Here is a 144,179-nt window from a genome sequence, read left to right on the forward strand (position 1 = left end):
ATCATCTTTTTGGCAAGGCTTATGTCCAATAGACATAGATGTTCCAACTGGTCGTGAATCCTCCATTTCAAATTTCTTCAATATCTCCTTGATATATTTAGATTGAGTAATGTAGATACCATCTTTCTTTTATTGAATCTTCAATCCAACAAAGAGTTTTATCTCTCCAAAAATGGACATCTCAAATTCCTTACTCATTTCCTCTAAAAAGGTTTTGCACAAGTCATCATTTCTAGTAAACAATGTGTCATCCACAAAGATTTATGCCAACATAATCTTCTTGTTTGGTCCTTCTTTGATTTATAGGTTGTTTTTATCATTTGTTATTTAAAAATAAATCTTCATTGAATAGTTATGAATTCTTTCATACCAGGCTCTCATAGCTTGCTTAAGACCATACAATGCTTTGTGCAACTTGTAGACCATATCCTTTTTTCTTGGATCTACAAAAACTTCAAGTTGCTCTATGTAGACTTCCTCTTCAAGAATGCAGATTTCACATCCATCTAATAAATGTTAAATCCCTTTTGTGTAGCATAAGAAAGTAAATTCCTAACACCTTCTAATCTTGCAATAGGAGAAAAAGTTTCACCATAACCAATACCTTCTTCTTGAGATGAACCTTTGCATATTAACCTTGCTTTGTTTCTTGAAACTTCTCCATCTTCATTCAACTTATTTTTGAAAACCCACTTTGTGCCAATTATATTCTTATCCTTGGGTCTAGAAACAAGAGTATAGGTCTTATTCCTTTCTATCTTTTCTATCTCTTCATTCATTGCTTCAATCCAGCTTTAATTATCCAAAGCATCTTTAACTGATCTAAATTCAAATTTAGTAAGAAAACATGTACCTTTGAGTTTGTTCCTTGTCATTGTTCCATCTGTCTTGTCTCCAATGATTTGATCAAGTGCATGGTGTCTTCTCACATATCTTACTAATATAGGTACTCTAGATTTAGAACTTGTTCCACTTTTCTCACTTAAATTGTCTGCATCACGCTCAGGTCCCACTATCTATGACTTGAGTCCTTCAAACTTGATGTGGTTTTCATAATGCATGCCCCTACTTTATTTTTTGGCTTTTTAGAACTCTACTATCCAAGGTCCAGGTTTTTTTTGGTTTTATCTATTGTTTTTGGTCAAGTCTAAGTCTTGACTAGAAGACCTAGATTCCAAAAATTAGAGTTTTGGAGGGAGAACACTTTTGCAAAAAAAAGGGGTGCACCACCCTAGGTGTGCTAGTGAGCCAAACATGGCAAAATCATTTACTATAGGTAAAGTGTGCAACAACATAGTAGTGCACTAGTGCAGCTACACACCCCCTAGCAACCACACTAGTACCTAGGTCTATAAAACTAAGGCACCCCTACTCTCTTCCCACTTCATCTTCTTTTCCATCTTCTAAGAGCTCCTAGCCATAGTAGTGCAACTATTCAGGTGTGCCTCCTCCACTTTTTCCCTACATGAAAAACATAAAACAATATTATGAATATAGATTAAGGTGTATAGTAGCACACCTAATTAGGTGTGTTACTATGCACCTTATTTCCCTGCAACATGAACCATTAAAAAACTTAACTAAAAAATAAAAAAGTAAAAAACACTAAATCAAGGTGCGCAGTAGTGCACCTGATTAGGTGCACTATTGGACACCTTACTTTTCCTCTCAAAAACATAAAACTTTTGACCTCAAAACAAAAACATGAAAGAATTTAAAAAAATCATAACCCTAATTAGGTTGTGTAGTAGTGCAGCTTATTAGGTGCACTACTATGCACCCAAAAATGAAAAAATTATTTTGTGCTAAGTCTAAAAGGGTGTGCATCAGTGCATTCTATGAGGTGTGGTGTTGTGCACCCTAAATTTTGATATGGAAGAAGGCACACTAGGTGCACCTACTAGGCACACCAAGTGCAACCCCCCCCCCGCCTACTTTTTATTTTGCAAGAGGGATAAAGTTAGGTTTCTTTTGGTGTTTTTAGAAAAACTAGATTTTTTGGGTCTATTTTATGTTAGTGTTAGGGCTTGAGTTCATGAATTTTTCTTCAACTTTGGACTAATAGATGCGATCTTTATGTAGATTCAATGGCATCTTCATCATGTTCCCTTGCATCAAAGATGGTTGCAAAGCCCATAGTTTTCAAGTTTCAAGGCATTCCAACAAAGTCACATTTCTAGGATGATCATTGAAAGATCCAAGATACCGAACTAAGTCACACTAATTTGGGTGCATTCTTGACACCATGTAACAAACCAACAAAAATATCATTGATGATATCTGCCTTGATCTAATTAGGACTAGTTAACGCATTATCACATGTAGTTTTAGTGTAGTCATCAGAATTGATCGTGACACTAGCAAAATATATGTTCCCAAAGAAAGGGTTATCAAGAGCATAATTAGAGAGATCATCTTGGATCTCCAACCCAACAATATAGAGAAGGTCCATCTTCAAATGGTGGATCAATTTATCAAATTAACTTATCACCAAGCTGAGAGATGTTACAAGGAACATATCAATGAAAATTTTGAGATCATACAGTCATCACACCTCATAGAGAAAACTCCTCTAGGGAAGAAAGCAGGTAAATTCAATATGATATAGGGCTACATGAAGGAAGGTATTGGATATTAAATCATTCTCTTGAGTAGAGTCATGGTTTTTCCTTCTTTGGGACATTTGAACATATGGATAGTCAATTTCATTGAGACTATCAATATGACAAGATGTCAATTGATTGGGCCTCCATTCTCAGCAAGAACATGGGTGAGCAACTAGTGGTGGTGAAGAGTAATAGAAGATTTTACATGACATCATACTTGGTGTACTTTCTAGCTACAAGAGTGACATATTATCTTGGGCTCTATAAGAAGGGTGGTGTGCAAGATGCAAACACATGGCCCTATATTGTATATCCTTAGCTAGTAAAGAAGAGGCTTTTAGAACAAAGCAAGGAATATAGGATTGTGAATGATGTTTTTATAGGACCTTTCAATGTGGTGTGAAGACAATACATTCCACCTTTTGAGTGTGAATGGGATCAATATCCCTTGGAAGAATATAATTCTCCACAGCCTTATTTTGATAACATCGGAAGAGTCCAATATCTAGTTGGCAAGACATTCCAACATGAAGATGTGGTTGAAGATCATTGGATGAATGCAACAAATGACTATGATGTTTGCATAAGGGATAATTGTAGGATGCCTTTGTATGTGGTAGAAAGTACTTTGAAGATGGAGATTCCATCAAAGATTGTGCAACAAGATACAAAGGATCCTCTTGATCCATTATTCAACAAGGACAAGATTGGTGACAGGCCTATTATGAATGTTGAGATTGACAAAGAAGAGAACTCGGACATTAACCACAAGGCAAGGCATGTCATCAAATTAATAAAGGATTAGATCAAGAGACCTTTCAAACTTGATCCAAATGATCATATGGTGGTCTTTCATGCTTAAGCCTGCCTAGCTAAAGGCTAAGGAGATAAGGTCATAATGCCTACATTCATAGCCCAGTCACCGGTGAGACTCGAGGTAGTACACCAACTAGATAGACTATTTGGATATAATAGGGCACAAAAGGGTAAAGGAAAGATGAAGAGAATTTCTCCTCAATAGGTTGAACCTAAAGAAGAAGCAACTTAGGAACCTCCATAGTGAGGAGAGGAAAATGTATAAGGGCCAGAGAATGTTGAAGTTACACAAGCTCAAGAGGATCCCCAATTGCTACCAGCTAAACAAGGCCAAGGGGAAGTGAAAACTAAAGCACAAGATGTGTCTCTACCTCAACAAAAATAACAAGCCTCCCCCTCTGTGCCTAAAAGAAGAAAGATCAAGACTCTGACAAAGAGGAGACAAAAGGTTATTAGGAGAGTGATCCCTTTCCCATGAGTCCTTGAACCAATCCCTAAAGAAGCAAAAGAAGAAGATGATGAGGATGAGGAGGACAATATACCTTTACATCAGAGGACTCATCTCACAAGAGCTATAGAGTCAGAAAGGAGAAGAAGCTCCACAATCACATTATCATCTATCCCTGAGGAACCCATCCAAACTACAACCTCAAAAGATTAAATGCAAGAATGGATAGATGAGTAGGATGTAGAGGGCAGTAATGTCTTTTAGATGTTAGATTTTGATTTCATGCTTGTGAGTACTGAATTAGTTAGGGATAAGATAAGGGACACTCCAACCAATCAACCTCAATAGAAGGATTGGAGTTAGTAGCCACCTAAACCATAGGGACCCTAGGTAGCACCATCATCCCCAGTACAAATTACATTTTGTGTAGATAAGGGATCAACTACCACTCTTCCTCCAGGCATAGAAGCATAACAAGTCAAAATAGAGCAAGAGGAAGAGCCACAACAAACATCTATTGAGGAAGTGTCAAAAGAAGGGTAGATAAGTTAAAAGCCTCAAAAAACTTCCTAAGACACTAAGGTAAGGACTGTGGACTCTATGGACACAAAGACTCCTACTATAGATCTCATGAAAAAGGAGAGGACTCTAGAAAGGGGAGATAAGGGAAAGGGTATAGCCGAGTAAACTCCTTAATCCTCAAAAGGAAAATCCCTAGTATAGTATATTCCAAGATGGTTGCAAAAATAAGTAATAAGAAATAAGAAACAACAATTCACCACTAAGGAGGAGGATAGAGTGGAATTAATTAAATTCCTAAGGAATCCTGATTCACCACCAAAGGATACGCAGGCATTAGCCTTTATCATGAGTGATCAGAGCTAGGACTTATTTTTCCATGTAGCTATCCCTCCTCAGCATTCAAATGTTGAAGAATTAAATCTAAGGGATTATAAAATCAAGCAATTCATGCTTGGGAAGCCTACCTTAGATAGTGCCAAGCTAATAGTCACAATAGGGATCAAAGAAGTATTCAAGAGCCTGGAATAGGATGGGGCAGAGTTGATAACACTTCAACAGCAAAATGAAATCCAAAAAGAATATCTAAGTGAATTTGTTGGTCCCCTAGATCCTACAAACCCCAAGGAAACCTTGAATGCAACACTTAGGAGAAGAGATAGGGGTACGAGCCAATTGGTTCCATTTTTTAGCACTCATCAGCAATTGAGAGAAAGTTTTGAGGAAAAGGGTATACAAATCATTTAGGGAAATCTTTAGGTGTTACATGTCATGTAGGAGAATGTGGATAGGCTAGTAGCCATTTTGAATCAATATTTTGGTTTGATGGATGAGATACATACCTAGGGAAAATATTTGCAAACATTATAGGTAATTAAAGGCCAAAGGTATCAAATGTTAATGGATGCATATATAACTAAGGAGTTAGACAAGATTGATGATTAGACTAAAAATATTGTAGATGGAAATAAAGAAATGGAGACATTACATATGAAGATTCATAGGGTCAAGGATCAAGCCAAAGAGAAAATTTTCAAGGTTAAGAAGCATTATAGTGATGCATGTTTAGACATTTTTGAGGATGATACATGGGAGAAATTAATACTAGTGGAGATAGTAGTCATTCAATTCCAAAAAACTTTTGAAGAGGCTGCTAATGATGATGACATTAGGGAAGTATTTAGAATAGGGGAGGCATTTTTAGATATGGATGTGAAATTAGGAGATTTTATAGACTCGTATCGAGGTTAGCAACTATAGGTAGAAGGTGAAAGAAAAATATGAAGCCTTAGATTTGCCAAATTTAGCTCAAGTCATTGAGATAATTGAGAAATTCAAGGGTAAATACCTAAACATAGCTCTATTATAAAGGAGAACAAAACCCAAAAGCCAAAATTTCAATTTTGATGCTTAGTGAAATTTTGCAATTTTTGGAACCTACTTTTGAGGTTCACTACTATGCTACTGTGCCAAGTGTGTAGGTGCACTTGTTTAGTAGTGTTTTGGAAGATTTTGACAAATTTAGAGGTGCACCAATAGTTAATTTCCAATTCTAAATTTAGAGCCTTCCATGCATCAAAAACTCATTCTGACAGTAGTTTAACTCCTACAAATGCCTAGTGAAGAAGGAGCTCCTATTTTTGGCACTTCTAGATACTTTTACATCAACTCAAGTCTTTCTCTTTCATATTTTCTCATGTTATCTTTTTTTATGACATGTAAAGCCTCATGCATCCAATTAATGATATAAATATGGGTGGAGTCCTACTTAGCATGAGTTAGATAGTTAGTTTGTACATAACTAGATTTGTTTTATTAGTTTAGAAGCATATGATTGCGTAAAGATATCTTTCACTCTCAACACAAATTGAGGAGAAGATTTCTTATAAATATGTGAATGTATTAATATATATTCAAGGCTTCCATTATTCTGATGCAATAATATATATGTTGTTGGTGCTCACATTTGGAGTGTAGTGATTCTTTCCTAAATGTGTTATATTTTATGGATGTATGTTCATTGAATATAATTGAGCCAAAAGTTTTATTGTGTTATTTTTGTTGTGCAATCTTTTAATTCTAGTGTTTGATATGGGTTTACAAATTCCACTGATGTACTTAGTTCAAGAAGAGATCATCATATTGTTCCTACATAGCTTTTCGTCTCACATGAGTGCACTTTTCATGGCCTTGCAATTTGATGAAAAGTGAAATATCTTATGGTTATTGAGTTTTCATCAATGATTGCATTAGTAGAATCAAGGAAGCACTAATCCTATTTTCATTGGTTACTTAAAAATATTTTTGAAAGCTTAATTCATAGATGTGTTGTTTTTGTAGCTTATGTCCATTAAGATTTACTTTTCATGTTATCTTCTTAAATTTCTCATTTCCTTATTTTTTTTATTTTCTTTACTAACCCCTTGGTTAATTTAGGAATTCATATAGTTGCATTGTTAGATTGCATTCATCATAATAGAAAAATAGAAAAATATATATCTTTCTTTTGTGGTTATTCTTTTGAAATGGAAAGTTGATTCTACATCTTATCGAAATCATTTTAGAACTAGAAAAGGCCTCCTCATGAACACTCACATTTCTCTTCTATTGTGAAGATTCTAGTAGGTAGCAAGATCACTCAGAACCTTGAAGTTGATCCTTCGGTTAGCTTTTCAAGAGAGGAGTTTGAAAGGATTCTATTGTTAAGCATCATGTAAAATGGTAGCTCAACAAGACTCAATTTTCTTTGGCTACAAATCAGTAGCCTCTAACTATGACATGGTTCCTGTAGACTATGACTCAAGTTGCACTAGATGCAACTTGAGTGCTTCTAGAGATTTTTTGGACTTGGGAGGTGAAGTTTGTTGACTTCCAATTATATTTGGCAATGTATCAGGTTCAAAGTAAATAAAATTTTTGTGATCATTATGTTCTTTGTTGCTCTCTTCTTCACTCTTTTCTACAAAATCATCAATTCTTAGATGTGCACTTTCTATGATCTTATGAGTAGTCAAATTCAAAAATTTATATGCTTTAGTTCTACTAGAGTATCCTAAGAATATGCTTTTATAACCTTTTACATCAAATTTACCTTTCCTAGTCTCCTTAAAAATATAACATTTTCTACCAAATACTTTCAAGTAACTTACAGTAGGATTGTAGCCATATCATAGTTCATAAGGAGTTTGATTTGAGTCTTTCTTTAGTTGTAATCTATTCAAGGTAATTTTCATGCTGATTTCTTCCTTCTAGTATTTGATTACAAGATTCTTTTCTATCATCAAGGTTCTTGCACAATCCATGATTGATCTATTCCATTCTGCTATGGTGTACAATGGGCTAATACTTTTCTTTTGATTCTTTTTTTAGTATAGAATTTATTGAACTTATTAGAAATGAATTCACTTCCTCTATCTGACCTTAAACACTTTAGCTTCTTTCCTATTTCCTTCTCTACTCTTACCAGATACCACTTAAACTTTTGAAAATCTTCAAACTTATCTTTCAGATACATTATAGTCATCACTCTAGAAAAATCATCAACAAAAAGAAAAAAGTACTTATCTCTACTATAGCTCTCAATTCCAATAGATCCACAAAGGTCTATATGAACTAGCTCCAAGATTTCTTCATAGTGATAGTTATTACTCCTTAAACTTGTCTTGCCTATCTTACCAATTTGATAATTTTTGGATAGGCTCATATCATATTTCCTCAAACTAGGAATACCTCTCACTCTTTTGTTTTTACTTTTCTTGATCAGATTATCAAAGTTCACATGACATAACCTTTTATTACATAACCAGCTTTCTTCTACTTGAGCAATAAAACATGAATTTTCACTAAGATCTAGGTAGAATAAATTACCTTTTGTTTTGTTACCAGACCCAACTAGATTTCTTTTTGTATCTAGCAGCTTTGCTTTCCCATTCATGAATTCTACCTTGGATCTAATGTTATTCAATTGTGCCACACTCAGTAGATTATGCTTCAGTTGTTCAACCCTGAGTGAGATACAACATTTTACCTTTATTCAACATGGTTAATTGTTTCCAAATCTTACACTTCCACTGTCATAGTGTGCCATATGTTCAAACCTTTTTTTGCCACTAGTCATATGATATGAGCAACCACTATCAATAATCCATGTATCATTTTTTCTAACATGAGAAGCAAGTGTCATTTTATCTTCTTCATCATCAGATCAATGTCAGAACTATCTTCCTCTTCACTTTCAAATTGTTTTCCTTTATACCTTTTTCCTTTTTTCTTGAGTGACAACTTGGCTTCAAATGCAAACTCAAGATTGCTAGAACTAGGAACATAATTATCATACTTATCTAGTTCAAATGTTGTCAACATTCCAACTATTGCATCCAATGTTATAGCATTCTTTGGATTGCATCTCATCTCTTGAATTCTTGATACTCTAAATGTATATATAGGAAGAAGTGTTCTAGGAAACTTACTTACCACTACCTCATCTTCAATCTTTCCTCCTTAGGCTTTGATTGCGTAAACATTGGCTTTAATTCTATCACTATACTTTGCAATGTTCTCATCTTCTCTCATTTTTATTTGATCAAATTGTCCTTAGAGACTTTTAGCTTTGGTTCTTCTTATATTAACATCTCCTCCATAAATTCTTTTCAGCTTGATCCACATTTCATAAGAAGTACCACAATCTTTTACTTCATCAAATTCGACATAGTTTAGAGTTGAAGCAATATCAATCATGATAAAGTTATGATTCTTCTTCTTTGCAATTTCTTCAATAGTCATAGTTCCAACAGGTGCCACATGCTTTCCATTAAGATATTTCAAACGTAAATTACTAATGGTTTCCAAATGCAACTTCATAAGTTCTTTCCATGCATTGAAGTTATATCTGTTCAATTTAGGGATCTCTCTTCTGTAAGACATACTAATCTTTAGCTTAGGTCCTTAAAACCTTCTCTGCAAGCACCAAAAGTTGTGATACCAATTGTTGGAAATATAAGAGAATTAATTGAGAGGGGAGGGGTGAATCAATCACCAATAAAATAAATCTTAGATCTCTTAGATGTCAATACAAAACATAAAGTCTAATGAAACTTTTGTTGCTCAATTAATACATAGGCACTCAGTTAGCACTAACAATATGTTGTAACTCAGTAACCACTAAAATAAAAACTATTACTCAACAAATATTAAACATGTATAACTCAAGATATTATGTGTGATTAATCCTAATTAACTTGGTTTCATACACATAAAATAAATAGCATTGACACAAGTGACACCAAGATTTAATGTGGAAACCCAATTTGGGAAAAACTACCAATTGCAACTAGTTACTAATTTTCACTCTTCTAAAAGTGAGCCCTATTAGGATTAAACCTTGTTTAAGGTTAAAAAACACATTGTTAGGTGTGACCCTATTAGAGGATTCAATCAACATGTTAGGAGTGGCCTTGTTAGAGGTATTTAGACACTTTAATCTAGAAATGCCACTTTGTTAAAGGATTTGCAAATAGTTGTTAAGCCAACTTTGTTAAGAGATTCAGTTCACCACTATAATGGTTAGAGAGTAATAATGATATGACCTAATTTTTGATGCAACTATATTGTTAATTTTAGATCTCAATTCTGGCTTGAATACTTGATCCTTCCTAATTGAATGTATCTTTGTAGCTCCGCAAGGATATTCTACTTATCCTTCTAGTTCACTTACTCTAAGAATATTTTATATTTCCATACACTCATTCTCAATCAATCCTCAAGTTGACCTTATAGTTATATCATACACTTTGTCAAGTTGGCTTTAATACATCTTAGAATAATTAATATTCATCTCCTCAATCGGCTAGAACCAACAAACAAATCAATTAAACTCAATTTTCCAAAACAAGAAAATCCATTGTTAGCCAACCTTACTGAGTAGATACTAACTTAGAAATGATTTTCCTGTGTTAAACAAGTGAACTCGGTTAACACTATATCTTCACTAACTTCCTTTGGTAATCAAGTGAGCTCAATTAGCACTAGTTCCATCCAAATTTCCTTCATTAACCAAGTGAGTTTGGTTAATTCTCAACTTCTTCTAACTTCTCTTCAATGCCTGAGTGAACTCAGTAGACACTGTCTTCTGAACTTGGAAAACATTGGAATGCTTAGAAGATACAAGAAACTTTCTTCATCACTCAAGTGAGCTTGACATACACTAATTGATAAAGATATGAAATTTTGTGTAACATCAAAGATAATATACAATTAATCAATTATTTTCAACATTTATATGTAGAATTCCACCTTGCTTCCTTTAGTCACTTCAACTTGGATGTATGTCACATCACTCTCTCTAACTATCCTTTTGTCCTTTCACATCCTCACTAACCCTTCATGCTTGATCCTTCATTCACTATTTAGTTTTTCTATTTACCTTTTATGACTTCAACTGAGTCACTATACTTGTATTGATTGATATACCCTTCTACTAGTGGTTGTGTTTCCTTGCAACCTCTTTAGCTTCTTTAAATAGTTTTTAATCAATGACAACACATACATATGCTAAGTGTTAGCATCACTAGCCTTCAATCTTCATGACAATGAGACTTGTAAGTATGACATGCAAACTAATTCACCCCTCCCCCCTCTCAGTACCTGAATATTTTAAATAATTGTTATCGAAGATAAATTTTGTAGAGGGAAACTTTAATAGCTTGAAAGTAGATTGAGATAATGGAAAGTTAAATGTGTCTAAAGAAATTAGAAGAAGCTCTAGAAGATGTAAATAGATAGATACAAGATCTGAAAGACAAATCCAAGACCTCATTTACTAAAAGAAAGGAATCATCAGAACAACCAAAGATAATCTTGGACAACATTCAACAACTATCTGAAGGAAGTGTCACTTTTAAGGAAGTTGATGCTACCATTGCAAATTTATTATGTACTATTTAAAGAAATAGCCAAAATGAAAAGAGAATAAGAAGACTAAGCCCTAAGAATGATACAAGTACATGAAAGGATGAGAGATTCTGAAAATGAAAAATAAATCCTTGAATATGAAAAGAGAAATGTTGAAGAGATAATCAGAATCAAATACTTAATCTTACCAAGACAACAACATGAGATCAACATATTAAATAAATAGATAAGAGGGATAGGTGATAGGAATATATGGATGTAAGTAGAAAATGAAATATTAAAGAAAAAGAATGAATAGATGAAAATCAATCTTAAAGTTAAAAAAGAAACCAATGAAAGACTTATAAGATTTTAGAAGAGCATGTAGAAGATTGATGAGCAATTAAAATATTAGAGGGAACTTGGTGATACATCTAAACTAAAATATATCATAAAAATAAATTTTAATTTGGAGAGTCATCAAAATTTGGAGTTGAATAGGAAGAGAAAGATGTCAAACATCCCCAACAATACACAAGATAAAAATCCTAATAAGCCTTCTTGTTACAATTGTGGAAAATTTGGTCATATAGAAAATGTTTGTAGAATCAAACAAGTGAACATTCCAAGAGGTACATAATTTAATGGATATTTTTACAACTACAATAAGTATGGTTGTTAATCTTATGCATATATATATATCTAGACCAATTAATAGGCCCTCTGATAAAATATTTTCTATATATTATTATAAATGCAATAATTATGGATATAAAGTTGAACAATGCAAAATTGAAGTACCACAAACAAATAATTCTTACAAATAGGTGAACTATATAAGAAAATGAGGTAATAACCCTATTATGTGGTTTACATATGGAGAAGCAAGACATCTAACATTAGAATGTAGATTGGGAGATATTGGAAGAAATTTTGAACCTTGGATAGAAATAGGTTTTCCATGTTACATCTGTTAGAGATTTGGTCATGTAGCATACAACTCTAGATATTGGTTCACAATCGATAAGGACAACAAAGGAAAAAAATTATTTATCAAGAATAAGTTAGAGGAGAAATGAAGAGAGTCTAGATAAAGATGGGTGAGGATGCTATGGTAATGGATAACCCTTTGTCTTTTGGAATAGATAATTCATCTACCAACTAAGAAATTAAGTAAGTACTTGGGAATTTAGAATTTCATTGATATATCAACCAACACCTTAGATCATTTGAGTTACAATAACTATTAGCATAATAAGATGCATTGGTGATATAGAGCAAGAATAAAGATATATATGACTACTTTGGAGTCATAAATTGAAATAATTATGTATTTGTATTGTTAGATAAGGTAAAAGGTGAATTATCAAAAAGAAGGTTACTCTCAGTTGCTAGGTTGTTGTCAACAAAAGGGAGTCATATCAGTAAATAGGCATTAAATGAAAAATAGCCATTGGAACACTTTTTGATTTATGTATATATAGTCATGTATCTTATTATTGAATCACTTCTTTTAAGAGAACTTGTGTGAGTAAATTCTAAGTGAAAATTACTATCTATTCTTTGAATTATCATTCGAAAAGGATTTAGGAATTACCAGAATGAACATGTTACAAACCCTAGTCATGTTGAGAAGAGAATTTTTAGAAAATAAAGGGATCTTCATTGATGCAAATGTGAATGCTCTAGTATTGATTAACAATTCACAAGAGCCTAAACTAGAACACAAATTGCATCCATTGAAAGAAATAAAAGTGGATAAAGTTGGTGCCCTATCATGAATTCCACTAAGAGCAATGTTGATGAAAGATGTGAGAATATTCATTCATTTTAAATTGGTCAAATTAGGTGATGCGAATAGAAATGAACCATATCATGAGATTTTTGATGATGATGGAAAATTGAAGAAATATTTATGACATCTAGAAATGAAAGGTGTGACGCATATTGTGCACTTACCAAATATTTTGAAGAAGAATGGATTAGATATTTGTTGAGAAGATTCCATGGCAAGAAGATTTGGCTAGAAGTTTATAAACTAATTGAGATTACAAAGGAAATCATCCATGCTATAACTGGATTATTGATTGTTAGAGAGGAATGTGTTGTAAGGTTAAATTCAAAAATAAAAGTTGAAGAATTGACAATATCTAAACATGACCACAAAGCAATGACAATAAGTGATATTCTAGACCAAGAGGTGAAATTTTCCTTAATGATTATTCGATACAAAGTCTATCAATCAAGTATCTTAAATAGCATACTATAAGGAGTTGTACAAGATGTATATGAAATAGTTGCACTAGGAAAGAGACATGATCTATAAAATATGGCGAGAAGTCAATTGCTAGTGAATTTGAAGAAAATCAAGGTTAACAAGAAGTGGAAAATGAAGTTTGGATCATTATTAGTATGCATCTTTTTCTAATTACTTTCCTCATATCAATAAAGTAGTTTAGAAATAGGATAGGCCTATTATTTATCATATCAATAAGTACATAAGTTAGTAGGATTTACTTTAGTGGCAAATATTTTCTTACCCAAATAGATCTACATCAATTTGGCAAATTTTTCCCACATATGTGGTGGGGCATATTGCCCCAACTTTACCAAAAATGGGTCACACCCCTTATCCCATCGATGTAGGATTAAAACCATCAACTCTTCTTTTCACATGTTATAGCCAATCAAAACTATTTTTAGCACACAAAATTAAATACATTCACCGATGATTTTTTGAGGGAGCTTTTTGGATGACCTAATTTTGCACATGGTTCTAAAAGTTATTTTTTGGAGAGGGATGACATTCTCCCCACAAATATCCAGATGTAAATCCCATACTACTTCAAAAATTCCAACTATATTATGATGACATTATATTGGATGAACCATAATCACCTTGAAAATTACATAAGACATACCTTTATTATGTGGGCTTTGCCAAAAAAATTATATATGCTACAATATTCCCATGAAATTCACCAAAAAGAATTAGTATAAATACATTCATAGATTAATAGGTTATCTCCATTCTAATCAATAGGGTAGTCTCAATTTCTCAAACTATTGAAAGCATTGGTGAGTGACAACTACAATTTAGGAAAAGGTGGGTAATTCAGACCATTATCTATCTAGATACTATAATTTTAGCTTGTTCTTATTCAGTAGGTGCTAGTTAGACTGTTAGTTTTCCTAAATAACCCATATTTTCTATAATCATTACCCCTCTACCATAAGTTTCCCTTGTCTTCTGAATGAATACAACATATGGTCTAGGTGTAGGATCTAGAAATGTGCTACTAGTAGTAGTTTGGGGAGTGGATTGAGTGAAACCAATGCCAGTGGTGGTGGATGTAGGATCCTTGAAAACCTCATACTAATTGGCTTCATCCTTAGCATCATGTTGCTCAGCTTCTACATCTAGATTATCATTATCTCATAATTTTCTAAATATTTCATCCTCAGTGAAGTATTCAAAATCAATAGAGTTCATAGGGTCACTAATATTCTTCCTTATTTCCCAAAAAGATTTAATTTTTCCTCAAGGCTAATGTACAACTTCACAATCTTTATTTATGGTGTCTAGAATAGGTTTTTACTTGAATGATCTACTTCCTAGTAGAAATTGTAGGATGTTACAAGTTGCACTTTTTCTTTCTACCTGTGCAATTATTTAATTTGTGCTAACAATTCCTATATTGAATTTTTTTTTATTGAAAATTTTATTCATCTCTTTTTTGACTGCTTCCTAGGAGTCCATGTTTTTAAAAAATTTAATCAATGATATGCTCTCATGTCAACATTTTTTTATGGAGTTCCCATTTGGTAAAAGATATGTATGAATTAAATTTAGTGGATCATATTACTAATGCTTGACAACATCAAATTTTAAAACTATAAAAAATGCTTGTACCATTTTGAATGTTTTTCTCTCAAATGTGAACCCTCTGCATACAAAATGAAATGAAGGAAACATGATTTTCTTTTGCTAACCATGAAAGCATACATATGTTCTTTCCATATTCCATACATATTCTAATGCAAATACCCTCTCTATCAAATGTATTAGAAGTTTGTAGGGTTTTACTATTGAACCATAAAATTTTAGTATAGTGCACTCTTTCATAAAGTACGAGTCAACCAATTGAACTTGACTTCCCAGGTGAATGCATTGTTTACAAGATGTAAGCAATCTAGGCATTGAAGTTTCTATATTTTTATGATATAGGGGTGCAATAAATAAGTCTACAAAGTGGTTTTAGTCCCCTTGGTTATCACTCATCCTTATCATAGGTGTTCATTCATTTATTGTTTTACTAAAATCAAGTTGAAGTTTATTTGTTTTGAATATCTGACAATGCTTTGATAAGAGAAGATAACACAAGTAGGTTGTGTATCTAAATGCCTTATGTGAACCTCTTTTATTCATAGACAATTGTTCTTGAATGCAATTAATTTTTTTTTCAATAAAACTATATTTTATTGGTTGTTTTAGACAATGAATATTGAAAATTATTTCCAGAATGCTAGCACCCACTTTCTTGTTACTTTCTAAACCCAATCACAATGATAGAAGGGATATACTATCATAAACCTATTGAAAAAAAGTATCGTATTCATAAGGTGGTTTATGAGCATAAGGCATATTGAATTTTTCTTATAATCCTCTAATATATGGTTTATTTTTAATCTGGTAGTAAGTACTCATATATTTTTGCCAATTTTTCTAGGTCAATTTGAGTTGGGTTTTGTGCTTCTTACCCAAGGGCCAAAGGACTAGAAAATCCACTATGTGTTAACAATAGAACTACCTTCTGCATATTTTATGGAAAATTTCCTTTCTATCTTCATTGACATAAGTTTTTGGCACAAACCTTTACAAATTTTGGACAAGGGAATACTGGAGGTAACCCCAAGTGGGTTGTTCTTGCAATCCATGTTGTAAATTTATTTACAAAGGACCCTATTATGTTATTCATTTTAGTATAGTTTGACTTTTGTGGATCATTCCACTTATTTTCAAGTACACATTTGATTTCCTTCATACTCCTTCCATAGATAACAGGATCACAAATATTTTGGAATTCATTAGTAAAACCTAATGTTCTAACCAGTTTGTGTGCAAGTCTAAAATTGATTTCTTGGTCCCCTCTATTTTGTTTTGGGTTACAAATGCACTTCCACTACCAATGTGACTCCTCTTGTATATTTTCATTATCATTGAATAATTTAAAGAACTATACACAATTACAAATCATAATTTATAGGTGTGATTAAAATTAAACCCTAAATTGTAATTCTATTATTTTACTTTGCAACTTAGGTAGCTACTACAATATAGACAATTTAGGCTTAGAATGCATGATTAATTCAACATGAAATGCTAAATTCTACAACCTATACTATAATTATAATTTTAAAATGTGATAACAAAAATACATTCAGGATTTTACCCAGAAAGTTGAAACTCAAATTGATAATTGTAATTTATGAGCTTTCTTAGAAGACTGAGACTGCATTACAACTTGTAAATTGTAACCCCTTTCTCACTAGTGATTCTCCAAAGATTTTACTAAATCTTGGTAGCTTGTGCAAAGATCCAAGGTTGAACAATGAAAACAAAACCTTTTAGGTCTACACAAAATAAAATTTTGCAAATTGTACAATCAATAGAGTTCAGATTGTGTTTGATATTAATTTTGTTATGTACATTGTACAATTGGTATTATAGTTTATCATGAAACATGTGATGTTATAGTACAATTTGTGATTAATTTTAGTAATACTAGTTTTTGCTAATTTGTGAAGAGTCAGACTTCTTTTTGAAAACTTCCTTTTGGGGGAAATCTTGAAGAAAAGATGAGTTTTGCCAAAATCAGCCCAAAATACATCTCAGGTCATTGATCTTTCCATGAGTATTTGGGAATCAAATCGACCATTACCAAAACCATCCTAAATACATCCATAGTCATTGATCTTTGTTGATCGAATGATGCTCGGTTAGTCCCCTTTCTGGTACAACATAAATGATGTCAATGTTGTATCACTACATTTTACTATGATATTTACCATGTTTAAATAAATAGTGATTAGTCACATGTGATATGTGTATTCCATGTGTCTTCTTTCTAGGGTCATTTGGGAAAACATGTCAACTATTGCCCAACTCAGCCTGAAATACATCTTGAGCCATTCATTTTTGTTCATCCAACAGTATTCAACGTATTCCCTTTATAATATTAACACTTGTGGCATTCTAATGATTATTATTATTATTATCATAACAAAATTGTATTTCATAGAACTATAAATAATTGAAATTTAATTTAATTGTTTTATTGATTAAAAATTGGATACTATTAATTAGATATATAAATAAGCATCAATTGTTCATGGTGTACTTGTAGTTAGTAAGTTACAAGTAAAAGCATAATTGGTATTATTCATAAGATAAAATCATAAATAATATTATAGATATATTTTTTTCGCAAATTTAAGATATTTAATTATCATATTTTGAATCAAATAGATTAAAACCAAAAATAAAAGAATAGAATAGTTTATAAATCTATTAGAATATATCTAATTTTTTAAATAAAATAGTATTTCAATGATATTTTCAACACAAAATAAATTTATAGAGCTTTACTAAGCATTTCAATGATTCATTTTAAACCCATTTAATAGAGAAATAAATTTGATTGTCCAATGTATTAAATTAATTAACATATTAAATTTTAATATATTAATAGATTATAAAAGTAAGTATCATTTCTATTACACATATTATATACTAGTATATTCTCATTATATGGATTATATTGTTCTCTTTCTTTCTTAATAAAGAGTTCATAGATAAAATTGCATAATGTTTGTTGGATGTACCTTTATACTATAAAGTTGATTAAAATACTAGTTATTAGAGTTGACATGAGACATGTATCTTCTTTCCGAGTGACATTTATAAAAATAGCTGAGCATTCCCTTTTTTTTTTTTTTAAAAGTCATCTTGGGTTGTTAATCTAAGTTGATCAAATGGTACTACTATTAGCATAAACTTAGTTACAATGTTATATTTGATCAACTTATTAGAGAACCTATGAAGCTTCCATAAGCCCAGTATTAAGATCACTTTTCTCCTCATCCTCATCATAGTCAAATCCAGGTTGAAAACAAGGCTTGTATTTTTATTTAACGACCCCTCTACTATAGGCAGTCCCATTTTTGGCAATCAACTATATTTTTATAATGGCATGCACCAAAAAGGATGTTTGCAAATTAAAGAATATTTTTTCAACCAAATTGCATTCTACCATAAATGCAACAAGACATACCACATACATGTCATCCTTTAGATACCTCACTTTCTTATCAATCTTTGATTTAATACTAGTCATAATCTTTTGATAATCTGACAACTAATTTGATAAACATATGATTAATTTCTAGTCATTGATTCATTAAGTAATCAATATTTGCACATGATATGAACTCAGTTGTTGTCTCAAAGTGCCCATTCACCAATGAATTGTATTTTTTTCATTATATTGGAAAATTTGCCTAATCCAATGTTAATTTTTATATTAAATGAAAAAAATTGCCTAATCTACTATATATATATATATATATATATATATATATATATATATATATTCATTCTATTTAATAGGAAAAATCACCTAATACATTATTTTTTTTTCCATTAAATGGGAAAAATTATCACATATAATATATATATTTTCTATCAGAAGGGACAAAATCGCCTCTTAAGTTGTATTTTTTTCTATCACAATGGAAAACATCACCTTGCTTATATGAAATTTTATTGTGGTCATAGAAAAATTGCATCTAAAATTAAACTTTTCTCAACATTGAAAAAAATTGCCAATAGAAATTAATTTTTCCCCTAAACTAATGATGGATTCGCCAAGAATTTATATATTTTTTGGGGAGGGGGTTTCTTAAAGTTATCCCTATAAGTCAACTAAGAGAAAAAATTAACTAATTTATTTGGGGATACTTCAAGGAATTTCAAGAGAAAACATATAGGAGATATAGGATTCCACCCCATATTGTAGAGAAGTATAAAGATAATTTATATTTTTTATCAAGCACAAATTCATGTATAATAAAGGTAGTAGAACCAGGGACTATAGAATTTGATGATGAACAAATTCATAGATCCCTGGATATCCTACATGCAAATAACCTATTACAAGGAAGAAAGAAAGGTAGAGAGAGAAGGGTTTGTTTGATAAACAAGAAGATTGAATTTACTTGTGCAAATAGAATGAATAAAATTACAACCAATCAATCTTTATGAAGGAGATCAAAACCCTAAAAGGGAAGCCCTAAGAGGAAAAAGCCATTTAAAAGTTATTTATTAATTATTAAATTTGAATGCAAAAAAGCATAAAGGAGAAATATTAAAAAGGGAGAAAAGGTAATTTAATAAATTAAATTAAATTAACCTTTTTCTTTAACACCTCCCCTTAAGATGAGAAATAATTAAGCTACAAAAAATGCAAGGAAACTATAATGCTGAAAGAAAATTTGGGTTCTGGCAACAAGGCCTGATGAGGCACCCAATCACAACCAAATCTCTATGAAACGGAGAAATAGGGAAAACCTAGTGGGAAAAACCCTACTCCAAAAAGAGATAGAAAAGGATGCACAAATGAAACATCTCAAGAGAATATCTCAAGACCATAAGAATAATGAAAGCCTCTATGATAGAAGCCTGAGACTCCATAGCCCCCCCAGAATGGTAGGACTCCTGTGTCAATAAACATACCAATGTGGCTCCAATCTGAAGGAAACAAAGGCAATGGACAAAGATGATAAAACCCATGTATGTAAGGTGTAGCTGGAAGTCCTAGTTAATTCTCAAAGGATAAAAGCATGAAAATATTAAAATGCAATCTTTAATGGAGGTGGGATAATGGGCATGTTGAATCTATCATCTGAGAGGAGATGTGTGTCCTCTGATATATCCTCAACAACTATAGTAGGTGGCTTGATGACTAGAGCTACAATAGTAGGAAATGTTGAAGAGTAATCTTGTGCAAGAGATGGAATTTGAATGGGAGGTGAAGGTAAAGAAGTCACAAAATTGGTCTCAAGAACAACATATAAGTTCAAACGACCTGACTTCACCTCAGTAGATTCTTGTAAAAAAGGAGAGTGAGTCTTCGATAGTGGAGATGGTGGACCAAAATGTGAGAAGGAATATAGGTGGGAAGCATGATTAATAGTCCCTATAACAATAATATTTCATGTCTCACTATCTCTGATGTGCACTAATTCTTGTGAAAACTCAACTGTCTTCCATGTCCCACTGTGTATAATATGATGAATAGAGAAAAGGTTAAAGGGAAAAGATGGAATAAAAAGTACATCATGAAATGTACCATCATCAATGCCAATAGAACCTTTCCCACATACACTCATAATAGTGTTCATCCTCATCAAAATGTGTGGAGTAGGAGAAGCCTCAAAAGAAGAGGAAAAATCCTAAGAAGATGCCATATGGTTTGAAGCACCTGAATCCAATAACCATCTAGAAGAGGGTGGAGTAGCAGTTGTACATAGTGCATGACCCTTTCCTATATCTTTACCATATGACTAGAATGATGATGAAGAAAAATATTTGTGAGAAGTAGAAGGAATATCAATGTTTCTCTTTTGAAGGAGAGTTGTCAAATCTGAAACCTATTAGGCATAGCCATCTACCTTCTTCTCATAGCAATGTGACACATCATGATTAGGCTTATTAGAATAAGAAAACTTTGGTCTTTCTAGCTTTTCTTTACCCCCCTTAGGAGGAGGTGGCCCTAAAGAACTGTGAGTACTACAATCAATCTAAGACTTTGCAAAATGAAATTTTTGTGTCTTCTCCTTCATTCCTAAAAATGGTTGAGCTGCCAATGCATAAGTCTATGAGCCTATGAGAGAATCTAACTAAGAGAGCTTAGCTTTCTCTTGAGTCAGATGATAAAAAATAAATCAAAGGATGGCATGGAAAATCTATTACCCAAAGCATCTTTGGTGGAATAGAAGATAGAAGCAAAAATTTGAAAGTTTCCATGAAGCTTAGAAAGAATAAAATAAATGCACTTAGTGTCAGTCTTGGTCTTCCTACAACCTTGAAATAATGATCTATGTTGATTGAACTTCATCAATAATTCCTTAATGGAAGGAAAAGAATTTGGTACAAGAGAGGTAAGCTCTGCCTCAATCTAAAGTGCCCTAAACTCATTCACTATACCAAACAAACCTTCAAGCTTGGTCCACATAGCTAGAGGGGCATTGCATCCATCAAGATGAAACTGTAGGCTATTAGATACCTATAAAGAAATCAATCCTATTGCCTCATCCATCTTTTTCCTATGCTACATGACCTCAAAAGGCCTATGTAAAACTAGTTGCACTACATCTAAACAAGACCACAAACCTTTTGACTATAGAAGTTGTGTCATCAAGTTTTTCAATGTGTGATAGTTATGAAGGGTCAAAAGTTCTAGACAAGAAGAGGTCTCGATCATTTTTTTAGAAGATGTTGGATTTTTTTTGAAAAAAGTTATAGTTTACTGATGTAAATAACAAAAACAATAATACAAAACACCCCCCATAATACAAAATATTGAACCCTAGCTACTAGAAGGAATGCATAAACAAGAAGAGAGAAACAAATTTAGTTTAGAATCACATGTACCTTTGAGGAATACTGATGAGAAATATTAAGGAATCTGAATAAGGCTCGAGAAGAGATTTTTGATGCTTTTTCCAAACTAAAAAATAGAGCTATAATGAACAAGTTATACCCCCCAAAAGATGATAGGCATCAACAAACTTCAAGTGTAAAAATACATACCAAACACAAAAAAAATCCAAAAAATACCTATGCCATTGTCTATGTCTCTAAATCAGTTTTTCAATGCTTCTTTTAGATCAAAAAAAGACCCCCATATGCTCAAGATATCGCAAAAAAACCACCAAGGCCTCCAATAGACAAAGAAAACCAAATGCTTGACGGTCGAATGACCATCATTTTTTTGCAATTAAAATGATAACATTAGTACTATGCATTGCAAACCTTGTAGTGTGTGCCAAAGGTTGTATGACCTGGTATGCCAAAAAAAGGGGCCTAGAATTTCTCTATCTCCAAAATCGAAGTGCCTTATATCCATTTAGGGGTTTTTGGATGTTCTAAGCACAATGATGAGTTCCATTTTTTCTTAAAGTGATCCAAAAATCAGAGACCCCTCTATTTTCACACAAAAAACTAAAAAATCCCAAATTTTTTCTATCAAACCCTCATTCTTCTTTTTCTTCAAATAAGAACATGCAGCAACAAGCAAGGCTTTGATACCATGTAGAATTTGATGATAAACAAATTCATAGATCCCTGGATATCCTACATGCAAATAACCTATTTCAAGGAAGAAAGAAAGACAGAGAGAGAAAGATTTGTTTGATAAACAAGAAGATTGAATTTACTTGTGCAAAATAAAATGAATAAAATTACAACTAATCAATCCTTATGAAGGAGATCAAAACCCTAAAATCAAAGCCCTAAGAGGAAAAAGCCATTTAATAATCACTAATTAATTATTAAATGTGAATGCAAAAAGCATAAAGGAGGAATCTTAAGAAGGGATAAAAGGTAATTTAATAAATGAAATTAAATTAACCTTTTTCTCTAACAAGGACATCTTGGATACCACCTTTAAGATATGAAACACGTGAAAATGGATTAGTTGCAAATATTGATCATTTGTTAAATATACCTAAAGACATATAAGTAAGTAGGTTTGGAACCTATGAAGAAGTATACAAGGGAGTCACATTAGAACAAAAGAAGAAGAAAAATGAGAAGAATAAAATTAAATTAAGTGAAAATCTAGAAGCTAAGAAAGCTACAAGTAAAGGGATTAGTACAAAGAGGAGATAAAAATCCACAACAATCCTTGAAATGTATGCAAACATAAAAGGAAAATGGATAAATAGTATGCTCAATAAAGTAGTTGAGGAATAGACAACTTCAAAGAATACATGAGCTACAAAAAAGGTTAATAAACCTCAGCCTAGGAGGACGAAAAGAAGTCAAGAAAGAGCATCATCTAGTATAGGTATTAGGAAGAAGAAGACTAAAATTATGTAAGGCTCCATCCCAATAAGGGCTTGAAAGATCATTAGTTTGACTAAAATATAATTCAATTAGAAGTGGTCATATTTGTAAATATTAATATTATCATTAGAGAACATTATATATCTTATGCAATAACATGATTAGGGAAAATCCCTATGTGACTTACTATGATTATTATTGTTGTCCAATTAAATAGGTTTGAATTATCTTATGTAACCATCTGAATACTGTGTGAAAATGTGTATGTGATACTTGATATAGTAGAATTTTTCTTATTTAATTAGTGTGCAAGTTAGACTCAACTTGTGCTCAACTAAGAATTTTTTTCACACAAATAACAATGGCTACAAATAGAAGTTGTTGGACCTCTCCACTAAGGATATGATAGTTTATATGTGAAACTACAAGCATTAGATCTAATTCACACTATGATGAATTGCCTAATTCATATCTTGATTAGCTAATGTGATTTACCTTATGGATAAGCACCTTATATTGTTTCACTTATCTCATGAGGATAATTAGAAAGTTTTAGTAATTAAATTATGGAAAATTGAATTGAATAGACATTTTGTTGTGATGAATGCATTCTGCGTAAGGTGATTGTGAAAATGGAAATCAAGCTTGGGTTATGTGATTATGATCCTAATGGGAATGATGCATTTTTATATATTTGAATATTAAGGAATAGTAAGTTGATTAGGTAGATTATGTAAATTACATACACCATATATTTATATGTTTTTGTGGGTTACTGATTTGAAATGTATAGAGAAATCTCCAACGAAAGTAATTCAAAGAGCTAGGACAATCATATGGACAATAATTGGATTTGCAATACTCAATGCTATGTGATTATTTGCAGATGGGATCACTTGAAAGTTGTAGTCAATAAGGGAAGGCACTTTAACAAAAATGTATTAGTTAGAATGTGGTTACTCAAATCTTAACTTCTACCTTATGTCTATAAGCATTGTAAGAATGGGTTTTGGGGTAGACTTCAAAATTCAAATGTAATTTTTAATTGAGGTTCTAGTGGGAAATGAGACCCTAGATGGTAACTAAGGTAAAACTAACCCACCCTAGTTATAGTACCTTGGGATAGGGCTCATTTTCAAGTCAAATCATGGTCCCCATTATCACTATGACTCTCCAAATGGGCCACTTCCCAAGAGTGACCAAAATGAGAAGTGGGAGACCTACTCCATACCTTCTCCAATTTTTAGGAGATGTGACATATTGAGTGGGGGAAAATGGAGGATATAAAGCCTTGTGTCATCATTAAAATAATAGGGATACAAAGAGATAGTGAGGGTTTGTAAGAAGAAGGTGGGAAGACTTGTTGTTCTTGTTCAACCACTCTCCATTCTTGGAGACAAGAAGAGATAGCCAAAATTTGCAGCTTGAATAGAGGGATTGGGAAGATGGAGATAAAGATGGACATGGAGATGGAGGAAGAGGAGAGGTGGATCTTTCAATTGAAGGTGAAGATCTATCTTAAAGAAGAGCCCAAGAAAGATAAGTTATTTCACTCTTTATTTTCATAGCAAGATTCTTGTTAATGTGATAGAAATGTAGTTTAAAGGAAGTTTTACATAATATCTTAGAGAGAAATCTTAAGATAACAATCAAGATGTTTTATTTAAAATAGTTCTTTTTCTCGAGGTTATGGCTAGGGCTCAAGAGGCCTCATGATGCCATTAATTGGTAGGGTGGAAACGAGTAGTGTTATGAGTATTTGTGCTAACCATTATTGTATTATTGCAAAGAAATATAGCTAGAAATGTATAGAGTTCATGTTTAGTGTTATAGCTAATAATTGTATGTTGCTGAAATACAAGAGTAACAATTCTATTGTGGTTTACTTGATTTGAAAACTACATTCACAAATTATAATAAATGATGATTACATAGTTTTATACTCAAATTTATATTCTCAACTTGTAAATCTTATGAGATGTATTTACAGATTTATAAAATGAAATTTATTGGTGTATAACAAGGATTTGTATTTTGAATCTCTTTAAGAAGCCAAATTTAAATTACTCGTTGAAACTATTTTGGAAAAAGTATAGTAATAATTAGCATCAATGTTTAGTTGAGTTTGGTTGAGACTTTTCGGCATGAAAAATTAATAAAAGAAATATTGAAATTGAAAAAGTTAAGACTGCTATCAAGGTACCTAGGACTGCTACTGAGACTAAAAAAGTAATAATACAGCATGGAACTATTACAATCATGAGTGAATATAATTTTTCTAGAATGATTGAAGAAGAGAAGAAGACCATTGAAGATGTGGTAGTATTTCACTTTCATAATTTTGGATGATTCCCTAGTCAATTGAAAATTTATATTCCAAAAGAATTATATGGAAAATTCATTTATCAAATTGGAATTCTTTTATAGAGGAAAAGGAGCAAAGAAAAATAATATTCATAATAACTAAATCCAAGGTGAGTGTTATTCAAATTGATCAAACAATGAAAAAGCATAAGAACAAATTTCCTACATGAAATAGGATTGCAAGACTACTAGTTGGATTCAATCAAGTCAAAGATGATGGAGTATTAAAATGGAAAAGGGTTTTCAACAATTATCTACCTCCACTTCCATAGATTGATGAATCATTATAGGTTGGAGATATGTATTAATGAGAAAAATATTTGGTGACATGTTTGGTCACAATGCAAGAGATGAAGTCAATTTTGATCTTACACAAGAAATAAAGATTCAAAAAATATCTCCACAAATTTTGGTATAGCAATTGTAGAGAATATTAATGAACTTGAAAATGAGCCACTCTAAGTACCATTGGGAGTTATATATACTGAGTGAAAAGATAATGGTTTTAACATTGTTATCAACACAGAAGAGAAAATTGGAAAAGACATAAATGGACAAGTAAATGAATAGTCCAAGGACACTACTAAACAATAAGAGAAGAAAAAAATGATAGACAAAGATACAACTATAGAACAAAGGATGTATAGACTACTGATAAGGAATAAGTCCTAGAAATATCTCATGAATTCATTATTTTTGAAAAACATGAAAAAGAGAAAAAGAAAAATTAAGAGGAAGTGTGTATAAAACAAGAGACATGAGAAGTTAAAATATGCAACCCCTCACAAGTAATGGTTGTTGTAATTGTTGGAAGCCTTAATTGGGAAATAAGATACTGAAAGGGGGGTGAATCAAGATATGTAAAACTTTTATTCCTTAAAAAAACTTTACTATATTCACCACATTTTCCATCTCATATCTAATTCATGCATGTAACATAACTTGTAAAATCAACTATTGTAACATGTAGATTTAACTATCAATCACATGCATGAAATGCAAATACATAACACGAACATTTGGTTATCCACAAACCCTCCAAGGTGAAGGTAAATTTGGGGTGGGGATAACACCCACAAATGCTCACTACTACAATAAAAAGTTAACCTATTAGGGTTACAATTTTGATCACTTTTGATTATCTACCCTATGAGGGGTCTTCCTTGTTGAAGGTTGTTAAGATTGTTTTGATTTGATTAAGTAAAATAGGTTTTGATAGGACCTAAAACCATTTACAAAGAGTAGAGCATATAAGAAAAAAGGATCCAAATCAAACTATGCATCAAAAACTAGAATAAAAGCAACCAAAAACAAAGAACCCCCAACAAAGGGTCAGACGACATAGACAACAAAAACACCAAAGAAAGACAGTAGAAGAATAGCTAGAAAGTCTTCAAAAAGTCCACTACTTGATCAATCATAATGTTCATTTTAACTATAGAAGCCCTTATCTCACCAAGCTCTTTATTATCCATAGCCTCAAGTTTATTTGAAATTTCCCTAGTCCATTGAATAGGTACTTGATCATCCCTTAGCTCCTTATTACCATGGTCCTTTCTTGTTTGTTCTAGCTTCTCCAAAAGGATCTTTAGAATCAAGAAGCTATGTTCAACAATCTTTTTCAAATTTTTCTCAATTCCCATGACCCTATTGTCCATCTTATTCGCCCTTTTCTACACATCTCTCACCACATTGTCCTTTTTCTAATTGTCTCCTCTAGGGGTGGCACTCTTTTCATCATATTTGTAATATTTTTAGCATTACCAATTAGATTAATAAGTCTATCCAAGTATTTGCCTAAATTTTTCTATCCTTCCTCATTAGTCATGGGTTTATGAACACACCAGTCACATTCCCATGATCTTTTGCATCAAAGCTCTATCTCAAATTGTTCTCTACTGGGTTCAAATTAGCATTCTTAGGGTTATCTTCCAGGTTCAAATTGGCATGCCCTTTGGGAATCTTATTCTTACCCTAATGTCCATAGCCCCCATACAAGAAAGAGGTTCCTCATCTAATGAAATGACCTTACCACTATCAGTATTCTTCTTTTTATTTTTCAATATTAGCTCTTCTACCACTAGTTTCTATAATTTTTTCACCTTACCCTTCTTACCTTTTTTCTTCACAATCTCCTCATTAGTTCCCAAATTAGTATCATAATCCACCTCCTCATTATTCATTTTCCTTCTCTTAAAAGATCAACCATGGTGGCCAAAAATCTTCCTCTTATTCTCCACTAGTTAATACTCCTCCTCATCCATCTCATCCTTATAGAGATCTTCAGACTCAATATCTTCCATATCATAACCCTCTAAAGTCTTCTTGCTAATACAAGGCTTTTCCACTTTCTTCATTTTTATGAGATTCATGATTAAAACCATAATCCCTTCATGAAAAGAATGATCCCCATCTAGGTCATTTTATAAACTTGAAGTAGAGCTATCCATAGATTACATGAGGTAAAAGGGAAATTAATCCTAACCCCATGCCTAAAATAGTTCACCAGCATGAAATGGTGACCATAGATTTTGGAATATCATCCATCAAGGGTAATGTACTCAATAAAAATAAACAAAACAAATCTCCAAGGTCTAGAAATGTTCTTAGGGCTAAAGTAAGAGTTGCTAATTTTAACCAACCTTTTTCTTTCCTGGTCTGACTCTATGAAAGCATCAACAGCTTTTTTTTGGAACTTTTTAATCCCTAAAGAAGTTAATCTCCTCCATATTGAAGCCCATAGCTTTAGTGATAACATCATTAGTAACTTCCATGTGTTGGTTCCCCACAAGAATGCTTCCATTCTTCTAGGATTTGAGAAATTTTCTAGTAATGGAAGGATTACTACCCTTAAGCTTTTCAAGGTAGCCAGTAATCTTGCCCCTTTTCAAAATGCTCGAGATGTCAGGTTTCTATTTCCACTCCAAGTATTTACCAAGCTTACATCTCTTCTTCCTATCACCCATATCTCTATTCCTACTAAAACTACTTGTCTCCTCTAAAAAAGCAAGGAAATTAACAATCTTGGGCTCAAAGAAAAAACTCTCTTCAGCTCTCCAAAAGCACCCACAATCCATGTGAAAAAATGTAACTGATCACATCATAAGTATTCCCCAACCAGATACACCTTTTCCAACTCACCTCATAATTAAACTACATTGTGAAATTAATAATTTTTTAAGATTTGTTCATTTGCTACCTATCCAATCATACTTCATCATAGATAAGCCGTCAATAGGGATGTCACTACCATTATACTAAACAATCTTCATGTGACTTTTGCAAGCCATGTTAGTATCATAATCAGCCGCCATGTTGGCTTCCCTATAGTTATGAGAAATAATACATTCATCAAAGGAATTAATCAAATTTATGGCTTTTTAAATAATATTATGAATAGTCCATGAGGGGTTAGTGACCTTATTAAGACAATTGATGATGTTTAAAGAGTCCCCCTCAAGCCATATTTTCTCAAGATTCTTACTCTTAGAAAATAATAGGCCATATAATGTAGCACTAGCCTCTTCTATATGATTAGTTTGATTTCCTATAAGGATTACTATATCCCCATTTCTATAACCATTTTCATCTCTAATAGTGAACCTATATCTAGCAATCCCTAGGTTTCCCTTTGAAGCGTCATCAAAATTTATTTTATACCACCCCCTAGGAGAACAATCACATCTAGCATTGTTTCTAGGGTTGATCTCCATGTGGAGATGATGAGAGCCATCCACCTTCTGGTTCTTGATAATTGTGGTCTCCCAATCATCTTTAGGCTCATGAACCTTACCACTACTCCTGACATTCTCAATCATTGCCCTCCTAATCTTGTAAAATATCTTATTGGAATTTGACCCCTTACCTCTAAAAATCATATCATTCCTTTTTTTCCAAACCCCGCAACAAAAGTGAGGTAGGAGAAAGTTCCAAATATTGATAATTAGAATACTGTGAGAAGGAGACTTGCAAGAAGAAGAAAAATATTGAATATTGTTAGGAAAGACCCCCTCAAAATACAAGAGTTTAGGAAATGTGTCCCATTAATTTATGATATACAAACAATGTAAAGTAATATGATCATCAAATTCATCTTCCTCCTTGAAAAGGTAGCATCTATTGATAAGGAAAAAACCTTTCTTCTTTATATTATCCATGGTAAGAATTTTACCCTACAAAAAAATCCAAAAAAGGATGTTAACTTTAGGGGTCATACCCTTGAACCAGGGTTTCCCCTAGCAAGGTTCATGGCAATCATCAAAATTTTGAGCACATAGAGAGGAAACTAAGAATAGTCCATTGGGATAAAGCTTCTAGATGAGAGAATAGTCTTCTTCAATCAAAAAGATAACATTCAACACTATGTTTAGGTCTTTGAGGGATAAATCCACTATAGTAAAGTCCACCCATTTACCATCTTCCCAGTAATCAACAATGTAAGTACCAAATTCCATCTTTCACTACATCATATAGCCATTCCAAAGTTGGTCAGTACTAAGAGGGTGATCCAACACCCAGATATCATCCTAGAATTGAACAATTTCTCCATTGCCCACTTTCCATCTCACCCCCTTATTGACCATATGTTTTCTTTGTTGAGCATTTTTTCTAGATTATGGATCCTCCCTGAGTATTTTCATTATTAAGAAAATGGTGGAGAATCCCATTATCCATATTATATTTTTTATTCCAAATATTCTTCCATTCTCCATCATCATTAAAAAATCTCCATATTAGTTTAGGCAGAAAATATTCATTCATATTACTAATTCTTCTCAGCCCCAATCCCCCTTTTCTAATAGGCTTGCACACCTTCTCTGAGGCTATAAGAGCCAATCTTTTCTTTTTTACCATACCTATCCATAGAATTTTTTTTGAATTCTCTCAATAATATTAGCATATTTTCTAGGAATTTTAAATAGATTGAGAGCATACATAGGGATATTCTGAATAGTAGTTTTTAACACAATAATCTTACCAGCTTGGCTAAGGAGAGATCATTTCCAAACCACAAGCTTGTTATAAATTTTATCAATCAAGGATCTCCAAAAGGAATTAGGGGGATCAACATTAAGCTGTAGACCAAGATAAGATCTTGGGAGACTACCAACCTCACAACCACCAAAAATTCTCTTAATCTTAGCTTTTCTATTCCCATTAACATTAATGAATTAGATAGAGCTTTTTATCCAATTAATGAGCTGACTAGTGGCATTCCCATAATTATCAAGAGCCTTCCTAATATTTCTAGCATATATCACCATGGCTTCTCCCATCACAATAGAGTCATTAATATAAATAAATTAAATAGAAGATAAAGGGTCCCCTTGCCTTAAACTCTGTGATGCTCAAAAAAATGGAGTTGGGGACCCATTAACCAACACTGAGAAAGTGGCAGAAGAGACCAAAATATGAATGAGATCTAAGAATCTATCATTGAAACCAAAAGATTGCAGTCCTAATCTCAGAAATTCCTAGTCCACCACCCTATCATAGGCTTTTGATAAATCTAATTTTGGTAGGAACCCTTCTCTATTATATTTTGTCAAAGAGTGAATAACCTCAAACATAAAAAAATAGAATCCAAGATTTGTGTTCCTAGCACAAAACCATTTGACTATCTTGAAATCAAAGAAGGGAGAAAAATCAAAATTCTTAAAGTAAGAACTATATAAATAATATTATAAAAGGAGTTACAAAGACTAATTACCCATACTATTTGCCCCCTACTTTTTGGGTATCAGAGAAATGAATGTGCCATTTAGCTCTTTCAGAAGTTTTCTAGATACAAAATGTTCCTCGACACCATTAATAACATCTTCATCTATAATGTGCCAATAGGTATGAAAGAAGAGAAAGGGAAAACCATCCAAGTTTGGTGCTTTTTCCCCCTCAAAAGAAAAGACAACATTCCAAATTTCCTCCTTTGAAGGAATAGTAGTAAGAACTCTATTCTAGTCTTCATTTAGGATGTTAGGATTACAGTACAAGAAATCTTTCTGCATATCCCTATCAAGATGGGTATCATTTTTCAATAACTCACTAAAATACTTGGTAGCTTCACCTCTAAAGTCCTCTTCTTCCTCAGTAATAACCTCATCGACCTTTAGACTAGAAATTATGTTATCCATTCTATGTTTCAAAGCAGGTCATGTGAAAGTACTTCGTATTTCTATCCCCTTCTTTCAAAATGATCTTTCTCGATCATTGCCTCCAAAAAGTCTCTTCTCTAGTGATAATGTCATGTAAATCCACCAATTTCACATCCTCTTCCTCCTTATACACATTCTTATAGCTAATTATCTAGATATTGTCATGTGTCTCTTTTAGCTCCTCCATAATCTTCCTTTTGTAGTAAAAAATGTTACCAAAAGTTTCTTCATTCCATCTTTTAATCATGTTATCTTTAACATTTATCAACTTCTTCATGACTTTAAACATTTATGTCCCCTCAACCTTAATCATCCACCATTCCTTTATAATTTTTTTCAAGATAGGATGTAAGGTGCACATTTTTTTCAAAATGAAAGGGAAAATTCCTTTTTTATAGAATTAGGATCAGCTAAAAGAGAAATAGGATAATGATCAAACTCTTCTCTCACATAACAGCATAAAGAGCAAGTGTAATGTTGAAACCAAGCATTCCTAATTAAAGCCCTATCAAGTCTACCTTGAATAATATCATTTCTTGATCTTTTATTTTTCCAACTATAGTTTATACCTTGTAGATCAATATCATGAAGTTGGTGTTCATCAATAAAATCTATAAAATCAATTATGTTATCCATATTAGGCTAGCTTCCTCCCATATTCTCATTTTATTTGAATGGTTATTTAAATCTCCCATAAGAACTCATCCCTCATCAAAAAATTCCCTCCTTTGGTTAGATATTTTAGACCAAAAATCTTTTCTTCCCCACTTCGTACTAGGAGCATAGACATTAGTTTGGACCCATAAAGTACCATCCTTGATATTACAGCATCTAACATTTGCCATATTATTTCTTTGTGATATAATCTCCCCTTTGATATTACTACAATTCCATATCACATCTATACCTCTAGAAGCCCCATCAGCATCAATCCATATGGTTTTACCATTACCAAAAAAATTAGCTTCTCAATCTTATCTTTAGGCATCTTAGTTTCTTGAAGAAGCACCATGTATAATTTATTGTCTCTTATCATATTCCTAACCATATCTTTCTTGTGAGGGTTATTCAACCCTCTTACATTCCATGAAATGATCTTTATTACTTTTGGAATGATCTCAACTCTAGGATGGTCCTTTGAGTATCATCCGCTATATTCCTGTTCACCTCCATAGTTCTTTTTTTCTTATTTGAATGCCTTCCTGATGTGGTGTGAGTATAGCCAACATCTCTTTTTTATTACTCCTAGTATTTCTAACAACCACCACATTCTCCTTGTTTCTCTTCTAATTATCCTTTATCTTCTTTTTTTTATTTCTTTTCTTGTCTACAACTATTGTGCAATCTTTTCCATTGTTTTCATCCTCTCCTCGCAAAGCCAAAACAATATCTTTTACATCTCTCCATTTGGGGATACTAACCTCATTTAGATTTCGTGTTCCCACCTTTTGGGGTGACCTTATTTCCATCAGGGAATAAATTTAAGAGCACTCAAAAAGTCCATCCCCAAGAACAATACACTTTTGGGCATCTTGAAAGTCCATCTCATTACTAGTAATAGGAATATCACCATTAGCACCTAACATTCCTTTCTCAATAGTGCTTAGGCCATAGATCCCTTCATCAACTAATGTATTTTCTATTATTATTTGAGCTTCCTCATCATAGGTATCCTTTACATACTGATATTTTTTCATAGAAGACTCCCTGTCTAAGCCCAGTTCTAGATCTGTCAAGGATGGGTCTCCATTAATATTATCATTTTTCTTCAACTCTTCTAACTTCTAGTCATTACTACTAGAATTTCTATTTTTCTCCTCCAACTTTTGATTATTACTACTAGTATCACTACTCTTCTCATTATTTGTTAGGGTTTGGTCCTTAAGATCAGATTCCTTGATGCACTTTTTGACCCATTCTTTCTTGAACTACTTAGGGATACTGGCTCTACTAGGGCATTTCTATTCTCAGTGTCCAATTTTTTTACAATGGAAACAAGAAAATGGAATAGACTCATATTCAATCTTTTGCACCCAAGTCCCCAGTTTTGACTCGAGCATAATACATTTAGGCATATCCACACTTTGAATTATACTTACACAAATTCTTGCATATGTAATTCATTTCCTAGACATCATAACTAGTTCCATAGATAGAAGCCCTCCAAAAGTGTTTGCAATGCCTTGGAAAACATCTTCCACCTAGAATTCCAAGGGAATACCCAATAGTTTCAACCAAACTAGTGCTTGAATTGTCATTTCATCTTGAAAGCTTATATTGGGTCACCATTTTTGCAAGATTATGGTATTCTTCCCAATTAGCCAAGGTCCACTACATAAAATATTTCTATGATCTTCATCACATGAGAAAAATAAAGATAAACTTCCTTTGTATAGCATAGCCACATCAACTTGCCCTTTTAAAACCCATTTTCTCTTCACAAAGGCCCTAACAATCTCAATATTGGGTTTGGCTCCTAGGAACTACCCAATGAGCATATTATCCATTGAAGAGATATTCAAAACAATGACTTGGTCTAGGATTTCTAACCCAAAAGAAATTAGCTCAATATTCAAAATGTTTTTCATAGGAGGTAGAGTGGACTTACCTTCTAGTTTGACACCAAACAGACCTGACCACTTTTTTGCATGTACCATCTGAACTAGATTAGAGACTACATGACTAGGTCCCTCTTGGTCCCTAGGCACATCAACACCATTAAGATCTAGCATTGTTCCTTGTTGACCTCCATTTTTAGATAATCCAACACCATCATGTACCTTCCTGCTTCCTTTGGCATTTGAAATTTGAACTCCTCCATTCCCACTCACTACTCCCACCATTCTTGAACACCAAGGCTATTAAGACTATTAGGTCTTACATTGTTGGAGTATTTTACACTTACAATAAAGTAAGGACTCATTTAAGAGATTTACAAAAGGTTTGTTAAAACCACTCTATTAAGATATTATCCCTAATTCAATTTGTTAGAACTGTCTCAGTACCTAATTCTTTGGTTTGCACTATAATTGCTGATTATGGATCTCCTCTCTTCAATTTTGGTCTGATCTTCAATCTAATTTATCTTTACATAGCCCTTCATTAGTTCATAAGGTCTCTATACTCTATTTTATAATATCAAAACTCAAATATTTTTCCATATTTGCAATGCTCACACTTTCACACTTTGATCTACTCTGTGATTGCACACTTATCTTGCTTGTTCCTCTTTATATGTAAACATAGGGTTTAGATTTTTAATGTCTCCACTAACTAGGACATTAATACCTATGAAACCAAAGTTAGAATTGGTATAATAAAATTATATTTTACTATTCTAACCATTTCTCATCTAGCCATTCATATAGGATTACTCATCTCTCGCACTAGCACAGTAGCCATTCATACGAGGATCTCATCTCCTATAATGGCACTATGAAGTTCCATTTACTCATCTAGCCATTCATATAGAATTACTCATCTCTCACACTGGCATGATAGCCATTCATACGAGGATCTCATTTTCTATACTAGCACTATGAGATTCCATTTACTTATCTAATCATCTGTATGGAGTTAGAGCAATCTCTCGTACTGGCACATTAACCATTCATACATAGATTATGTTAACCTATTGGGCTCCACCTTTCCACTCATGTAGAAATGATCGTAAATTCTATACTGGCACATAACCATTCATATAGAAGTAATCACCGTCTCTAAGCATTAAGTGGTAATTAATTAGATGTACAAGAATATATATTATTATCTTAATATCCATAAATTATTTCTTATGATTTAGATCATACAATATCATTATTGGGAAATATCATTGTTCTATATTTTTATCACTATATATGTTATGTATCTATTAATAACATAATGCATAACAATGTGACAATAATCATAAATAAATTATTGATTACCTTAAGCTATTTCGGTGTCTTAATTCTTTAACACCTCATGCAATTTCCTTATTTTTGAGTGACGTATGCTAATGGGTACCTTTGACCATGGGATGCACATACCTTCTTGTCAACTCGACCTCAATGTCTTTAACTGCATGAAAATGTGTATGCTTTTTGACACTTTATGGAAAATCGGGTGCCCATGACCTACTTGACACCCCCACCTTCCTTTGATCTGACATGTCTTCTAAAAATTAATCCTATGTGTATATTCCTCTACTCCCCTTAAGAGATAAAAATTGATCTCTCCTTATTTGAATGTGCTTCGGCCAATGTGATTCTATGTTGCCACATATCATCAACCCATACAAACTCTGTGCTCCAATATTCCACTTGCGGTTAGAAGGTAAGGTTTTTATAAAAGGTTATCTCTCCCACCGATATCCTCCTCCTTTTGAAATGACCCCAACTTTATATCTGAGCTACGATGATTAATTAAGAGGTTCAACTTTTCCACCTTAATTATATCTTTCACCTTGTTAATTAAATATTATTTATTTTTAAGTTGTTCTGATTCATTCTATAGAAAATTGAAGGTCATACTATTTTTATTATTATTCTCTAAAATATAAATGTATCTTATTTATGTTAAAATATTTATTAAGGATATTATTATTGAAATAATTTTTTTGTAAATATATTTAATATTTCTATTGAGTAATAGTTACTAAGTATATATTTAAAATTATATATGTTCTGAGGGTTATATGTCAAAACATGGTCATGACAGTATTATTGTCGAGTGACATATTCTAATGGGTACCTTCGACCATAGGATGCATGTACCTTCCTGTCAGCTCAACCTCAATGTCTTTAACTGCATGAAAATGTGTATGCTTTTCAAAACTTTATGGAAAATTGGGTGCCCACGACCTATCTGACAACCCCCCACTTTCCTTTGATTTGATGTGTCTTCCACAAATTAATCCTATGTGTATATTCCTCTACTCCCCTTAAGAGATAAAAATTGATCTCTCCTTATTTGAATGTGCTTCAACCAATGTGATTTTGTGCTACCATGTATCAATCAAACCTGGCTCTAATACTACTATAATGTCCCCACTAACTAGGACATTAATACCTATGAAACCAAAGTTAGAATTTGTACAATAAAATTATATTTTACTATTCTAACCATTTCTCATCTAGCCATTCATATAGGATTACTCATCTCTCACACTGGCACGGTAGCCATTCATACAAGTATCTCATCTCCTATACTCGCACTATGAAGTTCCATTTAATCATCTAGCCATTCATATAGAATTACTCATCTCTTGCACTGGCATGATAGCCATTCATACGAGGATCTCATTTTCTATACTGGCACTATGAGATTCCATTTATTTATCTAATCATCCATGTGGATTTATACCAATCTCTCATACTGGCACGTTAGCCATTCATATGTAGATTATGTTAACCTCTTGGACTCCATCTTGCCACTCATGTAGAAATGATCTTAAATTCTATACTGGCACATAACCATTCATATAGAAGTAATCACCATCTCTAAGCATTAAGTGGTAATTAATTAGATGTACAAGAATGTATATTATTATCTTAATATCCATAAATTATTTCTTATGATTTAGATCATACAATATCATTATTGGGAAATATCATTGTTCTATATTTTTATCACTATATATGTTATGTATCTATGAATAACATAATGCATGATGATGTGAGAATAACCATAAATAAATTATTGATTACCTTAAGCTATTTCGATGTCTTAAGTCTTTAACACCTCATGCAATTTCCTTATTGTCAAGTGACGTATGCTAATGGGTACCTTCGACCATGGGATGCATGTACCTTCCTATCAGCTCGACCTCAATGTCTTTAACTGCATGAAAATGTGTATGCATTCTGACACTTTATGGAAAATTGGGTGCCCATGACCTATTTGACACCCCCCCACCTTCCTTTGATCTGACATGTCTTCTGCAAATTAATCCTATGTGTATATTCCTATGCTCCCCTTAAGAGATAAAAATTGATCTCTCCTTATTTGAATGTTCTTCGGCCAACGTGATTCTGTGCTACCACGTATCAATCAACCCGTACAAACTGTACGCTCCAATATTCCACTTGTGGTTAGAAGGTAAGGTTTTTATAAAAGGTTATCTCTCCCACCATTATCCTCCTCCTTTCAAAATGACCCCCACTTTATATGTGAGCTATGATGATTAATTAAGAGGTGCAACTTTTCCACCTTAATTATATCTTTCACCTTGTTAATTAAATATTATTTATTTTTAAGTTGTTGTGATTCATTCTATAGAAAATAAAAGTTCATAATATTTGTATTATTATTCTCTAAACTATAAATGTATCTTATTTATGTTAAAATATTTATTAAGGATATTATTATTGAAATAAATTTGTTGTAAATATATTTAATATTTCTATTGAATAATAGTTACAAGGTATATATTTAAAATTATATATGTTCTAAGGGTTATATGTCAAAACATGGTCATGACAGTCCACCCTTCCTAAATTTTCTTATCCTCAAGCAAAACTAATCTCTAAGGTGACTTTGATTCGTTGACTTATTTCCTCGTAGAATGTTCCATTGATTTGAAATGGATTATCCCCATCTTTAGAAATGGTAGTTAATTTTCCATGTTCTTGTTCCTCGAATCCCTCCTTTTTGTTGGGATTACCTTCATATACTTCTTTGATCTTATTCATTTTTCCTCTTTTACACTAATGTCCATTCTTGCATGGTTCCTTACATCTAAAGCATAGGTTCTTCTTGGCTAATTCTTCTCTCTTTTGACAATGATGTTCCTTGCTCCAAGGTTCTTTACACACGTAACATGATCTCTCTTGGTGAGTTCCTATCAATATTTCATCTTGATGAGATCTTTGGGATGTGAAATTCTTAAACCTTTTCTTAGGTGTATTAGACTCAACTTTTTTGGCCTTTCTAATGGCTTCCTCTAAATTTTGTGGTTCAAGGGGCTTTACATGATTTTTAATAAAATATTTTAGTCTTTCTATAAAGATATAAGTGAGTTGCCCTTGGGATAGATTTGGAACAATCACGGCTAAATCTTGAAATTGATTTGCATATTCTTCTACAAACCCTGATTATTTTAGGTGAGTTAGTTGTTGGAAGTACCATTCAGGATCCTTTAGATCAAACCTACTCATCAATTTTTGAGTGAATTCATTATAGGAGGTAATATTTTTGAGCCCCAAGGAGATTTGGCCATAGTGCCACCATTTTTAGGCTGATCCTCTTAAATGAAGTATGGAAAACATGATAGCACCTTTTTCTGTCATGGGACAATAAGATAGATATGTATCTAACTTTTGGACCCATGATTGAGCAGTTTCTTCTCCTGACCCAGTAAAACATGGTAATTTGACCTTATTAATCTTCTTCTGAAGGTCTTCATCTACATTATGTTTCTTTCTTTTTTCCATGAGTTTAGATTCATAATATTCTTTAAAGGGAATAAGTTGTTGAAGATTGGGATCCAAGCTGGCATACATTTGTGCAATTTGAATGAGGGGAATGTTTCTCATGGGACTGAACTTTGTGACAAGGGTTCATTTTCCTCATGAGTGGAATAATGGTCCCTCTGTAAGTAAAGTCTCTCATTTTTGTTATTATTACTTCTTAGTTTTTGTATAGCTTCCAGTAGTACCTTATTAGAGTTTTTAGTCCTTTTGAATCTCTCATTAGTCTATTCTACAAAGTTCCTTACTTCTTGGGCTAGTTCTCTTGCCATCGTTCTTTAAGGTGTGATGATACATATACTAACTAGTTCTACAGGATCACAAGATTGTGCTCTGATACCACTGTAATGTCCCCACTAACTAGGACATTAATACCTATGAAACCAAAGTTAGAATTTGTACAATAAAATTATATTTTACTATTCTAACCATTTCTCATCTAGCCATTCATATAGGATTACTCATCTCTCACACTGGCACGGTAGCCATTCATACGAGGATCTCATTTTCTATACTAGCACTATGAGATTCCATTTACTTATCTAATCATCCATATGGAGTTATACCAATCTCTTGTATTGGTACATTAGCCATTCATATGTAGATTATGTTAACCTCTTGGACTTCATCTTGCCACTCATGTAGAAATGATCTTAAATTCTATGTTGGCACATAACCATTCATATAGAAGTAATCACAATCTCTAAGCATTAAGTGGTAATTAATTAGATGTACAAGAATGTATATTATTATCTTAATATCCATAAATTATTTCTTATGATTTGGATCATACAATATCATTATTGGGAAATATCATTGTTCTATATTTTTATCACTATATATGTTATGTATCTATTAATAACATAATGCATAACGATGTGAGAATAATCATAAATAAATTATTGATTACCTTAAGCTATTTCAATGTCTTAAGTCTTTAACACCTCATGCAATTTCCTTATTGTCGAGTGACGTATGCTAATGGGTACCTTCAACCACGGGATGCACGTACCTTCCTATCAGCTTGACCTCAATGTCTTTAACTGCATGAAAATGTGTATGCTTTCTGACACTTTATGGAAAATTGGGTGCCCATGACCTATTTGACAACCCCTCACCTTGCTTTGATTTGACGTGTCTTCTGCAAATTAATCCTATGTGTATATTCCTATGCTCCCCTTAAGAGATAAAAATTTCTCTCTCCTTATTTGAATGTGCTTCGGCCAATGTGATTCTATGCTGCCACATATCAATCAACCCGTACAAACTCTGCGCTCCAATATTCCACTTGTGGTTAGAAGGTAAGGTTTTTATAAAAGGTTATCTCTCCCACCGATATCTTCCTCCTTTCGAAATGAACCCCACTTTATATGTGAGCTACGATGATTAATTAAGAGGTGTGACTTTTCCACCTTAATTATATCTTTCACCTTGTTAATTAAATATTATTTATTTTTAAGTTTTTGTGATTCATTCTATAGAAAATAGAAGTTCATACTATTTGTATTATTATTCTCTAATATATAAATGTATCTTATTTATGTTAAAATATTTATTAAGGATGTTATTATTGAAATAAATTTTTTGTAAATATATTTAATATTTCTATTGAATAATAGTTACAAGGTATATATTTAAAATTATATATGTTTTGAGGGTTATATGTCAAAACATGGTCATGACAGTATTATTGTCAAGTGACGTATGCTAATGGGTACCTTCAACCAGGGGATGCATGTACCTTCTTGTCAGCTCGACCTCAATGTCTTTAACTGCATGAAAATGTGTATGCTTTTTGACACTTTATGGAAAATCGGGTGCCCATGACCTATTTGACACCCCCCCACCTTTCTTTGATCTGACGTGTCTTCTGCAAATTAATCCTATGTGTATATTCCTTTGCTCCCCTTATGAGATAAAAATTGATCTCTCCTTATTTGAATGTGCTTCAGCCAATGTGATTTTGTGCTGCCATCAATCAAACCTAGCTCTGATACCACTGTAATGTCCCCACTAACTAGGACATTAATACCTATGAAACCAAAGTAAGAATTTGTACAATAAAATTATATTTCCTCTTGAAGAATGGCATAAAGCCAATTTCAATGGGGCAACCAAAGGGAATCTTGGCCCCATTGGTTGTGGAAGAATTTTTAGAAATGGTCATGGAATGGGAGTTGTGTCTTCTTCTTTTCCCTTAGGGACTCAAAAAAATCACTTTGTGGAGGCTAGTGCAGCTTGTCACATTGTTAAATTGGCTCTAGCTACCAAAATTGAGAACCTTTGGTTAGAGGGAGACTCTTTAAATATAATAAATTGTTTAAAAGGTTGCTTTAAGCCCTCCTAGACCATTGCAAATGTGGTGGAGGAGATTTGATTAGACTTCAAAAAATTCAAAAGGGTCCACATCAACTACATGTATGGAGAGGCCAACTCAGCCACAGACTGGTTTGGGAACAAGGTGGTAGCCAAAAACACAATGATGACATGGCACAATGGAGACATCTTTCCAATGTCTATGAAAGATATTATAATGCTAGAATGTATCTAGGGAACTACAAAGGCAATCTAACATTAATTATGGAAATATATACAGTACAAGTAAGATAAGATGTTAATTAAAATCATGGGAAGGTAATAACTCTCCATCATTTCATGTACTTATGTCACATTTTATGGATCAATTTGCCTATCCCCATTAAAATTGCCAAAGATAAAAAGATTTAGGGATATGAAAATCACAGGAAGAAGTCTATGACAATTGGTGTAGGATTTTTGAACAAGAGATCAAGATGGTTGGGGAGAGGAGTAGGAAGGAGCTGACTAGGGAGGTGGAAAAATGGAGGAAAAGAACGAAGGTCTGGAATAAACTAGAGAAGGGTGGAATAGCTAGGTATATTGAGAAACTTCACAATTTTGATAAGGAGATCACCAAGCTCATGATGAATACCTAGAAGGACAACTATGTAAAAATTGATGGGGTTTCTCACTAGGTCAATGTGGAAATGATAGCTCAGATCATAGAGATACCCATGGAGGGGATAATTTTTTATAGCGAGAAGAAAATGTCAACTAATGGAATTAAAGACTTCATGAACAATGAGGAAGAAAGGAAGAAACTAGTGAAGGCCAAGACATATTATGAAATGGAGTCAATAAAAAATTTGTGGAGGTATGTTTTAAGGGTAGTTATTGAATTTATATCTCTAGACACTAGATTCAACAGGGTCAGAACACACCACTTCATTCTATTAAACCATTTTAGACATGGCATAAAAATTTCCTTTCCCTTTTATCTATTTACTTTGATGAGTAAGGGCATTGAGGGTTTTAAGAAGAAACCTAGTACAAACCCAACCCTTCATGAGGGTTTTCTCCTATTGGTCTATGAATATCTCAAGACTCAAATGAGGGGCAAATCTTTAGGCCACTCTGGGGATGTTTCAGAGGCCTTTGGCAACTTGAACTATTTTGACTTTGAGGAAGTTCAAAGTCTAATCTTGAAAGATGAGTATAACACCTCCTCAAAGGCAAGAAGCCTAAGGGAGGCAAGAAAAATTCTCCTTCAACCAGCATTGTTCCTAGTAGAAAGAGCCCTCGGGGCTTAACCCCCAAACTAGTGAATCAAGAGGAAGAGGAGTATAAGAAAGAAGAAGAGGAAATAAAGTTAGAGGTAGAGAAGAAGGGAGAGGACATTACTATTTTTCCAAGGAACCCCAAGAAGAGAAAGGTTGAGGAGGAGATGTTGCCAAAAGAGAGAAAAGATCAGAGCCCTGAGGCTTCGGGCCCCTTCCCTTCTATCTCTCCATCTCAAGAGATTAAGGAAACTGTGGTGAAAGATAGTGGGGAGATAATTATGAAAGATACAAGGAGGTTATGGAGAAACTTCAGCACTAAAATGATGAATATGGGAGTTGTTAGGGAGAGAATGAGCCTGCAAGTCCTAGAAGACATTGAAGGAAAAGCCCATTTTGATGAACTCATAGACCTAGCTCTAGTTGTAATTTTAGATAATGCAAGAGAAATAGGGCTCAATCTGCTCAATAACACCAAAAATAGTATGATAGATAATTTTCATTCTATCAAGTGACTATTCGATGAGATTGAAGGGTTCAAGGAGAAAAGGAGCCAGGAGGAAGGCCATAGGATGAGCAGTGACCAGGGTCATCTTTCCGACCAGGAGAATCATCTCTCAAAGGTTGAGAAAAGGGTGCAAAGGATGAATCACTAAAAAATGTAGGAATTAGCGAGGAAAATGAAGAAAAGGCCAGCATGGACCTCAGGTAGACAAAGGGAGAAATGAAAGAGACAAGGGGCTAGGTGGAATGAACCAATGACTTGAACTAGGAATGTGTGGGTATGGAGATCCAGAGTGCCAATGAGGAAGCAAAAAATTTATAGGATCCAGATAGTGAGAAATAATTGGTAGAGGTCTTATTTTTTGTTTCGTCCTTTCCTAAGTTTAGAGTATCTAGCTTTTGTTTCCTATCGCGGGCCTATCTTTTTTTATGATGTTATATAGGAAAATGCATAGGGTCTAGAATTTATTTAAAATTATTATTTTAGATATTATGTAAAAACTCTCAAGTTTTAGGGTCCCTATAAAACCTATTTTTCTTAATCAAAAACATGCTACCAATTTTTACTCTTCTGAAGTGAGCTTTGTGAGGAGCCAACCCTATTAAAGTTTACAATGCACAATATTAAATGTGACCTTGATTAAAGGATTTCAATCACTTTTTTAGGAGTGATCCTTGTTAGAGGACTTTAGAACATTCCATTAGAATGTCACCCTATTAAAGGATTTACTAATGATAGTTAGGTCAACCTTAATCCAAAGGATATATCTAGAATGATACATTTGTTAGAAAGTAATAGTGGGACTTGATCTGATAACAAAAAACCTCACTTGGAAATTATAGATCTCTTATTCAATCCTTCACACTACTTAGCATTCAATCTATTTCATCTCTAATTGCTTTTTCACCCTTCAATACTTCACCTCCTTAAGCCTTATTTCTTAGTATGCCAACTATAGATTCATCCCTTCAATCACTAAATGAAGCAACACCTCAAGACTCCTTATCTCTCTTGGGTTTGCACTATGACACTTTTATTATGGCCTTTTATCTCCTTATATAGAGAATTTAGATCTTTTTTTGCTCAACCACAATCATCCATCTCAGGATTAGGTCAAATTCATCAAATCTACACTCTTTTCCATTTTGGTCTCTTCTACAAACTTCCCTTATAATCCTCTTCAAATTCATCTTGAAATAGTTTATCTTGAATTTTGTGCCACCAACTCATCATACTTATCTTCCAAATGTAAGGCCCACACTAGTCCCCTATTATAAATATTGATGAAATAAATATGATTATGAGTTAATTAGGTTATGATTGACATTTTTGTTACCAATAATGATTTATGAGATCCTATTAGAGACTAAAGTAGACTTTGGGTTACTATAAATTTAATACCAATTCAATAACATAAGGTTGAATATATAAGGTCACATGAAAATGAAACTCTATATGTTCAAGCTAGGGACTTGATCAAGGGATTCATAGAATGATTCACTATTCAAATTAGGAAAGATGAATTAACCCTAGAACACACACAGCCTCATAATGTATTAAAGTGGTATTGCTAGGAATGTTGTTATGTTTAACTTGATTGAAAAGATACTAGTTACATGTTCCCATATTAGTGATCTCCACTTAAGACATATACTAGGATCCATTTATTTGTTTAAATGATGTGATAGATATGACCTCAATGTTTCATGGTTATGATAGACAAGTATTATAATAGTGTTAGCACTGTAATTTTGTTATGTTAAGAAAGATAAATGTTAATACACATATTTTACTATTGCAATGTTTTGAATATATTATGGAAGTGATTAGATGAAATTTAATTGTATATATTCATGCGAATTATGTGCTATTGGATCATTTTGCACTTATTTGTACGTATTTCTATAATATTTCATTGGGCTACTAATGGTTTAAGTTGAATGTGTAGGAAACATGAACCCTAGAAATTATTCAGGGAAACAAGTTTTAAACCTATGTGAACATGGTAAAGCCAAGGTGAATCTTTGGAAGATTCAAAACCTCATTGTATTGTGTTATTTCATAATGTGATTGTGCATTTGTGTTATAAGTTTAAAGATAATGATTAATAAGTGACATGTCATCATGATGTGTAAAGTATTTAATGTGTGTGTTTCATTTGACACTTGTCTTGTCTATGTGTAAATTACATGTCATATAGGGTTTTTTGGCATGAATTCACTTAACCTAAACTTAATCCAATTAAGAAATTAAGTCAGCCCACCTTGGAGAGTGTTAGGATGAGTCACCTTCATGATGGAATTCAAATTACATTTTATAGGAACATTAGAGAGCCTAAAAGTGGCTCCCAAGTGTTATTTTGGTGAAAATAAGTCACCCACATGGTAGTAGTATAGGTTGGGGGTCTAAATATAACCATAAGTTGGCCTAGGGGACTTAAGAGACCCTCTAAGCTAGTCATTTTCAAGCCAATTCGAAAACCAAAGTGTCACATGACTTATATCCTCATCCGTCCACTTGGTTAAGTTCCTATTGGTATAAAGGTACAAGGTGTAAGAGGGGTAGGTGGGGATGGAAGTGGAGGTCCTCTTAGGGAGCTTGTGCCAAACTTAGTGGTTGTTCACCCACTCTCTAATTGTAGAGACACTTAGGGTTTGGTGGAAGAAAAACTCGAAAGCCAAGGAAGGGAAGTTCTTCATCACCATTCTTAACCATTAGCTTGGAAGGATTTTAGTACTTCAAGCCATGTTTTCTCTCACCTCATGAAAGTTGAAGATGGAAATTGTAAGAGTGTTTCTTGTAGGATCTATGTGTTTAAATATGGTGCATGTTGTAAATGTTTGTGTATGTGAGTGAGCATGTTGAATCTATTTTCATTTGGTTTTTTTTTTTTTTGGATTGTGGTTGTGGATTGAATGCTGTGTTGGGTGTGAAGGCTTCACTCACCCCTAGGAGGGAAGAGTAGCCTTGGGGTGAAGGGGTTAGTTGGGCTCAACATTCAAGTTGAGAAATCCTTCTCTTGGGGAGGGGATAGTTTTCATGAAATATTAGCTCCATTGAAGCCATATGCCTTTCTATTGTTCTATGGGAGTTATAAGTGAGGATATGTGAAAAGGAGTAAGTTTTGATAGACTTGTTAAGACATGTGATTAATGATAGCCTTGTTGTGGAATGGTTCTTGGAAGCCTTATTGAAATATTTCAATGGCAAGATTTGTTGATTCTTAAGGATATGGCATTCTCCTCCTTGGAGAGCCCACCTTCACCCAATGTTTAAGATTCCATTTGTGAATCATTGTGAAAACTTTGGTTGGGGTTGTAAATGATTTGTGAAAATATTATATTCATGATGGTTTTTTGGTTTGTGATGCTTGATTGAATGCATCTTATTTGAGCCTTATTTCCCCTACTCGGTGGGTGGCTTCATAGAAGCCTAGGTTGGGAGGTGAGCCTCCATGGTTCCAATTTTGTGTGCATGTGTAGGATTATGAAGATGAAGCCATAGAACATATTAGGATTTCCACCCTTGACAATGTTGAGAAACGCAAATGTGTAAAGAGAGACTCATGTTATATGTCTTTTCAAATTTATTGTGGTTTTTGAGTCACATTGTGACTTCATTTGATGTAAAAGAGAATGTTCATCATGGTGTATTGCTTGAAAATGGGGAAGAAAATATTTAGTAAAGGTATATATTCAACTAGTAAGAAAATATCCACTATGGAATTTTGATGTATTAGGATGAAATTTTATAATAAGATCAATCCTGTTGTCTTATTTGTAAATCATTTGGTGGAAATGTTTCATAAAGGTTGGGTGGAAAAAAAATACTGTAGATTTAATATGATCTATTCAAAAAATAATTGTATGGAAACTTCATAGGTTATGTAATGAAAGACTGTGTTATTCTTGATAGTTCTACTTCTTGTATGTATGGGAAAATTGAGTGCCTAGGCCTTCTAGTTTTGATTTAATTCATTGGTTGAATATACCATTGTATCCTTATACATAATCATAAAATATCATGACAGGATCAATAGGAAAAAAGAAAAGGAATAGCTTGTGAATAATGCATATTTTCCAAAATCCATGAATAAGACTGGTTGTAGTTGTGCATTTCACATCTGTGGAAATTGTATGGGAAAAGAAATAAATTCTATCCCCAAGATTATAGACCATTAAAATAATAATAAGAATATTCTTAGAGCCTTGTGTCACTATCTTAAAATACATAAAATAAAAAAACAATATAAATATATAGACTCACTAACTAAGACTATGTCTTCAAGGACTCTAAACATCTATCCTATGATACTAGAAGTACCTATGAATATCCCCACAATATAATAGTGTAATCCCAAATTCTTAAAAATAATAATAATAATAAAATACAAATCTAAACTAACATCTCATAATTCACATGATCACATGATACTTAGCAAAGAAAAATTTAATAGTGAAAAGACTAGGAAGATTGTCCAAGGCCGACCACCTTGGAAGCCTACCCAACTCACCCTCCAACCACCCACATGGGAAACCAGGCATCAAGAGGCTGCATCAAAAAGTGCTTGCACTAAATTTAAGAGAAATTTATCCCTTTCAATTAATAGTTTATACAAAAAGTGTTTGGTTTATACAAAAAGTGCTTGCATTAAAATTAAGATAAAGTTATCCCTTTAAACCATACGTTTCAAACCCCAAGAACCTAGGGGAAGCAAATTTGCAGCAAGTTGTACTTTAAGCCATGTCATGTGGACCTAGGTAGGAAGAAGGAGAGTTAGTAGGGAGACATGAAAGTTGTATTTAGGCATCAAATTTGGAGTGGAAAAAAGTAGTGTGGTGTTAGGTAGAGTTAGAGGTAGAATTTAGTAAGATATATGGGGATAGAATTTAGTATAGTTCAGATTTAAAATAAGCAAGATTAATGTCATGTGTAGGTAAAAGTAGGAAACTAGGGTAGGCTTAGATATGATAGTTGATTGGGTTAAGAATATATATAGATACTAGTATAGTTATTTTTAATGTATATTTACTTCATTTATGATTTTATTCATAGCAAGCGATATATATATATATATATATATATATATATATAAAATTTGTGTTGTGTTTTGCCTAACTAAATTAGATCATGACATTTTGGTATCAAAGCCCTAGGTCATACAACACTAGGTGTTAATGAGCCCACAAATGAATGTACAATTGTAAGATTGTAATATCATTTTGATAAGGAAATAGGATGCCTAGGATATCGACTCGTAATAAGTATTATTAATTATTTGACAATGGAATTGAACGTCCTAAATAGATAAACCGTGGTAACAAGTTAGAACTACTAAGGATTAAGATATAATAAGATATTTATCTCAATCTTGTGGAAGTTCAATTTTAAAAGAATCTATATGTAATCCCCTCTCGATACCTATGAGAATTAATGATTCTAGACCTTAGCACATGTGGCAATATATCATTTTAAACCATACCAACATTCAAGATGGAAAAGGTGGTAGCTCACCTCGAGAATGTTTAGGCATTGATGGGAACTCGAAGACCCATTGAAATATAGCCCTTAGTCCTTTGGGAGGTAATGCTCATAATTAGGGTAAACAAGAATGAGAAGAATGATAGATTATGAGAATTTGACTAGAAACCATCCCCCCCACCCCAACTATGTAGTATTGCAGTGCAATGACTAATATGTTATACAACAAAGGTAATATTTTATGCCTTGACTATTCATATATGAACTCTATAGTTAAGTGATAGGTAACCACATGTGAACAATTCCTTTAGAAGTGATGTCTGATAAAGATAAGTCTCCTACTGAACCCACAAGGGAACAACAAGGAACAATATGTAAATAAAAAAAAGAACAACACACATTGGGATAGATAGCATCGGGTATAACTTGGTACATCAGTTTCATTATAGTATATACTTCCAGAGAAAAAGAGAACCCTTCACCACCTGTGACATTGTTATATTTGGATAGGCAACATGACTATATACACTTACCAACTAGGATAATCCATGAAAACATTAAGATTTTTCAATGTTGATCAATGTAACTTACAAGCCAATTTTGCTCAAACATTGTTGTTACTCAACAACACTTTGCAACTCAGTGACGAATAGTCACACAAGCATCAACTTCCTGCTTAGTTTGCACTATAGCTCAAAATAATAGAATCTCAGCAAAGACTGAATAGTTCTCACTATATCAATAAATACGTTAAGAAATTTTAGTTTATCCTAAGATCAGATAGTAGAATCCATCTTAAATGTTATCGGTACACCCGAATGATGCTAGAAGGAAGGTGTGACAAGAGTAGAAGTGATACCCCTAGTGATATTTTTAATAGCAATTTATTATATTTAAAGGTAAGTGACATGAATCATAATCTTATTCTTATCTAAAGGGTCATTAGTGTATTTTGGGTGGGTACCCTGGCCCTAGACTACATCTAACAATTCTTGATAGTAATGGGCAGGTAGGTAAGGAAACATAGGCAATTAAAGAATGAATTTCTATGACCTAATAAACCATAAGCAATAGGATGTGGAACACTCTCTTGACCTAGTCCCGAGAAGGACTAAAAATTCAAGGGAATCAATTTTGCATACCATTGATTTACCATGTAACTCTAGGAAAACCCTTCCTCTTCTTTCCATCAGGAAGACCCTTGTACAACTATAATGCTTTTGAGAATTTGAATTGAAATGAATTGTTGTTGATCTTTTTTTGGTAATTTTTTTGGAATGCCCATTTATTATGATTTCTTTGTATGGTCCCCTTTGCCTCAGGACATGACTTGTTTAAACAAAAGATTTACCATTGTGGCCACACTTATGTTTAATTGGTGATTTTATTTTGATTTAAATTATTTTTGAGGCATTTTTCTATGAGAGTGTTGTATTATACTTATAAGTCGGTCATATCAAGGAATATTCTTGACAATCATCATGAGGAAATTAGAATATTACCCTTTCACTCATCATGAGATATGATTTCATTCAACCCTATAAACATGGAAATACTTTATCTCTCAAATGAATATACCCCAATTTCACACCATCCTAAGGAATTTAGGTAAAGGTACAGAATGTGATAAGCCTATAAAGAACACAAAAAGCCACCAATTGTCTATGATTGAGAACTTGTAACTAAATCTTGATAATAAAATAAAACAAATGAATTCTTGGAGTTTTTATGAAAGTTATCAACCCTTCATCGATAAGTTGATCTTGGATTATCATCATAGACCTTGTCAGTGCTAAGGTGAGTGAATGACTCAAAAACTAATGAGGAGTAAAGTTAGTTAGTAAGAACTAATGGAGAATATGATAACATTGGTAAATGAATAGATACCCAAACGAGACATAGTATATAAGATCACAAGCTACCAACACAAGAAAAAAAAAACCCTAAAATAAGAGAAACCAAGTGAGAGGAAGGACTCTAAACATCTATCCTATGATACTAGAAGTACCTATGAATATACCCATAATATAATAGTGGAATCCCAAATTCTAAAGAAAAAAATTAATAATAAAATAAAAATCTGAACTAACATCTCATAATTCACATGATCACATGATACTTAACAAAAAAATTAATTAATAATTAAAAGACAGGAGACATTCCAAGGCCAACCACCTTGGAAGCCTCCCCAAGTCACCCTCCAACCACCCACATGGGAAACCAGGTGTCAAGGGGCTACATTAAAAAGTGCTTGAATTAAAATTAAGACAAAGTTATCCCTTTAAACAAAAAGTTTATACAAAAAGTGCTTGCATCAAAATTAACACAAAGTTATCCCTTTAAACCATATGTTTCAAACCCCAAGTACCTAGGGGAAGCAAATTTGCAGAAAGTTCTACTTTAAGCCATGTCACACTGACCTAGGCAGGAAGAGGGAGAGTTAGTGGGGAGCCATGAAATTGGGATTTAGGCACTAGATTTGGAGGGTAAAAAAGTAGTATGTTGTTAGGTAGAATTAGGGGTAGAGTTTAGTAAGATATATGGGGATAAAATTTAGTATAGTTCAAATTTAGAATAAGTAGGATTAATGTCATGTGTAGGTAAAAGTAGGAAACTCGGGTAGGCTTAGATATGATAGTTGATTGGATTAAGAATATATATAGATACTAGTATAGTTATTTTTAATGTATATTTACTTCATTTATGATGTTATGCATAGCAAGGAACATATATACATATATTAGTTTTTATTTTTCACATAGATTAAGAATAAATAAATAAATGGATGTATATATATATATATATATATATATAATAAGGTATGTTGGTAAGATATTAACATTTTACATCCTAGGATTCATCTTGTTGTAAAAAGAATTGATATTGGTTAGTTGTATGAAAATTTGGTACATCATAATTTATTGACCTTAGAACATATGTTAAAAATTTGATAAAAATAAATAAATTGGTGTAGGATGATTTAATATCATTAGAATTTTGCAGGTTGGTTAGACTATTACGTTTGGGTTGGGAAGAGTAGTTAAGAACAATAGTATTAAGACTTAGTATTTGAAAATGGAATTTGGGAGAATAGAATATAAGTATATATATTTTTTAATGACATATGTTATCAAGGAGTTAGATGAGAATTGGCTAGTTTGTTAGTGATGGGTAACTTGTAGTTTAGAAAGTAAACAGCAAGGACTAGAGTAATTAGACTTAATTATTTATGGTAATTAGTGAATAAATAATAAAAGTTATTAGGGTTAATTATTCATCCCTTAACACTAGTGATGTGTAATTAGATTTGTTAATTTTTAAACTACACTAGAGGGTATAATGCAAAGTTTTGCAGAAAGATAACATAGATATGTATAAAAGAAAATATATGTATATATAATAATAATAAGTCATAGAATGAGCATGACATAGAGCGTGTGGTGAAAATTATATATTTAAATTTGACAAGCAAAAACTCTCTAGTTTAAATAACTTGGCAAACTCTACACTTGCTCACCTTAATTTAATTGTCAACTAGTATGGTTAGTGCTCTAATCCAAACACATAGTTATATGGTCAGAACTAGTAACCAAGTGAGGATTCCAATCACAACCTTCATATGTTTGTATTTTAATCATTTTTAATAACCTAGTTGACTATTGTAAGATTCGCATGTCAGATACTAAGGGATATCATATATATATATATATATATATATATATATATATATATATATATATATATATATATATATATATATATGTATACATACATACATATACATACATACATATATATATATAGATATATATATATATGTATGTATGTATGTATGTATGTATGTATGTATATGTATGTATGTATACATATATATATATATATATATATGTATATATATATATATGTATACATATATATATATGTGTATACATATATATATATATATACTTATACATATATATATGTATAAGTATATATATATATATATATGTATACATATATATATATATATATATATATATATGACACCACATGCTTCACACAATTCAAGAAATAAACTTTGTTGGCTTAAATTTGTCAAATCTTTGATCAAGCTCATTCTATTGGCACTTGACAATAACATGTTGTTTTCTTGACAATCATTGTCTTCTAATGCTCAATCAACACTAGGATTATCAGCATACACTAAGTCTTATAGGTGCTTAGAACACACTAAACTTCCTTTGCTCGGCACATACTAGATTTTCTAAGTTGCAACTAACTTTCTATTCAGCCTATAAGGACTTGCTTGGCTTCGACTGTTTTCTCGATTAGGCTTGGTAGACACATTTCTTTTCTTACTCTTCTTCTTGTCTTTGTTAAAGTATCCTTTCATTGTAGCCATAAGTAGATAAAAAATACACTATCATCAAAGCCTTACTTGGTCTTAGTGCTTCTTTTATACACCTTATGACTCAACCTTTCTCTATGTACTCTTGTTATCCTTTCTTTTCAAACCCTCTTCATCAATCAATCAAATGATAGAATTCAGACCAAATTAGTAATTGTCTCACCAAAAAGTAGTAGATTTGACATTAGTGACAAGATAATGATTGGTCCATGATCAATTTCATCAATATCCTATTTTCTATACTTCAACAATATACTTCATTTCAACAATCTCCCTCTTTGGCATTGATGGCAAACCAATACCAATAACAATACCAAAAAGAAACTTAATATCTTGTATTAAAATCTCTCCTTCTATCAGTATCTGTCCTTCTTTTGTATAGGCTACAATGTCTCTTCTTGTTTAGATATTTAGTATAACTCTTCCTCTTTCTCTTTCAAATTCTCCTTGATTTCTCTATGTATATTATCCCTCAATATATTCTCCCTCTTTGACAACAATGCCAAAGACTTGTCATCTTTTCATGTAGATATTAGCAATTTAGGTTCTCCCTTTGTCACCATGCAACATACCTATAGCCTCAACTATGGTACCTTGATGCTCAGCTTGATGATTGTCAACCATCATAAAGACTTGATGACTTTGCTGACTACTCTAAAGAGGGTGATCCTACTAAGATTTTTTTCCATGGCTCTAGTCATCTTCTTTCTTCCCTAAGGTACCTAAAGACTATCCACCCTTTGACCAAAACCCTCATTGATAACCATAGTGTTTCCCACCTTGAGAGGATGTCGACTAGGTTTGGCCCTTACTTTAGGATTAAGGAACCTAAACATCTTGTCTTGAGGTTTGTACATTATTTCTCTAAGAACTTGACCTACCACTAAACCCCCTAGCCATATTTCTCTCAAAAATTCTTGCCTTCTCCACAACAAGTGCAAGCATCCTCGGCTAGTGAACACAAACATGCCCAATGATAGAGTCCCTAAGGCCCCTAATAAAAAGTTGAGTGAGGAGTGCTTCATCATGTTGAAAACTTGAATACTACCTCAACCCAAGGAAACACTTCTCATACTAGTCCACATCATATTCCCCTACTTGAGCTCATGAAACCCATCAATATGGGCCTCACAATACTGTGGAGAAAGGAATTTCTCCCTATACCTCTCCTTAAAGATCTCCCAAGTAGGATCTACCACATCAATATGGAGCTTCTCACTCTCCATATCCTACCAAATAGAACCATGTTCTTTCAACTGTTTTATGGCACAATGGGCCTTCACATTGTTCCCTTAGGGTAGTAAGGAGAAACAATGCCCCATATTTAGTAACTAGGTCTTAGCCTTGAGCCTTGTCCCATGGCCATCAAATAGTGGTGGCCTAGACCTTTGAAGTTCTAGTATCATCTCAACCTGGGTGAACTCATCATTATCCTAACCATAGCCCCTCAATCAGTGACCTTTACCACCAAGTGGTGTATAAGAACTTCCATGCTCATGGTCACATTCCTCTTCTCTATGCTCAAACTTGTGGGAATCTCCATGATGGGATCCATCTTCCTGATCACAATCCTATGAGCATTCCTCTACATGAGGCCCCAACTAAGCAAGAATCTCTTATAGCACTAGCATCAATGCTCCATTGCCACCCTAATTGTTGTTACCTTGTTCTCCCTCACCATCTTGACATTCCTCTTCCTGGTGTTCTTCTTCATGGTTATTCTATCAGTTACCACCTTGACCACCAAGTCTACATGTAGGAGGCATCACTATGGAAGAAACAAGATAGGGTCAAAATCATACGTCAAAATCATAGAGTCATAAACATGAACCGCAATGAGACATCAAAATAAGAAAATATAAAGTAACAATACACATACTAAATCAACATCAAAGTTGAAGCATAACACAAAGATCCCAATGTTGCAACATGGTCTTTAATACCAGATGTAATGCCCCACCCAAAGATCCTTGGCACAAGGATAAATTTAAGCCAGGATAAAAAAAAATCTAAAACAAGTATGGATTCACATGAAAAATAACATACAAGGATCACAAAGATCAAAATAGAAGACTAAACAAACATGCAAACACCAATGGATCTCCAAATGCCACTGCTGACCAAAAATGACAATCCATAGAAAAATGTAAATGATTTCAAATCTGAGATATTTTGAATTCAAAATCCAATTCCAAGGGGTTCAAGAACACCATATAGGGTAGCCAAAACACCTCCTAAAAAATTCTAGACAAACTAAAAAGTGTTTGTTTTTCGCTCGAATAGGTTTTCCCAAAAACCTAGGTGACACTTTCATGCAGTACTATGTGATACTTTTCAATATTGTGCGACCTTTCTCAAGAGGTCATGAGATACTTTCAGGGTGTAGGTGATACTTCTCCTAAGGCTATGCGATACTTTATAAGTATTGTACAATGGTTTCTCAAAGGGTATGTGATACTTTAAAGTATCATGCGATGGTTTTCCTTAGGGTGTGCGATGCTTTCTAGTATTGCACGATACTTCTTCTATGGGCATGTAATACTTTATAAATATCACCTAGTGGCAGAACATTATCACCCAGGAAATGAAAGAATGCTCCAAAAAACATTCAAAAAATAACAAAGAGAGTAAGAACCTCTACACTAGGGAGTACTAGATCCACATGTCGAGGCTTGGTCACTCGAACACAATAGCAACAACCAAAAAATACCACTAACTATCTAAACCAAAATAGTAAAGGGAAACATACTAAAAGTAACATCACAATGTACAAAATAGAACATAAAAATATCATACATGGTTCCTCCCAACCATAATAGTAACATGAGGCCTCAAAGGTTCTAGCCATCCCCCATGGGTAATATCCCAAACTACCAACTTGATAGTCAGAGTTGTCTTATGAGGGTGTCACTACTAAAGCATAATAACATCATAAGAATAAGGGAATCTAACATGCTAACAAGTAAAGCAATAGATAATCCAACTAATCAAATCACATCATCTAACAATATGCTAAACATCATAATAAGGGAATGTGTGAAATAAACTAACATCATCTAAACATGATATCCAAGCATTTCAATGAAAGCATAAATTGCAAGAAATGATACTCTAGAACTCAAAGTATCAAGTGAAAACATCAAGAAATAGTCACATTGGAATAATAGACCATCTATGTACACTGATCCCTAGTGGTGATATAGGTAGCTATTCCTCCCAACCATGTGAAATCCATAGGTCTACTCTTGTCATGCTAATAGAGATAATGAACCAACCACAAACACACATAAATAAAATGTCCATGGCTAACACTCATGCTAGATCACAAGACAATGCAAGTACTACAGGTCTTGGTCAAACACTTAATGTGTAACTATTTAGGGATTGACAACATGGAGAGTCACTAAGCATCAAATAGCCCAAGCTTAGATCATGTGGACTCAACTTCCTAATGGAAGGCTCACACATTGTGTCCTCAAACTTAATCAAGTGCTCACAAATGTTATTATCTTAAGTTTTATTACCACCCAATGTTTTATTTAGTTATCATTTACTTAAAAATTCTAAATGCCAACCCTCAAGAAATAGTCACTGGGCTGCAAAAATAGAAGTCCCCTCCATGGTGCTACCCTACCCTACCCATGCTCATCCAACAATGAGTGCTCGTAGGCATGCATATTCCCAATCCAACCCCAAATGATCATAACTCCCAAAATTACCACAGAAGATCAGGCCTCATAAATCACCCAAAAAATGCATGCACACATGCTCATGTGTGGTGCACCACCATCACAAAGATCATAACACAAGGACTAGATGAAAACATAAGCAAAATATCACTCAACCAAAAATAGGCTCAAGAGGACGAGTGTGACATACATCCCAATGCAACATAAAAGTACAAAAATGATCTAATTGGCATCCCAATAGATGATCCAAGTCCATGACCAACATCATGCCAAGAAAACTCAAGAAAATAGGGTGGCATGAAAATAATAATAAAAATTCAAAACTAGAAAATTTTGAAAATAAAACCAATTTGGTCTTAGGGCGTAAAAGTCATGAAAATCTAATAAAATTTGGATTTGAACATCGTATGCAAAAATGGCCAACATAACAATACAAAATCCCAAACCCTTATCCTAAAAACTAGGAAAATATTCATATCTGACCAACTAGGCAGAACCAACAAACATAAATGGAAGGGAACACTAGTTCTCAGCCTCCTAACAAATAGATACTAGAAACAAAAGTTGAAACATGAAAATGAGAGAGCCCTACCTGATAGCCAAAAGGGAAGAAACATGAAATAACACAATAAAATAAATAACCCATAGAAGTTGCTAGAAATCATGGTAAAGCAAAGTCTCCTTGAGCTAGATCTAATGAGATCAATCTTGTGAAGATCCCATGCCCACAGCTCTCATTGAATAGAAATGTGATCCTCCATAAGAGGATTTTGGAAAAAACTCTCAAATTCTCAATTTCCAAAAGTGAGAAGTGGGGAATTAATTTCCTCTTTCAATACTTATTCACTTTTTGAGGGAATAATCAATTAGGATAAATAACTAGTTGAACTAGTTAGACCCTGAATCAAACCAAATGAAAATAGGCTATTCCAAGTAATTGGAATTCATTTATGAAAAAGTTGGCAAAAATTGAAATAATAAAAATAAAGCCCAAAAACCTCAAATCACAAAAAAAATTCTAACAACCTTCGCAACAATGTGAACCTCTAAATGCACAAACATGTTCACAGATCTAGTCACATAATGCAAATGAGTTTGGATTTATCAAATCACCAAAAGGTTTAATTTAACATTTAAATAGGATACGTCAACCATATAAGGAGGACATTGGCAAAATGAAAAGTTGAATAACTAACTCCATGTGTCACTGCCAAGGATATAAATCATGCACATGATCAAGTGCAATTACATTTAATAACATAGCCAAAGCAATAAATGCATTAAATACCTAGTTTAACCATTTATTCTAATATACTGAAATAATTCATTTACATCACTCACATTCTCATTAAACATGACAGAGCAAGAATGAAGTAAATTACCATAGCATTTAATCCAACATATAACATAATCAAAGATATGTCCAAATACTAGATAACCATATATCATCATAAAACATACTGTCATCTCAAAATGGCATCATCATGCATATATGATCAACTAAACAACATAGTAGTCTAACATTTATGATACTAAAATCAAAGTATAACATTTGGCCCTTAGGTAATCTCAAATGCAAAAATAATAACATAAGTACAAGTATCTGTCAAATCAAAATATAACGAGGTATAAACTACAAACATGAGTGGCACTACAATACATCATCTATTTTTTCTTTTGTATTTACATATTCCATTCTCACTTCTTTCTCTTGAACCAACTTTCTCAAGTAATGATACTTGATAGCAATGTGCTTTGTCTTTGTGTGCATAATAGAGTTCTTAGATATGTTTATAGCACTTGTATTGTCATAGAAAATTACCATAGGTTTAGTGATTTCTTTCTTCATTTCTTTGAGTAACTATTTGATCCACCCCACATTTGTGCAATTTACAACAATAGCCACATATTTAGCTTCAATAGTTAATTGTGAAATACAATTATGTTTCTTGCTAGTCTAGGTAATTGCTAGTCCAAGTAACCAATCTTTTTCCTAAGAAAAATGTTCCACCACTTATACTTTCTTTTCATCAATGTTTCCAACCCAATCAACCTCTATATAGGCTCTCAATTCAAACTTGTCATTTTTCTTGTAGTATAGACCATAGTCTTTTGTACCTTTCAAGTATCTTATTATCCTTTTAATAGACATTAAATGATTCTCCTTAGGATTTGTAGAAAATCTTGCAACAATCCCAACAGCTAGTGCAACATCAGGTCTGATATGAACTACATATTGTAATTTTCCAATCATAGACCTATATAGTGTTTGATTTATTTTAGTAGAATCAATAGTTTTGGATAGTTTATGTCTTCTCACCATAGGAGTACTAGCTAGTCTTGAATCTTCCATACCAAAAGTTTTCAATATTTCCTTTACATACTTGGTATGAATAATTTAAATACCATATTACATCTAATAAACTTGTAATCCAACAAAGAGCTTTATTTCTCCAAACACTGACATCTCAAATTCTTTCATCATTTCATTTGCAAATGTCTTATACAATGCATTTTTTCCTCCAAATATGATATCATCAACAAATATTTCAGCTAGTAAATTTCTTTTACCTCCTTTTATCTTCAAGTATAGATTGTTGTTGTCATCAGTCTTCTCAAAATCAATATTCATAAGATAGTTGTGCAGTCTTTCATACCATACTCTGGGAGCTTGCTTTAAACCATATAAATCTTTGTATAGTCTACACACTATGCTCTTATTTTTTGGATCAAAAAATCCTTCAACATAAACCTCTTCTTCTAGTATACCATTCAAAAATGTTGAATTAACATTCATTTGATAAACTTTAAATCCTTTATAAGAAGAATAAGAAAGTAGAGTCCTCACTCTTTCTAATCTTGCAACTAGGGAAAATGTCTCTCCATAGTCAATTCCCTCTTCTTTTGCATAATCTTTGTAGACTAGCCTTGCCTTATTCCTTGATACTTCTCAATTCTCATCCAATTTCCTTTTGTACACCCACTTGGTTCCAAAAACATTCTTATCCTCTAGTCTAGGTACTAGTATCCATAAACCTAAACCTCTTCTTCTAGTATACCATTCAAAAATGTTGAATTAACATTCATTTGATAAACTTTAAATCCTTTATAAGAAGAATAAGAAAGTAGATTCCTCACTCTTTCTAATCTTGCAACTAGGGAAAATGTCTCTCCATAGTCAATTCCCTCTTCTTTTGCATAATCTTTGAAGACTAGCCTTGCCTTATTCCTTGATACTTCTCAATTCTCATCCAATTTCCTTTTGTACACCCACTTGGTTCCAAAAACATTCTTATCCTCTAGTCTAGGTACTAGTATCCATGTTTTTTCCTTCTCAATTTGGTCAATTTTTTCTTTCATAGCTTAACTCCAGTATTCGTTCTCTAATGCATCCTTCACTGATTTAGGTTCATGTATGTTTAAAAAACATGTCTCATTCCTTAATCTATTCCTTATCATTGGTCCTACCTCTTTTTCTCCAATAATTTGTTTAGTAGGATGATGTCTTCTAACATATTTCAATAATCTTGGCTTTTCTCTTCTTTCTTCAACAATAGGTCATCCATGAAGTTCAATCTTAGGTTCATTGTGTACTTCTCTATTAGGTAACTCAGCATTCCTCTCTAGTAAATTGATCTCGGCATCAAAATGTACCTTGGCTTCTAATTGTAATGCAGCTCCTGAATGCAACTTGACATCCATTGTATGTGACTTGACAATCACCAATTCTTATTGATTAGCAATTATAGTATCATCAGCATTAGCAAAAATGCCTTCATAGTAGGACATAAAAAATTTATAATTCTCAGGTTCCTTCTTTTGTTCATCTTCATGTATTTCTATATATTCATCAAATTTCACATTTGTACTTTCCATGACTTTGTCAGTGTAGCAACTAGAAAATAGGTTAAATGCATAACATACTATGAGAAATCACAAAGCTCAATCAATATATGTTGGCACCCACTAGTCTACCATGAAAGCCAAACTAATCAAAAGAAGTAAACACAAGGTTAGAAATGCCCTCTTTTGTTTGTATCTCCCATGTCCTTCTTTCTGCTCCAAATGATGTAGCTCCAACTTGCCTATAGTGCACACAATATTGAAGCAAAGTCTATGATAGGGATAATGCCATTAGAATACTAGAAGTGTGATTTTAAGCTTTGAGAGAAAATGGTGTGTAAAATGCAAAGAAGCTAAGGACTTGAAGAATACTCAAGAATTAGGCCCTTCAAAGAAATAAGGACTGAAAAAAGAGGAAGAATGCTTATTTTATAATTCGCATGGAGGATGAGAGCATTGGATTTTTCACCCATAGATATGTGATGTGGCAAGAGATTCCTTTGAGAATCCATGACACATATGAAAAAGTATGCCACTTGTAAGATTCTATGATGCAAGAATTCAAACTTGGCTAAACATGGAAGAGAATCTATGACACGTCATAAGACACCTCAACCCACTTAAAGCTGAGAATCTATGACAAATGAGCCAAATAAGGACATGTGTAAGGAATAAGAATATTTGATTATGAAATATCTTATCCAAGTGTAAAAGGAGAATCTATGAGGTGTCATATCCAAGTGTCATTGTGATGCAATATTTTATGGAATGTTTGAATTAAAAATCCTTTTATTCCACAAAATAAGAATTAGTAGAAAATAGAATTAATGATGGAAAATGGAGTTTAGGAAATTAATAATTTCCATGGTCTACAGATAATGAATCAATTAACTAATAAAATTAATTAATTGATGATGATAATTAGGAAGAATAATTAGAAAGAATAATAGGATTAAATTATGGGTTATTTAATCCTATAGAGAAAAGTAGTAAATGATTGGCCAAATTGATTAAATGAATACAACCATATCCTTTGATGAAAATATGATGATGATATAGATCAAATGAGATGATGAAAAGTAGACCAAAGCCATGGTCAGATTGATTGATTGAAGTTGATAACATGCCAAGGACACATGACATGAATTGATTGATACGTAACATTTAATTGACATTGCAAATGTTATAGGATCAAGGTGATTGATAAGGTTTGATCATAATAACATTCATAGACACTGTGAATATTATTAAAATGGTTGATGATTCCATGATTTGACATTGAAAGCCTCAACAATGTCAAAGATCTGACAACATGAATGATAGTTTGACCTAGCACTGAGAGTCGTGATAGTACTAAGGTCAAATTGATAAGATTGATAGGTTGATAGGTTTCCAAGGCACTAAAAGCCACAAAAATACCTAGGATTGGATAAATGATGATTGATTTGGGGTGTTTGATATGCTTTGTGATGATTAGGACTGATTTCAAGTGATTCCAAGTTGATTTGGGGTGATTTTGAGTGATTCTGAGTTGATTTGGGGTGATTTCGAGTGATATGAAATGGTTTTGAAATGATATGAAATTGATTTGCAGAAGGATACCAACATTAAAGTATAATCAATTTGGCCAAAAGATTGAAGTTAGTAGAATGAGAAAATGGGACAAACTAGTACGAAGAAGTGGTGAAATCATAGATGCAAACCATTTTTGAGCATCTACATTTTTTCCCTCTTTGATACAATGTGATTTAGAGCGTTGTGTCAAAGAATGCTAATGAAAAAGCCATAAAAGCATGCCCCAATAATGTGGTATATATTTATGCCCCCTTTAGAAATTGACCAACATATGCATATGATAGGTCAATTTCATCAACAATGAGAAAACAAAGTCATAGCAACTAACAGATCAAAAATTGAAATTGAAATGCAAAAGTTATGGCCTCCGAAGTGCAAAAAAGCACCGTGACCAACACAGAAGGAGTCTTAGACATAGTCATCTAGGTAGCAACAAGTTATAAAAGGGCTTTGATAGGATTTTTAAGGTCATTTTCACTCTCTCATTTGGAAGAAAAGAGCTCTAGAGCAAGGAGGATGGATTGACTACCTAGGGAGCAACACCGTGGTGAACGAGTCCGGACCTTTGAATGGCGGGCAGATGTTGGACCTCTAGTGAGTACATCAAGGCCATCTATGTGCTTTTTATGCTTTTTCATGATTTTTTTTGCATTTCCATTCTTTTTTACTACTTTTTAGGCACCTAGGATTCTGTTAGGGGGAAACGAGGGTCAAATGGGGTCAACCAGGGTCTTAGGGCAAGTTAGGGCTTCCAAAGGCCCCAACTGCACCCAAAATGTAGCCAAGTGTGTCAATGACACAATTGGAATTTCCAAGTGCATCAATGATGCAATTGGTATGACTAAGTGTGTCAATGACGTAGTTGGGAACCCCAACTATGCCCTAGGATGCTCTAGGGCTCTAATCGGCCATAGAATTTTAGGGCTAGGTAGATCATCTCTAGCAAGATCGATATCTCATTCGAGGGCCTTATGCCGAGGTGGGTGGGGGGTAGAGAGCCTGGTTCCAGGTGCATAAGCATCACCCATCCCCCCTACAGTTTTATAAGGCCTATAGAATGGTAGGGCAAAGCACAGCTAGTTTGCACCTGTTCGATATGCATGCAAAATATGATTCCAGAGCCTGCAACCCCTATATTTAAAGGGTTCCGCCCAGGTGGGAGGAGATGCCTGGGATGCCACACCAATTTCTTGAATAATCTGTTTAGGGGCCCCTACTATTCTTAGGGTAAGGGCCCTACAATAATAGGTGGGGTCTGAATGGTCCCAAATTGAGCTAAAACTTGGTATGGGTTAGCATAACCCTAGGGGGATGTTAGAAAAATGATAAAACATAGTCAAAGGTGGTCAAAATGCTTAAAATTAGGTCAAACTTAGGGCAAATGAAGGTCAAACCTAGGTAAATGCTAATAGCGAACAGTGCAAAGGGCTCGAAAGGGTGCAAACGAACTCAGAATGACTCAAAATTTGGAACAAATATTCAAAACCCTAGGAAGAGTTGAAAACATAGATAACTAAGGCTAGGATAGTCAAGAAAAAGTCAAAATTGGTCAAACTTAGCTCTGATGGAGGAAAAAGGTTGACTGATGGATAGGGATAGGATCAAAACAATGCAAACAAGCTCGAAATGACCCAAAACTTGGGAAACATGTTCAAAACCCTAAGAAGAGTTGAAAACATAGGTTAACTAAGGCTAGGATAGTAAAAAAAGTCAAACTTGGTCAAACTTAGCTCTGATGGAGGAAAAAGGTTGACTGATGGATAGGGATAGGGTCAAAATGATGCAAATGAGCTCGAAATGACCTAAAACTTGGGAAACATGTTCAAAACCCTAGGAAGAGTTGAAAAAATAGGTTAAATAAGGATAGGATAGTCAAAAAAACTCAAAATTGGTCAAACTTAGCTCTGATGGAGGAAAAATTTTGACCGATGGATAGGGATAGGGTCAAAACAATGCAAACAAGCTCGAAATGACCCGAAACTTGGGAAACATGTTCAAAACCCTAGGAAGAGTTGAAAACATAAGTAAAATTAGTCAAACATGCTAAAAAAAGTCAAACTTAGTCAAACTAAGTTAAACTTGGTTTAAAAGTAGGGTAAACTAGATGCAAAACCAGAGAAGGTTGACATAGGGTATGTGATTACGTAGGAGGAGCTACCCCTGTTATGGGTATGGGGACATAAGCCATGGAGCCTTGCACTACATCATAAGAGTACACCTAGTGAGTGAGGGATATTGGCTAGGTTATGATTATATCATGTGACATTTATGTCAGTGGTGAGGGGGGACAGGGCTTTGCTAACAGCTTTGACAAAGAGGTTGCACTCATAGACTAGTTCATTCCACCTACCGACCAAGGAGGTGACTATGACACTAGAGAATTTATGGAACATCCTTAGGATCCCTATCCATGGAGAGTTAGCATTGTATGACCCAATTATAGGGTGAGTAACTCTACATCGACTATTTGGATGCAAAGACGTAGAGCTAAGGATCTGAGACTATGAGATCAGATGGGACTTATTGGTGGCATGCCATGAGTAGATGACGGTTGTGATCTATTGGGTGATTGGTGGATTGCTGATACCTGATAGATAGGGATATGGATTCCTAGTTGGATGGGGTCGAGTACTTGAGTAGATGATCATGGAGGGCACTATGTTTACTTGGGGCCCATGCATGTTGGGGATGTTATATTATTATTTGCATCAAGTAGCATAAAAAGGAGAACTATCCTTCAGCACTGGTGGCACATTATTATAGATCTGGGCTTATGATCATATTGCAGTATTTAGGCCTCTAGTAGAGTGAGTTTTGGTGGATGATATGCCATATGCTTACAGCTATAGAGGTGTCCTAGCTTGAGGACCATTGGAATATGCAAGTTATTTTTTCCATCAGATAGACATGATGACACAGTTCATATGGAGACCATACAGAGATTATCCTAGATGGGATGATGATGACATCCATTTACCATACTATAGGTAGGAGTGCTACCTCATAGGGCACATAGTGATTAGTCACCTGGTTATAGAGATGAACCTACTAGAGTGAGTACGGAGATAGTTTGGGGAGACACAAGATGTACCTATAGGGTTAGCATTATTTTCCCAATCTAGAGCAGAGGTGTGAGAGTGGGGACCACCCATCAGGACACAAGTAGCATATGCACAATTAGTAGAGTTACAATCGAGACTATGGGGGGTAGTAGTAGATATAGTGGATGCAAGCATAATAGCAATGTATGATAGATGGTTTGCACAACATCGACCGAGACCTTTGATAAATCCATCAGTACCAATACCCCGAGGGATGCCATAGGAGGAGGAGGATGATGAGGAGAAGGGGGATGGGGGAGAGGATGAGGAGGAATTTGATGAGGGCAATGGGGTAGAGGATGACATTGAGGAGGATGATGAGGGAGGAGAGGAGGAGAAGGATGGGGATGAGGATGCTAAGGGTGATGTTGGGGGTGGTGTTGAGGATGTTGAGGAGGAGGATGAGGGAGATGATGAGGAGGGTGCTGAGGGAGAGGAGGAGGGTGGAGGTAGTGGTGGTGGGGATGGTGTTGGAGGTAATGAAAAGGGAGAGGATGAGGATGACTATTGGGAGGATAGGGATGTAGCTATGATGGACATGGAGGAGGATCTAGTAGATGACACTGAGAGAGCATTAGTACCAGTAGAGATAGGGCCTAGCTAGGTAGAGTTGATGGAGGTGATCAAAGGGCTATGGATTCAGTTAGATCAAGTTGTGGTAAAGAGGGATTTTGTGATAGGAGAGAGGGATGCAGTTATAGTAGAGAGGGATCAGATGATGGCTGAGAGAGACCAAGCTAGGGCTGAGAGAGACATAGCTATGCATCGGGAAGAGATAGTAGTGCAAGAGTCGCAGGGGTTCATTAGTAGCTTCAGAGATGCAAACTTTTGAGATCTGGCAATGATGATGAGTAGGGCTCACATGGGGGCACAGTATTGGCAAGATCAGTATGAGAGAGTAGTGCCATTGAGGCAAAGAGTAGAGAGTTTCTATGCATCAAGATCTCATTCCCATAGGACATAGAGGACATAGAGTAGTGTAGGGGTGATGGGGCCTATGAGGTCATCATAGAGAATAGAGGGTTCATCCTCGAGGTTAGACAGAGGCCACGAGGCTAGGGATAGCACGGGATGACACTGATAGACTCACATATAGAGGGGCAGCTCTATGTTGCTTTTTGATTTCTATTATGCTCTTTCATGGTTCACGCCTACAGGAAATTAGTATTAATGTAAAGCATGGTCATGTACTCTGACACCTTAGTGAGACATTTATGAGATGGACTTATGTTATCATGACTATATGAGATGAATTATGCCTATGCTTTAGATGTTTTATATGAATTTATTTATGTTTTTTTGTGTGGACTTATATATGATGACATCATGTGTTTATTTATCATGTGTTTTACTCATGAATGAATGCCTAATGTAATGTGAATGAAATGGAATGGATGTAAATGAAATAAAATGAATGCAAATGAAATTTAAAATGATAAGGTATAAATGCCATGTTTATTGCTTTGGATCATTTTGGACTTTGGACACATGTAGGAATGCAAGATGACAATACTTTTTGTGCATTAGAGTACAAGGCCAAGGCAACCGATGAAGGAGATGCAAAAGACAAAGGGGATGAGATGAAGAATTGTTAGTATGATGAGAAGACTTTTTGCTTTTATAAAGTACACTATATGTCAAATAAAGCTTTATTTGGATATTGCAAATGGAATGCAATGCACAATAGCATAAAGGGCCAGAGCGCAAATGCAAGGCTTTTGTGTAAACAAGCATGATGCAGATAGAGAATGACCTTGTCCTTCCTGAGGAATATGTACCTACCCCAGACTTTCAAAGGTACATTGTAATAGAAAGAAATAGAAAAAGATGACCATGAACCATCCCAACCACTCTCATAGATCAGTTTATATCATCGAGTGACATAGGAACATGATCGAAAACAAAACAAAACAAAAATAAATCACTCACTAAAAAATGTGAGCCAACACCCATTCTTGTCCATTATCACTTTTTTTTAGCATTTTCAGGTGTTCAGATGGTGTTTGACAGGTTGATAATGTGATAGCTCTATTTGTGGATTAAGTTAAGAGGGTCGTAGTGATATGTTGGATTGATTGTTGGTTCATGTTTCTTAGATATTGTGATTGGCATTGAAGTGTAGTGCTTTGAGTTTCAGTTAGCAAAGTGCAAGTGTTTACGAAAATGGGATGGTTATCCACAGTGAATATGTACAAGGTTTATTGCAAATTTTTGATGGGTTTTGTGATTTTTAGGGTTTTGCGGATATTTGATTTTTATTTTTTGTGACTGCTTTTTTTAGGACATTTTATGATTTTTAGGGTTTATTTCAAGACATTTTATGATTTTTAGTGCTTTATTCAAGACATTATGTGATTTTTAGTGATTTTTTGAAGACATTATGTGATTTTTAGGATTTTTTCAGGATCATATTTGAATTCTTAGGATTTCTTCAAGATCATATTTGAATTTTTAGGATTTCTTCAGGATTATATAAGCATATACAAGTGTTAGCTCCAATATGTTATGCAATAGGTCCAATGGATAAAAGTTCTTAGGGATATGCCCCTAGTTCAAATTCAAACTCATGCACCATGTAGGTGATATGCCCCCAGACAAGATGCAAACTATGTACAAAGGCCAATGACAAAGTATGTGTAGACTAGTAATGTGTTAAGTAAGATAACAATGGAAATTAACCAGTTCCTGAGCCATGATAAGGGACCAAGGATATCTTGCAATAGGAAAGTTATGATCAAGGAATAATAGAGGGGGAAAAACTAGATGGAATCCTGATAAATGGAGGAGAAACAACTGATTACACATGGTGCTTGTTTGCCAGGTTTTCACCATGGTACTTGCCCAAAGCACCTGTTTACCAGGTTTTCACTTGTGGATGGAATTTTTCTCTTGACTCAAATTTTTGGTGCCAAGACACCTATTTGCCAAGTTTTCATCAAGGCATCCATTTTTTCATGACTTTTTTTCATTTTTTTTCTTTTCTTTTTTTAGGACGTTTTGCTATTTTTTTGATATTTTTTCATGACTTTTTTCTTTTTTTTTTTGGTATTTTCTTAGAACTTTTAGATAGAATCAAGTGTAGTACTTATGAAGATGCATGTTGTTGATGGAGATGGGTAATGGTTCACCCTCTAGAGTTGCGAGCTAATATACTCCAGATCCAAAAGATGCAGTAACTACATAAAGTCCTTCCCAATTTGGTTCAAATTTGCCTTGTTTTTCTCTATGCTGCTAAGTCTTGTAGTTCATCTTCAGGACCAAATCACTGACTACAAAATGATGACCATAGACTTTCTTGTTATAGCTGTATTTGAGTTAGTTTTGGTAAGCTTGCAAATGTGTCAAGGCAGATTGTCTCTGTTCATCAAGCATTACTACCTCATGGAGTCTAGATATTCAATAGTTTTCATCATCAACAATACCTTGTAGGGATACTCTCAATGATGGAATTTCAACTTCAATGGGAAGCATGGCCTCAGTTCCATAGACAAGAAAGTATGGTGTTGCACCAGTAGGAGCATTCACACTTGTTCAATATGCCCAAAGATCTGGATTTAGTTGGAGATGCCAGCCTAAACCTAAATCATTGACAATCTTTTGGAGAATCTTAACAATGGTCTTGTTAGATGCTTCTTCTAGGCCATTGCCCAATGGATGGTAAATATTAGAATATCTATTGTAGATGTTGTACTTCTCGCAGAGCTTGTCTACATCTTTGTTTTGAAACAAACTACCATGGTCAGTAATAATAGCCAAGGAGACTCCATATCGACATATGATGTAGTTTAGAATAAACCTTGAGATCTACTTGCCAGTGGTGAAGGTCAAAGGGATAGCTTCAACCCACTTGGTAAAATATTCTATTGCAGTGATAATGAACTTACTACCATCATAGGATGGAGGAGAAATAGCTCCAATAAGATCAAATGCCCATTGTGAAAAGGGCCATCATGATATGACTGGCTGCAATTCTTGTGCTGGTGCATGGATCAGATTGCTATGTATCTGACACTTATGACATGTTTTGGCAAATTCATGGGCATCCTACTCCATGGTTGGCCAATAGTGCCCAGCTCTAACAAGTTTCTTGGCTAGACTCAGACTATTGAAATGGCCTCCACATATAACTTTGTAAACTGGTGTAAGGCAGTTTTAGCTTCTTGCAAGTCAAGGCATCTGAGAAGGGTTTGGTCAAAGGATCTCTTGTAAAGGGTGTCATCGATGATGATATATCTAGTAGCTTGATAGATAAAGGCTCGACGATCATTTTTGGATAAGTTGGGTGGTAGGATTTGGGCATGTAGGTAATCATAAATGTCTTGATACCAAGGAGAATTGGGACCAACAAGTTCACACACAAACTATGATTGAGGAAGCTCGAATGCTGGAATCAAAAGTTGCTCAATAAGGAATTCACAACATTCCATATTTTGAGTCATATCAAGTATATAAGTGATGGTAGCCATATCATCAGCTTGCTTGTTGTGTGTTTTTGGTAGCTAACAAAAAGAGATAGTAACAAATTTAGAATTAAGGAAGTCTGCCATCTGCTTGTAGGGCATTAATTTATCATCTTTGGTCTCATAGTCATCATTCACTTAGTGGATGACCAACTAGGAATCCCCAAACACTTGTAAATGTAGAATGTTCCATTGGATGGCTATCTTGAGCCCCGTGATTAGTGCCTCATATTCTTCTATGTTGTTTGTACAATGGAATGCTATCCTGTATGACTTGGGGATTATATCTCCTTGAGGAGTGATAAACATAATGTCAACTCCTTAACCATTTTGTGTATGTGACCCATCAAAATAAAGCTTCCATTCATTAGCTACATCCATGTGAAATATGGATTCATCTGGAAATTCTATGAATATGGGATGATCATTTGACATAGGGGCTTCTGCTAATTGATCTGCTATCACTTGCCCTTTTATTGCCTTTTTGTTTGCATATTCTATGTCAAATTCACTAAGGACCATGACCCATTTGGCTAAGCATCCTATGAGAGTAGCCCTATTGAGGAGGTATTTTATTGGGTCGATCTTAGAGATGAGCATTGTTTTCTGATGGAGCATGTAATGTCTAACCTTTTGGGCTACAAAGACAACAATAAGGCATGCTCATTCAATTAGTGAATAATTTAGCTCATAGCCCACAAGTGTTCTATTGATGTAATATATGGCTCGCTCTCTTCCTTTTTCATCATTTTTTGCTAAGAGAGCACCTAATACCATATCTATAGCAGATATATATAAGATGAATGGTTTTCTTGGAATAGGAGCCATTAAAAATGGTGGATGTAGAAGATAATCCTTGAGTTGTTGGAAAGATTCTTGGCACTACTTATTCCATTGAAAGGATACTCCTTTACATAAGAGATGTTGAAAGGAGTGACACTTATCTGCCAGTTGTGCAATGAATCAGTGGATAGAGTGTAATCTTCCTTGTAGTCCTCTTAAGGCTTTAAAATTTGTTGGAGGAGGCATGTTGATTATTGCTTTTACTTTCTCAGGATCCACTTCAATACCTTGTTGAGAAACAATGTAGCCTAGGAACTTTCCAAAGACAACTCCAAATACACATTTTTTTGGATTTAGATGAAGCTTATAAATTTCCATTCTGGTGAATATTTGATCTAGGGTGCCCAAATGATCTTTCCTTTTATAGGATTTTCAAAATAAATCATCAACATAGTCTTCCATGAGGATGTGGATGAAATCATGGAAGATGGTGGTCATTGCTCTTTGATATGTTGCCCCAGCATTTTTAAGACCAAATGGCATGACATTCTAGCAATATGTTCCCTAAGGGCATGTAAAAGTTGTCTTGTGTTGATCTTCAGGCGTTATTCTTATCTGTTTATAGCCAAAAAAGCCATCCATTAGTGATAACATCTCATACCCAGCTGTCATGTCTACAATGATATCTATGTTTGGTAAAGGAAAATCATCCTTGGGACATGCCTTGTTAAGATCATGAAATTCGGTGCATATCTAGATGCCCCCAGAGTGTTTGCTTACTAGTACTAGATTAGATATCCACTCTGCATAATCAATGGGTCTTATGAAGCTGACATCCAATAGTTTCTTCAATTTAGCTTTGATGAGGAGAGAAACTTGAGGATGCATTTTTCTCAACTTTTTCTTTACTGGTTTCATTCCTAGTTTTAGTGGTAAATGATGAAGAACTAGTCCAGGATCTAATTTGGGCATGTTTGCATAGGACTAGGCAAAGTTGGTCTACCTCTCTAGGAAGAATTTGACAAATTCATCCTTTTCTTCTAGTGCTAATGAAGCTACAAAGTGTATGACTTTGGGGTGGTTAGGATTTCCCAGATTAATCTCTTCTATCATCTCCACAAGTAACACTAACCTTTCCTTTAATGGGGGTGTGTCCAATCTTCCATCCTCACATGCTTCAGAGAGGTTTCCACCCTTGGATACATCCTTTATTTTTACTTTTTCATTGTCTAATGGCACCTTTCAATTTTCACCAAGAGACCTACTTGTGTCTTTTTTTGTTATTTTCTGAATTTTGTGACTAGAAGATGGAGTTGACTCCCCAAAATATGCCATGATGTTGAGATCAATGGAAAATCTAAACTTATGATCACCTTGTGGTACATCTTCATTAAGCTCAAAGAAGTATGTGATGGCATCATCATTCTCAAACTAGTCAAACATTGGTGGTCCTTGTTGGTCCCAATCAATAAGTTCAAGGAAAACTAAGGAAATGCCATCATCGGTGTTGAATAAGTTTTGGTCAAAGGCATATATATGGATATTCACTTCTATGATGTCGTCAGGATCATGTTCAGAAGTAGGAGGGCTTAGATCCCAGAATGTTTCAATCCAAGGTGAAGAATTGGTTTGAGTGATAGGTGGATTGACATATTTATCTTCCATAGGTAGGCTATCTGGGTCTATAAACATATGATCAAGACCAAGGGAGGTATCAGGATCTTCAATGTTAGATACAGATTGGGTGGGTTCGAGTTGGTTTTTCTTAGATGCCTTGTCATCATTTGAAGCATTCACCTCCTTAGATGAGCATGACTTCGTATTAGGAAGACCCAAAAAAAATGGTTTGAATCCAAGTCCCAAGCTACGAGGTCATCTTGATGTAGTGATGGGTTGAACAATGCCTTGCTTTTGGAGTCCCAAGCCACTACATCTATCATATCCCCTTTTCTACATGATGGTGAATCCAAGTCAATACCTGTTGGGGGATTTAGGAGTGATTTCTCATTCCGCTTTAGTCTTTTCAATCCATGTAGAGGTATTTTCATAGACGTGTTCTTCATGTAGCCCACCTCCACTAGTGAAAGCCACGAAAGGTTTCTTTTGAAATGCAAACTTAGGCTTGTTCTGTATAAGCTAAGGTTTACCACATGACTTGGGGATAAAGGAAGTTTCCCAATGTGAAAGACATGAGACATGGCATACTCACTGCAACCTTGGTCTTGTATTTTAAGATTTCCTTTCGATGCAAGTGTGAGCATGGAAGGATCAACATACTTGGAGGAATCGAGGGGATTTTTTGCATGGTTTGTCGGGACCTAGTATGTAGTAGTTCCTCTAAGATTGGCACAAAACTGGAAGGGATCTGGATCACCTAGGATAGTTACCTCTACATTATTATAGGAGAACTTTAAGCACTGGTGAAATGTAGAAGGAATTACCTTCATAGCATGAATCCATGGGTGACCTAGTATCATATTCCAATTCATTTCTATATCTAGGACTTGGAATAAAGTGTTCTCAGTAGCTAGATTAACTTTGATAGGTAACATGATAACCCCTGTAGAGAAATGTTCACCATCATCATAGGCTTTGATTGTGATCCTTCGAGAGGGATCCACATTAGTTTTAGAATAACCCAAACCTTTGACTACTTTAAGTGTACAAATATTTAGCCTTGCTCCTCCATCTATCAAGACACGTCTAACTTTAACATTGTGGACATTGACTTCAAGGTGGAGGGGATCATTGTGGTTGGGTTTGTCTTTAGGAATATCCTAAGGGGAAAAAGTGATATGTTGTGACGTGGATAGATTCCCAACCATGGCTTGGAACTAGGCAACATCAATGTTATTTGGGACTACTGACTCTTTAAGGGCTTCATCCAAGATCTTCTTATGTTGGGGAGATGCATGCAATAGGTCCAAAATAGATATTTGTGCAGGGGTCTTGCCGACCTATTCAAAAAGGCTATAAATAGAAGAAGCAGGAGCAACAGGTCTACTAGGGGGTGCAAGTCTAGTAGAAGTAGTAGGTCTGGATGGGGCTCTAGGTAGGGTGATCTTGCTACAACGTGTAGTGATAGCTCAATGAGGGTCTTCAACTTTCAATGTGAATGTGGATATGTGAGAATCAGACTCATTAAAGAAATTGATGGTGCAGTCATATCTTGTGCATGTGTAATTCACATTACCTTGTGAGTTTGAGTTTGAACTTGAGGGTTTCTCTTTTTCATGATTACCCAAAGGATCTTTAAATATAGTGTGGTCAGAGTTGGATGCTAATAGTGATGGGTCAACTATGATTACACCATCATCAATAAGGTCTTGTATTGCATGTTTCAATTGGAAGCACGATGAAGTATTATGTCCTTTGGTGTGATGGTAATCACAGTACTTTTTGTCATCCCACCAATTTTCTTTAGTTAACGGTTCATCTTTGATTGGGGGTAGCTACAGAAGTTATTACTTAGTAACTATTGTAATACAGTCTCAAGTGGTATTCCCAATGGTGTGAATTTTCTATCCTTGGTTCTAGGATTTCTTCGAAGTTCATCTTGTGTGGAAGTCTCAATTTTTTGTTGTTGAGGTGTTGTTTGATTAGGATTTTGTGAATTTGTGGGGTTTGTGCCACTCAAAGTTAATTGAGGTTGTGTCGTGCTAATTTTTTGTGCATCCACAATGCCATCATTAGTCACATTCTTATTTTTGGAGAAAATTTTTGACTTGTCATTAGACGAGTTGGTGCTTGCATTTTCTTTGTTTATCTTGAGGATTCCCTTATGAATAAGAGCATCTTCAATACTAGCCCCTTTTTTCATCATTTTAGAAATGGTGCTTGGAATCTTGATTTTGAGTTCATACATTAAGTTTGGGACTAAGTTTTCAATGCACAAGTTAACTTGTTGTTTTTCAGGAATTTCTAGTGAGCATTAACTGACTAAGCTTCTCCAATGAAGTAAGAATGTGATGAATGGCTCTCCTACCTTTTGTTTAGTTGAGCACAAATCAAAAAGTGTCAGTTCATTGGTAATGTTAAAGGAAAAGTGGGAGATGAACTTGTCTATGAGTTCTAACCAAGATTTGATATTACCAAGAAGTTTGGAGTACCATTCAAGTGAAGGCCCACCTAGAGAATGAGGGAACAATCTCATGAGGTAAGTGGGCTCATCACTAAGTTTGGTACATCAAGCACAAAATTCTCAAATGTGATCAACAGGGTTGCCTTTTCCTCGATATTTTTCAAGCCTTGAAGCCTCAAAGTGTTTTGGGAATGGAGGCATATACAGACTTTTATCAAATAGATTAGGACATAAGTCCCTTTCTGTATATAGAGCCTGTTTCTTTTGGACTCCCAATGCCTCAACTTGTTTGGAAAGTTGTTTGAATTATTGTAATAGCTCTTCATCGAGATTTTGTGTGGTAGTCTTTCCTTAAAGTCTTTTGTGCCTATGAGTAGATCATTTGCTGTGGTGGGAGCTATGTCTACTCAATTCTAACATTTCATTATCTGATGAGTTTGGTGATGTGTCACTAGGTGGTGGAGGTATGTCAGTACCTCAAAGATAGAAGGATGCCTATTTTTGGGGAACTTGTTGTGGTATTTGATGAGCACTTGTTGTGGGATTGACTGTGATTGTTGTACCATATGTTTTTGTTGTACCATGTGTGCCAATTGTTGTTGGGATAACTCTATTGGTTGTATGTGAGACCATGTACATGCTTGTTGTTGTAGATGTATTTGTTGAGGTTTTTGTGGCACATGTTGTTTTTGTAACAAATGTTGTTGATATGTGATTTTTTGCTCAAGTCGTCTTTGGTATTCTAGTTGTTGCTTGATTTGCTCTTATTGTTTAGCAAACATCACTTGTTGTTGTTGGAATTATTGTTGATACATTGCATGGAGGTCAAGTGGGTTTATGTTGGATTGTGTATTAGGGATGTTGGATGTTTGCACCACTTGAGGTTGTTTTTGTTGTGGTTTATGTTGTTTTTGATACCTTGGATGTGTGTTGGAGAGATTAGGTCCTTGGACTATCATAGGTTGATGTTGTTGGGGTAGTTGGTTATGTCCTTGAGAAGTGATTGTCATGTTGGTATTGTTGCTTTGGCTCCTTTATGTGTTAGAGGTTCCTCCTTGTGACATCATATTGACTTGACTATGAGATGTGTTCTCATTGGGAATAGGTGTAATGTCAATAAGGCTTTTCCTTTGCACCTCAATAAGGATTGTTGTAGTTGATGTTTCACATAGTGTACTCATGGGAGGCTCCGTAACATTAGATGTCATACCACTTGGTAGGGTTAGGAGCAAAGGTGCACTTTATTGATTTGCCTTCAAAGAAGGTATTTCTATCATTCCTAGAGCACATGTCCCTTTAGGTGCATCTTGTTGTTGCATCATGTGACTAAAATCAAGTCTTAGTGTCCTTTTGGGGTGTTTAGGAATTGGTGGTATTTCATTGAACAAGGGGTTAACATTGATGTGTTCAAATGTACTTTGCAGGAGTTTGATGGTTGATTCTTGATGGGACCTTATAGGTGCCATTATCATTTTTGAAAACTCAAAAGATTGTTTTCCCTTATCTAAGTCCAAATTGATCATGGGTTGTATGTTTTCAATGGTTGTTTTGGTTTGATGTTTGGACTTAGGTCCTTCCACATTTGGGTTGAATTTAACAATTTCTTGGGTTACCAAAAGTTTGAAGTTTTTATGAAAGTTTTTGTCTTGACATGTCCTAGCCATTTCATCATCAGTGATGCCATAATCAGTGTTAGAGTCATCACTAAGGTGTACAATACCTTGTTGTATGTTTGATGTGTTATAGTTGAAGATACTTGTGTTAGGTTGGTTGAATTTGAAGGAATGTGATTGTTCATCATTGGGTGTGGTTGGCACACTTCCTCCTCTAGGTGGTATCAGCACAAATATAGGTTCAAAGTTTGGACTCCATTGAACCATCCCATGTGTAGGCAAAGTGTTTGAAGGAAACCTCATAGTAGGTGCATTGTTTAAGGTTTGTTGTGCCATAGCTTGATTATGATGATCTTGCAAATACATGTTTAAGGGGTTTGCTAGTAATGGTTTTGATTCCTCATTTTGGTCTTCATCAAAGGTCGATTGGGTTTTCTTGCTCTTTTTCTATCTTGGATGAGGTTTTGGTTGTGTTCGTGCCTCACAAAACAAAGGTTGATAAAGTTCCTTGTGTCTCTGAGCTGATTGTGTCCTAGTAAGTGCTATCATGATACCTAAGAATGCAGATGCAATGGATGGAAACCTAAATGGACTTTCTTCCTCCCAAGTGTGCACCTAAACTACCAATTGTGCCTTGAAAACACCAATTGCACACCTGAAGTGTGCAATTAGTAAAACAGGGTTACAGTTGGTAAAATAGGTCAAAACTTGATAATTAAGATGTGGGTATGCAAGACATGAGTGTTTTTGGGATTTTTAAGTGTTTAGGGATGTTATGAAATGTGAGGAAATGCTAAATGAACTAGGGTTTTGATGTGAAAAGTGAAAATGTCCTAGGGATGTTATGAAAATGCAAATGCAAGGTATCATTTTGAAGTTTGACTGGAGGGGATGAAAATGACTCTAACGTATTCAAAATGACAATTAGGGTTATGTTTTGGACTTGGTGAGGATGCCAAAGGTTGATGTATGGAAGATAGACTATGCAAAGGATGGTTTCCAAAGGTTGATAATGATGTTTGGGATATGCAAAATGAGGGTAAATGATCAAGAAGGCAATTTGGTTGATGGACACTTTGATAGGGTTTGGTAGTGAAAATGATGCTAAGGATTTTGATCAATGTAAGATGAAAGGGATATACCACTAGGGTAAGTCAAAATGACATTTAGGGATGCTAGCGATATGATTATGCTATGACAAGGGTATATGGAAAGTTTTGAATTTAGGTAATACCTTTAGAAAGTATTTTGTCTAGGAGCTTAACCTTGTGATAAAGGACTTTGGATCTTGACCAAAAAGTGATAAAAGATGACAAGGTCAAATCTATCAAGATATAGAAAAAATTTGACCATAGAAAGTGATAAGAAAAGATAAAAAGACTAGTCAAGATCCATTATCCGTCAACACTAGGAGATACTCTACCACTCATACTTTATCTAGATTTTTGACTAAATTAAAAGGTTTCGGGGGTTCAAAATGATGTTTTGGGGACTCAAAATGGTGTTGATGCTGAGATGATATGTGATCTAGACAATGCATATGATGCAAAGTAGGATTTTGGGTGCAAGATGCAGTTTTGGGTCAAGTGCGGGATGGGGAGGTACAGAGGCTCCTAGATGTTATTTTAGGGTTCCAAAATGTAGTTTGGAAGGAAAAAATGGTCTTGTAGGTGCCCAAGTGTGTCTTAACAGTTCCAAGTGTGCCCTAATAGTACCAATTTCATTATTGATGTAGTTGGGGCTAGTTTGGGCATAGTTGGTAGTTTCTGGGTGCAGTTAGTAAGCTAGGAAGAATGTTTGCTAATTTTGAAGGGTATATTTACCAAAGTGATATGCCAGGAAGCTAAGATGTTGGGGTTGATGTTAGGATGGGTTGGCAGGTGAAAAATAGAGGTTATGACCTAGGTAATGATGTCTTAAGTGAAGGTAATGAAGACTAGGTGATGCAGAATGCTGATCTGGGCAAGCTAATGCAAGGAGAGCTAACTAGGTACCTAAAGACATAGTTGAAGCTCCAAAATGTTATCAAGAATCCCAAAATGGGTCTGACGACCACCAAGTGCACCTAGATAGTGCAGACTACATCAATGACATAGTTGGTAGTTTATGACACAGTTGGTAGTTTCAAGGCGCAGTTGGTAAACTGGGCTGAAACTAAGGCAATTTTGGGAGCTATGATTTCCAGATTGATATCACAAAGAAATAAATAGTAGGGGACAATGTTAAGACTAGTATGAATGCTCAAAATGATTGTTAGGACACCCAAAATGATGGATAAAGTGTTCAAGATGATGAATAGGTATGCAAAGATGCAAGGTGGTGAATATAAAGTGCTGATTTTGAGATGGAATGCAAAAAACTAAGAGAGATAAACTGAACACAAATGGATACAATATGAAAGGTAATGGATACTAAATGAGGACTAAAAGGTGCAATATGAAGTCTATATGATGCATGAATGAGGCCTAGACTAGGGTAAATGTAAGTGGAGTCTATGCAAGGATGAGATCTACATTTTGCCAAGCACGTTTAGGAGCACAAGTTGCCATGTTTTCCAAGGTTTGAACGTGTTGAACCAAAGTTTTCAAAGTTTGGACAAGGGATGAAATGTTTTGGCAATGTGTGATGTTTTGAAAAGTGTTTGGAAGTTTCCAAGGTGTAAATTTGAATGTTGGCTTTTATCTTGATTATGTTTTACACATACACAAGACACATTAAGACAAGAATAGTTGTTGTGAAAAGTGAACAAACATGCCACAACCTAGGCTTTTAGGATTGTATCCACTAAATTCCTACTTGAACCAAAGTTCAGCCATGCTTATCTAGAGTGGAAAACCCAGGATCTTGGCACCACAAGCTCCCCCTTATAGTGCACTCACTTCTCAGGGCTACTAAGATCTGCTTCCCAAGGGACTGTTGTCTCTACTAAGGATTGCGAGAATGTAGGATGTCTTCACAAGCATGGGTGACCCCTTGAGCCAATGGATAGAAAGGATTTTTGCTACTAAAAAATACTTTTTAGTAAGGGCATTTCATTTGGCAAGTGAATGATAAACTTTAGCTGAAGGTCTCCTAGCCCTGAGAACCAAGGTTTGACGCACCACAAGGGTACTGGAGGAGAGCTATCATGCAAAAATACTATTGACATGGCTTTCACCATAATCAAATTTTATATACCAGCTGAAATGTTGACATAGCTTTTGGCCCATTACCACTCTAAGGTCATCCCCTGGCATACCCAATATTGAGTATCTTGGTCCAAGGTAGGCCTCCTCTAGAAGTTACATTAATTTCTCTTACACCCAAGATCCACGAATGGTGAGGGGAGAGGATATGTCCAATGTAACTCCTAGGGATTTAAATACTATAGAAACACTAAGAAGAAAAGGAAATTTTCATTTTAAGCACCAAACAAAGTGTTATCTAATCTAGGAAATCCAAACACATGGTTTTAGCAAACACGCAATGGTCTTCAAAAACATCCTACAAAGCAAGCATTAGTAGTCTGTTATGATCATGTCTTCATCCCATGATTGCCACATGCTGCAAGTAGACAATTAGTAACACAAAAATTCTCTAATCTATGTTATAGAGGCAAATAAAACCTTACATGTAGATTCTGATTGATGTGTGTGTTCTATGAACCAAGTGTGCTCTTACAGAGCAGATTGTACCCCAGAAGGCCAAAATGGCTCATAACACCCCCAAGTACACCCAAACAATGCAAACTACATCAATGACATAGTTGGGGCCCAGTTGGGCATAGTTGGGAGCTTAGGTGCAAACTATGGGGAATTGGTGCCTAGATAAGACCCAAAAACTAAAAAAATTTGACACCTATACTACCAAGTGTGCCCAAATAGTGCAAATTCATCAATGATGCATTTGGTAAATTTTGGATGCATTTTGTAAGTTAAAAATAGAAAAAAGAGGTTTTGGTGGCTTCTAGACTCCTAAAACTACTCCTAGGGGTCCCAAGTGTGCCCTAACAGAGTAGAGTGCACCCTAGGACAACAAGTTGAAAAAATGCATAGAATGAAAGGGTACAACCATATTACGAGACCCCCTAATTAATCTAGGTTTGAAAACGAAGAGAAGATAGTCATTATACCCTTCCAAGTGAGCTCCTTCCTTGCACCTACAAGCACAAAACAAGAAAACCCAAGTTAGATATGCATGTTCACGTCGGGTTCACCAAACGTTGCACCTAGAAAATGGGTTAAATGCATAACATACTATGAGAAATCACAAAACTCAATCAACATACATTAGCACCCACTAGTCTACCATGAAAGCCAAACTAATCAAAAGAAGCAAACACAAGGTTAGAAACCCCCTCCTTCATTTGTAGCTCCCATGTTCTTCTTTCTTCTCCAAATGATGTAGCTCCAACTTGCTTATAGTGCACACAATATTGAAGCAAAGTCTATGAGAGGGATAATTCCATGAGAATACTAGAAGTGTGATTTTAAGCTTTGAAAGAAAATGGTGTGTAAATGCAAAGAAGCTAAGGACCTGAAGAATACTCAAGAATTAGGACCTTCAAAGACATAAGGACTGGAAATGAGAGTAAGAATGCTCATTTTATTATTGGCATGGAGGATGAGACCATTGGATTTTTCACCCATAGATATGCAATGTGGCAAGAGATTCCTTTGAGAATCCATGATGCATATGACAAAATATGCCACTTGTAAGATTCTATGACGCATGGAAGTCAAACTTGGCTAAACGTGGAAGAAAATCTATGATGCGTTATAAGACACCTCAACCCACTTAAAGCCAAGAACCTATGACAAATGAGCCAAATAAGGACATGCGTAAGGAATAAGAATATTTAATTATGACATATCTTATCCAAGTGTCAAAGGAGAATCTATGAGATGTCATATCCAAGTGTCACTATGATGCAATATTTTATGGAATGTTTGAATTAAAAATCTTTTTATTCCACAAAATAAGAATTAGTAGAAAATAGAATTAATGATAGAAAATGGAGTTTAGGAAATTAAGAATTTCCATGGTTTGTAGATAATGAATCAATTAACTAATAAAATTAATTAATTGATGATGATAATTAGGAAGAATAATTAGAAAGAATAATAGGATTAAATTATGGGTTATTTAATCCTATAGAGAAAATTAGTAAATGATTGGCCAAATTGATTAAATGAATAGGACCATATCCTTTGATGAAAGTATGATGATGATATAGATCAAATTAGATGATGACAAGTAGACCAAAGCCATGGTTAGATTCATTGATTGAAGTTGATAACATGCCAAGGAAACATGACATGGATTGATTGATACATAACATTTAACTGACATCACAAATGTTACAAGATCAAGGTTGATTGATAAGGTTTGATCATAATAACATCAACGGACACTATCAATATTATTAAAATGGTTGATGATGCCATGATCTGACATTGAAAGCCTCAACAATGTCAAAGATCTGATGACGTGAATGATCATTTGACCTAGCACTGAGAGCCACGATAGTACTAAGGTCAGATTGATAATATTGATAGGTTTCCAAGGCACTGAAAGCCACAAAAATACCTAGGATTAGATAAATGATGATTGATTTGGGATGTTTGATATGCTTTCTGATGATTAGGACTGATTTCAAGTGATTCTGAGTTGATTTAGGGTGATTTTGAGTGATTTCGAGTTGATTTTGGGTGATTTCGAGTGGTATGAAATGGTTTTGAAATGATATGAAATTGATGTGCAGAAGGATACCAATGATAAAGTATAATCAATTTGGCCAAAATATTGAAGTTAGTAGAATGATAAAATGGGACAAATTAGTATGAATAAGTGATGAAACCATAGATGCAAACCATTTTTGAGCATCTACAGTTAGTATTAGTATTTAAACACTTATAAGCTTTACTTCTTGTGGAATAACCTAGGAATATACCTTCTTCACTTTTTGCATCAAGTTTACCATTTCTATTGTCCTTAATATTGTAACACTTACTTCCAAATACCTTAAAATATTTGACATTGAGTGAGTATCCATAGCATAATTCATAAGGTGTGAAATTTTTACCTTTCTTGAGTTGTACTCATTTCAAGGTATGATAGTTATACTAACAACTTCTCTCCAGTATTTTAAAGCAACATTCTTCTCCATCATCAATGTTCTAGCATAATCAATCATATATATGTTCCTCCTTTCAGCTATCCCATTTTGTGGAGGGATCCTAGGTGCAGAAGTTTGTCTTTTGATTCCTTTATCATTATAAAATTTATTGAATTCATTTGATGTAAACTCTCCACCTCTGTCAGATCTCAAACATTCCAATCTTTTATTAGTTTCCTTTTCAACTTTTTCCAGATACCACTTAAACATTTTAAAAGCATGATATTTTTCTCTCAAAAACATAATTGTCATCATTCTTGAGTAACCATCAACAAATATAATAAAATACTTGTCACCTTTGTAGCTTTGCACATCAATTGGTCCATATAGATCAGTATGAACTAATTCCAAAATTCCTTCTGAAGCATGAGTCTTACTCTTAAAAATAGACTTTTTCATCTTGCCTAACTGACTTTGCAAATCACATTATCAGGTTTCTTTAGTTTTGGAAAACCTCTGACTCTTTTCATTTTATTGATACTAACCAAGTTGTCAAAATTTACATGACATAATATTTTGTGCCATAGTACACATAATCAAATTGTACAATAAGACAAGTAGCTTCACTCATGTCAAGATAAAATAGATTACCTCTTGTCTAATTTCCACTCCCAATGATTTCTCCATCAGCATCATAGATCTTATCTTTCTTGTGTTTAAATTCAACCTTGTATCTTGAACTATTCAATTGTGACACACTCAATATATTATAGTTAATTCCTTATGCATAGTAAGCATTGTCACATATGATCTTTTTTGTCAATCTTATTGATCCTTTACCTTTCACTGGACAGGGTGCATCATTACCAAATCTAATACTATTTCCATTATAATTCTCAAGGGTAATTAACTTAGTTTTGTCACCAATCATGTGATGAGAACATTCGCCATCAATGATCCATCTTTCACCTTTGGTTACATAGGATACTAATGTATTTGTCTCATCTTTATCTAAATCATCTTTGATAGCAACATACACAAATTCATCATCATGATCATTTGATTCTTCATTAGATTCTTCTTTATCAATGTAACAAGCTTTCTTTCCCTTGCCTTTATATCCTTTGTCACTCTTATCTTTTCTACCTCTAAATTTTTCTTCATTTCTATTGTTTTTCTTCTTAAGACACCTTGTTGTAATATGACCAACTTCATTATAATTAAAACATATGATGTTGATGCAGGAGCATCCAGAGGTATAAGGGCAATCTTGTGTCACCCAAAAAAAAATGTACTTAGACTTAGTTTCTATTTCATGTGTTTTCATTTCTAGATACCCATTTGGGTCAAATAAAGGTCCCAACTCTCACAGTTCCCCTATCAATGTTCTAGGATAGAGTATTTGAACACCTTGGGATATGTGTAAATGCCAAAAATAGGAGTATGTAATTGAGCCATCATTTTGGTGAACTAGGAGGTGTAAATTGGTTAGATGAATGTAATTGCAATTTAGAGCATTCCAAAAAAAGAATCAGGTCAAAAGGCCCCACGGTTTGAAAGTTATCGCAGTTTTTCAGTTTTTGGAGACCTCCTAAGAATGCTTCAAAGTTAGGTTAGGAGCATTAAATGACCTTGAAAAGGGCTGAAAAATGTGTGACAAGAAAAGCTAGTTCATAGGGCTATAGAGCACTTCAAGAGCTTTCTGAAAATGTAAACGGTTCGTCAATCGAAGCTACAGTTCAAAAGTTATGCCTCCTGAAAGTTTGATTACCATTTTTGGATTCTTCTAGATTTGCGCCAACTTCTAACGTGGCTTCTGGAGCCTTCTACTTGGTCGATGGATGCCTACTAGCACTTTCTAGAATGTACTCCTAGTCCTTAACCCTTGGGGGTCTATTTAAGGACATTTTAGGCATTGTAAAAGGCAGTTCGGAGTGGAAATTGAGAGGAGGTACCAAAAGGAGAAATTATCTCCAATTTTGTGCTATTGTAAGCCCTTAGGGCATGTTTTGAAGTCTATTTTCTCTGTACTAAATGTACTAGCTTATTTTCATAGTTAATACAATTTCCCTTTTCCTGTTGTGTCCATTCTATGCTTGGGTTGTGTCCCCATCAGATGTGTAACTTACATTTATATTTTCCTTTGCCTCTATGAAATATTCTATCCAACAGTGATTCTAGTTCTTCTAGATCTTCATCATTTATGTCACTATGACTAGTAACATGTTTGACCTTTTCCTTTCCTTTAGGTTCTTTCAATGACAACTTTTCTTTGAAAGAAGAATTAATATTCTCATATTTAAAATTATCAAAAATTGAAAGTTTGAAAGTAGTGAGTCTACCAACAAATCCTTCAAGGGTTAGATCATTACCAGGAGTACACCTTAGTTCTTGTATAGTAGAGACTCTAATAGCATAGATAGGTAGAAGGGTTCTCAAAACTTTGTTGATGATAGTCTCATCTTCAATAACTCCATTTTTTCCTTTGATTGCATTTACAACATCTTTGATTTTTGCACAATACTTGACTATAATCTCACTATCTTGCATTCTCATTTCATCATATTTTCCTCTTAGACTTTCTACTTTGGCTTTCAACAAATTCTTGTCTCCTCCATAGATCTTTTGTAGGGCATCTCATATTCTTTTAGAAGTGGTACATGTTTTTATGTCTTCAAACTCTGAATAGCTTATGGAAAATATAATCTCCAATATTTCCTAGTTGCTCTCTTTCTTCTATTTAATTTTTTTAGTAGTTAGGGCTCTAACTAATTTAACATGTTTAGTGGTGATAGTTTTCTATGCATAATCTCCAAGTCCTCCTAGATGCAGCTTCATCAAACTTTTCCATGCCAAAAAAATTTCCTTGTTTTTCTTGGGCACCTCATTTCTATGCATCTTGATCTTTATCTTCAAGTACCTTCAAACCTTTTCCTTCACAAACACCAAATGCTCTGATACAAATTATTGGAATCCTTTAGAATAACTGAGAGGGGGGTGAAATAGTTAGCCAAGGCCCAAATGTATAGATAAAAAAAATTTAGTACTTGACAAATACATGTGCATGCATTGATCATCCAATATCTCAAGCCATAGTATATTATTGTCTTAGGTCAAATTATCTTTGCAAAATGTAAACATGAAATACCACAAAATCATTCACATAATTTGACACAAGGATTTTATGTGGAAATTGAATTTGGGAAAAATGACCAGTAGCATGCCACCAATTTTCACTCTTCTGAAGTGAGCTTTGTGAGGAGCTAACCCTATTAAAGGTTACAATGCACACTATTAAATGTGACCTTGATTAAAGGATTTAAATCACCTTGTTAGGAGTGATCCTTTTCAAAGGACTCTAGAATATTCCATTAGAATATCACCCTGTTAAAGAATTTACTCATGATTGTTAGGTCAACCTTAATCCAAAGGATTTATCTAGACTAATACAATTGTTAGAAAGTAATAGTAGGACTTGACTAATAACAAAACAACTAACTTGTAGATTATAGATCTCTTATTCAGTCCTCCATACTTCTTTGCATTCAATATCCTTCATCTTTGATTGCTTGTTCACCCTTCAAACCTTCACCTCCTCAAGTCTTCTTCCTTAGTATGCCAAATAAAAATTCATCCCTTCAGCCACTAAATAAAGCAACACCTCAAGACTCCTTGTCTCTCTCTAGTTCATACTATGACACTTTGCTTCTAGCCTGTTATCTCCTTATATAGATAATTTAGATTTTTTTCCTTTTAACCACAATTATACATCTTAGGGTTAGGTTAGATTCATTGAATCTACCCTCTTTTCCATTTTGTTCCCTTCTAGAAACTTCTCATGCAATCCTCTTCAAATTTGTCTCAAAATGGTTTACCTCAAACTCTATGCCACTAGCTCATCATACTTCTCTTCCACTTGCTTCACATAATTCAAGAAATTAAATTTGTTAGCTTAGATTTGTCAAATCTTTGATCAAACTCATTTTACTATCACTTGACTATAACATGTCTTCTTGTAAATCATTGTCTTCTGATGCTCAATTAAAACTAGGTTTCTCAACATGCACTAAGTCTTACCGATACTTGACACACACTAAACTTTATTCACTTCACACCTACTAGATTTCTCTTTGCTCAACACATATTGAATTTTCTCAGTCGCAACTAACTTTTTTCTTGGCCTACAATGACTTGCTCGGCTTTCACTACTTTCTTAGTCAAGCTTGGAAAACACATTTCTTTGCTTAGTCTTCTTATTTTCTTTGCTCAAGAATCCTTTCATTATAGCCTTAAGTAGATAAACAATACACTATATCATCAAAGCCTTACTTGATCTTAGTGCTTCTTTTATACACCATATAACTCAACCTTTCTCTAGGTACTCTTTTTATCCTTTCTTTTCAAATCCTCTTCATCACTCAATCAAATGATAGCATTCAGACCAAATTAGAAATTGTCTCACCAAAAATTAGTAATTTTGACATCAATGAAAAAATAATGATTGTTCCATGATAGGTTTTATCAATATCCTCATTTCTACACTTCAATAATCTGCTTTATTTCAACAAGTTTGGTGGGCATGTTGTTGTCATCTATCTGTAATTCAGCCAATTTACCTTTTGCAAATAATAGCTTATTATAAATATTTGTATTAGATTCAAATAACTATAAAATAGAGTTGTTGGATGGCTTAATTTCGGCCTAAATCGACTATATGTTTTCCTAAAAGTCATTTGTGAATCTTGCCATATTACATAAAATATTATACAAGTTTTTTATCTTATATACAAGCTCTTCTATGTTTTTTACATGTTCCTATAGTTCAACCTTATGCCTAGAAATGGTTGTAGAGATTTTCTTTATAACTTTATTTTCAAATTGCTTTGTTGACCATGTCATTAGTTTCTCATTGGCTTCAATATCACTAGAATTTATTTGTTCAATAATCTATACAAGCTAGGAAATAATTGTGGTTTACCCATCAATATTTTGTACTTCAAATGCATCAATAAATATATCATTTATATCATGCAACATTTAATTGTTGTTACAATCTTCTCATTTCTTCTTGTTCCTTATTCTTTGCTAAAATCTCCTACAACATGATTATTTGCTCCAAAGTGAGATTTCCCAAATCCCATTTTGGTATCTCAATGATTTCATCTAGATTGATAGTAATATCTAGAGAACTTTCCTTTATTGTTTTTCCTTTACTTTCTAATGGAGTGTTATCTCTTGGCACTTATTTTGTAGGAGTAGGTAATGGGGTATCACCACTTAGTCTTGTCTAAACTTTAGTGCTTGAGATAACAATTGTAGTTCTTGGCACTATATTCTCTACTTCTTGTCTTATTTCCTAGCTTCCCTCATTATGAGGTCTTGAAATATTTGGTCCTTCTTGACCTATAGTAGAAGTATCTACATTAATGTCTTTACTTGTTTTCTCTACATCTTTCTCTTTCCCTTCAATGTCTGAGGGATTTTGTTTCTCACCAACTGGTATGTCAAGTGTGGTGGCTTGAATAGGTGAAATGCTTCCTTATGGGCTTGGTACACCTAAGCTCTCTTTGTCACTATGATCATCTTTGATGGTTAAGGTCTCTATTGGTTTCTCTTGTTATGCTCCTTTAGTGGTGAAATCAAAAATTATTTTCCACAATAACTCATTTTATTATACTATAGCTTTAATCTTATTCTAAAGAATCATAAAAAAATCTAAACTAAAGAAAAAATCAGATCATATATTTGTCCAAAGATGTTGACTTGTGATCTTTTGACAACTCATGCATAATTTTTGCCAAAGTGTGTTCTCTTATTTATTTTTCTACTTTAGATGCATGTTTCAACTTCCTTTCTAGTTTATTTTAAAAATGAATCTTCTTTTCCAATTCAGTAGATGCTAATTTACTATTAGCCATCATAACTATCATGGCCTCCTCTACTTCAGTTTTATCAACATTATTCATTGTATCATACTTTATAAATCAAAAACTTAATAATCTTGTTGAGCTTCTAATGTTGGCCCATACCTCATCAATATTTGTTGATCTTTTAGGTATTGTGACTCAATCATGTCCCACTTCATTTGATTGGGTACTCTCTACATCTTTCTCTTCACCTTCTTTCTTCTTTACTAACTATCTTCTCTTTTTTTGGCTCACAAGGGCTTGCTTTTTCTTATTTTTTTATGCTAGAGCCACTCTACTTGGTAATCTTGACTACCCTTTTATTTTTTGATAGCTCATCACTAGCTACTGCTTCCCTGGTTCTTGGCTTGGTTGGTGCATGAGGAGAGAGAGGTTTCACTATTGGCTTCTTTGTAACCTCCTTTGCTTTAGGCTTTATGATTTTCACATTTTTAGCCTTCTTTTCTAGTGGAGTAACCACCACTAGGGTTTTACCCTAGTCTCCTTCTTCTTCCTCTTTCTCATCACCATTGTCTATGTCTTCATCTTCATCTTCACCAAGACCTTGAGTAAGCTTCAAGATTTCCTTGCCTTTGTTATGAGTGCCTAGTTTCTCCTCTAGGTCTTCAATCATTTTCTTTATTTTCTTCTCTTTTGAAGCTATTTGATATCAACTATGATTCTTTCCTTAGATTCTTCATACTTCCTAAATGTTTCTTCTTACACACCAATCTTTTCTTTAAGTATTATATCAATATTTTCACTCACATTATTACTATCAGCTTCATAATCAAATGATTTGAGCCATGCTTTCCTAGGCTTCATTGCATGTAAAAATTAATTATCCATATCTACTAGAAAGCATACATCATTATAGTATTTCATCACTATCTCTACTATGATCCTCATCCTTTTCCTCATTCTTTGTTTAAACTCCTCAAAATACATATCCATTACATTCTTAAAATTTTCTCCTTACTAAGTTATATATTCACTAATTTGTCTTGTGATAGGGTTGCCTTGCTCCCAAACAATGTTTCCAATAGCAAGAAAATAATTTTGAACATAAAAGAAAATACACATAATCAATGATCCAAACTTACGAATCGAATTCTTTTCCTTCCTGATTGATGTTAGATTTTTTGCCAACTATGATCTTTTAAATTCAACAATATCATATTCATGACCTTTCATAAAAATCTTTCGTTCTTCATCAACTACCATACATGGAACAATATTCAATCTACTCAACTGATAGAATTTGTGAGAAATGACTCTTACTGTGAGCTCAATTATTGGATTTGTGATGGTAGAGATGGAGAACCCTCACTCATTCCACTTAGCCTATGTAGTTGCCTCAATTTCTTCTCTACTCAAATATTGTACAATCTTCTTCTTATCCAAAGTTAGATACCATGTAATCTTGTGAATTGTCTTCTTTGATATCTCAATAGATCTATTTCTAGCCATAACTTAATATCATGGATTTTTCTTAGAACCTCCTTAATCCATTAAATCTTGAAATTCATTAGAAATCTATGGCATGAGTTAATCCTTTCCTCTCAACAATTTTGAATTCATCCTTCAATAGACCTTCATCACATAATTTTTCATATGCCTCTCAAATCTCATAATCACCAACTAATCCAATCTTGCACATGTAACAACTTCATACATCATGAATCATAATTAATTAAGGTGGTATTGATGATAACACACCTATTGAATCACTTTTCATGACAATCTCAGGAATAGCACAAGATTTTGGTGGAGGACAAGCATCATTCTTCACCAATTGAACATTACTTACCTCTACTCCTTGACTCTTTCTTGTAGATGATGAAGTTTCCATGTTTCCTTGTTAGGGTTTTGAAACTTCTTTCTTTGAGAAACTTGGAACTTGGCACAACTTAAATCTTCACTCGATCAATATTTTTCCTTAAAATTACTTTTGTAAATTGATCAAATCGCTTTATCACTCAAATTTCTCTGTGCTCTCAAAATTTGAATGCAAGGTGTGAAAAATGTCTTCAAATGTTTAATATATACTTCATTTTTCTTGAATTAGGGTCTCCATTAATGTTGTGTACACTGCTAGGTGGAATCCAACTTTCTCAGTCAATATTATGCCTTTGAACTTGGTCTTCACTATATAGCTTGGTCTATTCCATCTAACTCGGCCTATGCATCAATTTAACATTGAAGAACTCATTCCATATTGGAATGATTGGTCAATAAAGATAATTTTACTAATATTCATCATCCATTGTATAAATGATTCTTTTGCACTATTCTTTTCATAGAAATGTTCTTATGCATCTTTTCTTATGCAGATATGAACTTTAGCACATAGTATGTTAGGAACTCATGTAAGTTTGATCATTAAATATACAATTCCTTACATACCTTGCTTGATTAGTTTGAGGTGGTGTGATCACCTTCTCCATTGGATAGGGTAAAATTAATTTCATTTATTTCACTATCTCCAACTTCCAAATTTTACTTCTAGGTTTGATTCATGTCCTTTTTTTGTTTAGCATCCACTTTTTTGTTACCCTTGTTCTGTTCATTATTTGGTACTAGTGCTTGGGTCCTATAATTCTTATTCACGTGTCCAATCTTGTGACAATTAGATCAAACTCTCTTAGGTGCATTCATGTTTGTCTAGTAGGATTTTTCCTATGATCTGAATTCATATGCTCTATGTCCAAACTTTTGACAATTGAAACAATAACGTTCAAATCTAGGTGTTGTAGATCTATTCCCCATTCTTGATCTATACTCATCTATTTGATGTCCTTTCTTCTTGCAGTAAAAAGAAAAACCAATTAACTCAATTTTAGGGTTTTGCATACCATTTATGCTTCTATAGATGTTTGCAGTATGTCCAAGTTTACCACAATGATAGCATGTAGGTTTTTCCTTTGACTTTGCATTCCTTAACTCTCCACTCTTAGATGATTCTCTTTCTTCACTAGATGAATGTTTCTTTATATGTTCTTGTCTAGTAGTGTTTCCAGATGACCTAGGTAATTTCATCAGCTCTTCAAGGTACTTTATTGCTTCATTGGGCCTATTCAACCTTTTCACAAGTTCTTTCTTAGTTTTTAATTCACTCCTTAGTAATTCAATATGTGACCTCAAATTTTCTATTTCCATGAGCTTCCTATTTAGCTCCTGATTTGCAAGCATTAGTTGATTCATCATGTCTAGTTGAGTGTTTGTAAGCTTTTGTATATTAGATGACCTTTTCTTCAAGTCTAGTAGTCATTAGTCTTTTATCTTCCTCAACCACAACCTTGTCTTCTTCATCTTTCCTCTTTTATTCAATCATGTCATCTAGCATTGCTGACTAAATTTCATGTTCTCTCTTTAATCCTCTCACTTCTTCATTCATGATTTTTTTCTCCAGTAAATCTACAATTGGTGCATTACTCTCATTAGAATTTCTAGTGTCAAATAGTCCTTGAATATCAATTTCTTCATAATTCATGTCATTTAGTTGAATGGCCATATCCTTTATCTTTCTCAGAGATTTCCTTAGCTCCTCTCTTGCTACCTCAATTTGTTGTAATATGAGCTAGATGTCAATCACTTGATTGTCAATAACCTTTCCTAATTTGTAAGCCTCCATCTCCAAGATTTGAACTCCCAAGTTGATAGACTTTCTCAAGATAACCAATACTCTAATACCAATTATTGGAAGTCTTAATTAGGAAACAAGATATTGAGAGGGGGGGGTGAATCAGGATCTGTAAAACTTTTATTCCTTAAAACAACTTTATTGTATTCACCACATTTTTCATCTTGTGTCTAATTCATTCAAAACATAACTTGTAAAATCAAATGTTGTAACATTTAGATCTAACTATCAATAACATGCATGAAATTTAAATACATAACACAAAGATTTGGTTACCCAAGAACCCTCCAAGGTGAAGGAAAAACTAGAGTGGGGATGACACCTACAAATCTTCACTACTATAGCAATAAAGTTAACCTATTAGAGTTATAATCTTGATCACTTCTGATGATCTATCCTATGAGGGGTCTACTCTATAAAAGGTTTTTAAGATGTTAGGTCTTACCTTGTATGAAGATTTTACACTTACAATAAAGTAAGGACTCGGTTAAGAGATTTACCAAAGGTCTATTAAAACCACCCTGTTAAAAGATTATCCTTGATTCAATCTATAATAACTTTCTTAGTACTTCATCCTTTGGTTTTTACTATAATTGATGAGTATGGATCTCCTCTCTTCAATTTTGATCTGATCTTTGATCTAATGTATCTTTACTGAGTCCTTCACTACTTCATAAGGTTGTTATACTTTGTTCTACAATATCAAAACTCAACTCTTTGGCCTTCTTTTCAATGTCCACACTTTCACACTTTGATCTACTCTTTGATTGCATGCATGTCTTTCTCATAGATCTATCTATTTAAAGACTTCTAAAGAGCTTTCTAAATGCTTCCTTTTTTCCTCTTCATCTGATTAGTTGTTCATTCTTCATAGGGATCAATGATTCACGTCATAAACATGTGACAACCTTTGTAAAAAAGTCTAAAAATATTAAATTTCATGTATATGTCAGCTTGAAAAGGTTTACCTCAAAGTTTATATCATTTCTATCTTGACTATCAATTATGTGTTGCTTGAGACATGTTGTCTCTAATGTTTGGTCATAATTATTCTTGATTTTTTTGCCTAGCCTTAACTATACTCAACACCTTCTATATAACTTAGCATCAATGTGCCATGTATGCTTAGCATTTATTAGGCTTGACTAATACTAAAAATACTTGATGACCAAGGATTTTCTTGGCTCATATAGAGCTTGACATATACATGTTTATTTACAAGTCTTCATATGATTTGGCCTATATAGAGTAGCTTGATCACAGTGATGAATGAGTGACCCTACCTAATATATGACTAGGTGTTGGATGCTAATAGACAACAAGATTTAGAGATACCAACACTAATCGCCTAAAAATTGTCACTTAGACTATTAGCCCCCTTCTCAACATTTTGTCTAAATTATTTAATCATTTTCCTAGAACAAATCTCTAAAAATAAATTTATATGATTTTAACCTATAGTTTAACTATAATATCCTAAGTCCATATTTGAGTAAAAGAATATTTCCTCTTTTAATTAAATAAAATACCCCATTCTTCCAACCCACTCCAATGTTTACACATAAAGTCTTTTCCCTATTACAAATTAAAAGAAAAGATTTTGTCTCACATGAAAAGTCAACTCATTTCCATTGGTGGAAATGGTCTTGTACATGGATCATGCCAAAATTCAACCCCCACCCTTGATCACTCATTTCTTGATCTTGATCTCAACCATCCATACACCTTTAAAAGGGAGAGCTATCCCCTTCTCTAAGCACCCTAATTTTGAGCTATTGTTATGTTGAAAGTTTACTTATAGGTTTCTTTGGAGCATTTTGTGGAGAACTTATATTATCTTATATCATTCTTTCATCCTCATTTTAGCTTAGGTTCATTTGCATTATCTATTTTATTTGCAATACCATAAGTTCACTTAGTTTAATTAGGATGGTTTGGTAATACTTTCATGTTACTAGTATAGTTGAATTGTGCATCTCATTCTAGCATAGTCTCATCTTTGCATTGTATACTTGAGTGTTCTTTTGACACTATTATTCTTTCTCTTGTCTAAAGAATCTCCCATTTCATGGTTTACTAGCAAGGGTTGCATCTCTAAGGCTTGAATGAGAGCTATTTTTATTCTTATGCACATACTTTTGGGCTCCATGACTAGGGAGCTCTAAGCCACAATTCAAGCTTTGCAACCCAGGGAATACCTTGGATAGAATATTTTAGAGGAGTGCACTATCTTAGTGTACATTTTTGGTGCCCACCATGGGGTAGGACATCTTGGTTTTGCCTCTCTATCTGCATTTTTATTTTGCATTCTTGCTTCTTGTTTCTGTACTTTTTTTTTTCTCTAAAGATGAAATTATCGTGTGATACTTTATTAGTATCATATGACATTTTCTAGTACTTCAGTGTGATAATTTACCAATTAAAGTAGCGCACATCCATTTAAGAATTGTTGCACTATTATTGTAAATTCTATCACATAGATGTTATGCAAAGTATTGTATAGAGGAAAAATATCACCTCTATATATTGAAAAGTATCATAGGATACTCTATCAGCAAAAAAATATCACCCTATCTGGAACTAATTATTGTTTGGGTTATTTGACCAATTTTTTAGTCTTTAGCATTCTAATTTTATATTTCTCAAGTTTATTCACTATCTAATAGAGCTCTTCTATAGGTTTTATCTCATTTTTGAACTAACCTTTTGATGGACTAATGCATTTATTTTCTAGGGTTGCCTAAAAAATTGCTTGCAAATTTCTATAAAAGAGTGCATGTCAAAGACCTTATGCTAAAAGGCTACTAATGCATGTTTGCAAGGCTTCATAAAAAGAAAAACAAAAAACCAATTGTGCTTGTTGATTATTTCATTTTAGATTCAGAAATATACTAGTTGTTCATTTTCCATAGGCACATAAAATTTGCGAGTAGGGTCTTTTGGTGGTAGGAAAGTATTCTCTTCACCCTTGAGGTGAATCATAAATCTTGACCCACCTTTAGATCTCAAAAGTTAGTGGTACACTCCACTTTTTAGTAGTTTTAATTAAGCTTCTCAGTGTGTTTGGGGGAAGCAATTGGAATGGGAGATTATGTTCTTCACCCTTGAGGTGAATTAGAAATCTTGACCTCCAAAAGTGGATCCATTTTTTTGCTATTTCCTAAAGAGATATTACCTTGAGAGGGCCTTCTATTTGTGGAAAGATACCAATTGGAATGACTCACAGTGAGAATGAGCAAAACCTAGCTAACCCAACCCACTATAATCACAAACCCCTTAACAAAGGCCAAAGCCTTGGGGGGTGTAGCACTTTTCTTCACTTAGTAGAAGTACTTGTGGGATTGGGACCATTAGGAAAATACTAAGAAAGATTCTTAAGGTACTCTAGTGGCCAAGAGGTCCTTTACCTACTGCAAGGTAGTGTGTCTTATTCATAGGTACAAGAGGAGTGTTGTGAACAAGACCCTTTCTATGTTTGTATAATTAAATATTCACTAATTACACTTACTTAAGCTTACTTAAGATAATGCATTGCATAGTAGTTTGTGATTGAGACATTTAGGAGTTTGCACCTCAATTAAACACATGGTGTAGGAGAATTCCACTCTAGGTGGTCATATTTGTTATCTCAATCCACCTTTAGTGCACTTATCACATTATCATCCTCATCATTGCATATACTCAATTGCATAATAGAGGATGATCCACCTTTGGTGGACATTTGAGTGCACCTCGTGTGGGTGATACCTTATCTTCTCCTTATCATTATCTATTATCACCTCTCCTATATAAGGAGGCCTATTATGTACACTTCAAATCAATCCATTGGATTTCAATCAAGTCCATTAGAAATAATAGCATTCTTGCATCTTCATGCAATTATCTTGTCATTCTCTTGTGGAAGCTATCTTGGTCTTTCATTTGATCTTGGGGGTGTTGTAGAGTCACCTAAAACTCTAATATGATATCAAAGCTCTCATGGTGTGAAGACCTCTTCTCAAGAAGTAAAATCTTGGTTTGACTTATTGTTGGTGCAGCATTGGCAATTTTGACATCATAATTTGGAGGAGATTTTGGGAGTCATATTTTGTGACCTTCTATTGCAAGTGAAAATTAGAGCTTGTTGGTGCAAATCAGAGGATGGCATCATATAGAGGAGGTTCAAAAACCCATAAGTCAAACTTTTTTCCATCCAAATTAGACATTTGAGGCCAAATCTAGAGCCATTTGATTTTTAAAGGTGCGGAAGTGGCAATTCAGAAAAAATAATTTTAGAGGCAGTTTTCAAATAGTGATATCTCCCTCATATGGATTCCTTTTTCTGAGACTTTTTTTTTGGTGGGTAGAATTTCACAATCTACATAGTGGTGTTGGTAATTTTGGATCCATGTCTCTAAATTTTTCTAAAAATCACAAATTTTCTACAACTTTCAAGGCTCTATTTGGGCACATTCGATAACATTTTCAGGTGCAATATTTTTGAAAGTGCATGAATTTTCCTCTACTTTCTAGATCTGTAATCAGATTTTAGTGATTTGAAGTAGGCATATCACTTTTAGAAAAAGGTCTTTTTTGGCTATATTTGCAATTGGTGAATACTCAGATTGCAATTTTCATAATTGAATCAGATATTTGAAGGAGTTATTAGTTGATTTTAGTCATTCTTTGATTCATTATGGATTTTTAAAAAGTTCCATTACTCACTCCATATAACTATCATGAATAGAAACAAGTAGTTTCTAATTAGTTGATGAGTATTGGATTGCTTAGAATGATTCTTGGATAGGATGTAGAACCAATTACAAGTGTTGTAGAAAGAAGGAAATGGTTTGATAGAAGGGATAAAGCACTTGGCTCTCTTAAATCTACCATATCTAATGATTTGCTATATCATATTACATCTTGCACACATCCTCATGATGCCTGGACTACATTAGAAGGAATCTTTGATAAACTTGATAGAATAAGAAAATTGAAATTGGAGAATGAGCTTATAGGTCTAAGTCCTTGTGATTTTGATAATATTCAAAACTTTTTCTCTAAGTTCAATTCCATTAGATTGGATCTTTTTGATTTTATTATTACTAAAGATTATGAGTAATTGATATTATCTATTCTTTCCAAGCTAGGTCCTACATATTCAATCTTTTTTTCCACATTCTATGCTACTATGGATGCTATTGGTAGTGCATACAAAGTTCCTTCTCTTGATGAATTTTCATCTTAGCTCACAAGGGAACAAGAAAAGTTAGCACACATGGGTCAATTGAAGTCTTCAAAGCATTAAGCATTGGTTGCAAGTGACTCCTCTCCAAAGGCTCTCAAAGGAAAGGGAAACAACAACACAAGGATCCTAAGCAACATGAAAAAGGTTACGACTCTCTTTCACAGCATAGTATTGTTCCTTAATCCTCTTGAAGAGAGTAAACATCTAGAAGAAAGAGAGATAAATGTTCTTATTGAAAAAAGTTAGAACATGATGAGCATAAATGTTTCCATAAGAAGATTGATGAGCTCACCCATATTCTTCAAAAGAACGATATCCAGTTGCCCTCATTAGTGTCTTCTTCTTCTTCTCAATATCAAGCTACTGCTACATCTACATCATCATCTAGAGGCAAAGGAAAAGCACTCATTGCTTCCACACATCCTTAGCAAGGTAAATGGCTTCTTGATTCAAGTGCATCATATCATATGCCATCTTCTATGGATATGTTTTCTTCTATTGAGCCTTGTGCTTCTCCACCTATATTGATGGATAATAATACATACATGAAGGTTTGTGGGAAAGGTTCTATTCTTATGGGATAGGGTACATTTAATGATGTTCTTTGTGTACCATCCTTGACCACTAATAACCTTTCTATTTACCAAATCACTCATGGGGCACAAGGTAAAAATTTTGAGTTCACTCCTAATTATGTCTATATTAGAGACATGGAGACTAGAGATGTCATAGCTATAGGAGTTGTTGATCATACATCATGCTTGTATTCTTTTGCACATTTTGTTGATAATGATAATGATATTCATTATGTACCTAAAATTTTATCAAGGGTGAATAATTCATGTGAGAAGAACATTGGACACTTGAATCATTTTGTTCTTGAGACAAGTGTTGAACTTCCTACTCCTCCACCTCCTGCTTCTTCAAACATGAGTTCTACTATTCAACAGGATGATCTTTATGCTTTAGATCTTGTAGTGTGGGATGAATTCTTGGATGCTCTTTTAGATGAGTCTCATAATGTAGATTTGGTTAATACATCTGAGAAGGTTTCTCTTAAAGATACCAGTTCACCTTCTTTGAAGATTGGATTTTACAACTCTTCATGTTCTCTTAGTTTTTCACATCTCATAGGTCAACTTGATGGTGTGAAAAAACCTTTGAGCTTGGAGACACCTATTCATTCTTCAAAGATCCATACATGGAGACCTTCTTTTTCCTTCCTCACTTTTTACATGGAGTGGTTTCTTCATCTTTTGGTGTATTTATCTCTTCCTAAGGAGAGACATGTTTCTTGTAGGCATTGGATTATTTTTTTCTTGTAAGTACTCTTGATATACATTGTAGCTTCTTCATTATGGAAGGGATATCATGTTTCCTTATTTCCTTCCTATGGGGGGGTCATTCTTTGTATATACATGATGTATGCAATTTTTGGGGGGTCTTGAGTACTCCATCCATCCATGCATCTTGTTTTCATCTCTTTTTGGAGGAGGGTTTTTCCCATGAGGTTTTCTCTCTTTCTCCACTTTATGAGAGATTACATTTCATGTATTGCATTTCATATTGTACATGGATACCTAAAATGGCCTTTTAGTCAAAACCCATCTTGCATTGTGAGTTTAAGTGCATTCCCCTAAGTTGCACTTAAGGGGGGGTGTTGGTGTAATTTAATATTCACTAATTACACTTACTTAAGCTTACTTAGGATAATGCATTGCATAGTAGTTTGTTATTAAGACACTTAGGAGTTTGCAACTCAATTAAACACATGGTTTAGGAGAATTCCACTCTAGGTGGTCATAGTTGTTATCTCAATCCACCCTTAGTGCACTTATCACATTATCATCCCCATCATTGCACATACTTCATTGCATAATGGAGGATGATCCACCTTTGGTGGACATGTGATTCCACCTTGTGTGAGTGATATCTTATCTTCTCCATATCATTGTCTCTTATCACCTCTCCTATATAAGGAGGCCTATTATGTACACTTCAAATTAATCCATTAGATGTCAATCATTCCTATTATCAATAATAACATTCTTGCATCTTCATGCAATTGTCCTACCATTCTCTTGTGGAAGTTATCTTGCTCTTTCATTTGATCCTGGGGGTGTTGTAGAGAGTCTCCTAAAACTCTAACATTCCAAACACCATAGGGATAGAAGCTACCTTATTTATCTACTCAACATCTTGGTGCAAGGACCAATCCTAGTGGATTACCCAGATCACCCCAAGATTTTACACTCACCATTTGTGTCTCCTTGGTTGTAAAATCAATATCTATATTGAGAAAACACTTTGTGTGAGGTGAAGGGGAATTTAACATGGGCCAAGGTGTTGAGTAATGAACCATGAACTTAGGTAGTTTAACTTGGAATTTGTCTTTGAATGTGATAAGACTTGTGTAAATGCTCTCAAACATCAAACATATTGTTAACATTTATAGGATTTTTCTTTTGATATTCCAATTTCTTGTGTTAGCAAGGTTTCTTTGTCCCTTGTCCAACTATTTGTTAGAAATTCTTTTAGAATAATTGAGAGGGGGAGTGAATCAGTTATTTAAGGTCCAAATTTCCAATTAAAACTTTTCCATTCAAGCAAAGTGAGCCTATGAAACTATTCATGCATCCAAGCTTAACCTTTCCTACTTAGCAAGTTACTATAAATTAACATGCAATCATAGCACATGAAAGGTCAACACATAACATAGTGATTTAGGTGGAAACCTAATTTGAGAAAAACCACCATCAACATGCTACTCATTTCTCACTCTTCTGAAGTGATGCCCTGCGAAAGGCCTGCCCTATTAAAGACTACAACACACTATTAAATGTCACCTAGTTAAAGGATTTAACCACCTTGTTAGAAGTGGGCCTATTTAGAGGACTTTAGAACATTCACTTGGAATGCCACCCTGTTAAAGGATTTACAAATGATTATTAAACTGAACTAAGTCCATAGGATTTTACCCTAGCTTGCACAATTGTTAGAGAGTAACAACAAGTGATTTTGACCTGATTCAACTCACAACTTAACTTGTAGATTTTAGATCATAGTTCATCTCTTCAAAATTTTCTTGGCTTTTAGTCTCTACAACTCTAACAGCTTGCTCTCCTTTCAAGTTGCATCTCCTTGAGTCTTCATGATTGGTGTACCAGTGCAATCTTCTTTCTGACCACTTATCAACATAGAGTCTCTATGCACTATTCTTCATTCTCCTCTTGATGTCTTCTCCTTGACACCTTTTAACCACTTTGCAATTTGGAACCCCAACTACTCTTACTTCTTGGCTTGTGACTCCTTAAATAGAAGTCTAGAATTTCTTTTCCTAATCGATTCTTCCCTCCTTTAATTTTAGTTTGAATAAATTAGGTAAGATTCAATGAATCTAACCCAAATGTTGTTTTATCTAGAAACATCCTCTCGAATTCACTCAAAAATGGTTTACATAAAATTTTGTGCCTCTAGCTCATCATCCTTATCCTCCAACTAGTTCACAAAATTTAAGGTAACAAACTTGTCAGCTTAGATCTAGTGAATCTTTGACTTTTCCAATAATGCAACAGCTCAACACTATTGAAATTTTGGTGCTTGGCACATACTATGTTACTCGGCATTGACTACATTCTATTGATGCTCAGCACATACTATGGATTCAATCAGCATCCACTAAGTTTTACTGATGCTCGGCACCTAAACATGTTTGGCTCCTTTTGTATCACTTGGTACACACTATTTTTTGGATTTTCTCGGCACTAACTGAAAATCTATATAGCTTGAACTAGCTTTCTTGGCACTCACTAATGAACTTAGTTAAGCTTTGTAGACATCCTTGTTGCAACTTATTCTTCCATTGTTTCTAAGTGTGGTCAGCCTCTGTATCTTCAAGTATGTTATCAATACATCATTTTACCATTGTCTTAATTGATCCTTGCACTTCATTACAAAACCATAACTCAACCTTTCCCTTAGGTACTCTTGTTACATCTTGTTGATTAAATCCTCTTCATCAATCAACTAAGTGATAGTACTTAGATCTTATAAGAAATTTTCATTCCAACAAATAGCATGTTTGACATCAATTACAAAACAATGATTGAAAACATTCTTTATCAACCATCTTCCTTCTTTGCAACAATCTCCCTCTTTGATAGTATTCATTTTCAATCCAAACTTCCAACACTATTTGAGACATGTTCATTTCCCTTACTAATTTCAAACCATGGTATTTTCTATTGCAAACTAAGGTTATGTGTTGTCAATACTACTCTCTATTCTAAGACATTCAAGAAGTCAAACTGAATCATGGATCTTTTAAGCTTTAAGTTGTATTTTACATAGTTCATTGACCTATTATTGCATGACTTCCTAAGAAATATTGTGTGATACTTCACACCTAAGAAAGTATTCCATGTTAGTTGATAACTATATCACACCATAGTTATAAGGTCTATCAAACTTCTTTGTAAAAACTATCACATGAACAAAATGTACCACCCATCTATAGAAAGGATTATCAAATGATAATTATTGTTGATCTTATATCGCCTATCTTACTAAGAAGTATTTCCCAACCTCAATTTCTTGTAGAATTGAGTTATAATTGTGTCATAGCTGATTAAGGGGTGTTGTCACTTCCTTCTACCCAAATTTGGTTCAAAATCCTCATGTTTGGTGTTGTTCTAAGTTGAAAGGATGGATCTAGTTTGTCAAATATGAGCTAAAACACCACTAATGATCACTTGTCAAAATTTGGTTACCTTACTATTCTAGCTACTTGCTATCAATCTTCTTGCTCAACTTCTTGGCTCAAGTTGTTAGTTTTGTAAGTTCTTGAGCAGTCTTGATAAGCCACTCACTTATTTTATCTTTAACAAGGGATCATTTTGACATTATACACTCTAAATCTGAAAATATTTTACCTCATCTCATTAAGCAAAGACATATCCTTACATGTCAATTACAACTAGGTTTCAAGTTGATCAAGGAAGTCATCCTTCATTCACCTTTTAAAAATTGGCAACTCCAACTAGGTATCCTCATAAGAAACCTTGTGAGGAAGAACACATCTCTGACAAGCCAAAAGAGGATAACACTTGGTATAATCCACTCTATAGCTTTGAGAACCCCTTTGATACTCCCTTTAACACTCCTAGGGTCAAAGACAATGTTTCACTCACCATGCATCCTAAATAGAGGAATCATTTCCTAGAGAAACTCTTTGCACAAAAAGAGGAACAAGCATGTTTAGATAAAGAAAAACTAGAAGAAGTTAGATACATGGCTTCTAGAGAAATGCCTTATCAACAAGCTGAGACTAACACTCATGTGCACATACACCTGGTTATTATAGTAATCCTTTTGAAAGAAACCCTGCTGGTGGAAATGGTGGAAACAACACACCACCTAGCTCTCCAAGAATACACACAAAAGAATGCCTATTGCTACATAGACCCTCACAATCACATCATAGAAGTGAAGTAAATGATGAAATCACTAGCGAGGATCTTATGAAATTCCAACAAGATAAGGTTTCCCAAAGGTTGATGCTAAAAGCCTTAGAACAAAATGGTGACTAATATATCCAATACATGACGTCTAGGGGTTGGAAAATCCCCCATGACTATGATGTTCAGAGGATCATTCGAAAGAGAGAACCCACTGAGGTTGAAATATTGAGGGAAGAGATGTGAGAACTCAAAAACCACCTTGCTCAATTACAAGTAGCCAAATAACAACCTAAGACTTATTTTTTCGAATCTATATGTGCTCTTACATTCGATGGGAGTCACTACATGGTCCCATTTCATAGGGACATAGAGGTTCCCAAATATGATAAATATGATGGAAATCATGACCCCCATGATCATGTATGACACTTCTATTCTCTTAGCATGCACAAAGACACTTACCTCATGAGGTTGTTTCCTAGGAGCTCAGGAGACAGGTTATGGATTGGTTCAAAAGGTTTCACCTCCCCTCAAGTCGTTTGATGAACTAGAACAACACTTTATTTATAAATATTCCTACAAAATTCAACATCCTATCAAAATTTTGGACTTGTGTAATATTAAATGAAAACAAGGTGAGCCTTTGCTACATACTTATAATGTTGGAGATCGTTGCACTCTAGGTACCCTCAGTAGATTCCTAAACTAAGAAAATTGATATCTTTGTTAATACACTTGTACCTAAGCTATGTTATGATCTTAGAAAATAATTGTTTACCTCCATCAATGACATTATTGAGAGTCTTACCATATTGAGGATGTCACCATCAAGAAGTGTGACATCATTCTCAACAAAGAAAAGAATGGCAATGGAAATGGCAAGGACAAGAAAAACCTTGGAACAAGAATAAATGTGTAGTCAGTGATGGAGTCATAGATGCTCCTAAGATGAAATATTTTTCCTTCTATTTATCTAATGCAATTCAAGCTACTAAACAACAAGAGACTTCAAAGTCTCAATCCTTTGACAATTCTAAGAAGTTTTCTAAGCCAATGTCTCTACACATCGATGGTTGATTCATATGAGGTAGTCCTAAAGATCTTTCTTGCTAACAAAATTATCACACTACATGATCACTAGTAAATTTGGACCTATTTTTTGATGATATTTGGTTGATATTTTGATGGACAATGGTCAAAAAATTGTATCGCTATAATTTCAAAAAAAAATCAACTTAATTCAAGGCTATCAATATATCAATAGACAACCCTATCAACAATGATCCCAATCTCTTTCATCAAGTAGCATCAAATCACTACTAGGAAAATTCAAAATTTTGACAATTATGACATTGTTATCAATGACAATTCTCATCTAAAATTTGACATTTAGGAAATTTTTTATCAATGAGCTTGTCATGACCTTGACAACAAGTCTCATTGAAACATCAACAATTAGGATATTGGTATTGATGAGCTCTCCATGCCATCAACGATGGGCCTTGTCGATACATCAACTTATGGTCATGAAAATTCAACAACAGCCCTAGTTTATTTTTAAATCAATGAAAAATTTTCAAAGAAGGACCTCTCCAACTAAACTTAGAGTTGTCACTCAAGGATATATTTTGCCCAAAATAGATAGTGGAAGAATCATCACCATAGGAAACTTATTGATTTAATGCAATGATTATTATCTCTATTCTATGAGAATCAATAACATATATATTATGTCTATTCTAATCTCATTTCCTACTTTGGACTGAGAATACAAGGAAAAATGAAAATTTTACATTGTTAGCACCCTAGATCTGGTAGCAAATTAATAGTTGCAAACCACTTTCTTAGCTCAACTTTCTAGTGAAAATATAAAGAATCATTGGGGATGATCAAACATATGTTGGTGATAATCAAACCTATGTTGAAGAACTAGAAGTTATATTATATCACTACCAAAAGTCCTTTTCCATAATCCATGTTGCTTCTAAGGCTCTAGGCCCAACCCAATCCCTAGCTCCTAACTTGGAGATGGCATCTCTCAGGAATTGAATTGGATCTTTAGCACATGAGTGGAAATTGTAAAAAATCTTTAAGATATGATGTATAAATTTTTGGGAGTGGATTAGTAATAGTTGATTGATCATAAAGATTGCATGTTATTGGTGCCTCTCTATGAGAACATTCTTATCAAAATCCGCCACAACCCCTGATTTCTTAGGCCTTCATGACAAAGCATGCTCTAGCATCTTCTTCAAACTTAGCCCTTGTTAAGACTTGTGTCACCATTCCCACAAGGAGAAGACCCTAGAAACTATTGGAGCTACCAACACACCCCCAATACCTTGAAGGCTTCATTCCATGAAGAGAGAGATCTAATAGAATTCATGAAGTCGAATACTAAGCTGGAAGTTAAGGGGTTGAATCAAAATACAACACATTTACCACATAAGCCAGCTTGGGTTGATTTTCATGGTTTATGTTAGTGTGTTATTTCATTTTCTAAATGTAGCCAGATACCTAGTAGTTGATAACTGAACAGTTTGATATGTTATTTTTTAACAATGCCTGATTCTACAATGGTGTGGAATTGATTGATGCTTTAATATTTCATAACCCAGACATTCTTCACTTTTATGTTTCCTCACATTTTTAGTTGTATGAACAGAGAATCCTTCATTTTCTTAGCAAAGTGAAAATAATACACCCTTTAATTACACTTGATAAATTGTACAAAATGGAACTTCATTGTTAGTAAGCAAGTATCTATTCACCCTGTAATTTCTAAAAATTCCTATACATAATGCAAGATAATTTCTTTTACCAAAGAAAACTAAGATTTCTATAAAAGATTAAGTGAAACAAACATTTTGAGAAGCAACATATGGCTCACCATGCACACATTCTTCAATATATCAATTAAAGATAGGATTATGTGCAATAATGGTGCTTTCAACATTTTTATGGGTAGAGTGATCGATCCCTGTCATTTTACAAAAGTGATATAACCGTGTTGGAGACATCAATGTTGGAGCATCCCCATCTACAATAATGACAATAATACCTATGAGAGACAATAATGATATGATATAAAAATAAGTTATAGCTAAAACATTTTTAACAGGAAAAATAAAACTGCTAATGTTTTAACTAGATCATAAATTTAAAAAAGGGATTGTTAGTGTAGTAACAAACCTCAAGTATCAATATTGTCAAACTCAAGCATTCCAACTTAAGTTTCTCAAGAACAAGACAATGGCTGAAGTCAAATCATTCATCGCCAAAATAAACATTTAACACAAAATTGTTGTTGAACAAGAATTATTTTAGAACCAAGTATGACTTTGACAATAGGGGAAAAAAATTAAAACCCACCTTAAATCTAATGTCGTTAGGTTCTCATAGGCCAAACTTACATCCTGTAGGTTTACACAATGGAACAAGTTCAAAATAGAAAGATAAGTGTATAAAGCAGACTTGGGAATAACAAATTGCATGATGTCAAAAAAAAGTGCAACAAAGAATCTTAAGTAGGTGTGTTGAATTTCGTTACTATGTAATATTTCCAATCATAGATGTCTTCTTCCCTAGCCTCCAAACACAAATTAAGGTCATTCATATTTGTGTTTCCACTTAATACTACATCAATGAGATACAAGAAACATGCCAAGAGCTCTTTAACCATGGACCAAGAAAAACAACAATTTGATAACTCTAACACATAAATCTTTGGAAGAGACTTTCCTCTATAAAGAGGCACAAGTGCATTATCCTCAAGTCTTTTACAAGCTTAGAGGTTCAAAACTAATTTGCATAATCAAACAAAAAAAAATATAGAGCCTTCGATCGTGAAGGTTTCCTTAAATAATGCACAATAGAACTTTCTATTTTAAAATAATACCTCTAACAATGGGAAAGAAACTATAATATGCTCTAGATTTGTCAGGTATGTAAAAGACAAATCTAAAGTTTTCAAGGAGGAAAATTTCTTAAAGATTGATAGTCTATCTGGTGCAATTAATGTGCATAACATCAAAACCAATGACTTCAATCAAGGATATGCACTAGCTAAAAACTCCAAAAAGCTATCATTAAATGCTCTACCATATAATCAAACACTATAAATAGTTATATTGTCATCCAAAAATAATTGAAGTGTTGCAAAAAATTAGAGAAGCCTTAATAACATTCTACCCAATTGGAATAAGATGGAGAAGATCATTGATTGTCATTCCTCATTCAACACCAAACATGTAACAAAACAACATTATGCATGAACCTTTAAAAACATTGTCATTGATACTTTCCTTCTAGATTCAAACCATAAATAGATTCAATATTTACTTGTAATTACCCTCAAATGATGGAGAGATGCTTTCTTTACCCTACAACCTCAATTTCTCATTCAATGTTCCTACTCAATACCCTACAACGAAATACAATGAAATCATGATCAATTAGCATTATAACAACAACTTTAAGAAGACTAAGATCAGTATGTTACCAATATGGTTGCAATTAATAGAGATCAATTTTAGTGAATGGAGAGGCATGTCACATTTCAAAAAATGAAACAAAACATTACTTTTAATAACATTAAAATGTAGAATGTAGCAATAGTCAAAAAAAGAAACTTAGCGATAGAACTATAATATAAATAGTGAAGAATCATTGTCTATAGCCACTTAAGCATCCATATATCTTTTGTTTTTTTCCCTCCCATCCAAAATAATATTCAACCACTCTAAATCAAGAATGTGCATGCACCAACATTCCATATACATGGACAACAGGTGGACTTGAAAATATGCACCACATTTACATTAATGACCTATATCAAAAATGCAAACATGTTGCATTTTTCAACTCCACCTGATGTCCTATGTATATCAATTGAAATTACATATTGAACTAGGGCCTCCTTCTACATTTCCTAAAACCAATACAAATGAAACAAATAACTCCAAAATACAAATTTATGGAACAAGTGATATGTAATAATTGTAATCACCTAAAAATGGTCATCTAGACTATTAGCCCCCTTCTCAACATTTTGGCTAAATTAATTTAATCACTTACCTAAGCCAAATTGCTAATAATCAATTTATTTGATTATAACCTATAGTTTGACTATGCTATCCTAAGTTCATTATTTGATTAAAAGAACATGTCCCCTTTTAATTAAATAAAAGACCCCATTCTTCTAACCCACTTAAAGTGCACACATAAAGTCCTTTTTCTATTTTGCAATTAAAAGAAAAGGCTTTGTGACTTTTGTCTTATATGACAAGTCAACTTATATTCTATTGGTTGATTTGTGTGTGCACATGGATCACTCCTATTTTTGAATTCCACCGTTGATCATCCACCATCTTCATCTTGATCTCCACCGTCCATACATCTTTAAAAGGGAGAGAGCTTTCCCCATCCATGATCCATCTTTTGAACATTGTTATGCTACAAGTTTTCTAACAGGTTTCTTTGGAGCTTTGTGGAGAACTTCTATTTCTTGTCTACATTCTCTCATCCATGGCATTCTAGCTTAGCTTAGTTTTTATTTTTACATGTAGCTTAATCTCACATAGCTTAATATTTGGATTGTAACACTCTCATCCATGCTTAGAATAGCTACACTTTACATTTCATTCTAGCTTAATCTTCATTTGCATTGCATTCTTGAGGAACTCCTTGGGACATTTGCATTCTTGCATCTTGTCTTTGGAACCTCCCATTACATGGTTTACTAGCAAGAAGAGTATCTCTAAGGCTCATCTGAGAGCCTTCTTATTCTTAAAATATACTCTCTTGCACTCCGTGGATAGGGAGCTCTAAGCTGACATTCGAACATTCCAACTCATGGAATCGTTTGGATAGAATGGTTTAGAGTGTGACACAAATCAAGTGTACATTTTTGGCGCCCACCGTGGGGCTTGAATCAAGTTTCTAGCTTCATTTGCTTTTATTTTTTATCTTTGGTTTTTACAGTAGCATATTGGATCTAATCAAATGCTTTTGTAGAATTATCACTTGGATTTTAAGGCCAACCCATAAGTAGATTGGTTTGAAGGCCAAAATTCTAGTTGGTTTAAAGATTTGATCATATCTTTTAAACCTCTTGGATTTTGGTTCTGAATTTTTTTTTGTAAGTTGCGTATATACTCAAAATGTCTCAGTCCAATTTTTAGAGCATTGTGACATGATTTTCAGGAGTTATGGGTTTTTCTTTATTTTTCATAAAAAGTCATTTTTGATCGCAAATTAGCTTATTTTTCAAAAAAATTTACATTTCCAGAAAGGCTTTTCAATTATAATGAGGGTTATTTCTTTGTGTTTTGAATTTTGAGGTCATATTAAAGATCAAAAACTCGATTTGATAAATTTGACCTATTTTGACAAAATTGATCTCTAGAGTGCAAATGAAGAGATTTTTTAAAATTTCTTGCATTTTTGGAAAGCTCTCTGATTTTTAATAGGGGTCTCTTCTTTTCATTTTCATTTTTGGATACAAAATCATAGTAAAAAAGTCCAATCTTGTTAACTAGGTCAAAATCAAAGAGTAAAAATGAGAGCATTTGTGATTAACTTGCACTTTCTTTGCATGCACTTGGTTGGAAGATAAATTGGATTTTTGAGGCAACTCACCACTTTTTATTGCATATTTTTATGTTATTTTACACTAACTTTTGGTGCTAACAAGTTGTGATTATAGGTTGCCATCCTTATGAAAAAAAAAAAAATTTGAAATATTGCATAAAAAGAACGCATGTCAAAGCTTCAAATGCACAAGGGCTACTAACGATTGTTTGCAGGGCTGCCCAATGCATAAAAACCCAATTTTTCTTGTTCTTTACTTTTACATGTATGACACATACTAGTTGTTTATTTTTAGGCACATAAAACTTGTGATTGGAGTCTTTTGGTAATAGGAGAGTATGCTCTTCACCCTTGTGGTGAATCAGAAATCTTGACTTGCCATTTGATTTCAAAAGCAAGGGGTAACTGAATCTTCTTGGTGTGTTCGGGAGAAAATGATTAGAATAGGAGAGTATGCTCTTCACCCTTGTGGTGAATTAGAAATCTTGACTTCCAAAAGTTGATCCACTCTTTGTGTAGTTTAGAATCCTTTAGAGGGCCTGCTCTCGGACAACCTGAGAGGAACGACCCAAGTGGGGACAAGTAGATTACCTGGCTCTTCCAACCCACTATAAACTCAAGGCTACCAAGGACACAAAACTTTGGTAGACATATTGTTTGTCTTCGCCTAGTGTGATTGCTTATGGAATTTTGACCATAGGGAGATCACTAGGCAAGAATGCTTAAGGTACTCTTGTGGTCGCGAGCTCGATTACTCATTGCAAGGTGAGGTGTCTCGTGATTGGGAGCAAGAGGAACACTATGAATGGAAGCCCTATCTAAACACCCTAAGTTAGTAACTACCTTTTTTAACCGCTCAACTTCTTAGTGCAAGGATCGATCCTAGTGGACTACCCGGATCACCCCAAGATTTTACACTCACCATATGTGTTCCCTTGGTTGTGCTTATGGCACTTCCATGACAAAGCCAATATCTCTTGTGGGAAACCACTTGCTGTGAGGCGAAGGAGCATCAAGTGTGGGCCAAGTTGTTGAGTAATGAACCATGTCCTTTAGATAGATATTGCTTGATGTGTTCTTGAATGTGCTAGACCTGTGGAAATCTTTGGAACATACACATGATGATAGTTATATGGCTTTCTTTTAAGACCTCACATCTGCTTGTATCATGCAAGGTTGCTTTGTCCCTTGCTTGATTGTTTGAAGACTACTCCATGTGTCACTATCTTGCTTGGAAAGAAATTGCTTTTGAATATCAAACTTGCTATGCTATCAACTATTGTTAAACTTTGTCAACCAAGTCAAAACATCAAATGCAAACATTTTTTTGTGTTGCTTTCTAAGGGGAGTCTCATCATTTGATTTTTATTTTTTATGTCTCTAGTTCTTTAACATGCTTAAAGTGACTATTTGGTCTTGGTACTCTTGGTCTTTCTATCTTCATGGTCTATGTCCACTTGCTAGTTATATTTTTTCTGAAATGGTTGCCTTGATTTCTTGACTACAATCTTGGGTTGGGAAAGTTGTTCACTTGTCACCTTGCTTGCTCTATCTATTTGGCTATTTGGGCATCTTGCCTTGCTATTGACTTGTGTCATTCATGTCGTAAGTTTCTTGGACATATTTTTTGACAAGTCACTTTAATCTCTCTCTACTATCTTGGCAAGTGAACACTCTACCTCCTATAGTTTCAACATCAAGTTATCTTCTAGGCTCTTTTATGCTTGGCTTTGCATCTAAAACTATGGGATCTAAACCTTGTGCTACCAAACTTCAACTGAATCTAGATGATCATGATATCCTCCATGTCACCAAATAGTTTCAAGATCTATATGTGCAATACAAACAACTAGAAGAGACAAATGATCTTTCTTACCTTCATCTCTCTAAGTGCATGATAGAAATGAAGTCTAAACTTGAGAAAAGGTTGGAGGAGAAGATTACATTGTTACATGAATCTTCCTTAAGGTCTTTATATGCATGTGAGTCACCTTCTTTGAGGTCATCCTCTTCTTCTAGGTCTACATGCTCTACTTCAAGACATCAAATGTCTTCATCTTCTAGATCTAAAGACCTCTTTAGAGGACAAGCAAGTGATACCTACTTTGAGCCTATTCCAAAATTTCATGATGGGCCTATCTTTGACCAAGATAATGATAAAGACATGAATGCATTCTATTCATTTGAGAAACAACAAGAAGATCCTAGACATACTTCTAATAGAACTTTTTCTCCCTTGGAAGATTCTTATGATGACACTTTGCAAAAACTTCTTAGCAATAAGATCATCATGTTACCAAAGTCTAGCTCATATGGAAACCCATTCTTGGATATCTATTGTGCTTATCATCAACATAATGAGCATAGTACTTCAGATTGCATTGAGCTAAAACATAAAATCCAAGATCTTATTGATAATGGAATTATTGATACCTCTAATGATTCATGTGATGAGGATACTTTTCTTGAGCAAGATTACATTAATGAACTTATGTCTAGTAGCAGCTCTATTACATCTTCCACTTCTTCCAACACTCGTGCATCTCCCAACACTTCAAATCTTTCCAACATGCCTCCATCAAATAAAGAATCTAATGCTTTCCACATTGACTATGTGTATCCTCAAGGGTTATCTCTAAAAGAAACTCAAGCTAACCTTCACTTGGCTGCAAACATTTTCCATGCTACTAATCTTAAACATCCTCAACCTTCATGCACTACTATGCCTAATCCAAGCACTACTCCATTCACTCTTCATTCTCCCTTGTCCTTAGAAGTGGCTCCATGTCAAGAGGACTCTCAAAAAGAAAAATCTATAAATGTCAAGAAAGATCAAGATCAAGCACCCTTTCATATCTTTCAATATTTTTCCCCTCCATATCCTATAACTTGTCCACCTCCTAAGTATGATGAAGATACCACTTCCATTATCTCCCTTGAGCTTACTGAAAATTATGAGAAAAGTTCTCTTCATATGCTATCCAAGGCTACTTGTCAAGATCAGAGCATCCCCTCATGTTCTACTTCTCCACATCCACTTCAAAATTGTGCTCAAGCTTCAAGTGCTTCTATTAAAAATGTTGTTCCTATCAAAGGTACTTATGAGTCTATTGATGGCTTTGACCATGTTGCTCATTCTAAAGATGTTGATATCCCTTCCCACTATCCCTTTGAATTTCCTAAATCTATCCTTGGTCCATATCCATCTAAGCTAAAGCATTCAAACCTTCCATCCATATTGGGGCCTTATGTTCCTCCATCTCCTACATTCACTCCTAGCTCATTCCCTAGCTCTCCTATAATACTTCAAGATCAACAAAGACACTCATCCTTGATGACTTTTCAACCATCTATACATCTAAACCAATCATATCAGCCTTATTCATCCACAAATCCTAAGTCCTTTGGAAGTGAGAATAAACATAAGAATCCATTGAAAAATGAAGATCACTATGTCCCATCTAATCGACATGTGAATGCTAAGAAGGAGAATGCACAAAAGAGACCGCAAAGGTCCACTACTCAAAGAGCTAAACCAAAGAAAATATGGGTTCCTAAATCCATCATTATACAAATGCACTCTCAAGCACCCAAAGAACGAGGAAAATTTAAAGCTATGTGGATTCCCAAGTCTCTTTTAAAAGACTTGAATATTGAAAATATTTCAAAGTTGACATTCAAGCTTCCAAAGGCTTCCATTCCATCTTCTTCCTAAAATCTTCCTAAAATTATTCCAAAGCCTTCCACTCCACTTTTTTCTAAATCTCTTCTACCACCTCATACATCTAAACCTCAAGCTACTTCATCCATGATTCCTCCATCATTCCAATACCCTTCAAGGTGTGTGTCAATGTTGATCTTGTCCAATATTTCAACTACCCTCATGAAATCCTCTAAAGCTTACACTTACTTTCTATACATGAACTCTTATCCTCAATATATTCTTCTTACTACCATTTCTCTTTCATCACCCTATCAACATCTTTGAGCATACCTTTCTATGGTCTTGTCTTATCATGACTTATCTTTCCTATAGGAGCACTATCTACATTCAAAAAGCTTGAGCTCTTTCTAAAAATTCAAAAAAAAAAATTTGAAAAAAAGAAAAAGAAAATGTGCCTTGGTGAAAACTACTTCTTGTGGCACCTTGGTAGCAAAAGTAAAGAGAAATAAATGCATCCTATGGTGAAAACTACTTCTTGTGGCACCTTGGATAAGTGCCATGATGAAAACCTAGTAAATAGGCATCATGTGTAATTCTTCTATCATCCATCTATCCCCTCTTCTCTCTTTGATCTTGACAATGTTGAGCTATCTTTGCATATTGGCTATCTTATCCACAAGATTTTCTATTGTGCTCTCCCATTCACTCATAGCCTCTATCTTGAGCTTTATTCTTATTGCTCTATCCCATTGCTATACTATCTAGTTGACCCCTTGGTCTTGATCATAATAAATGAAACATGGTTCTCATAGGTCTCTTGACATGGCTACTCTTTTGGACTACACACTTCATGCTATCTCACTTGTTGGCTTCATTGCTTATCCTACATGCTATCTTTCTCATTACTTCCATTGCTTATCAAAAATATGCTTCATATGACTATTTCACCTCTTTCCCTAGCTTGGGTACTCTTGAGGAGTCAGTCCTTGAGGATCACTTTCACTTGCTTCTTACTCTTTTTTCATCCATCTTTGCTTATCCACTGGATCGTTGCTCCATCATGTCCTACATCTTGCTAGACATTGGGAGAAAATAATGTGATCTTGGTTGAGAACTAGTAATCTCTAGATTATTCTAAAAAAAATTCAAAAAAAAAAAAAAATCATATATGATCCTGAAAAAAATCCTAAAAATTAGAAAATGTCCTGAAAAAATGATCATCTTAGTGAAAACCTAGCAATAGGTGCTTTGATGTATCACCAAAAAATCAAAAATACAAAAATACAAAAAAATTGAAAAAAGTCCTGAAAAAATTTGTCAAGTGGTGAAAATCTTGAAACAGGCGCTACTTGAAACCCTCGCACCTATGTCTATCAGTCTCAATCACCTACTTTGCTACACATTTCCTAGCTTGGAATTATTTCTTGTCCTCGTTTTGGGGGCACAACTACTTAGCCTATTGAGTATTCTTGTGCATTAGGGTTTCTTTGACAACTCACAAAATAGTGTTTCTCAACACTTCCCCCACATTGACATCAAGTGTTCTTCAACACTTTTCAGATAGTTTACCTACGGTCTTCAATGTCGCAATATTTCTCACTATCAGAATCAAGTCTTGAAGAAATGGCGAAGTGACTTACACACGCGCACTTTAACACTTAAACGACTGAGCTATGCTGATCTTTATCTAGTTTGTGTGCTATCTATGATGATTTCTTTGCCAGGTGTTCCCTCCCTAATAGTCTTTCAAGGATGTCATTGACTAGAAGACTGGGGGCATGGGACATATTTTCTTGATTTCTGCTTGTGGGTATACTTTTGTTTGTCTATAGTGTTGTAAGCATTTATGCTTGACCTATTCAACACTTTGACTTATAAATGTATCATCCTTGACTGTTTTGCAAGACCGCACTCAGGGTTTATCCTAGCACTTATGCCTTGATACAGGTGTAATCTTGCTAAATTAAACTTAGGGAATCTAATTGCGTAGTTATCTTGACTTACATGTCTCTGATGCTTAGATTGAATTTTCACATACCTATCTGATATTGATCATATTCATATCCTCATAGTTATACTAGTGATAGTTGTATGATCTCATGATGTCCCTAATAAATGCTCAATGATGAAATTAAGAGTCTAAATGTTATGCGCTTCTTGCTGGTAAACCACTTTGCATATTAGCTTGCATTTTAGGTTCATTTTCTAGCTTAGTCTTGCATTCTTGCATATGGGGAGAGCTCTATCTTCATCTTTTTGTGGACATATCAGCTAACTCCTTTCATATATTTCTTTACTTTCTTCTTGTTCATGTCTTTTCACCTTCTTAATCTTTCGCTTCATCTCTTTTCTATCTTGTCATCACATTATATAAATTTTTGACCTCTTAAATAATTTTGACGTCCTAGATTCATTTTCGGGATTGAAATCCAAATTCAAGTTCATCTTGATGGTCAAAATTATATTTTAAAATTCTACTTTCTTCTGAGCAGTTAGCTGACCTTTTGAGGTCTAATCTCTGAATCATCACTAGGGCATCTTCATTTCTTCATGTCTTCATCATTTCCATACTTCATATCTACTTAAATTCACTATTTCATATCTAAAATCACCTTTGTACTCATTTTGACCTTAATAAAATGCTATATCCTTCAAGGTCAACTCTAGTCAAACTGGGGCATTTTATCAATTTTTTTATATAGTCATTCTTGGGTTCTAATCATCTATCTGTCATCTTGGACATTGCTATATTCTAACTTTCTCATTTCTAGCCAATTTTTGCATCCCCTTACCTCATTTCAATTTCGATCCCAAGGGGGCAGAAATACTCTATTACTGATTGTTACAACTATCTATTTCTTAGGAGCATTTGTTTGACCTTATCACTTGCTCTCGATCTATTCGCTTTGCTAGATGTTAGAATTCTTTTCGGATCTTAACATCATCTTCCTAATGTTTAGTACTACTGCTATCAGGTTGTGCATTCAAGACTTGCTATCTATTTCTGCATTTCATTCTTTGGAATCAGATATCTATATCTATCATCGCCTACTTGGCTTCGATTTTCTTTGACATAATGTGTTCCCAGATCGATCACGCATTAGTCAAAGAGGGGCAAATGTAATCACCTAAAAATGGTCATCTAGACTATTAGCCCCCTTCTCAACATTTTGGCTAAATTAATTTAATCACCTACCTAAGCCAAATTGCTAATAATCAATTTATTTGATTATAACCTATAGTTTGACTATGCTATCCTAAGTTCATTATTTGATTAAAAGAACATGTCCCCTTTTAATTAAATAAAAGACCCCATTCTTCTAACCCACTTAAAGTGCACACATAAAGTCCTTTTTCTATTTTGAAATTAAAAGAAAAGGCTTTGTGACTTTTGTCTTAAATGACAAATCAACTTATATTCTATTGGTTGATTTGTGTGTGCACATAGATCACTCCTATTTTTGAATTCCACCGTTGATCATCCACCATCTTCATCTTGATCTCCACCGTCCATACATCTTTAAAAGGGAGAGAGCTTTCCCCATCCATGATCCATCTTTTGAACATTGTTATGCTGCAGGTTTTCTAACAGGTTTCTTTGGAGCTTTGTGGAGAACTTCTATTTCTTGTCTACATTCTCTCATCCATGGCATTCTAGCTTAGCTTAGTTTTTATTTTTACATGTAGCTTAATCTCAAATAGCTTAATATTTGGATTGTAACACTCTCATCCATGCTTAGAATAGCTGCACTTTACATTTCATTCTAGCTTAATCTTCATTTGCATTGCATTCTTGAGGAACTCCTTGGGACATTTGCATTCTTGCATCTTGTCTTTGGAACCTCCCATTGCATGGTTTACTAGCAAGAAGAGTATCTCTAAGGCTCATTTGAGAGCCTTCTTATTCTTAAAATATACTCTCTTGCACTCCGTGGATAGGGAGCTCTAAGCCGACATCCGAACATTCCAACTCATGGAATCATTTGGATAGAATGGTTTAGAGTGTGACACAAATCAAGTGTACAATAATGACACAAATTGTAATACCATTGGCTTGAGTTGCATATGCATGCCATCATGGTCAAACTAGTCAAGGGGGTAAGGGTAGAATTTGGTCTTCTTAGTTGTTGGGAACATTTTCAATTCATATTGCACCTATTGTATGAGGTCAACATCTAAATGCAATCTCCTTAAAAAGTTCATCAAATACCTCTCTCATTGGCTAGATGGTTCTAATTTTGATTGATTGAGAGGGTATTGATATATTTATGATCCAATGGGTCAAATTCAAGGACATATATGTATAAAGGGTTGGTGCAAGGGGTTCAAAGGAACACTAGGGTCACAAGGTGATCCAAAAAGTAGCATGACAACTATTAAGAACTTTAAGGTCATAAAATAAAGTAACCATGGCCATTAGATCCATTTGAATGAAGTTTGAATAAAAAATGAGTCAAAATAATAATGTTACCAATATGGTAAAATAGACCTAACAAGGGCTAATAGATGGGTTCAAGGATAGCTTTAGAGTTTAGTTGATGTTTGAGTCTAAAGGGGTAATAAGAGGATATTTGATGTAATGGAATAAGAAATACATGTTAAGGTTGCAAAAATGGTATAAGTTGTCAAATTCACAACATAAGGGATTAAGAAACAAAATCAACCTATTATGTTTATAGGGTAGTTACAAAGGTGGAGGTTGTTTTTAGTAAATCCTATTGGTCTATAAAAGATGTCAAAGCCTGATGATAAGTGTAAAGGTCACATGAGTTTTAAGCATCAAGGAAAAGTTTCTACATATATGTGTGTGTGTGTGTGTGTGTGTGTGTGTGTGTGTGTGTGTGTGTGTGTGTGTGTGTGTGTGTGTGTGTGTGTGTGTGTGTGTGTGTGTGTGTGTGTACATTTTGACTGACATAACAATGCTTTAAAATGGTTCTTTCAAGGTTTATCTATTAGTTTCTAAATAATATTTTTGGATAAAAACACAATGAATGCCCCTAAATGATATTTATTTGTAGAGAAATAGTAGTCAAGGGTTCTGGAGTCCTAGTTTGTGGAATTAGGACACATTTGAAGGATGAAGTCATGATAACAAGAAAGGGATGACAATAAGTAAATTGTTATGTGATTGGTACTTAGGTGTGACCAAGGGTTGATGGAAAACCAATATGTGGAGCATGGTGGTTAGATGGAGTTTTTTATAGGATCTAACCATTAAAAGGTCTTAATAGAGTCATTAAGTGATTAGATGATTAGTTAAGGGACTTGGTGTTGGTTCAATCAGTTTAGTGGTCTAAAAGGATATGTTTGATCTAAGAAGTTGTATCTCACTAGAATAATTAAATAATTTTTCCATATACATGGGAAAAATGTGTTGAACCACTATGTTTTTCATCATGGTGGTAGCAGAGCAAGGGATTAGAGCCTTGCAATTTGGTGAAGGTAAAGAGGAAGTCTAGGAGAGACAAAGATGGGTTTGATAAAATCAAAAAGAAATATGCTTGAAGCATACAAAGCATTGAAGGGATCATTTAGTAATAGAATGAAGAAAAGAGAGTAATATGAGAAGAGGAAAAAAGTGTGAGGAAAGGAGGTAGATCTATACTACCGAGAAAGAGATAGATAATGAGGCTTGATTCCATAGAGAGGAAGATGGGGTTGAAGAAGAAAAAAGATAAAGAACATGAAATGATTTGGTTCAAGATGTTTAAGTACTAATGGATGGTGAAGAAGATGAAGAACCTAGTGCTAAATAGGTTCAAGGTGTTGAAGCAGATGTGGTAGACAAAGGTGCTAGTGAGAATAGCAAGGAAGCAAGTCCTGCAGGGCTTGAGTATGATGAGTTAGTGGTGTTTGGGATAATGATGAATTTTTTGATTGAGGAGAAGGGTACAATGGAAGAGATTACCCCTATGATAGAGAGTATGGAGGCTAATGATGTAACCTTGATGGTGAATTAATACTTAGAATTCCAAAAGGAATGGCATGAGGTAAGTGAAAATTTGGTACAAGAAATGATCTCAATGAAAAGTATGCAATGGTGTTGATGATGGGTCATGAGAAGATCATGGAGGTTGTTTATGCTCCAAGAATGGAGATTGGATATATTATTGTTACCAAGATAGAAGAGTGTCTTTGGGTGGAATACTTGGTGAGCTTACAAATGTATGCAGGTGGGATGATGAAAATGAAGATATCTAACTAGATGAAGAGAAGTGAGCAGGATGGAGTGTTCACAATACCAAGGAAAAATCTTCCCAAGATACCTTCCCCCTAAAATGCCTTTGCATGTGTACAGTCTCACCATAGAATATTATCTTCAAGCAGCAAGATTGGCTATTTTTATGAAGTTGAGAAAAGTGTGTTGGTGGAGTTTGGTGATGACCAAAGCAGTCAATTAGACATGTCTACATCATCATGGAAGAAATCATAGTCATTAGTGACTATGGTGAAGTTCTCCAGCCACTTGATGATGGGATCATATATTGGTGTTTAGTTTTGATAGTTTTAGTTTGAGCTTCACTTGGCTTCAAGAATCCTTTCATATTATCTACTTAACAAGGCCAACCATATGAAGGTGGAAGCTCATTTGGCCTCTACCCCCACCCCTATAATCGCTCTAAATTCCTCGTTAACAACTAAGTAAATATTTCATTCATTCATTTAAGAAGTATATTGTTGAATCATTATAATCATATAACATTCATTAACATGACATATAATTAATGAATACATACAAACATTCATCAATAGTTCATAAACACATAAATAATAATATTTACATAACATTCATTAAAAAGACACATAATTCATTAATACATATACACATTTTTCAATAATTCATGAACATATCAATCATTATAATCACATAACAATATTCAATAACATGACATAAAATTCATTAATAAGCAACATTCATAAAAAAAATTCATCAATGCATTCATCATCAAAGAAGGTTTTTAACATTCATTTCTTCTTCTTCTTTTTCTTTTGTCAAAGATAAAGGCTAATAGGCACATCATGAGTATCTTTGGAATTCTCTTGTGGCTCTTGTGGTTTTGATCTTATGACATGAGACTTCCTCTTCTTTTTTTGAGGGAAAGGCTGATGCGCCCCTGCAATAAGAAATATATGGGTTTAATTCTACACATTTTTAAAAATGTTATAAGTATTTCATTAATCTAAAGAATATAATAGGAATTTTTCTTTACCTAATAGTGCCACATCATCTACTATCACTTTTTTTTTGGCCCCAACCTCAACATGTTCAACACTAACATCACACTTGACTCCGCCACCATGACATTCTACATACTCAAGAATTATCACATAAAAGTTACACCAATTGCAATTTAAAATGTTAAATTTTATTAATAATTATATAATATTTAACTTTCAATAGAAATTGAATATGTACCTGTATCATTGTGATGCACATCAAGCCCTTCATCATGTGTAGGATTTGTTCCTTCATCATCATGAGTAGGATATGTGATGGGAGTAGAAGGCTATAGTGAAATGTCATGTGCATTGTAATCATTCTTTGAAATTAACATCAAATAGATTATTTCTCATGAAGTTTTAATTTATGTTATTATTCAGTAATCCTATTTACCCATGTGTGAATCGGTGCACTAGAAATCTACATCTCTTTGGCCACTAGAATCTGTGTAGTGGAGGGAAACCACTACTTTATAGCTTTTCTTGAAGCCAATTTGTTTGTCCTCTTCTATGGGTGCTAGATTAAATTTAATACTCTGGATTTTTTGCACAATATCATAATATTGAATGTATTGCTTATTTATAATTATATATTAAACATTTGATATGAAATTTCATTTACTACTACTTACAAGTCGTGAGTGAATTTTTATATATCCACCAGAGCTAATATGGTGTTGACCAACCTTCTCTTTCCTAGCTTGTGTAGCCTTCTATGTGTCCTACAACCTATTTATGTAAAATTTGAAATATATTATAAATATGTTAGATTATATAAATATAAAGATCACTAATTTGGGCATAATCACATTAATACTACCACATACCTATTTTTGTTGGGTGGTGGGTTAATTTCTTCATCTCTTAGTCTTGTCTCTTTTTCATCTTCAATGATTTCATTCCACTCTAGCTCTAGAACTATAGGAGGACACTTGTACTTTGGGTTGAGTTTTAGAGCCCTTCTGTATTGGTCTCTCATAGTCTTTAGATGTTCAGAAGCTTTTTTAAGAATTTGGACTCTATTCAAAATATTTTGACCAAAGAGCTCCTCTATAGATTTTATGAGTTGATGTTTTAATTTAGGGCCTTGCTCATTCCATCTTTTAACAAAAAATGAAATTGTTAGATAAATGAATTAGTTCAAGTTGCATGCCTTGAATATATTACAACAAATGGATGAATGGAAAAATGTATCAACCAATTATATGAAGCTATGTACCTTTTATGTAATGTGGGCCCAAATATACTCGATGTTAAATCATAAAAAGTTTCATAAAAAAGATCATTTCATGCAAAATCATCATAGGATCATTAGTCAAAAATGAGTTATAAATAAGTAAACTACAGTTACACTCTAAATAATTACAATCTTAAAGTACCTAGAAGCGTAGGCAATTTTAAGGAAATCATATCTTTCTTGGCTATCAATAATGATGCCTCCAACAATCTAGTAGAAGTAACATGGGCTGCTCCAGGAAAGGTCAGTAAACTATCACCAATATTGGTATCTATTCTATCATCATGAGAAGGTGTACCTATGAGTGCACAAAGTCAATCAATGTCATATTATTATCAAATGAACAAGAAAGTACAAATCAAATCATATTTAATGCATTAAAAAATGTAGCAAAACAAGGATTTACCAACTCTAGTTATAGCAAGTGTGGATGTTTTTATTCTCCTTATTGTTGATCCTATAGTCGGCAATCTCAGAGTGTTGGTTGCCCTTATGGAGCGAGGTGTAACATCATCAACACCTAAAAAATAATCATATATATAATGTATTGTCTTTTTAAAATATAGATTGCAAAAACATAACAACAGTAATATAAAATTTTCAATGATAATCATGAAGAAAATAATGTCCCTTCTAATGATTGAAAATTGAAATCACATACCTATAGGAGCTACACTGGTACCCTTTTCAGGTGGAACAACTTGGTAAGTTTTCAAAAATTGTTGTAACAAAATATACATGTTTTGGTTCATGATCCATAAATTAGTATAAAACATAAAGCTTTATTGAACTATTGTCCTAACAAAAGATCCATTGTCACTTACTTCCTAACAGCATGCTCTCTAACATAATTCATTTCTTGTCACCTCTTTGTCTTCTATTGGATTTGGATTCATCAAAACTGAAAGAATCTATAGATTGATGCTCTTGAGAATCTTTTTACACATGCTTATAGGGTCATCGGTATATGCAATATCATCATCGCATAATACTATGGCTGCCATATCAGCAACTAATTGCAACTAATTCTTGGATCTACAATGAAATAATGGGTTTGAAGAAAAAGGTGGAAATTCTGCAACATAACCTGGATACTATCAATGCTAAACTTAGTCATATGGAAGGACAGATGGGAGACATCCCTAAAAAACTTAACAACTATGAGCAGAACCTCACAATGTTAATCAAGGAGAGTAGCACTAAGATGGAATAGGTCACCTCAAGTATTTGGGTAGCCGCTACTAGCCTGGGAAAAAGGGCGAATGAAGATATCATTTCGGTTGAGGGTTCGAGCAAAAGAACAAGGCAGAGCTTGAGGACGAGTGCTATGAAAGATGTTTCTACTATGGATGTTGTTTCCACTCAAGAGACTACTACAATTGGTAAGGAAGCAACTAAATTGATCCTAGAGCTGCAATAGTGGCACTGGGGTGGGTTCTCTAGTTTGGTGTCTGTCTGGTATTGATTGCTGGTTAGGGACTCTGGTCTTGGTTTCTGGTTTTTTATAGTTTAGACTATTTTTGGTTCCAAGTCCCTGTAAAACCTGGGTTAGTTTGTTTTTGGACTTTTCTAGTGGTTTCAGGTCCCTGTAAAACCTGATTTTGATACTGTTCTTTAGTTTGTTACAGGTTTTTTCCTGGTTGGGCTATCTTGCTTTATCTTTCTATTTTTTGTTAAAGGGTTTCGGGGTCCCTTCAAAACTTGCTTTTACCGTTATCTAAAACTAATTGCTCTTGTGTAATATGTTCTTTTCCCTTTCCCTAAGCATCAAATTATGACAAAAACATTAGTAAAACAATCAAAATAAGTCCAAAACCTTAATGAAAATAACATAATAATATGACATTTTGTAAAATTAAAATTACACAATTTTTTATAGAAAAGTTTTACTTGCACTAGAGAAGGGGTGGGAGCAAAATCCCTATCTCTGTCAATCGATGGATTGGCCATGTCACCTTGCGATAAAGAATATATATAAAAACATTAGCATAATGAAAGGAATAGTTGACTTAGCAAAAAAACTTATTAATAAAATGGTATATTATATATTAGAGTTCTAATTGGAAATAATTAGTTTAAATATTACATATATACTACTTACAAGTCCCATGATAGTAATTTCTTTGTATCTATTCGATTCAAATTGTAATCTATTAGTAGCTCTTCCCTTGAACTTATTGATTTTATCACACATAAAATTTTGATTTTCCTCACGCACCTTGAAAATGCAATTAGGTTGCTTATTAGTTGACCTAGTACTTGTACTATGTATAAAACCTACAATGTTTCCTATTGCTTTTGGCCTTCCATTATGTACATAGCAAGTCTTTTACTTTTATCATTTTCTTTTCATTGTAGATAATTTGCTAACAGTGCATGCCTACGCAAACTTTTTTATATTGAACTATCTGCATCCAATTATTGTAATAGTAACAAGGTCCTACATACTCCATCAATTCAACAACTTTTTTATAACTAACCTTTATGACATCCATGGAAAATAGTCCCAAACCATGTAATGATGATGGAGCTATGTGATATATCATCTCATTAATACAAAAATCAATCTTAATTGGAGGCAATTCCTTGGGTGCCCATTCTTTCTAAAGAAGTGCATACCTCAAGGGAACCTTGATATCACCCTTTGTCTCATCATCATAAGAACATGACCCCACTTGAGCAAGGAAAAATTGCATGCATTTATTGAATTTTCTTCTAATATTTTGACCTTTAGTTTGTCTTTCTTTCATAGACCTACTACATGTCTCACTATCCTCTTCTATTCCCACATTTCCCTCACTCAAGGAAGACAAATCTAACAAATACCTATTTGGTGGTACCTGTGCCCCATCAAATGAGAGATATAGTTGAAGGAGAAAAATATTTTGCTATAAAATGAGGCTAATATTGATGAAGTTTTCCTAAAGTTAATTTTGAAGGTAAAGAGAAAGCAAGTACATAATAAACTTATACCTCTTGATCCATGTCACTATGTACGATCCTCATCAAAGGGGTATAGTTTCCTACATATGTAAATCATTTCTCTTAAGTTCGTTACAAATTACATGATACTTATGCTACAAATTACATAGAACATAACATGAACAATATGCATACATCATAATCATTATATACTTTTTAATTTGTTAACTCTACAAAAAAACATATTATAAGTAATCAGCACCAAGAATTGAGCATCATAAAAAATATTTCAACCTAATCAACACCTAAAACATTTCTATCAATCATGTCAGTGATCATTGTCTTTTTCCATCTCATCATCATCATTGTCATCATCATCCTCATCATCATCACCATCACCAGCATCATCATCACTGCCACCACCACCACCATCATCATCACCACCATCATCATCAATGTCATCAACATCATCGTGAACATCTTTGCCATCATCATCATCATCTCCTTCTTCATATTCACAATCATCATCATCTACTTCATCTTCCACTTCTTCAATATCTTCTTCTTAAATAACATTATACTTTACTAGTCTTCTTCTTGTATCATGTCTAACAAAAAATGATCAACCCATTTTATGTGGAATGCCAAAGTAAAACACTTCCTTACATTGGCTTGGAAGAACATAGAGCTCATTTCCAACTAGCTCAAATGACCTTGTATTAATCATTGAAAATTCATTATCATGTTCAATAACATTTCTATTAGGATCATTTTGATTTAGTGGTAGCCTATACCATTTGACAATGAATAGAACTAGTTTGAAGGAATTAAAGTCGCACTCAATTATATCATCCAAAATTCCATAGTATCTATTTTCATATTGTTGAGGATGAATGTCATTTCTAGATAAAATATTGGTGACCTCAAAGATTGTAGTTATCCCAAAATCACAAGTTCTCTTAGTGTTATCCACCTTGTTTTATGTGAATTTTACAGTCATTATAGTGCATATCTTTGTGGTGCTTGACCTATTTTTTTCAAACATGTCAAAATTAGGCATCCATCTATCAGTTGATATTAAATAAATGGTTCATGATAGATTAACTTATGCGTACCTTTCCACCTCTTAAATCATTTATTAGATCAATTACCATTGGCATAACATTGGGATATCCATTACAATGAGCTTCTTTAACCAATGAATCAATACCTTCCCATGTTAGTGAGCAGCCATTTTGTTGAGATCGTTCAATCCATATCATCATCCAATCAAAGATTGTTTACAATTTACAAATTAAGTGCATACCACTCATTAGAAACTGTATAAAATAAATAGACTAGTTAGAAACAACTTTTATTGATGATGGATAAGAATTAATTAACTGCATTAACATCTTATAATTACCTCTTAATTTACTCAAGCTACCTTTCCCCATAAAGTACTCTCCTTTAAATCTGTTAATGGATTTGGGATCCCAAATGCGATCTACATGGATCTTTGATGCAAACTTGGGAAGATATTCATTAATGAACAGCATGGTCTAGTATACCATTTATCCCTCCACCATGGATCCCTCAGGACATGCTCTTTTTCAAACCAAGCCCTTAAAAAAATTGAAGTCTCTCTCAACAGAATTAAATCTCCACACAATTCCATCTCCTCAACTAGATGTATGAGGTAGTGTTATTGTGCTTTAAAAAAATTTGAAAGTACACACTTTTGCATCTCACATACAAGCTGAGAAATTTTTCTCTTCCAATGCTTTATATATTTTTTATCAATTTATTTAGATGACAACCACCTAGAAGATATTCATCACATAAAAACATATTAACGAGACTCTACAAAAAACTATACAATAAATTATAGGAAAAGAAGAGCGAGATGAAAAAATAATAGCTATACAACAAATCTAATAAATAACACCTCTACCCTCATGTATTTCCCAAGATCATATGTAACACCCCGCCAAGGGATCCAAAAGAATTAACCTAAAGTTTCCCCAAAAAAAAAAAAAAAATTCAAACAAGAAAGATAACATTATACACATCAAACAAATTGTAGTGGAAGCAATAACATGTAATCATCTAAAAGCATACATAACAGGTTACATTCCTTAATGATCCCATGACATTGAGTCACACTTAAATTTAATTGAAACTAAGTCTAACAACCACCACATCCATATGAATGAATAATAGAAAGTACAAAGTCCATAATATTCATTTGTTCTAAGTGCCTCTTGGCAAATGAGATTCAGAATGCTCAATCATCCACTATATGTGTCACAGGATATGAAAATCTTAAGAGAATATACATATGTAAAAATAAAGATGCATCATCCTTATTGAAATTATGATACAAGTACAATAAATTGAATGAAACTAATAACATACATGATACATCCATCCATTAATAAAGATATAACAATCATCGTAAAAGATAACCATCCATCGTAAAAGACAAATAATCTAAGTGTGTGGTTCCTCCCAACTGACAATATCATCATTAGACCATCATGGGCCCTAGCCATCCCTCCGTGTGTAACATCCCAAGCCACTGAAGAGATCATCAGTACTATCATAATAGGGATGTCACTCCTAAACATGCTACAACATATGCATAAAGAAATCTAACATGCTACATCATACGCATAAAGAAATCTAGCATACAAGAATAAAGCATAAGATGATCCTACAAAGTAGATAACATCATCTGTCATATGCTAATCATCAATATAAGAATCGCATCAGCAAATAACATCAATCATAAGATTTAACATCCATCAAAATGATCCAAAACAAAATGAAGGTAAATGCCAATAAAGAATGTGCTAGAGGAGATAGTCTCAAGTCAAAGATCCACATGTCAAAAGTACATTATCCAAAAATCACCAGTCAACATCAATGAAAGTAAATTTCTACAATAATCATATCCAACCATAAGTACACCACTAGAGGTACACAAAATATACAGAGGAGACTCAGGCTACATTCTAGGGAGTGTCATCACATGGTTGCTTGTGTTACATTAGACTGGTCTCTCAATAAGCCTCGGACCCACAAGCATTGACTTACCCTAGACTGTTTACTCTAAACCCTGGACCCTCAACGTAGCACATGTGGAACCAAAAAGCCCTCTCATAAAGATGAGGCAATCATCCCATTCCCATCCTTAGTTTATAGAAGCACTTAAGGCATGGGCAAGTCAAATATCTCTAACTTATCTTTTTAGTGTGTTTCGCCAAAATTATTAATTACTAGATTATCTCTTATTAAATAACTTGCAATATGTTACCCTGGTACTGACCACTTTGGGCCCCGGACCCCTACTACAAGCCACTCTCAAGACATGTACCTAGACAACCTCTCTTAAGAATATAAAACACAATTGTGTCCCATACCACAACACTCATAAAGATCAGACTAAGTTCCTTGACAAGAAACCTAAAAATAGGCTGGTAGTTCCATTCAAGTACGCATAAATGCTCCACAAAGTAAACCTCATAAATATAATTTTCAATTTGAATCACAAGACATATCATGACATCCATCCATATAAATAGTATAAAAGAAATGTCACAAAACCTTTGGTGTACACTTATGAAATCACAAATCAAGAATCATATAAATCACCTCAGTCCTAAACAAATGATTGGAAAGAAAAAATATTCACATTAGTTCTCCATGAATAAATGGATAGCACCAAAAATATATTCATAATATTCACAACAGTTCTTTACAAGCAACTGAAAAGCATTAAATGATAATCCACAATATCCATCAGTTCTCAACAAGCAACCAAAAAGTATTTCAAAATAATATTGACTAAAGACCCCAAAATGGTCAAGTCAAATCATGTCACAACATGACATCATCAAGATCAAAACAAACACTTCAGTCCCAGCAAGGTGACTGGAAAGTAATCCCAATATAACCGATCGATGACTAAAAAATGGTTAAGTCAAATATGGGGTTTCAATTTTCATTTCAAGTATATCTCAAGTATATAAAATTCGCAGTTTAAACCATAAGTCACCCTATTAATTTTTTTGAATTACCCCTATAATAAATTAAAAAATTGGAATCAATTTCCTTAAATTCCTCTTCGGATAAACATTTTGAGTTGCTTCAAATCATTATAACTAATGATCTCTCAATGCATTTAATTCCGATTAAACAAAAATCATTATCATTATAAAATGAATTATTTTCCATTTAATACTCCCCTTAAAATTCAACCTCCATCAAAATTCCTTCTATTACGTTGATTAATAATTCATTAGATTACTCTCCTTCAACTATTAACTAATCTTAATTAAATCTAATTTAATTAGATTAGTTAATAAGTCATATAGAACTAACAAAAAAATTTAACTCCACTTTAAAACATTAATATTTAAATTAACAATAATAATAAACTTGTTATTAAATATTATTAAATAATAACAAGTTATATTATATTCTTATTAATAATCATTATTATTTAAATTAAAACAATATTATTGAACTCATTAATAAATATTGTTAATTAAATTATTAATTAAGATAAAAATAACTTATCACAAAAAGTTATTAATTAAGATCAAAATCATAAAAACAAATAGCGCTCATATTAACAAGAGTCACATATAAATGAAGTCATATAAGCTTATTGGACTCACTTCACTTGCCTTTGTCATCTGCAACATGAATAAGGTTCACTTCTCATACTTATTCTCAATATAATGTAGAAGATCCACCTACTATATGAAATGTTTTGATTTAAATGAAACTTCCTTTGTTTACAGTCATGGAGTTGCATTATATTTTCCTCCTTGAAGTCATAGCCTAATACATATGTCAAAACATGCTACAAAAAAGACCACAGAGGTAGGAGAAAAATGCCTCGAGCAAGATATGGATACATTATTAAACATATATATATATTTATTTATTTATTTATTAATGTTTTAATATTATTGATAACAGGGAAACTTTTAATAACATAAACTATGAACCATGACCAATAACAAATTACAATTGAGCAATTTAAAAATTGCACACAGACTGTATTAAGCCATGCTCATGAATAAAGAGGTCATGCAACCTGTGGGTTGTAGGTACTCTGTGATCCTGCAGGTACTCTACAGAGCCATATATGTACACTGCCAGGTGAAAGGGGTTGGGTGAGTTGTAATTTTTTTTTGTTTGTTTTCTATTTACTAGCAATACATAGTCTAAACTTACATGGGCACTATAGTGAGCTTCAGATCGACACTATAATGATCTTCAGATCTCATGTGATTGAGTATTTCTTCATAGATAGGAATGGCTCATTCTTTATATGTGAAGTCTTATCTCTCCTTAACTATTAAATCACCAAGATCTTGGTGCCTAAGTAATTTATAGATTCATTTGATTCAGATATGAGGTATGATCAATCTATAGAATATGTAATCCTTAATAATTACCTACAACTATGATCTATAGTGACCCAAAGCGTTTAATGTATATTGTTCTAGCTTCTTTGACTAATGATTTACGAGTCCGCTTGTCTCACAGGCACTGCTATAACGAGATAATCAATATAGAATAAAAATAGCCTAGTTCGAGATCTGACAAATGAATGGCAAGGTTTACTATCAGATTTGAATCATCGTATAGGTCAATCACCACCAAGGATCAATTCATATACTACCAAATCTTAGCCGGCCAATGAAACAAATCCATCAAGCCCGATGATTTTCAAATGAGCGATAAAACCTTACACAATTTGACATGAGTGTGTGGATTTGGGTTGGTCTGATTAGGAATGAAAATGAAATTGAATAATTAAAATAAACACAACTACAATATTGTCACCATGGTCCAAATCATAGGGTAGCCACACCCTACAAATTCTTAAATCTTATTTTATTTTATGAGCATTTGAGCATATGCCAAATGGCAATGTGACATGCACACCTTTGTTTTGGTACAATCAATGCAAATGATTTTGTAGTAAATATATGAATAACAAAATATATTCATTTTGTTCAAATTCATTTTTATATGAATAAATATATTTATTTTTATCAAATCCAAGATCTAATCTGCTGGATGAAAATAACGCATTTATTATTATTTTTGTCAAAACCTCAAATTATTCTGATAGAGAATTACAATGTACCCACGAAGATTTTCTCAATCAAATTTGAACCCTTCTCAATAAATTTATCTAATCTACTAAAGAGGAATATACAAATTCTGTGGGTTTCCCATAATAGGATATTAAATATTCAAAACAGGAATGCATATAATTGAAAATATTCATCACCGAATTCTTCAAAAAGCATTTAGTAGACACGAAGAAGATAGGAGAGAAATGAGAGTATTTAAAATTTGTGAGAATTACAAGTGTCTACCTGGACACTTATGCTAACCACTACACTCTAGAAAATTGTAGAGAGATGCCTCCTCTCAAAACCTTCTATTTCCTAAGAATTCCTTCTTTCTCCAAATTTCGTGGCACAAGCACCCAGTAGGCCAAAGAGTGTGATCAATACGAATGCTCACTATTATTTGAAGCATGTAGAAGCATGTAGGAGCCTCTCTGCTTTTTATACACACTAGGAGAGCCTATATATAAAGGCCTCTAAGATGCATCTAGAATGTGTCTAGAAAGAACTAGGAGATAAGCATGACAACTAAGCACTTATCTTCCATAACATGATGAGGTGTCTACAATATTGTAGACACAATGTGCTCAAACAATGTGCTAACTCCTAAGTGTAGACAACACGTGCATAAAAGAGGTGCACATACTCCTAGGTGAAAAGGTATTAAAATAATACACATTACTTTATTTAATATTCACTTGACTCTTTTTTAATTAATTTATTAATTTTAAATCTCATGCACTTTTCATGCAATCATGAAATTTTAATAAATTAATTTCTTTTCCACTTTAAAATTTATTTTCAAAACTTACTTAATAAGATATTTATTAACTTAAATAATAATATTATTTAGCATTTATTTAAAAATGAACTCTAAATATATTATTTTTAAGTTAAATAAATATTATCACGTTTCAACTTTAAACTTATAACTTTCATCTCCAAATTTAATTCTTTAATTTAATTAATTTCTCAATTAATCAAATTAAATTAAATAATAAAATGACATATTAATTTTCCTTTTAATTAAATTCCATTAATTAAATCTTTTAATTAGACTTAATTAATAGAAAATACACCAAGGACTCACAAAGTAAAATACGAAAAATCCATCACAGCAAAATGCAAACTAGGGTAGGCACTACATCCACCCCCCCTAGAATTAGGCTTACTCCTGGAATCCTGCAAGAATGAAAAAACTAAGTTACTCACTCTGTTGTCTTCACTACAAAGAGACATGAATCAACTCAAAAATTCAGAACTCGTTATGTGTCTTTCCCCACTGTACACTAAAAGCCAACAAGCCTTTTACTACAAGCTAAGGTGCACACTTAGGGCAATTGATTGCTCTATGACTAGGTTGTCCACAAGAGGTGCAATCTCCTCTAAATCCTCCCTAAGCCCTAGATGCATGTGATTGATGAAAACTACCAACACTAGCATCATGACTGAGAGCCTAAGGAACTCAATCCAACTTGTTGCACATACTACATTTCCAGTTGCGATAGTTTCCTAACTGTGAACCACCACTCTTTCCATGAAAAGAATTTCTTCCTGGCTTCTCCTGATTACCCTTAAAGAAGTTAGGGGAATTTTTAGAACTTCTAGCTCCTTGAGACTGGTTATCCCTAGATTCTCTTGAATAAGGTGACCCTCCAGTTTGAACACCTGGTAGGCCACCTTGACCCGAAGTCACACTCATCTCAACCAAAGTAGCTCACAATATTGCATCCTTAAGGTTTTTAGGTTGGAATATCTTAACACCCCCAATGATGTTAGCATTAAGTCCTCTAATGAAATGTTGGACCATCAATGGTGAGCTATCACTGATTCCTACATAAGACATAAGCTTAAAGAACTTATGTTCATACTCCACCATAGTCTTGGTACCCTATGTCAAGTTATGAAACTCATCTACCCTTTGTTGTTACCACTGCTCCGATAGAAATTGCTCACGAAAGTGTTAGAGGAACAACTTCCATGTGACAGTCTACATATTTATCCCAAGTTTCTTCTCCTCTATATTCCACCAAATCATTGCAAAGTGCTCTAAGTGAGTGATGGCATATCTTTCTTTGACATTGGAGTCAAAGTGTTGCATAGAAAAACACCTATCTAGTGTGATCAACCAATTCTCAGCATCATATCCAATACCTTATATGTTTAAGGGTTTGACCTTGACCTGTAGTAGGTCCTTCATCTAGATGGACTAGCTAGACTGCCTTCTGCTCTCTAGGTCCCTCCCTCAAGGACTCGTGGACCTTTCTCTATCTCCTTGATGAGCTCTATCCTGCAAGGGTAGGCATAATAGAATTTCCTTGACCAAGTCTCTAATGACCAGTTCTTCTATCTCATCATGTTTCTTAACACTATCATCCCCTCTAGCCTCTTCCTGAATAGGATCCCCTATATGGACCAAGGAAGGGATATGATGACTAGCTCTCCCATGACTTCTACCATGTCGAAAGCTATGACCCCTAGCAATGGATCTAGAACCAAAAGTCATCTCCCCTACAACACCTAAACACAACAATGACATCTAAGAATCCATCATAAACATAAGCTTATAATTTATTTACGTAAAGCAATAATCTAGAAAATTTTATAAGTTTTCTAGTTCCATGCACAGAATATTTTGGTTCCAAGTTTGATGTCAAAAAAAGTTTGTTGTTTAAATTAGTTGCAAGTTTACTAATTACTCAAGTGATAGTGCACATTATGCCCAGAGTTCCCAATGTTGAAACTCAGGCTCTGATACCAGATGTAATACTCCGCCAAGGGATCCAAAAGAATTAACCTAAAGTTTGCCAAACTTTTTTTTTTTTGAAACAAGAAAAATAACATCATACACATCAAACACATAGTAGGGAAAGTAATAACATGTAATCATCTGAAAGAATACATAACAGGTTACATTCCTTAATGATCCCATGACGTTGAGTCACACTTAAATTTAATTGAAACTAAGTCTAACAACCACCACATCCATATGAATGAATAATAGAAAGTCCAAAGTCCATAATATTCATTTTTTCTAAATGCCTCTTGGAAAATGAGACTCAGAATGCTCAATCATCCACTGTACATGTCACAAGGTATGAAAAGCTTAAAATAATATACCTATGTAAAAATAAGGATACATCATCCTCATTGAATTTATGATACAAGTACAATAAAGTAAATGAAGCAAATAGCATACATGATACATCCATCCATCAATAAGGATATAACAATCATCATAAAAGATAACAATCCATCATAAAACACAAATAATTTAAGTGTACAGTTCCTCCCAACCATCAATAGCATCATTAGACCATCGTAGACCCTAGCCATCCCTCCGTCCATAACATCCCAAGCCATCAAAAAGATCATCAGTACTATCATAATAGGGATTTCACTCCTAAATATGCTACAACATATGCATAAAGAAATCTAACATGCTACATCATACGCATAAAGAAATCTAGCATACAAGAATAAAGCATAAGATGATCCTACAAAGTAGATAACATCATCTTCATATGCTAATTATCAATATAAGAATCATGTCAGCAAACAAAATCAATCATAATATTTAACATGCATCATAATGATCTAGAATAGAATGAAGGTAAATGCCAACAAAGAATGTGCTAGAGGAGATAGTCTCAAGTCAAAGATCCACATGTCAAAAGTACATTATTCAAAAATCACCAATCAACATCAATGAAAGTAAATTTCCACAATAATCATATCCAACCATAAGTACACCACTAGAGGTACACAAAATCTATAGAGGAGGCTCAGACTACATTCTAGGGAATGTCATCACATGGTTGCTTGAGTTACCTTTGACTGGTCTCTCAATAGACCTCGGACCCTAAAGTGTTGAGTTACCCTAGACTAGTTACTCTGAACCCCAGACCCTCAAAGTAGCACATGTGGAACTAGAAAGCCCTCTCATGAAGATGAGGCAATCATCCCATTCCCATCCTTAGTCTATACAAGCACTTAAGGCATGGGCGGGTCAAATATCTCTAACTTATATTTTTAGTTTGTTTCCCCAAAATTATTAATTACTAGATTATCTCTTATTACATAACTTGCAATATGTTACCCTGGTACTAACCAATTTGGGCCCTGGACCCCTACTGCAATCCACTCTCAAGACATGTACCTAGACAACCTCTCTTAAGAATATAAAACATAGTTGTGTCCCATAACACAACACCCATAAAGATCAGACTCAGTTCCTTGACAGGAAACCTAAAAATAGGCTAGTACTTCCATTCAAGTACACATAAATGCTCCACAAAGTAAACCTCATAAATATAATTTTCAATTTGAATCACAGGACATATCCTGACATCCATCCATATAAATAGTATAAAAAAAATTTCACAAAACCTCTGGTGCATGCTTATGAAATCACAAATCAAGAATCATATAAATCACCTCAGTCCTAAACAAACAATTGGAAAGCAACAATATTCACATTAGTTCTCCATGAATAACTGGATAGCACCAAAAATATATTCATAATATTCACAATAGTTCTTTACAAGAAACTGAAAGGCATTAAATGATAATCCACAATATCCATCAATTCTCAACAAGCAACCAGAAAGTATCTCAAAATAATACTGACCGAAGACCCCAAAATGGTCAAGTCAAATCATGTCACAACATGACATCGTCAAGATCAAAAAAAACACTTCAGTCTCAGCAAGGCGACTGGAAAGTAATCCCAATATAACTGATCGATGACTCAAAAATGGTTAAGTCAAATATGGGGTTTCAATTTTCATTTCAAGTATATCTCAAGTATATAAAATTCTCAGTTTAAACCATAAGTCACCCCATTCATTTTTTTGAATTACCTCTATAATAATAATAAAAATTGGAATCAATTCCCTTAAATTGCTCTTTGGATAAATATTTTGAATTGCTTCAAATCAGTATAACTAATGATCTCTCAATGCATTTAATTCCGATTAAACAAAAATCATTATCATTATAAAATGAATTATTTTCCATTCAATACTCCCCTTAAAATTCAACCTCCATCAAAATTCCTTCTATTTACGTTGATTAATAATTCATTAGATTACTCTCCTTCAATTATTAACTAATCTTAATTAAATTAAATTTAATTAGATTAGTTAATAACTCATATAGAACTAACAAAGAAAATTAACTACACTTAAAAACATTAATATTTAAATTAACAATAATAATAAACTTGTTATTAAATATTATTAAATAATAACAAGTTATATTATATTCTTATTAATAATCATTATTATTTAAATTAAAACAATATTATTGAACTCATTAATAAATATTGTTAATTAAATTATTAATTAATATAAAAATAACTTATCACAAAAAGTTATTAATTAAGATCAAAATCTTAAAAACAAACAACCCTCATATTAACAAGAGCCGCATATAAATAAAGTCGTATAAGCTTATTGGACTCAAGTCACTCGCCTTTGTCATCTGCAATATGAATAAGGTTCACTTCTCATACTTATTCTCGATATAATGTAGAAGATCCACCTACTATATGAAACATTTTGATTTAAATGAAACTTCCTTTGTTTACAATCATGGAGTCACATTATATTTTCCTCCTGGAAGTCATAGCCTAATACATATGTCAAAACATGCTACAAAAAAGACCACAGAGGCAAGAGAAAATGCCTTGAGCAAGATATGGATACATTATTAGACATATATATATATATATATACATATATATATACATATATATATACATATATATATACATATATATATACATATATATATACATATATATATACATATATATATACATATATATATGTATATATATATGTATATATATTTATATATATATGTATATATATATATGTATATATATATACATTAATTAATGTTTTAATATTATTGATAACAGGGAAACTTTTAATAACATAAACTATGAACCACAAACACTAACAAATTACAATTGAGCAATTTAAAAATCATGCACATGTTGTATTAAGCCATGCTCATGAATAGAGTGGCTATGCGGCCCGTGGGTCGCAGGTACTTTGCGATCATGCAGGTACTCTGTAGACCCATATTCGTATGCTGCCGAGTTAAATGGGTTGGGTGAGTTGTAATTTTTTATTTGTTTTTGCTATTTACTAGCAATACATAGTCTAAACCTACATGGATCTAACATTCGGCACTATAGTGAGCTTCAGATCAACACTATAATGAGCTTCGGATCTCATATGATCGAGTATTTCTTCGCAGACAGGAATGGCTCATTCTTTATATGTGAAGTCTTATCTCTCCTTAACTGTTAAATCACCAAGATCTTGGTGCCTAAGTAATTTATAGATTCATGCTGATTCAAATATGAGGTCTAATCAATCTATAGAATATGTAATCGTTAATAATTACCCACAGCTACAATCTGAAGTGACCCAAAGCGTTTAATGTCTATTGTTCTAGCTTCTTTGACTAATGATTTACTAGTTCGCTTGTCTCATAGGCACTACTTTTACGAGAAATCAATATAGAATGAAAATAGCCTAGTCTGGGATCTGACAAATGAATGTCAGGGTTTACTATCATATTTGAATGATCGTATAGGTCAATCACCACCAAGGATCAATTCATATACTACCAAATCTTAGCTAGCCAATGAAACAAATCTGTCAAGCCCGATGATTTAAATGAGCGATAAAACCTTACACAGCCTGACATGATTGTGTGGATTTGGGTTGGTCTGATTAGTAATGAAAAGGAAACGGAATAATTAAAATAAACACAACTACAATATTTTCACCATGGTCCAAATCATAGGGTAGCCACACCCTACAAATTCTTAAATATTAAATTATTTTATGAGCGTCTAAGAATATGCCAAATGGCAGTGTGACATGCACACCTGTGTTTTGGTACAATCAATGCAAATGATTTTGTAGTAAATATATAAATAACTAAATATATTCATTTTGTTCAAATTCATTTTTGTATGAATAAATATTTTTTTTTATATCAAATCCAAGATCTAATATTCTAGATGAAAACAACGCATTTATTATTATTTTTGTCAAAACCTCAAATTATTCTGATAGAGAATTACAATGTACCCACGAAGATTTTCTCAATCAAATTTGAACCCTTCTCAATAAATTTCTTTAATCTATTGAAGAGGAATATACAAATTCGGTGGGTTTCCCATAATAGGATATTAAATATACAAAATAGGAATTATAACTGAAAAAATTCATCACTAAATTCTTTAGAAAGCATTCAACAGACACAAAGAAGATAGGAGAGAAATGAGCATATTTAAAATTTGCGAGAATCACAAGTGTCTACCTGGACACTGATGATAATCGCTACACTCCAAAATTTTTTAGAGAGACTCCTCCTCTCAAAACCCTTTGTTTCTCGAGAATTCCTTCCTTCTCCAAATCTAGCAGCACAAGCACCCAGTAGGCTAAAGAGTGTGATCAATACAAATGCTCACTATTATCTGAAGCATGTAGAAGCATGTAGGAGCCTCTTTTATTTTTATAGACACTAGGAGAGCCTGTATATAAAGGCCTCTAACATGCATCTAGAATGTGTCTAGAAAGAACTAGGAGATAAGCATGACAACTAAGCACTTATCTTCCACAACATGATGAGGTGTCTACAATGTTGTAGATACCATGTGCTCAAATAATGAGCTAACGCCTAAGTGTAGACAACACGTGCATAAAAGAGGTGCACATTTTCCTAGGTGGAAAGGTATTAAAATAATACACATTACTTTATTTAATATTCGCTTGACTCTTTTTAAATTAATTTATTAATTTTAAATCTCATGCACTTTTCATGCAATCATGAAATTTTAATAAATTAATTTCTTTTGCACTTTAAATTTTATTTTCAAAACTTAATTAATAAGATATTTATTAACTTAAATAATAATATTATTTAGCATTTATTTAAAATCAAACTCTAAATATATTATTATTAAGTTAAATAAATATTATCATGTTCCAACTTTAAACTTATAACTTTCATCTCCAAATATAATTCTTTTATTTAATTAATTTCCCAATTAATTAAATAAAATAAAATAATAAAATGTCATATTAATTTTCCTTTTAATTAAATCATTAATTAAATCTTTTAATTAGACTTAATTAATAGAAAATACACCAAGGACTCACAAAGTAAAATAAGAAAATCCATCACAGCAAAATGCAAACTAGGGTAGGCACTACATCATATATAACTTGTTTGACACTCATGTTGTTGAATTTGTGTGAAAGAGATAGAGGTAGAACGCACTACAATAATAATAATAAAATGATCTTTTCCATATATTATAAAATAAAACAATAAAAAGTACATAATTTTTTACAAATTTATTGTAAATAGAGAAGAACATGACTTACCTTGATGAAGGTATGTGAATCATGTATTTTCAACCCTGGCCCAAAATCAATTTTCTTTGATATGAGACTGCTTATGTTTACAGCAAATCCTATGGGAAATTTAGTTTTTTTTTATGGCTTCAAATATAGCATCAGTTTTTTGCTATGTTAATAACCAAGGAATGGCACTTGTATTAATCTAGTTTTTAATTCTATTTGATTCAAGGAAAAACTTCAATACATGATTGGATTCATCAATCTAATTAAAAATTTTGACCAATTTTTCTTTGTCATGCCTTCCATCTAATATTTTCCATAGTATTTCTATTATATTCTTTCCAATATGCATAACATCAAACAAATGCACAATTGGGAGGTGCTTATAGTATGGAAAACTACTAAATTGTTTAGGATAGCTTTTAAGTCCTTTTGAAATTTCATCATTAGTGGCTTGATGACCATTACAAACATCAATTACATCATTACTAAACAAAAGATATTATCCAAATTTTAATTTCATACAAAAATCTGCATCATATGGAATGCCATTACCTCAATGATTCATTCTATTATATTCCAACTTCCATGTGTGAGGTGTCATTCTTTGTGGTTTTGATGTTGTCTTTTCTTTCCCATTGAAAAGGTATTTTTTGATAGTTCGATACTTATGATTTTTGTGGAGAAAGTGTCTATGCTCATCGAACACCTATTTTCCTAAACTTTTTGAATGACAAGATTTCATCTTTGGATCACAAATTGGACATGAAAATTTTCCCTTTATCTGAATACCTATAAGATTGTATATAATTGGATGGCATTTGTACTAGAAGATTCATATTTAAAATTATCACACGTAACTTAAACATACAATGAAAATGTGTTTGCACTATTACATACCAAAAATATGTGTTAACCATTTTACATACCACAAAAATTGTTAGTCTAAGGGCATCACATATTGTCCATACAAGCATTGTACAGACTTGAGATTGGCTTTCACCAATTGGTCTAGAGATGTTGTAAATAGTGACCCCATTCCATAACTCCAATAACTCATCAATCAAGGGCTCAATATATACTTGCATATCTTTCACTTGGTACCTACCTAGTTTAATGAATATAAACAAAGTGTATTTATTATGGTCATTTTGATACTATTTTTATAAATTAATTTAGATGACTATTAAATAGAAAAATACCTGGTACAAGCATTTCCAACATTATCTACTTCCTCTTTATGAACATCCAAGGAGGAATGATATTGTTAATAACAAAAACATGTCAGATCAAGTAAATAGATCTCATCTCTCCAAATAGATTGACACTTTCTACTGCCAATAAAATCTTCAGATTATGAAGTTCTTTAAATATTGGCCACCTATCTTATATGTCCTGAAATGCAAAACCATCTGTAGGAATTTTCATAATTTCATCTTAACTTGTGTTGCATGCATGGTAATCCATAAATTGTGTCAAGCTAGTGCACATAAATAATCATTGCAGATGTGGAATAATGGGAATGTACCAAAGAACCTCGTGAGGCACCTTTTTAGTTCTTTGATCTTATTGATATCTACTAATGTGACAATCAAGGCATTGTGTTACAAATTCATATTGTTTATAATATATAATATGATCATTGGAACATGCATGTATTGTTTGATACTCTATTCTGATATCTTTCATAATGGTTGATAATTATCAATAAGAGTGAGGTAGAATGTTTGATGGTAGTAATAAACACTCACCTATCAACCTATGGAAAAAAAATTTAATATAAAGAACATTAATGGTGCCCTAACATAGAATATGACAAAAATGACACTATACCTTAGCATACATGAGATTGCTACATTGGATATATCATTCGTAACCTTGAAGTTTACTAGAAACAATACAGTGGAGAGGAGCATTATTTAGGAGCCTTGGTACAGGGGATCATATGCCTTTTTAATTATAGGTATATCAAGGTTCTCTTCATCATCATCATTGGATGTGCTACTATCATCATCTTCATCAACTTCATTAGTTGTGCTAGTAACATCTTCTTCAATCCTATTCTCTGTCATATTATTAGTTGTACCCATACCAACATCTTCAATTGTGTTCTCCGCCTCATGATCATCTTCTTCCATAGTAGCATTACCTTCTTCTTCAATATCCACACCTCCATGTTCCACCGGTTCAAAATCCACATTCCTCGAAGGACAAAAATTATTTCCCCCTTCAATGTGTTCATGTTACCTACAATGTCTCTGAGTTGTTGTGATTGGAATTCTTTGATTCTTTAAGCCCTTGCATTTTTTGTAAGGAAAATAACATTTTCCATCACCTTTTTCTTTTGAATTGAGACCACAATCTATCAATTATCACCTTTTTTTTTTTGGGTTCATATTATTAGACATTGACTTTCTTCACAAGAAAATAATCGAGCTATAAAATTATATCAAATATAAATATACAAGCATCAGTAGTATCTTTTATATAATAAAAATTAATTAAATAATTAAATATTACTATCTCTTTAGTAAGGGTGTCATCTAAACAAATCAAATGAATTATACAATATAAATATATATATAATAATAAGTAAAACTTTCTGTTGGTGTAAATAATTATTCACTATTTACACTTACTTAAAGTTTACTTAGGTTAATGCATGATTTTTATTTTTATTTATTAGTCACCTAGGAATTTGTGCACTCTTATGAGTTGTCATGTTGACAACATAGGAGTTCGCACCTCTTTTATACACATGGTGTCTAAAACATCTCCACTTGAGATAGACCTCATCATTCTTATCCTATTATCTAGAATGATGGATAAGACTTGTGCTTAGTTGTCATGCTTATCTTATCTCCTCACTCTTTCTAGAGACATTCTAGGTGCTTCTTGAGAGGTATTTATATACAAGCACTCTTAGTGTGTACATTCATCACATAAAATACAAAGCAATGTATGAGGACATACTCTGATATATTGATCATACTCCTTTTTGGTCTACAGTTGTGCTTGTGTTCAAGTTCTACGATCTTGGGTGAATCTTGCCCTAAGGAAAATTCTTACATGGTATTAGAGCTATACCAAATTCTTACACTTTCATTAAAAAATGTCACTATACAGATAGATATTCCACTTTACATAAAGACATAGGTAGTTTCTTCATGAAAAATCATTGGTACACATAGACGTCATATGTTTTATTTATAGTAAATAACATTGGATTTCGTTCTTTATTATATTGTTGACCAAGTTTTATTTACATTATTACATATTGAGATCGACGTGTACCGAGCTCAAAACAATCTATGGATTGATCTTCAAATTATCCGCAATGCATATTTGCCTAACTAATATGTGAGTTTTATGGGATAGTCAATGGGGAATAGAGAGTACAGACTCAAAGCAGCATTGATTTTTAGAAAACTTAATAAATAGAAAACAAAGTTGTTATATTCATCATATTTGGAATGTACAAATAATTGATGGTGCCTAAAAAGCTATGATCCCTATTGTTGTTAGCTTCGATTGGAGAATATATGGAAATTAAACCATATTGAACCTACAACTAGTTTTATTTAATCCATAAGAAATGAACGTACCATAGTAACATGTGAAATGTTTGTACACATGTATGGGAATCAAAATAGACATCTACAAAGGTGTCAATCACTAAACATTCAATAGAGTCCATAGGTAGTAAAGAGCTCTTAATCACGAGTATATTGTGCTAAGGATACAATTAAAGCCTTCAACATTCATAATTATGTTACTTTTGTGGGTTGGATATTTAGATCAACTATACAATATCATTAAGAATATCTTTAGATGATGGAATTATGTGTCTAAACTTTCTAATTATATGCATGTTTTCCTAAGAACTTTCTTATTATTTGCTTTGCTTGTCTGATTGAGAGAACATAAATGGCTTTTATTGCAATGTGTTTAAACTTTAAAGAACTAGTTTATATATCAAGAATGTTAACTACAAATGGAAGAGGATGAGAGTAACATTGAATAGTTATGATGTCTCAATGGATTATGCAAATTTTTTTTGTGTAGCTAGACTCTTGAAGTCTAATTCAAACATTTTAGCAAGGATGTGAGGCATTGAAAGTGAAGAAAAAAGCCAGACCATAATAATTTTTTATTAATAATATTTTTAATTAATAATATTTTTTATTATTAAAATATGCATTATAATTTTTTATTGTAAAAACAAAGCCAAACAGTGTGCTCAACATCTAATCTTAACAAAGATGAGCTTGTCATCCTATTCAATTAAAGATCCAACTCTGAAATCAACTGTTACCAGCATAAGATTAGTCCAAAGTATGTTTAATTCATCCAAATTGAAACAACAAAAATAGAATTACAATTTTTATTATCAATTCTTTTACCCTAGAAAGTGGAACTAATTTACTAGAAAGAATGACTGAGTGAAAAGAGGGTGAAGGTGGTTGAGAATAGAAATGTGTTTCACAATTTGGTAATTTCTTGTGAAGGCCACGACCACTTTATGGAATAGAAAAATAATAAGCAAACTAAACACAAAGTCTACCAAAGCAACTAGTTGCAAACCAAAAAAAAATTTTACTAAAGAAACTAGTTGCAACTAATTGAAGAAAGAAAAAATGAATAATATCTCCTTTTACATCATCCATTCTCACCTCACATTTAAAATAAAATAATTAATACCATGATTAGGTTTTACATATTTACAAACCAAAGCTGATGGAGGGGGCCTATACCATAGAGATGTAAATAGAAAGTTGCCTATGTTGAATACCTTGGCAGGGTGCAAACATGACTAGTAGGTGTTCTTATTGCACATATTTTTTATGAAAGTAGTGACAACAAAGAGTTGTCATGTTTAAAAGATATGAATGAATTTATAGTGTTGTTCACTAATGGTGCTTGGTTAAACTTGTGATGTGTGAACTTGATCAATAGGTGTTCTTGTTGCAATTAAGAAAAAATAGAAAGTTGCCTATGTTGAATGCTTTGGAAGGATGTAAAATTGACTATTAGGTTTTTCTATTACACATGGTATTGTGGAAATGGTATCAGTGAATAGTTATTGTTAAGCTGAAAGATTTGAATTTTTAGTGTGTTTGCTATTAGTGCATGATTAACCTTGTGAGATGCAAACTTGGTCAATAGGTGCTATTATGTAGAAATTTTCCTTTGTCGATGCCTTGGAAGGGTG

This window comes from Cupressus sempervirens, chromosome 1 (genome assembly GCF_028749045.1).
Source record: "Cupressus sempervirens isolate cs-2001-9-10 chromosome 1, ASM2874904v1, whole genome shotgun sequence".
NCBI classification, from domain to species: domain Eukaryota; kingdom Viridiplantae; phylum Streptophyta; class Pinopsida; order Cupressales; family Cupressaceae; genus Cupressus; species Cupressus sempervirens.